Raw genomic sequence first — 137641 nt, 5'->3', positions numbered from 1 at the left:
AACACGGTAAAGGTAGACCGTTAAGACTTCTGAAATCTCGTGCAAGAAACAGGCTGATAGAGGTGAACGTTATCCTTCGAGAAAAAGGAAGAATGACTCTGAGGGCAGGGCCAAGAGGATGGAGCTTCAAGCCTCAAAGGATTATTCTCAGTCCTTGAAACCTCGTGGAACTTGCCCTGCTGGGTTTTGAACTTGCTTTACACTAGTAATCTCTTTTCTTCTTTCATTTTTTCCCTTTCTGAATGGGAAAGTCTATCCTTTGTCTCACCATCGTATTTTGGAAGCAGATCAGTTTCACGGGTCCAGAAATGGAGAGGAATTTTGCCCTAGGATATACAATACCCAGTGTGTGCTTAGTCGTTCAGTCACGTCTGACTCTGCGGCCCCATGGACTGTAGCCCACCAGGCATCTCTGCCCATGGGATTTCCCAGGCAAGAATACTGGAGTGGGTTGCCATTTTCTTCTCCATCCTAGAGCTTTAAAAGTTTCTAAATACATGACACTCCCAATGGACAAAGGTGTATGTGCTTTAAAGAAGATAAAAAGTGTTTTAAGCAAAGCTCTATGATTGCTATCGGAGTAAGAAGTGGTACCCCACTCCAGTATTTTTGCCTGGAGGGTTCCATGTGCAGGGGAGCCTGACAGGCTATAGTCCATGGGGTCAGGGACTCGGACATGACTGAGAGACTGAACACACACACACACACACGATTGCTATGTGATAATGGAGAATAGAGCAGGGGGTTGCCCCAAAGGTCACCTAACTTAGACCAAGCGTCTCAAACCTGGCACTGTTGTATTCTGAGTTGAGTGGTTTTCCTTGGGGGCTGTCCTGGGTGCTGTAGGATGTTTTAACAGCATCCATGGCCAATGCATGCCAGTAGCAACCCCCTAGCTATAACAACCAAAAATGTTCCCAGACTGGATTTGTAGGGCTGAAAAAAAAAAAAAATTACAAAATTGCCCCAGCTGAGAACTACTACCTTTGATGTAAATCTTTCAGGAGTAAACATTCTGCTAGGATGGTGCTGCTTTTCCTACATAGGGAATTAGCAGGACTAAAGCCTAGACACACACACCTTTTAAGTATGTAAAATTAAGACTGGGTTAGAGGTAAAAACCACTGATTGTTGACAGTACAGGGTAAACAACCACCCCTGAAATTTCACCAAAAACATTCTAGGGTCTTATTTTAGTTCCCGAACTGAACTTATTTTAGTTCCAAATTTACTCGATGGAATCAAAGAATCTTAGCATAAATAGAGCACCTAAAGTTCATTTGGTCTAATCACTCACCTGATGCAGAAACCAATATCCTTCTAGATTCTGTTATACACAGCTTCTACTTAGATGCCTCTCGTGATGAGAAACTTGATCTTACAGGGCTGCCCATTCCTTTTTTTTAAATGGCTTTCGAGGCTGGAAATGGCTTTTTCAATTTAGAAATTCAGTGAAAGCACGATATATATTGTGCTCATCGTATTTGATCTTCCTTAAAAGGACCCTTCTCGAAGAAGCCAGTTTTCCATGACATTCTGGAAATGAGCTGCTAAATCTTCATTGAAAACTTATGTCTATCACAGCCCAGCAAATAAAGATGAGGTCATCACACCTGCTAACATTATAAGATTACTTGATTTTTCTATCACTGGTACTTCTTGAACAGCAACATTCAGTTTGAGCCTGTATTCATCTCCATCCTCAAGCTCCAGGGTTAATTAAACTCCCTGATTGGTTTCCACAAGGGAAATGGAACATTCCCCAAGATTCAAATTCCATTCCTAACCATACAGTCAGCAAGTAATTATTCCCTACCACAAAGCACATAAACCAAGAACAAGACTATATTACTTTCAAAAAGAATAAGCAGTATTATAAAAATTGACAATAAATCACACCCAAGAACAGTGATAAACTCCAGAATAGTCACTTCTGTTTTCTGATGAAAAAAGACAAAATACACGAACTAGTTGGCAAATAAAGAATGAGATCCCTTAAGATCTTGAAGAATCTCATCCCTTAAAGAATGAGATTTCCCTTGGACGTGCTGTAAGTGCAAATGTGATGACAACTTTCTTATTCTAGAAACGAGTTAGATATTTCAAGAAAGGAGAACTACAAATTTTAATAGGAAAACACAAATGAAATCCCCAGTGCGAGGAAAGCTTCCATGTCTACAGTGGTCAAAAAGAAAGGTCCTGGACTTCCCTATTGGTACAATGGATTAAAATATGCCTGCCAGTGAAGGGGACACAGGTTCAATCCCTGGATGGTCCAGGAAGATTGCACCTGCCTCCGAGCAACTAAGTCTGTGAGCCACAACCCCTGAGCCGGATCTCCAAAGCCCACGAGCCACAACTACTGAGGTCCCTGCACCCCAGAGCCTGCATGCCGCAACTACTGACGTTTATGAGCCTAGAGCTGATGCTCCGCAACAAGAGAAGCCTCCACAATGAGAAGTCCATGCACCGCACCAGAGAGTAGCCTTCTCACTGCAACTAGAGAAAGCCCACAGTGAAGCAGCAACAGAGACGCAGTGCAGCCAAAAATAAATAAAATAAAATAAAGGTCATTAATCTTCCTTTCTCCGTGGCTACTAAGTGATTCATTAGCGCAAATCAGCATGTGCCCTGGGTGAATGGGGACAGAATAGACTGGCCTATTGTTGCCACCTCCTCACAATAGGGAAGAGCCTGGAGGCAGTGTCATGAGGGAAAGCCACTCATGACATGGTTCAGAGCCACAGGCTCACTTTTAGGTTAACTTTTGGTTCTTTATGAGCCTCTCCCTAGTCCACTCAGGAACATCATTTGAATAAATCCCTGAAGATTGACTCCCACCCCCTCAATCTCAAGGAACTTCTCTATTTTCTGCTATCCCCAGGATGCCCTGGTATTCAGAGACAAATCAGAAATAAACTTGAGGGAGTAAAAATGTCAAAAAAATTTGCCATTTTACTGCACCAGCCTAGCCATATAAAAATCACTTCACCTGCAAACCCCTAGAGCCCAGCACACTCTGCAAATCCTGCCCTGGACCATAGCTATCCTCTCTAAGGCATGGATGACAACAGCGTTTTCAACCCTGTAAAAATGACGAGCAAAGAAGCCATCTCTTCCCCAAAGCCTCAGTTTTAAGTTAGTCTTTTTGGCAAAGCCATTGTAGCCAGGAGTCATATAAGCCAGCCTCTTCTAGTTGTCACATCCGGCAAGGTGACAATTTGACCATATTGAACACCAAGATTGAAGAAGAATGCTGGATTGGTGATGGTAAAGATTTTTCCCTTTAAAGTACACACACCAGGATTTTCCCGGTGGTCCGTCCAGTGGCTAAGATTCTTGCACTCTCAATGCAGGGGGCCCAGTTGGATCCCTTGTCAGGGAACTAGATCCCACATGCTGAAGTTAAGAATTCCAAAGTCGAAACCTAAAGATCCTGCATGCTGCAACCAAGGCCCAGTATAGCCAAGTAAATAAATAACATAAAATAATTTTTTAAATAAAATACACAGACCAAAATAAATTTTTAAATAAAATTTAAAAAAAATACTGATATGACCCAGTATTGGGACTGAGTTTTGGAGAGCTATGAAAGGAAAATTTTATTTTGGGGGATATTGATCAGATCCCTGGAATGTGTGAGAAGGTGATGAGGCCAAGTACTAAAACTGTTGTTTTAGTTCCACATAGAATGAATGTAAAACCAGATTTGAGAGGCTTGGCAATCTATGAACATTCAAAAATCTGCTGACGTTTTTTTTTTCAGATTTGCATATTCAAACAAATCCAGCTTCTTTACAAAGTAAGAATTTGTCTGTTGGGTATAATGACTGGACACTGGAAATGCAAAATGTATAAATCAGAGTAATCTCACTCTCACCCAGCTCCTCTGTCCGTGGAATTCTCCAGGCAAGAATACTGGAGTGGGTGACCGTTCCCTTCTCCAGGGGATCTTCCCAACCCAGGTCTCCTGCATTGCAGGCGAGTTCTTTACCAGCCGAGCTAGGAAAGCTCGCATTAGAAAAGAAAGATTATCCCCAAATTCGACCATGGCAACTCTTTGCAGCTAAAAGATATGAAAAGAAATTAATCTCAAACCCTTCGAGAAATCTTGTTTAGAACAGGAAACTATTTGTTCCGTGTTAAGTAATCTAGCTCTCTACTATTAATACTTGGAAGATCTAAGGAGAGTTCCCAGTTTCACATTTCACCTAATTGTGTAATTATGGCAGATCTGATTATCTAGACCACATTAATGGAGAGGAGAACTAAAGGGAGGGCTTCCCCGGTAGCTCAGCGGTAAAGAATCCTGCTGCAATTCAGGAGGCACAGGTTCTACTCCTGGTTTGGGAAGAACTCTAGGGGCATGGCAAATCACTCCAGTATTCTTGCCCGAAGAATTCCATGGACAGAGGAGTCTGGCAGGGTACAGTCCATAGGGTAATAAAGAGTGGGACGCAACTGAAGCAACCGAGCACAGAAGCACAAACTAAAGGGAAGGGACACGATTTAGTTTAAATTAGGAAAAACTCCGTAGGCTAGGAGTCTGGTGTTTGAGATTTCAGTATCAACTTTACCATTAGTGAGCTTTGTGACTCAGAGAAAATTATTTAGGTTTTCTGAATCTCAGTTTCCTCTTTCCTAATATTAATGTAAAGGGCTTCCAGTAGAATCTTATCATAATCTTAAGTTTAATGAATCTAAAATCTATATTTCTAATTTATTTTTAAATTCCTGTTGGAGTATAGTTGATATATAATGTTGTGCTAGTTTTAGGTGTACAGCAAAGTGAATCAGTTATACATATACCCATATCCACTCTTCTTCAGATTTCATTCCCGTTTAGGCCATTACAGAGTACTCAGTAGAGTTCCCTGTGCTCTGCTGCTGCTGCTGCTGCTGCTGCTGCTGCTGCTGCTAAGTCGCTCTAGTCGTGTCCGACCCTGTGCGACCCCATAGCCTGCAGCCCACCAGGCTCCCCCGTTCCCGGGATTCTCCAGGCAAGAGCACTGGAGTGGGTTGCCATTTCCTTCTCCCATGCATGAAAGCGAAAAGTGAACGTGAAGTCGCTCAGTCGTGTCCGACTCTTAGCGACGCCATGGACTGCAGCCCACCAGGCTCCTCCGTCCATGGGATTCTCCAGGCAAGAGTACTGGAGTGGGGTGCCATTGCCTTCTCCACCCGTGCTCTACAGTAGGTTCTTATTAGTCATCTGTTTTATACATTGCGGTGTATGTGTACGTGTCAATCCTAGTCTCCCAATTATCCATCCCCACACCTTTCTTCTTAAAATCTATGTTTTCTTTCAAAAACCATTCATGACATTTTGTTTAAAGTGACTCCAAACTCACTTGGAATGTCTTTATATATATATATATATGTACTTTTATTTTCTGGCTGTGCTGGGTCTTCGTTGCAGTGCCTGGGCTCTCTAGTTGTGATGCTCAGGCTCAATAGTTGATGTATGGGCTTAGTAGCTCCACGGCATGTGGGATCCTAGCTCTCCGACCAAGGACTGAACTGGCATCCCCTGCATTGGAAGTTCAGTCTTAACCACTGGGCCACCAGGGGAGTCCTTGGAGTATCTTTAAATACCTCTGCTTTTGTTTCCCCACGTGTAGACTCCTAAGTATTTCACAGAGATATTGTGAGAAAGAAAGATGACACAACACTTAGTGGCACAGAACCCTAGGGAGAGAGCAAAGTAAATTAAATCAACAAATTAGCTCTAAATTCCATTTTATTCTGAGATTTCCTACAACCTAACCTCAGTCATTACCCAGTCATGAAAATCATTTATATTCATTGGATGGTCTTTAATTTCCCCTTCTAGGGATTTTCCAAGGAAAGATAAGGGACATCCAGTTAATTTTCATTCACTCATTTATGTTTGGCTGCGCTGGGTCTTCTTGGCTGTGCACACGCTTTCCCTACTTGCGGAGAGTGGGGGCGGCTCTCTCGTTTCGGTGCACTGGCTTCTCACTGCACCGGCTTTTCCTGTTGCGGAGCACAGGCTTCAGTAGTTGGCAGCTCCTGGGCTCTTGAGTGCAGGCTCAGTAGTTGTGGCATGTACTGGCTTAGTTGCTCCATGGCATGTGGAATCTTCTCAGACCAGGGATCGAACCCATGTCCCCTGCATTGGCAGGCAGATTCTTGTCCACTGAGCCACCAGGGAAGCCCTAAACAATGGATTTAAAAAAAAAAAAAAAAAAACTGTCACAAATATTGCCTAAAATAGACTCATACAAAAAAGTTAATCATTGCTTATCTGAAATTGAAATGTCACTGGGCACTCTATCTCTGTAATTTTTCTGGCTAGTCTACATCTATCCTTACTTTGGTTCTGTTCAGTTCAGTTCAGCCGCTCAGTCGTTTCCGACTCTTTGTGACCCCTTGAACTGCAGCACGCCAGGCCTCCCAACCATCACCAACTCCTGGAGTTCACCCAGACTCATGTGCTTCAAGTCCGTGATGCCATCCAGCCATCTCATCTTCTGTCGTCCCCTTCTCCTCCTGCCCCCAATCCCTCCCAGCGTCAGGGTCTTTTCCAATGAGTCAACTCTTCGCATGAGGTGGCCAAAGTATTGGAGTTTCAGGCTCAGCATCAGTCCTTCCAGTGAACACTCAGGACTGGTTTCCTTAAGGATGGACTGGCAAAGGTAGGCAATTCCTAAATGGTGGGGTGTGTGTGATAATTTATTGACTTGTACACTTTTTAGAGTAGATAGCCTATCTCAGTAAAGTTTAAGACAATGTTTCTAAGTGATATTTTGATTGTCATTGAATAATAAACTTGGCCTACACTTCATTGTCCCTCTCTACCTCTCTCCTTTCCACACTTCAAGAATATCTTTGTGGGGGAAAATATCCTTTGTGAGCATCTCAGATGCCATATCTGGAAATATGCATGAGATTGACTAGATTGTTCTACAGAGAAAGATGAGAGTAAGAGTAAGGAGGAGGTTAGGAGTAAAGGAAAGTAGTCTGAGGGAAGTTTAAAAAGAAATAATCATGTCAACCTATCTTTCATATTTATATTTTCTTTATCTGTTCATATGTAGGCCATGGGGCATGATAAACCATGAACTAAAACTTGATAAGTGCATACACACAAAAACTTATACCTGAATTCATCAGTTCAGTTCAGTCGCTCAGTCGTGTCCAACTCTTTGAGACCCCATGGATTGCAGCATGCCAGGCCTCCCCATCCATCATCGACTCCCGGAGTTTACTCAAACTCATGTCCGTTGAGTCAGTGATGCCATCCAACCATCTCATCCTCTGTCGTCCCCTTCTCCTCCTGCTTTCAATCTTGCCCAGCACCAGGGTCTTTTCAAATGAGTCAGCTCTTCACATCAGGTGGCCAAAGTATTGGAGTTTCAGCTTCACCATCAATCCTTCCAATGAATATTCAGGGCTGATTTCCTTTAGGGTGGACTGGTTGGATCTCCTTGCAGTCCAAAGGACTCTCAAGAGTCTTCTCCAATACCACAGTTCAAAAGCGTAAATTCTTCAGTGCTCACAGAATTCATAGCAGCTTTATTCATTTAAAAAAAAAATTTGTTTTTTTAATTTTGGCTGTAGTGGGTCTTCGATGTTGGACACGAACTTTCTCTTGCTGCAGTCTGTGAGCTTAGCTACCCAGCAGCAAATGGGATCTTAGTTCCCAGACCAGGAATCAACCTGGGGCCCCCTGCATTGGGAGCTCGGAGTCTTAACCACTGGACCACTAGGGAAGGCCCTCTCTAGGTTCTTTTGAGGTTACCAAAATGTACTAAAATCAGACAATGTGTACAACTCTGTAACTATGCTAAAATCCACAGAATTGTACAACTTGAAAAGTGTGACTTTAATGATATGTAACTACATCTCAATAAAGTTGCTTTTTTACAAGTCAATGCATTAAGGCCATGTTTGAAAACAATTGAACTATATGAAGATCTTTTACTTTTATCTAGTTTCTTTCACTTTTTCTATTTCATATTCAGTGCTCCCATTTCATTTAGTTTACATGCTCCAATTTCTCCATCTCTTCTTTTTTTTAATGTTCTTTCTCAAGCTTTTATCAAGTGTAGAAAAGCTCTTGTATACATATATATAATATGTATAATATATATATTCTAGAAATCTTATGAATTTTTCTAACTAAAAATTTTATGACATTAAAAAAAGTCAATGCATTAAAAAAAACATTGGTCAAATCTCAGGTGATGGTACAAAACCAGACAAAGAGCCAGTTCTAAAGAGCCAGCAAAGTAACCAGAGTGGCTGTTATTTGTGTGCCTGACATGCAAGGAGCTTCAGTTGTTGTAGCCACGCGTTCTTGGAAACAAACTCACTCAGAAGGACAATGCAGATAGTGGGGTGCAGTTTATTACACCGGCGGGCCCAAGGCAGAGTCTCCTCTTAGCCAAGGACCCCGACTAGCATTTGTGAGAATATTTTATACCCCATGTGTACGTGTCTGAACCCACCACTCCAAATTCCTTGAGACTTACATAAACCACGGAAAATACAATCCCAATAACTCCATCATTCACGTGCTACGTGCTCATGTGCTCAAACAGTCAAACAATTAACCAATAATCAATAAACCTGAGGTTACACTCCGATAGATACAGAAAAATGTATGGCCTGTCTGGAGGAAGGGGTGATTAGTGTGTGTTTTCTCTTAGGCGATGAGTAACCTAGGTACGATCTTCAAGGTTCCCCTGTCTGGAGGGGGTCTTATCCTTCTGTTGTTGTTTTCATAGGCACTAAACACAGAGTTCAGAGTCCATTGGAAAGGTGGCCGAGCATGATCAGCATGAACAGGCCTAAGATGGCATCCAGGCCCTATGAATTCCTTCTTCATTCCCTGCTCTTGATGCTCTTAACTCATGAGCATCATTCATAGGGATATATTGCACCCTGGCTCTCCAACCACTAATTTGGGAGAATGACATCAACCTTCGGGTTACAGAGTTCATAATACATTGTAAAATTCAGGGTCCACAAGCAGAACTATTAAGACAACTACAACAGTGGTAAATATAGTTTTCCACCAATCTCCCTTCACCCAAGATAGGACCGAAGTCCAGGAAGGAATGTTTTCATTTGACATTGCTTTTACCTCGTTTTTCACGTCATCTAAAGCAGTCGTTGCATTGCCAGATAAGTCAGGAATGTGTGCACAACATTTAACCTTAATTATAGCACAGGTCCCTCCTTGAGCAGCTGTGTGTCCAAAGCCACTCTATTATGAATTACCGCTTTTCTCATTTGGATTTGCTCTTCATTTAAGTCTGGGATGGCTTTTGTTCTATCTGGGAGGGCCTGTTGTGTGAAATTAGTCAAGGCCTCTACTTTAATCATGATATCTGTTGTCCCTATAGAGGGTACAAATAAGGCAGCGATATACTCATATCATTGAAACACGGATCTTGTCCACCTGGCATGTAAATAAGGTAGATTTACCAGGGCTACCGGGGTAGATTTACAACAAGTAGGTCAGGCTTTTGTTACACTGGCATTTATATCAAATGTAACCCCATGACCTGACTCTATTGACTGCAGGTCTTACACCAAGAGAGCAAGGAGAGGTTATGATTGACAACAGAGGGGAAAGTCTCTTTTTGTCATCCCAGAGAAGAGTAGAGTGGTTTAAAATCTCCTTGGCAGAGCGGTGACACCCACCAAGGAAGCCCGTCCATCACTGACAGAGGCATAGCCCTACACACCCAGCAGCTGGGAGTGTTGTGGAAGTCTGCGTGGGAATGTGCCCATGAGATGGGTGCCCATGAGATGGAAACATTGTCCTGAGTTGAAAGGGAAGTTAAATTCAAAATCACGTTGATGAGGCCAAGCAGCAGGAGTTGATTGTGTGGCTTCATTCTGAAGGGGCTCGTCCAGGATCTTTTCCTTCTTCTTAAGGATGGTCTTAGTCTCTTGAGGGTCAGCGGGGTCCCTCTGTGCAGTCCATTCAGCGTCTTTTAGGTCTGTGTGGTATGTTCTCTTCACCCTCATATGATGGATCCAAGGGACAATACTTGCAACTTTAACTGCAGTAGGGCTAGTTAGAATAACATAAGGGCCCTTTCACCGAGGGGCTAGCAAATCATGTTTGCAATCTTTGACCCATACTTGGTCACCAAGCGTAAACTCATGAATCTGTTCCCCAAGGGGGAATGGCACCCTTTTCTTGTACAAACTTAGTTACCCAATTTATTACCTTACCCAGTTCCATCTGCTGTGAAATCCTATTCCCCCTTACCTGAGGCAAATTTGTTGACACCTGTTTTATTATGGGAGGGGACCTCCCATTCACAATTTCGAATGGAGAATAGCCTTGGGACCTTGGGGTCAACCTGAGTCTGAGCAGAGCCATCGGAAGCAAGTCCACCCAGGAGCAGTCAGTCTCTATGATCCACTTGGAGAGTCTCTTTAATGTCCAGTTGGTTCATTCCACCATCTGAGAACTCTGGCCTATATGCAGTGTGCAGTTTCCACTTGATGTTTAAAGTTTTGCTTACTTGTTGTACTAAATCAGCTACAAAAGCCGGGTCATTGTCTGAACCAATGTCTGAACCATTGTCTGAACCATTGTCTGAACCAATTCCAAATCTAGAAACTATTTCCCTAAGCAGGCACCGGGCTACTTCTGATGCTCTTTCAGTCCAGGTAGGAAAAGCTTCTACCCATCCCGAGAATGTACATACCATGATCAGCAGGTAACCGTGGTGTTGGTGAGGTTTCATTTCATTGAAGTCCACTCCCAGGTGTTCAAAGGGCAGCGTGCCTTTCGGCTGAATACCCGGAGGTTTTTGTCTGAATACCCGAGAGGCAGCATCAATCTGTGAGCAGGCAGCATGGCCTAGGTGGGTCGCTTGGTGTGCTTGGCTTACCAGATTGTGTGCCAGCTCCTCTGGTACCAATAATTTGCCACTTGGCAATTCCCACCATCCCTTTTCCGTCTTGATGGCCCCTTCCACTTTGGCTAACCTGACAGCCGTTGTCCTTGTTTTATCAGGCTGGTGCCATCAGTATATAGGGCCCAACTAGGGTCTGGACCCTTGTGTCCTTCTTTAAAACAAACCCCAGATACCTTACCTCCTCCTTGCAGATCTGTGCCTCCTTCTTCGACCCCCGGCAACCTGCTTCCATCAGCAGCTGGAGCAGTGCTTTTGTCCCTTTCCAGCATTTTCCCTTGGTCTCAGCAGCCAGCAGCAGGTCATCCCCATATTGTAGGAGCCAACATCCATACTCTTCCGGATGGAATGAGATGGCTTTGGGGTTCTTAAACCCTTGTGGGGGAGTCCAGATGAGCTGTTGCTTGGTGCCCCCGACTGGATCTTCCCATTCAAAGGCAAAGATGGGCTGTGACGCTGGGGCGAGGCGTACGCAGAAGAAGGCATCCTTGAGACCTAGGCGAGTATAAACTTTAGTCCTTGGCGGGAGGAGGCTAAGGAAGGTACAGGGGTATAGGTATAGGGGTGTAAAGTCACCGTAGCCTGGCTGACTAGCCTGAGATCCTGTACAGGCCTATAGTCCTGTCCTCCTTCCTTTTTGACTGGCAGGATCGGCGTATTCCAAGCCGACTGGCACTCTACTAGAATGCCCGCTTGTTTCAGTCTATTGATGTGGGGCAGTATGCCGGCCCAGGCCTCTATCGGTAGCGGGTACTGGCGCTTTCTAACCGGGATGGTACCCGGTTTGAGTTCTATTATCACTGGGGCTTGATGTTTAGCCGGCCTGGGTGTGGAGGGGTTTGTCTTTCTCCCAGATCTCAGGGAATAATTGAGTTAGCTCTCTCTCATGCTCTTCCGGCCCACCTGGTTCTTCCTTCGGAGGCTCATGCAACCTCCACTCATCTTGGGTTGGTATTGAGAGAGAGAGCAAATAAGTCATAGTGTCCATCCGGAAAGTGGGCCTCTCCTCAGGGGAGAAAGTCTCTTGTGCTCCTAGTTTGGAGAGCAAGTCTCTTCCCAACAGGGGTACTGGGCACTCAGGAATGTAGAGGAATTCATGAGTCACTTGGTGCCCCCCCATCTGACATTTTCCGGGCTGGCAAAACGATTTAATCATGTCTTCTCCCGATACCCCTGTTACATCGGTAGTCTTTTTGGACAGTGGTGCCACAGGTTTTGTTACTAGCAACAGTTCTGCTCCTGTATCCACCATGAAATCAATGTTTTGGTCCCCCACTTTTAAGTTTTGGTCCCCATGGGCTCGGGGACCTGATATCTCTGAGCCCCGGCAGCCCTATTTAATTTCCGAGTCAGCAAGCCCCACAACTGCGGGAGCTTCCTCTTCCTTCCTTGCCTTAGGGCATTCATTCTTCCAGTGGCCGAAAGCTTTGCACCGGGCACACTGGTTTGGCTGTAACGGGGCCCGGGGCCTCCGTTGGGACCGGTTGAAGGACTGTCCTGTCCCTGGGGCAGAGGAGGTTTTCCGGAGGGCCCGAGATAGACTTTCCCAAAGCAGTAGCTAGCATTGCGAATCTCTTGTCTGTTCTCTGTCGTTCCCTCCGGCTCTCTGGCAGAGCGCAGTCTCTGTCTAATTCCAACGTCTCCCTCCCCTTCTTGTCAGTACTCACTGGGAGAGACAGGTATAGCTTGGGCGGTTCGGCTGGAGCCTGATCCAGGAAGTCTGGCCAGAGGCCTCTGTCACCGGGATCGGAGCCTGCCGAGGTGGCGGCTCTACGACCTCGGGGAGAGCTGGCGGAGGAGCAGCGGCTGCTGCAGGACTTCACCTGGTCCTGGACTGGGCATCAAGGCGGCCATCGGTCCTGGTGGAGCATGAGGCAGGAGCGTCATTATCCAGTATGGAGGAGGGGTCAGGTCGACCCGTCCAAATCCTGTAGAATTTCCTTTTTTATCATCAGTTAATTTTTGTGCCATTAATGTTTTTCCCTTTCCCTTCTGGATACAGAAGCCTGTCCAAGCAGGAGGGTCTTGAGCTCACCCGAGCCATGAGTCAATATATGGATATTGATCCAAGTGTCCTGGCTCTCCTACTCTATAGACTGCTTCCACTATTTTTAAGTTCATGGTGTTCTCTGGTAGCCATCCTACTCCTGCAAGGGGCCATTCGACCTCACAGAGTATGTGGAGGTGGTTAGGCTTCATCTTCACCCCATAGTCTCCTCCGAATCCCTTCTTAAAATTTGTAATCATGCACTCCAATACAATTGCCTTAGATTCACTTCCTCCCATCTTGCTTACCTTCTCGGACCTTCTTCTACTTTTCCTTTTCGTTCTGTCTACGAAGTTCTTGGTACCCTATGTACTTCTGATATTTCCACTCAATGACACTTGAATTGCCATTCTGCCTCCTTCCTAATTGGAGTGAGAAGAGCCTTACCTGCCAGATCCCAGAGGGAGAAAGGGGATTGGCATGCCTCCACCTGCCGGTCAGCACAGCCGAACCAGAAACCACGTGGTCCAAGACTGTTTCTCCCTTAAAGTCCATTCTGCTTTGGTGGGCTTGATCAGGTGCGGATGAAAACACAGATGGGTTAAATATACCATGTCCCAGGCCATCTCCGGGAAAGCCAATTCATACTCACTTATGTATCCCCTTCCTTCTAGCCTGACAATTCCGAGGGGGTCAAGAATTTCACAGCAGACGGGACACTTCCTGGGGGAGGGCAGAATACAAGCATACAAGGACCAGTTTCCTACCCTAAAAATCCCCTGGTGATCACTTGTAATAATTTTCCCTGAGACGGCGTGGACACACCTCCTAAATGACCTTCACAAATTTCCTTCCTAAACCGTAGCACGCTTGTCGACCTATGTACTAAGCAATCGCTGCTGCCTGCCTATTCCAGGCCCCTCCGGGTCCGTGCCCCTTCTAGTCCCTCCCAGGGGGGTGATCAGGCCCCCTCTTCCACCCTGCTGGGTGGGTTCCTCCCCACCTGAGTGCTCAGTTCCCTTGCTGCCGTTCACTACCTGCCAAAGCGAAGAAACTGGGCTTTGAAAGGCTGAATTCTTCCAGAGGGGCGAGGCGCCTTCCCTGCTCTAGGAGATTCAAGCCACAAAGCCTCGGGGTGGCCTCAAATGAGACCTGTCTCCTCAAAGTGAAGAGTTTCGTGGCCAAGGCACCAAATGTTGTAGCCACGCGTTCCGGGAAACAAACTCACTCAGAAGGACAATGCAGATAGTGGAGTGCAGTTTATTACACCAGCGGACCCAAGGCAGAGTCTCCTCTTAGCCAAGGACTCTGACCAGCATTTGTGAAAATCTTTTATACCCCATGTGTACGTGTCTGAACCCACCACTCCAAATTCCTTGAGGCTTACATAAACCACGGAAAATACAATCCCAATAGCCATCATTCACCTGCTATGTGCTCATGTGCTCAAACAGTCAAACAATTAACCAATAATCAATAAACCCGAGGTTACACTCCGATAGATACAGAAAAATGTATGGCCTGTCTGGAGGAAGGGGTGATTAGTGTGTGTTTTCTCTTAGGCGATGAGTGACCTAGGTACGATCTTCAAGGTTCCCCTGTCTGGAGGGGGTCTTATCCTTCCGTTGTTGTTTTCATAGGCACTAAACACAGAGTTCAGAGTCCATTGGAAAGGTGGCCGAGCACAATCAGCATGAACAGGCCTAAGATGGCGTCCAGGCCCTATGAATTCCTTCTCCACAATTACTATTACTGTTTATTAAAGTTCTTAATCTCCTTTCATTTCCACAATGGCCCTATAGAGTGTTATTAAATAGACTCTGAGAGACTAATCTGCTTGAGGCACACACAGGTACGTACTGTGCAAGGCAGCATCAGACTCCAGGGTGCAGGGTAGCCCCAAGTCACACCTATCCGCTGGAGAAACCCAGAAAGCCAGGGATGCTAGCTCAGCCTAGCAACAGGACCATCAGGGCACAGCCAGCTACCCTGCTGCTCACTCCTTTCTCTCCAGTCGAAGTACTTTCTCCCTAGTGGATCTTGTTTTGTTTTTACTACATTCTCAGCCATCCACCTGCCTAGCAGGAGACTCAGATTCTATTCTTGGGTCAGGAAGATCTCCTGGAGAATGGCAACCCACTCCAGCATTCTCGCCTGGAGGATCCCATGGACAGAGGAGCCTGGTGGGCTAAAGTCCCAAAGGTCGGACATGATTTAGGGACTAAACAACAACAGCCTTCTTTAATCTTTTCTCTTTTTCCAAACTTTAAACTTTTTATTTTGTATTGGGGTATAGCTGAATAAACAATATTGTGGTAGTTTCAAGGGAAGAGCAAAGGAACTCAGACACACATACACATGTATCTGTTCTCCCCCAACTCCCCCCTCCCATCAATAGCTTTCCTTAATCATATTGCACAGATTTGTTTCTTGTTTTAGATGCTGCTTGGAAATTTCCTTCTCCCCTAGACGTCTTTAACAAAAGGTGCTTGGCCTCTCGGAGCCTCACAACAGCTCCACATGGTATTTTGCCTGTAGTCAGAATGTGGTGTGAGAATGTGCTCACATGAGATCCTTCACTCTGTCTCGCAGCCCCCCTGCCCCTGCTGAGCCATGCCATAGAATAAAGAAGCACCAGTAGGTCTAGGACCTGGTGTCCAGTTTGGCCTACAGCCATGGCCCAAGCTCCTCCTGAACTGGACTATGGAGTGAGGTTTAAACTCATCAGGAGCTTCTCCTTGGGGCCATCTAGAAAGCTGGACATCTTTTCTGCTCCTTTTCTTGCCTCAGCAGGAAGAAAGCCGGCTCTACCTCCTCCCTTCTGCCATGGAACTACCTCCCACCACTCCCATCCTCCTCCCCTTGCTGCCTTTCCCTCGGGCTGCCAGGTTGCCATGCCAATAAGGTTCCCATGGTTACTAAGAAGAGCCGCTGCATTCCCATAGGCAGCACCTACCTAACAAAAGAAAAAAGAAGACCAGGATGGCCCCCAGGGCCAAAAAAAAAGGGGGGGCAGTGGGGGGCGAGGAGGGGGACCAAAGGGGATCTCAGTCCAGGGGATGTTGAAGGACAGGTTTGTTTATCTTTGATGTTTCCAGGCTGGACCTTGGACCAAATCCTGCTGCTTCCACGCAAGTTCTCTCTTCCTTAAACCTAGGGAGAGAGCATCCTGCAGTATTCAAGTCTATTGTTTTACCTAGTGTGGGGTCCAAATAGGCAGGAGACTGTGAGGACCATGTTGATATGTAAATTTACCAGCGTTTCTGGGCTGTTTGTCTGGCTCTGGCTAGGAAAATGGCAAAGGCAAAACACTCTGTGGTCTTGTCTGTTGGGTATCTTCTCTGAGAATATGCTTTTCTCCTTATGGTGTTCCTCCCTGGGTTGACTGTCTTAGGCCACACCAGGATTGTTTGTTTGTTTTTTCAAACAAAATTTGTTTTCTCTTAAATATAAAGAAGTGGATTAAAATACAAAATTCAAAAACAAAGAAAAATATCGTTCATGGTTCCAAAATCAAAATATTTACTTCTTCTCTTAAAAATAAATAGCTTTTTGTTGTTGTTGTTGCTGTTTGTTACTGGTTTGTATAGGGGTAATTGTGGAACATCATTTTTGGAATACAATTTAATTTATTTAGGTTTTGCTATGGTGTCTTTTCTCTTTGCTTCTATCAGTTGTCAAATAAAAATGGCAGTTCCTCAGGAAAACATAGACCTTCTGTGCCTAAAATCTGGGTTAACTTGCCTTTAAGAGAAAAGAGACTTTTATCTTTGAAGATGGGAAGCTGACATCAAGATGTGTTTTCATAAATAGACCTTACTAAAATTGTCCTTAAAAAAATAAATAAAAATAAAATTGTCCTTATCTCCCATCAGTTTCTCCTATGTTTCCTAATCACTTGCTCACAATTTATTGTCTGTTGAAGCCCAAATTCTCTTTGTTAAAAGAGTAAATTAGGTCCAAGTGTAAACACTTTGACTTTTACTCTCTGTCATCTCCCATGCATATGAACATTACTAAAAATTAAGTGTCTTTTCTCCTGTTTTATTGGTCTTTTGTCAGTTTAATTCACAGGCCCCAGATGTGTGTGTGTGTTAGTCACTTAGTCGTGTTCAACTCTTTCTGACCCCATGGGCTGTAGACCGCCAGGCTCCTCTGTCCATGGCATTCTCCAGGCAAGAATACTGGAGTGGATTGCCATTTCCTTCTCCAGGGGATCTTCCTGATCCAGGGATCAAACCCCCGGTCTCCTGCATTGCAGGTAGATTCTTTACCATCTGAGCTATAGGGAAGTCAAAGAGTAGAGCAAGTAGAGAAAAGTATTTCCTCCCTGACACTCCCATGTTCATAGCAGAATTATTCACAATAGACAAGAGTAAACAACCCAAGTGTCCAACAATAGATAGAATAGATAAGCAAAATGTAGTATATACAGACACATACAATGGAATACGAGTACCACTGACCCTTAAAAAAATAAGGAAATTCTGACACATGCTCTAACAAAAATGAACCTTGAAGACATTATGCTAAGTGAAATAAATGAGTCACAGAAAGATAAATTCTGAGGGATCTAAATTCAGAGAAACAGAAAGCAGAATGGTGGTTGCTGAGGGGCTGGGGAAAGGGGGAAATGAGGAATTGCTTAATGAGTGAAGAGCTTCAGCTTATGTGATGAAAAATTTCTGAAGATGGGTCATGCTATGTGAACATACTTAATACAAAGCTGTACACTAAAATATGGTTAAGGTGGTACATTTTATGTGCGTTATACCACGGTCTAAAAAACACAAACAAAAATAGACTTACCATATGACCCACCAATTCCATGCCTTGGTACATACCCAGGAGAAAATTTAAAATACATATGTCCACATATGTGCAGGAAATTCATGCATGCATGCATGCTCAGTCACTTAGTTGTGTCCGACTCTTTGCGACTCCATGGACTGTAGCCTGCCAGGCTCCTCTGTCCGTTGGATTTCCCAGACAAGAAATACTGGAATGGGTTGCCATTTCCTTCTCCAGGGGATCTTCCCGACCCAGGGATTGAACCTGTGTCTCCTGTGTCTCCTGCATTGGCAGGTGGATTCTCTACCACTGAGCCACCTGGGAAATGCATAGTAGCATCATTCTTGAAAAAACAAAAAACAAAAGGAAACAAGCCACCAGCCCATTAACTGATGGATAGTCTATTCATACAATGGAATATTATTTCAGCTGTAAAAGCAAGAAAGAACTGCTACATGTTACAACATGAATGAACCTGAAAACACGGTGCTAAGCAGCCAGCCACACAAGATATATACTGTAAGATTCCAAGTATGTGAAATGTCCAGAATAGGCATCTATAGAGACAGAAAGCTTAGTGTTCACCTAGTGTTGCAGGAAGGGAGACCCCTTCCAGGGCCCATAACTGGGCTCTTGTCTAACACTCGGAAATAAATTGTCCGAGGAGACACATGTGCTGACAAAGCATGAGATTTTATTGGGAAAGGGCCCCCCGGGTGGAGAGCAGTAGGGTAAGGGAACCCAGTAGAACTGCTCTGCAGCATAGCTCACAGTCTCGGGTTTTATGGTGATGGGATTAGTTTCCGGGTGGTCTTTGGCCAATCATTCTAATTCAGAGTCTTTCCTGGTGGTGCACGCATCGCTCAGCCAAGATGAATGCTAGCGAGAGGGATTCTGGGAAGTGGACGGACACGAAATGTCTCCTTTCGACCTTTCCCGAACTATCCCGGTTGGTGGTGGCTTATTAGTTCCATATTCCTTATCAGGATCTCCTGTCATAAAACAACTCATGCAAATGGTTACTATGGTGCCTGGCCAGGGTGGGCGGTTTCAGTCAGTGTGCTTCCCCTATCACTATGACTGGGAGAGAGAGGTGGGGATAGAAGTGACAGCTACTGGGAACGGTTCATTTTTGAGGACTATGTGATGGTTGTGTTACTGAGATCTCGGCCTCTCTGTACATGGGTACTGAATTAAATCCTAGAGACAGACTTTTGGGTAAACTAGAAAAGTGAAAGTCATTCATTTGTGCCCGACTCTTTGCAACCCCGTGGACTGTAGCCCGCCAGGCTCCTCTGTCCATGGAATTTCCCAGGCAAGAATATTGAAATGGATAGCCATTCCTTTCTTCAGGGGATCTTCCTAACCCAGGGATTGAACTCAGGTCTCCTGTATTGCAGGCAGATTTTTTACCATCTGAGTCACCAGGCTAGTGAAAAGGATAACTTTATTGCTTTGCCAGGCAAAGGAAGACACACCCGACTTCTGCCTAGAAAAACTATGCATCTCCATCCCAGAGAACTTGACGAAGGTTTTCATAACCATGGGTCAAAGGTGGGCTCTCTGACAGGATTAGGGTGTGTGCAGGATCTCAGGGGGTCCCTTTAATCTCGTGTCAGTTGATTTCTTGGCAGCTCCTCCCTCGATTAGCAACTGTTCAAATTCGACCTTTGGAACCCAGGAGAGGTCATAAACGCTGTAGTCTTGCCCTCCCCCATTACTTCTTTGGAGCAGTTTCTTAGAGCTATCTGAGATGCTGTCTCCCAGGCTGCAGTCTTCATTTTGCTCCCAAATAAAACTTAATTTACAACTTTCACTTTGTGCATCTTTTTTCAGTCAACACCTATAAGAAATGCGGGACAAAGAGGCCTCCATGCCTGGGAACCCCAGAGGGCCCCACTCAGTTACATGTAATAACATACTGTACAACACAGCATGTGTGTGTGCGTTAGTCCCTCAGTCATGTCCGACTCTTTGCGACCCCGTCTCCTTTGTCCATAGAATTCTCCAGGCAAGAAAGAGTAGCTGGAGTGGGTAGCCATTTCCTTCTCCAGGGGCATCTTCCCAATCCAGGGATCAAACCCAGGACCCCTGCATTGCCAGCAGATTCTTTACCATATGAACCACCAGGGAATATGGCATTATACTCTTTAAATGAGTGAAATGTATGGTATGCGAATTATATCTCAGTAAAAATTTTCTTAAAAATTGAAAAATAAAAACAAAACTAGTATTTAGATCTTAGTAAACTGTTGAGTTCCAGTAGCTCTAGTAACTTAATGCAAAAAGACAAACAAAGCAGACCTCTTGGCCTGAATCTCTAGTTAACTATGGAGGGGATTGTTTTAAAGTTCGTCCTAATTCCTGGACTCAGCAAATTCAGTCCAGAACCTTTGTTTTTAACTCTGCCATAAATGCCTTGCTACTTTTAACTCCTGGATGTTGTCATGGTGACGGGAATAAATGTGACTGACTTCCCTAAACATTCACTGAGGGGCAATCCCTAACATCATATTGTGTTGTCCCAGGCAGGACAGTAGGATCTCTGGTCAGGGAAATAAGATCTCACATGCTGCAGGTCAACTAAGCTTATAAGACACAACCAGAGAGAGAAGCCTGCACGAGGCAACTAAAACCCAGTGCAGACAAAAGAAAGAAAAAAGATTTTTTTCCTGATGATTTTGTTTTGTCGTGTTTTTGGTTGTGCTATGCAGCATGTGGGATCCTAGTTCCCTGACCTGGGGTTGAACCTGTTCTCACCCCGCAGTGGAAGTGCGGAGTCCTAACCTCTGGACCACCAAGGACGTCTCACTGATGATTTTTTTTTTTTTTAATTGAAGTACAGTTGATTAACCTGGGCTTCCCAGGTGGAACAGTGGTAAACAATCCAACTGCCAATTCAGGAGATGCGAGAGTGTGTTCGCTCCCTGGGTTAGGAAGACCCCCTGAAGAAGGAAATGGCATCCCACTCCAATATTCTTGCTTAAGAAATCCCTTAGACAGAGGAGCCTGGTGGGCTACAGTCCATAAAGTCACAAACAGTTGAACATGACTGAGCACACACATACAGTTGATTTACAGTGTCGTGAACATAAAGATTGCTTTAAATGGAAGATGTTAGAGAGATAGCAAATACAGAAAGAAGCATTTCAAGAGCATCCCTATCTGATCAATAGACAAGTCCGTGCAAGTGTAAAACTGCTGTTAATCACCTGGGGGAGCTTCACTCCCAGGAAGATTGCCCTTTCACACCAGGAAGAGAAAATGCATAAACAAACTTTATCAAGAACTGTTATGCATTTGTTTTCCTATAAAGCCTTTTGTCTTTCTTAAAACAAAACAAAATAAAACAACAGCAAGCCTTCTGTGCTTCCCATGGAAGCTCTTTTTCTCCTGTCTCATTACCCTATTAAAATGATATATAAACTCTTGTCCCCAGCAGTTTGGGACTTCTCTATAGCTCAGATGGTAAAAAATCTGCTTGCAATGCGGGAGATCCAGGTTTGATCCCCGGGTCAGGAAGATCCACTGGAGAAGTAAATGGCAATCCACTCCAGCCTTCTTGCCTGGAGAATCTCATGGACAGAGGAGTCTGGCGGGCTACAGTCCATGGGCTCACAAAGAATCAGACACACACCCCAGCAGTTCAGAGAGCCTCTCCATCTGAATGGTCCTGAAAGTGAAAGTGAAATAGACAAATGATACTGTGTGCCTATAAATAAGACTTGCTTTCTTTTCTACAGTTACTCAATTGTTAATTCAAACTATTGAACCTAATTTGGCAGGAGGAAAGATTTTCCTCCCAACAGAGGGGATGTGAAAGATTGGAGGAAAATGGGGGTGACTGCTAATGAGTAGGGGGTTTAGATGGAGGGTTAGTGAAAATATCTAAACATTGTTTGTGATGATGGTTGCATAACTCTGTGAAGTTACTAAAATCCATCATATTGTACACTTTAAATGGTTGAATTTTACGGTATGGGAGTTATATCTCAATAAAGTTGTTATTTTAAAAGATTCTTTAAATTCTTCCTCTCAAATCCTCAGCCCACTTTGCCTACCATGCCTAGTCTGTTTATCATGATTCTTACTCATCTTATCCAATCAAGTCCCTAGTATGGGGATAATTGCCTTGAACCAAACTGCAATTTCTCAATAAATTTTAACTTAACCTTGACCTCTAAGACACTGTGGAAGTTCTGTCCTGGTGGTGTTCCCTCTTACTGCCCTAAGAAATAAACTCAGCTCTGTCCTGTTAATAGAAGAGGGCTGGTTTGGTGGGAAGCTTGTGTGTGATAAAATATACACAACACAAAATTTGCCATTTTAACCCTTAAGTGTATTGTTCAATGACATTAAGTGCCTTTGTTACCCAGTCCAAACTCAGTCGGCTTACCGTATGGCTGGCCAGTTAACAGAGAGACCAGGTACTGAGCTGGCTGACCTTGATTCCAGGTTCTTTTTTTTTTTTTGACAAGTTTTTCAGTTTTTAGTCAATCATCTGCAATTCTAAAATGACCAGTTTTGATCTAGCATTTCTAAATTCTCTAAGTTAAATGTGTACGAATACACATCAGTTCAGTTCAGTTAAGTTCAGTCGCTCAGTCGTGTCCAACTCTTCAAGACCCCATGAATCGCAGCAGGGCAGGCCTCCCTGTTCATCACCATCTCCCGGAATTCACTCAGACTCATGTCCATCGAGTCAGTGATGCCATCCAGCCATCTCATCCTCGGTCGTCCCCTTCTCCTGCCCCCAATCCCTGCCAGCATCAGAGTCTTTTCCAATAAATCAACTCTTCGCATAAGCTGGCCAAAGTACTGGAGCTTCAGCTTTAGCATCATTCCTTCCAAAGAAATCCCAGGGCTAATCTCCTTCAGAATGGACTGGTTGGATCTCCTTGCAGTCCAAGGGACTCTCAAGAGTCTTCAGCACCACAGTCCAAAAGCATCAATTCTTCGGCGCTCAGCCTTCTTCACATCCATACATGACCTCAGGAAAAACCATAACCTTGACTAGAAGGACCTTAGTAGGCAAAGTAATGTCTCTGCTTTTGAATATGCTATCTAGGTTGGTCATAACTTTTCTTCCAAGGCGTAAGCGTCTTTTAATTTCATGGCTGCAGTCACCATCTGCAGTGATTTTGGAATCCCCAAAAATAAAGTCTGACACTGTTTCCCCATCTATTTCCCATGAAGTGATGGGACCGGATGCCATGATCTTCGTTTTCTGAATGATGAGCTTTAAGCCAATTTTTTCACTCTTCTCTGTCACTTTCATCAAGAGGCTTTTTAGTTCCTCTTCACTTTCTGCCATAAGGGTGGTGTCATCTGCATATCTGAGGTTATTGATATTTCTCCCAGCAATCTTGATTCCAGCTCGTGTTTCTTCCAGCCCAGCGTTTCTCATGATGTACTCTGCAGAGAAGTTAAATAAGCAGGGTGACAATATACAGCCTTGACGTACTCCTTTTCCTATTTGGAATTGTCACATGAGTGTATGTTCCTCGATTCTTTGTCTCATCACAACAAAGATTTGGAGTGACGGGCTTTAAAGACCCCTTGGCGAGTCACAGCTCTCAGGTCTTGGATAGACCGTGTTGTAGCTCTCAGGTCTCCAATGGACCGTGTTATAGCTCTTAGACAAATCAGTGTTACAGCTCAGTTTTACAGCTCTATTTTATTTAGAAGAGAGCAGGAAAATCCATCTTTGAGGCGTGAGGGCATGTCGATCTAAAGACACAAGGAGAGAGCGCCCCAGCACGTGGGAGAGAGAGTGAGCCAGCTAGCTTTGGCTCTTTTATTTATATGTTTATCTCTCCCTGGGCCTGTCCTATGTAAATTGGGCCAGCCAGGAGTGTTGTTTGTTTCACCTGAGGTCCTCACTCCGGTCCTCGGACCGTCTTTTGTTTCATTTTCATGAGCTTTTCCCTTCCTTGTCTGTAGCCACCACCATTTTGGACTCCTCTTCCCTGTTCTACCTACGTAACATTCCACCCTCAAGAGATGGGAGTCCCAATTCTTTGGGCTAAGGGGCGTCAAGGTCTTTCTGGGTGCTTCCTGCTGAACTGGGGCGGCGAGGGGTATTGTGCCTCCCCCTCTTGCTAGTCTCAAGCCTCAGAGTCCTTATAGCCGTGTCCATTTAAGGGTGAGTGATATTTTCCATGGTCGGCTGTAGTTTCCCATCTTTGTTGAACTGGCACTGTATGTTGTAGCTTGTTGACCTTACCCAGAGGTCTTCTAGGCTGAGACTGGGCCACGTGAGCTTTCTGCCAGTTTGTTTTTCTCTGTTCCGGTTTCCAGCACGATGGGCCTTCCCCTGCACTGGATTTTCTTCACATTCTGCCTCTACGGTGGGAGCTTCGCTGAGTTGGGCTCCTGCCGTGCCTGGCCTCTTCTGCGTGGAGGTTGTTTCAGCCAGGTTACATCCGAGTCACGGCACCATTGATGTCACGCGAGTGTACGTTCCTCGGTTCTTTGTCTCGTCACAACAAAGATTTGGAGCGACGGACATTAAAGCCCTCGGCGCATCACAGCTCTCGGGTCTTGGCCAAACCGTGTTATAGCTCTTAGGCAAATCAGTGTTATAGCTCCATTTTATTTAGAAGATAGCAGGAGAATACATCCTCGAAGTGTGAGGAATGCCAACCGAAAGACTTGAAGAGAAGAGAGTGGAGGAGCACGTGGGAGAGAGAGAGAGGACGAGAGAGAGGGCGAGAGAGAGAGAGAGAGAGAGAGAGAGAGAGAGAGAGGACGAGAGAGAGAGGGAGAGGGAGAGAGAGAGCGAGAGGGAGAGGGGGAGAGAGAGAGAGAGAGCGCACACACGTGCCAGGTTCTTTTATAGGACGGAAAAGGGTAGGAATTGAGGAAGTAAAAGCTATTGTCATGCAGATATCTCGTGGAATGACCAGCCTCAGGGCAGGGATGTGTTAATCAGAGGGAGCAGGGTTCCCTGAGGCTGGTCATTACATATGATTATAATGATAAAAACAATGAGAAGCAAAGGTTAAAGTTAAAGAAACAAATCCACTTAGGAATCAGAACCTGGGCTTCTCCGCAACACATTCGCGTTACTGTCGCAACCACCACCATCTACCTTTACAACATTTTCATCATCTCAAACGGAAACTTCATAACCATCAAACAATAACTCCCCACCCTCTCCTGGCACTAGCCTCCCGGGAACTTCTATTGTAGTTTCTGTCTCTATCCTAGGTACTTCATGGAAGTAGAATGAAACTATATGTGTCTTTCTATGTTTGGATTTTTTCACTTAGCGCAATGTTTTCAAGGTTCCTCCATGTAGCATGTGTTGCAATTTCAACCCATGAGCCATAGGTTCATTCACATTCAAGCCTCCATTCATAATCTTCGGTCTCCTACCCTCTACTCTATTTCATCCCCCTCTTAATTTCTGAAACAAATCTGATCTCATTCCTTCTCTGATTCAAATGTTTTAATGTAAAAGTCAGGCTGGGGCAATCCTTGGCTAAATCCAGGCTGCTGAATCCAGTATTTTGTTTGGTCTTCATTTTCCAACATTTAAAAAATCAGGAGATTTCACACGAAAATCTTGATTCTGGCCTCTTGATGAGTGTGACCATTCTGCGGCACTTCCTGCACTGCCAAATGGCAGCAACTACCGGGACCCAAGTGACAGGCTTCTCCACCAAGAGCATCCTGTTCAGCCTGTCACAGGCCCTGCAGACATCTGACATTCAAAACCATGTCTGAATGTTCCTCTGGGTCTGCAGGAAAAAGTCAAAAAACAAAACTGTCTCCTCAGGCAGCAATGAGAGGTAAACGGTTAGCTGTCATTTAGTATCAAATGTGGTGCCATTTTCAAAACAGAGCTGAGTGGAAAAAAGAAACAGGCTCAGAGCCAAGGCTCATCATTTACAAAAACTAAAATTATATAACCATAATAAAACAATTCACATTTTACGAGAACAAATTCAAACAAAATGATACGTACCTATCAAATATTTTGGAACACCTGTGTAGGAAAGGATAGAGGGGAGAACCTCTTTTATCACATTTATTGGTGATAAAGAGGAACATATAAATGAAAACTAACAAATATTATTATAAGATATCGCTTATATAAGGAACAAAAAAAAAAAGATACAAATGAACTTACATACAAAAACAGAAATCGGTTCAGTTCAGTTGCTCAGTTGTGTCTGACTCTTTACGACCCCATGGAGTGCAGCACGCCAGGCCTCCCTGTCCATCACCAACTCCCGGAGTTTGCTCAAACTCATGTCCATTGTATCAGTGATGTCATCCAACCATCTCATCCTCTGTCGTCCCCTTTGCCTCCTGCCTTCAATCTTGCCCAGAATCAGGGTCTTCTCAAATGTGTCAGTTTTTCACATAAGGTGGCCAAAGTATTGGAGCTTCAGCTTCAGCATCAGTCCTTCCAATGAATATTCAGGACTGATTTTCTTTAGGATGGACTGGTTGGATCTCCTTGCAATCCAAGGGACCCTCAAGAGTCTTCTCCAACACCACAGTTCAAAAGCATCAGTTCTTCAGTGCTCAGCCTTCTTCACTGTCCAACTCTCACATCTATACATGACTACTGGAAAAACCATAGCTTTGACTAGATGGACCTTTGCTCGCAAGGTAATGTCTCTGATTTTTAATATGCTATCTAGGTTGGTCATAACCTTTCTTCCTAGGAGCAAGCATCTTTTAATTTCATGACGACAGTCGCAGTCTGCAGTGATTTTGGAGCCCAAAAAAATAAAGTCTCTCACTGTTTCCATCGTTTCCCCATCTATTTGCCATGAAATGGTGGGACCAGATGCCATGATCTTAGTTTTCTGAATGTTGAATTTTAAGCCAATTTTTCCACTCCCCTCTTTCACTTTCATCAAGAGGCTCTTTAGTTCTTCTTCGCTTTCTGCCATAAGATTGGTGTCATCTGCATATCTGAGGTTATTGATATTTCTCCTGGCAATCTTTGTTCCATTTGTGCTTCTTCCAGCCGAGCATTTCTCATGATTACACTGAAACATACTCACAGAAAACTAGTCAATCTAATCACACTAGGACCACAGCCTTGTGTAACTCAATGAAACCAAGCCATGCCTGCGGGGCAACCCAAGACAGGCGGGTCATGGTGGAGAGGTCTGACAGAGCGTGGTCCACTGGAGAAGGGAATGGCAAGCCACTTCAGTATTCTTGCCTTGAGAACCCCATGAACAGTATGAAAAGGCAAAACGATAGGATACCAAAAGAGGAACTCCCCAGGTCATTAGGTGCCCAGTATGCTACTGGAGATCAGAGGAGAAATAACTCCAGAAAGAACGAAGGGATGCAACCAAAGCAAAAACAATACCCAGCTGTGGATGTGACTGGTGATAGAAGCAAGATCCGATGCTATAAAGAGCAATATTGCATAGGAACCTGGAATGTCAGGTCCATGAATCAAGGCAAATTGGAAGTGGTCAAACAAGAGATGGCAAGGGTGAATGTCGACATTCTAGGAATCAGCGAACTAAAATGGACTGGAATGGGTGAATTTAACTCAGATGACCATTATATCTACTACTGCAGGCAGGAATCCCTCAGAAGAAATGGAGTAGCCATCATGGTCAACAAAAGAGTCTGAAATGCAGTACTTGGATGCAATCTCAAAAACGACAGAATGATCTCTGTTCGTCTCCAAGGCAAACCATTCAGTATCACAGTTATCCAAGTCTATGCCCCAACCAGTAACGCTGGCTGAAGTTGAACGGTTTTATGAAGACCTACAAGACCTTTTAGAACTAACACCCAAAAAAGATGTCCTTTTCATTATAGGGTACAGGAATGCAAAAGTAGGAAGTCAAGAAACACCTGGAGTAACAGGCACATTTGGCCTTGGAATGCGGAATGAAGCAGGGCAAAGACTAATAGAGTTTTGCCAAGAAAATGCACTGGTCATAGCAAACACCCTCTTCCAACAACACAAGAGAAGACTCTACACATGAACATCACCAGATGGTCAACACCAAAATCAGACTGATTATATTCTTTGCAGCCAAAGATGGAGAAGCTCTATACAGTCAACAAAAACAAGACCAGGAGCTGACTGTGGCTCAGATAATGAACTCCTTATTACCAAATTCAGACTCAAATTGAAGAAAGTAGGGAAAACCGCTAGACCATTCAGGTATGAACTAAATCAAATCCCTTATGATTATACAGTGGAAGTGAGAAATAGATTTAAGGGCCTAGATCTGATAGAGAGAGTGCCTGATGAACTATGGAATGAGGTTTGTGACATTGTACAGGAGACAGGGAGCAAGACCATCCCCACAGAAAAGAAAAGCAAAAAAGCAAAATGGCTGTCTGGGGAGGCCTTACAAATAGCTGTGAAAAGAAGAGAGGTGAAAAGCAAAGGAGAAAAGGAAAGATAAAAGCATCTGAATGCAGAGTTTCAAACAATAGGAAGAAGAGATAAGAAAGCCTTCTTCAGCGATCAATGCAAAGAAATAGAGGAAAACAACAGAATGGGAAAGACTAGAGATCTCTTCAAGAAAATTAGAGATACCAAGGGAACATTTCATGCAAAGATGGGCTCAGTAAAGGACAGAAATGGTCTGGACCTAACAGAAGCAGAAGATATTAAGAAGAGGTGGCAAGAATACATGGAAGAACTATACAAAAAAGATCTTCACGACCCAGATAATCACGATGATGTGATCACTGATCTAGACCCAGACATCTTGGAATGTGAAGTCAAGTGGGCCTTAGAAAGCATCACTGCGAACAAAGCTAGTGGAGGTGATGGAATTCCAGTTGAGCTGTTTCAAATCCTGAAAGATGATGCTGTGAAAGTGCTGCACTCAATATGCCAGCACATTTGGAAAACTCAGCAGTGGCCACAGGACTGGTAAAAGTCAGTTTTCATTCCAATCCCAAAGAAAGGCAATGCCAAAGAATGCTCAAGCTACCGCACAATTGCACTCATCTCACATGCTAGTAAAGTAATGCTCAAAATTCTCCAAGCCAGGCCTCAGCAATACGTGAACTGTGAACTCCCTGATGTTCAAGCTGGTTTTAGAAAAGGCAGAGGAACCAGAGATCAAATTGCCAACATCCGCTGGATCATGGAAAAAGCAAGAGAGTTCCAGAAAAACATCTATTTCTGCTTTATTGACTATGCCAAAGCCTTTGACTGTGTGGATCACAAGAAACTGTGGAAAATTCTGAAAGAGATGGGAATACCAGACCACCTGGCCTGCCTCTTGAGAAATCTGTATGCAGGTCAGGAAGCAACAGTTAGAACTGGACATGGAACAACAGACTGGTTCCAAATAGGAAAAGGAGTGCGTCAAGGCTGTATATTGTCACTCTGTTTATTTAACTTATATGCAGAGTACATCATGAGAAATGCTGGACTGGAAGAAGCACAAGCTGGAATCAAGATTGCTGGGAGAAATCTCAATAACCTCAGATATGCAGATGACACCACCCTTATGGCAGAAAGTGAAGAGGAGCTAAAAAGCCTCTTGATGAAAGTGAAAGAGGAGAGCGAAAAAGTTGGCTTAAAGCTCAACATTCAGAAAACGAAGATCATGGCATTCGGTCCCATCACTTCATGGGAAATAGATGGGGAAACAGTGGCAACAGTGTCAGACTTTATTTTTTTGGGCTCCAAAATCACTGCAGATGGTGACTGCAGCCATGAAATTAAAAGACGCTTACTCCTTGGAAGAAAAGTTATGACCAACTTAGATAGCATATTGAAAAGCAGAGACATTACTTTGCTGACTAAGGGCCGTCTAGTCAAGGCTATGGTTTTTCCTGTGGTCATGTATGGATGTGAGAGTTGGACTGTGAAGAAGGCTGAGCGCTGAAGAACTGATGCTTTTGAACTGTGGTGTTGGAAAAGACTCTTGAGAGTCCCTTGGACTGCAAGGAGATCCAACCAGTCCATTCTGAAGGAGATGAGCCCTGGGATTTCTTTGGAAGGACTGATGCTAAGGCTGAAACTCCAGTACTTTGGCCACCTCATGCAAAGAGTTGACTCATTGGAAAAGACTCTGATGCTGGGAGGGATTGGGGGCAGGAGGAGAAGGGGACGACCGAGGATGAGATGGCTGGATGGCATCACTGACTCGATGGACGTGAGTCTGAGTGAACTCCGGGAGATGGTGATGAACAGGGAGGCCTGGCGTGGTGCGATTCATGGGGTCGCAAAGAGTCGGACACGGCTGAGCGACTGAACTGACTGAACTGAACTATGCATATAAGTTAACTAAGCAGGGTGACAATATACAGGCTTGACGTACTCCTTTCCCAATTTGGAACCAGTCTGCTGTTTCATGTCCAGTTCTAACTGTTGCTTCTTGACCGACATACAGATTTCTCAAGAGGCAGGTCAGGTGGTCTGGTATTCCCAATTCTTTCAGAATTTTCCACAGTTTGTCATGACCCATACAGTCAAAGGCTTTGGCATAGTTAATAAAGCAGAAGTGGATGTTTTTCTGGAACTCTCTTGCTTTTTGATGATCCACTGGATGTTGGCAATTTGATCTCTGGTTCCTCTGCCTTTCTGAAATCCAGCTTGAACATCTGGAAGTTCTCAGTTCTAGTACTGCTGAACCCTGCTTGGAGAATTTTGAGCATTACTTTGCTAGCATGTGAGATGAGTACAATTGTGCGGTAGTTTGAACATCCTTTGGCATTGCCTTTCTTTGGGACTGGAATGAAAACTGACCTTTTCCAGTCCTGTGGCCACTGCTGAGTTTTCCAAATTTGCTGCCATGTTGAGTGCAGCACTTTCACAGCATCATCTTTCAGGATTTGAAATAGCTCAACTGGAATTCTATCACGTCCACTAGTTTTGTTCCTAGTGATGCCTCCTAAGGCCCACTTGGGATGTCTGACTCTAGGTGAGTGATCACACCATTGTGATTATCTGGGTCATGAAGATCTTTTGTGTATAGTTCTTCTGTGTGTTCTTTCCACCTCTTCTTAACACCTTCTGCTTTTGTTAAGTCCATACTATTTCTGTCCTTTATTGTGCCCATCTTTGCATGAAATGGAGATACTGTTGGTATCTCTAATTTTCTTGAAGAGACCTCTAGTCTTTCCCATTCTATTGTTTTCCTCTATTTCTTTGCATTGATCACTGGGCAAGGCTTTCTTATCTCTTTTTGCTATTCTTTGGAACTCTGCATTCAAATGGGTATATCTTTCCTTTTCTCCTTTGTCTTTCGCTTTTCTTCTTTTCATAGCTTGTTGTAAGGCCTCCTCAGACAACCATTTTGCCTTTTCGCCTTTCTTTTTCTTGGGGATGGTCTTGATCCCTGACTCCTCAACAATGTCACGAACCTCTATCCATAGTTCTTCAGGCACTCTGTCTATCAGATCTAATCCCTTGAATCTATTTGTCACTTCCACTGTATAACTGTAAGGATTTGATTTAGGTCATACCTGAATGGTCTAGTAGTTTTCCCTACTTTCTTCAATTTAAGTCTGAATTTGACAATAAGGAGTTCATGATCTGAGCCACGGTCTTGTTTTTGCTGACTGTATAGAGCTTTTCCATGTTTGGTTGCAAATAATGTAATCAATCTGATTTCGGTGTTGACCATCTGGTGATGTCCATGTGTAGAGTCTTCTCTTGTGTTGTTGGAAGAGGGTGTTTGCTATGACCAGTGCGTTCTCCTGTCAAAACTCTGTTAGCCTTTGCCCTGCTTCATTCCAAATTCCAAGGCCAAATGTGCTTGTTACTCCAGGTGTTTCTTGACTTCCTACTTTTGCATTCCAGTCCCTTGCAATGAAAAGGACATCTTTTTTGGGTGTTAGTTCTAGGTCTTGTAGGTCTTCATAGAACCATTCAACTCCAGCTTCTTCAGCATTACTGGTTGGGGCATAGACTTGGATTACTGTGATAATGAATATAGACTCACAGAAATAGAAAACAAACTTATGGTTACCAAAAGGAAATCAGGCTGGGGAGGGATAAATTACAAGTTTAGGATTAACATATGCACACTACTGTATACAAAATAGGTAAACAACAAGTTCCTACAGTACAGCACAGGGAACTTATACTCAGTATTTGTAATAGCCTATAAGGGAAAATAATCTGAAAAAGAATATATATTTTTTATATATATAATATATACGTGACTGAATCATTTTGCTATACACATGAAACATTGTAAATCAACTATACTTCAATTAAAAAACAAGTAAAACAAACAAGACCTTGACAAGACCAAAAATGACAGAAAAACTGAGAAGTTCAGTGAACTCATTCAGTTAAAACTGATGTACATCCCGCAAATACTGTGTATGTATATAAATACGTGTTACACATATAGTTGTCGTTTAGTTGCAAGTCTTGTCCAACTTTTTGTGATCCATGGACAGTAGCCTGCCAGGCTCCTCTGTCCATGGTATTCTCCAGGTAAGAATACAGGCATGGGTTGTCATTTCCTTTTCCAGGGGATCTTTCCGACCCCAGGACTGAATCCAAGTCTCCTGTATTGGCAGGTGGATTCTTTACCACTGAGCCATCAAGGAAGCCAAAATATTTGTCTATCTGTCTCTATATATATATGTGTGTGTGTGTGTGTGTGTGTTTGTATCCTTAGCATCTGTGTCAGAACTGGGTCTAAGGCAGTTGTTTAATAAATTACTTGGTATCAGTGACCATCTTGAACCAGAAGTAGTTTCCTCTTCAGTTTCAGGAGACAGCACAGAACAGTGGTTAAGTGTATAAACTTTGGAGTAACATGGATCTGTGTTTGGACGAGTTCTGCCACTTATCTGTCTGTCCTTGGGCAATTACTGAACCTCTCTAAATCTCAGTTTCTTATCTGTTAGTTCAGAGAGAAACAATTGATAACATAACACTTATACAGAGTTGGCAAGGAAAGGTCCCACATGATGCAATGAAGATCCATAGAGCTGCAACTAAAGCCTGATGCAACCAAATAAATAAAGGTTTTTATGTCTTTGTTGACTTATTCTATAATTTATATCATTCATGGATGTTTCTATTGATCATTTATTCTAAAATGCATATTTTCCTGCATCTTTGCATGGCTGGTCATTTTTATTTGAACGTCAAATACTATGCACATTTTTCTGTTGGGAGCTGGATATTTTTGGATTCATATACATATCCTTGAGCTTTTTTCCCTGGGACATAGTTGTTGTTGTTTAGTCACTAAGTCATGTCTGATTCTTTGCAACCCCATGGGCAGCATACCAGGCTCCTTTGTCCATTTGATTCTCCAGGCAAGAATACTGGAGTGGGTTGCCATTTCCTTTTCCCGAGGACCCAGGATCAAACTCTTGTCTCCTGTATTGGCAGGTGAATTCTTTACCACTGTGTTACAAGGGAAACCTAGGACATACTTATCTTACTTGAAATACTTTGGTACTTTCAAGAATAAGGGTAGCTTTTAAACTTTCACCTAAGGGAGGACCAGAGTAGCCTTTAGTAGGGGCTAGTTTTCCCTGCTACTGAGGCAATACCTAATTATCAGATTTTTCCCACTGTGGCTGGTGGAACACAAAGTATTCCTGGCTCTTTGTGCATGTGTGCTAAGTCGCTTGTTGATGTTTGGTCACTAAATTGTGTCTGACTCTTTGCGACCCCGTGGAGTGTAGCCTGGTAGGCTCCTCTGTCCATGGCATTCTCCAGGCAAGAATACTGGAGTGGGTTGCCATTTCCTTCTCCAGGGGATCTTCCCGATTCAGGGATCAAACCCTCGTCTTTTGTGTCTCCTGCATTGGCAAGCAGGTTCTTTGCCACTGGTGACACCTGGCTCTTTGTGAGGTCAGAGATTATGTCCTCTTTCAGGTGACTCTTCCTCGAACTCCAATAGTTGTCTCCTATGGTGGGTGCTCAGCTGAACATGTGAGGAGGTCTCTCTACAGATTTCTGGAGCCTTCACAAAGTGTAATTACACAGGGCAAGGCATTTTCTAGTGCATCTTCACTGCACTCTTCTCCAGTGAACTCCAGTCACCGTTGTTTCCCCAAGCCTCCTAGCTCCATCTGCTAACCTTAGGGAGAGGGCTGGGATCCACCTGGGCTTCCGCTTTCTGTGCTACGGAGAGTGGGAATGTGGAGCAGGAAGAGGTCTCATCTCACTTGCCTTCCCTCTCAGGGAAGGACTTGCCTGTCCTGTTCAGTTGCCTGATGTTCAGTTTCTTAAAACTATTGTTTCCTGTATGTTGTCTGTTTTTCTTACTGCATTTATTTTTTAATATTTTGGCTGCATCTCACTGCACGAAGGATCTTAGCTCCTCAACCAGAGGTCAAACCTGCACCTCTTACAGTGGAAGCATGGAGTTTTAACCAGTGGACAGCCAGGGAAGTCCCTATGTTGTCTGTTTGTTTATTGTTGCACATGGGAAAGTAAATCCAGGTCCTGTTGCTATATTGTGCCCCAAAGAGGAACTCCCCTTCCTCCATAATTTAATTTGAGTCATAATTACTCTGCAGGGCTTCATAGGTGGCACTAGTGATAAAGAACCCACCTGCCAATGCAGGAGACATAAGAGACATGGGTTTGATTGCTGGGTTGGGATGATCCCTTGGAGGAGGGCAGGGCAACCCACTCCAGTATTCTTGCCTGGAGAATCCCATGGACAGAGGAGCCTGGCAGGCTACAGTCCATGGGGTGGCAGAGAGTTGGACACAACTGAAACAACTTAGCATGAATGCATCATTTATGTACAGAAAAAACACAAAGTGTAATTACACAGTGCAATACATTTTCTAGCTTAATCCATCCATGTAATTCTACCCAGATCCACAAACAGGCCATTATCAGCAATCCAAATGTCCTCTTTCTGTCCCTTTCCTCTTCACTTCCCCAAAATAACCATTAATGTGATCTTTTCCCCCTTGTTTTGCTTACTTTTCACCTATGTGAAAGAACGTGAAGTCACTCAGTTGTGTCCGACTCTTTGCTACCTCGTGGAGTATAGCCCACCAAGCTCTTCCGTCCATGGGATTTTCCAGGCAAGAATACTGGAATGGGTTGCCATTTCCTTCTCCAGCGGATCTTCCTAACCCAGGGATCGAACCCAGCTCTCCCGCATTGCAGGCAGATGCTTTAACTTCTGAGCTACCTTATGTGTAGGTCTTTTTCTCCAAATTTAACATGTATGAGATTGATCCACTTTTATTTATATAGTATTCAACTTTAAAAATACACTGAAAAAATTTTTATGCACTTACTGTTGATGGATGTTTTTGGGTTTGTTTGTTTCTAGAACTTGACAGTTAGGAAGAATGCTGCTATGAATCCTTAGGTACGACTTTTGGTGAATTGCGAAGTTTGAGGAAGCACAGCCTGTAAGATCACCCTTACTCCTGACACTAGTTGCAAGTTCATGGGTTCCAGACCTCCCTTAGTTCTGACAACTTGCTAGAAGGATACACAGCATTCACTGAAAACTGTTAAGCTTGTGGTTTCAGTTTACACTGCTTAATATCTGCGTATTTTCTCTGGGTGATCTCTTCTACCTACATGATTTTAAATCTCATCTATATGCCAATTATTCCCAAATCTGTATTGCCACCCAGATCTCTTTCCTGAGTCCAGATCCAATTGCCCACCAAAATATCTCCACTTGTACATATGGCTTGGAACTCAACATGTCTAAAACTGAATTTATCTTCCACTTTAACTTCTATTTATATATTTCCAGTTTCAGGGAATGGCATTTGTATCCATCAAATTAGCCAACTTAGAAATGTAGGTGCCAATCTTGAGCCCTTTTTCTCTCTACCTTCTCAGCCAGCTACCAAGTCCTTAAATTTCTTCTTTCTTGCTATCTCTCTAAACTGTTTCCTGCAGATTCAGGTATTCATCATTCCTCCCTTCAGTAATGGAAACAACCAGCCTTCTACCTTCACATTCACTATTGCCAGTTTCATTCACTTGAAATCTGTGTCTTGTTGCTTCATTAATCTTTCATAAATACAAATAGAATCATTTCCTTAAAGTTCTTCAGTGGCTCCTTGCTGCCACCAAGACAGTGTCCAAATTTCATGTGGTGACCTAAAGCTATGATATAACTGCCTATCTCCACTCCCATTAATTTATTGACTTACTCTTTTAACAAATCTTTGAGTCCCTACTACTCCAATGCTAGACATGTGGATATAAATGGGGGAAACAGATTAAATAAGTGATTACAACTTAGCAGGATGAACACTTTGATAAGAGAAGTTCAGGATGTCCCAGGAGCTCAAAGGATGAACAGGGAGGTAGCTGGAGAAGGTGTCACAGAAGATGTGATGGATGAGGAGGACTCGCAGAAGAAAGAGGCGTATGTGGAGAGGATGGAGGAAGGCAGAAAGAATGCTATGTGAAGACCTAGTAGGCAGAGGAGATTGGTGTGTTTTAGGAATGATGACTGAAATAGAGAATACAGAGAGGCGTGTGGCAAAAGAGGTGTGCAGACACAGACTCCCAGAGCCCTTACAAAATCATGATAAAGAGTTTAGCCTTTATTCTGATGGGAATAGGAACCACTCAAGGGTTTTAGGTAGAAGAAAGAGTAATTGAATTTCCATTTCCTAAAGGTCTAGGGGCTACTGTGTAGGGAATCAATTAGAGGCAGTTGATTGGAAGCCCAGTAGAGGTGGAATCAAGGGGATGGATTTGAGCATATTTTTAGGGAGTAGAATCAAAACTGCTTGGTAATTGGGACTTCCCTGGAGGTCCAGTGGCTAAGACTCCACTCTCAATGTAGGGAGCCTGAGTTCAATCCCTGGTCAGGGGACCAGATCCAGCATGTCACAGCTAAAAATCCTGTGTGCCCCATTAAAGATTTAACACAGCCAAATAAATAAATACATATTAAAACAAACAAACAAACAACTATTTGGTAACTGATTGGATATGGGAGGTAAAGGAGAGGCATCCAAATACGACCTCATCATATTTGCAGCCACATTGTCCTAGTTCCTGGAACAGACCAAGCAAGTTTGGATCTTACGGCTATAGCCTTGGTTTCCTCTGCTAATCCCAGACCTTTACTTAGCTGGCTTCTTCTCTGTATTCAAACCTAAAGACAAGATCAGCTCCTCAAACTTGCCTTCCCTTCAAAGAGCCAGTGGCAGCTGCCCTGCCAGTCATTCTCTAGGACATTTTCATGTTTTACTTTTTAAAATCACTTATCACTATTACATTATTTTATTCTATCTATTTACTTGAATGTAAACTCCATTAAAGCAGACATCTTGTCTGTCTTGCTTACCATTAAATCCTATTACTTGAAAAGAGTCTGGCAAAGCGAGGGCACTCAGTAAATAGGAAGTTTATCTCTTGCCATTTCTCCTCCTCTTCTATTCCGGCCATAAAGGACAAATTACAGGGCTCTAAATACTCTGGGTGGCTTTGCCGGTGTTTTTTCCTCTGAGTGGAATTCCCTTCCTATCCTTTGTTCTCTTTGCTAATTCCTCATTGTCCCTCGAGACTTTGCGTTTATCCCATTGCATTTTCTTATCTGTTTTCCCACTGGAAGGAAGCATGTGTGTGCTAAGTCACTTCAGTTCTGTCTGACTTTTGTGACCCTATATACCCGCCAGGCTCCTCTCTTCATGGGATTCTCCAGGCAAGAATACTGGAGTGGGTTGCCATGCCCTCCTGCAGGGGATCTTCCCGACCCAGGGATCAAACCTGCATCTCATGTCTCCTGCACTGGCAGGCGGGTTCTTTACCACTAGCGCCACCTGGGAAGCCCCACTGGAGGAAAGCAAGTTGAGGGCAAACCCACAGCCAAGATAGGTACTGGGATGGCCAAAAAGTTATGTAGGTTTTTCCACGACATCTTACAGAAAAACCCGAATGAAACTTTTGGCCAACCAATAGATATAGAATAGGCACTAGGTAAATGCTTATATGTCTGTTACTTGAAAAGAGTCTGGCAAATCGAGGGCACTCAGTGAATAGGAAGTTTATCTCTGCTTGTTAGACATGCAGTCTTGGCCTTTACCCCAGATGAACTGAATGAGAATCTGTATTTAGCAAGATCTCCAGGTGATGGGTTTTGAATTTGAGGGGTGCTACTTTCGTGGTGATACACAAAGCCCTAATTTAACTGAGTGGCCTTGTGAGCCATAAGGGAAGGCAGGTGTGGTCAGGAAAAAAGCATGAGGGACTCCTCTGGTGGTCCAGTAGCTAAGACTCTGCGCTCCCAATGCAGGGTGACCAGGTTAGATCTCTGGTCCTGATCCCATATGGAACTGGATCCCATATGCATCCTGCATGCCACAATTAAGACCTGGTGTAGCCAAATAAGTAAAAATAAATAAATATGTTTTTAAAAAGACATTGTTCCGGGAACCCAGCAAACCAGGTTGGATTCTTTTTTTCCTAAATCAGTTATGACACTTAGATGGTTGTGAAATAATAAATGGGAAAGGTCTGGTACATGATAGATACCTAATAAGTTATACTACTAATGTCTCTCTCCCCTAGAATATTCTAAGGCTTGAAACTAGGATTTATGGCTTCTGGAGCTAGTATTGACATCAATTCACTAAATCAAGAAAGTTCGGAGTTAAAAGGGAACTTCACATAGATCCCATTTAGCAGCCCTGTGTTATGGAGACTAAGGCTTGAGGTTAGACTGCAGATCAAGTTTTCTGAGTTCAGTGCTCTGCCACACAGCTTCCTCAGTTAGGAAAATAATACCCAATACTACACAATTATTACACAAACTAAATAATTACACAGAAATACAATTAGGAAAATAATACACCTCCTAGTTGTTTCAAGGATGACACCCAATATTCAATATGTATGTAAGAGCTCTTTAAAAATGCAAGATATAATGGTTACTGTTTTTAAAATCTAGATTGTATTATATATGCTAGAATTTCCATCAGGTAAGTTAGATTCATCTATTAAATTCTTTCTAAACTCACACTTTTTTGGCATTTATTTATTTTAAAAACTTTTAACTTTATATTGAAGCATAGTGGATTAACAATGTTGTGACAGTTTCGTGGTGACCCAAGGACAAAAGAATGCGAAATAGGAAGTCAAGAAATACCTGGAGTAATAGGCAAATTTAGCCTCGGAGTACAGAATGAAGCAGGGCAAAGGCTAACAGAGTTTTGCCAAGAGAGTGCACTGATCATAGCAAACACCCTCTTCCAACAACATGAGACAAGACTCTACACATGGATATCACCAGATCATCAATATCGAAATCAGACTGATTATATTCTTTGCAGCCATAGTTGGTAGAGTTCTATATAGTCCAAAAAAAAAAAAAAAAGACCCCGAGCTTACTGTGGCTCAGATCATGAAATACTTATTGCCAAAATCAGACTTAACTTGAAGAAAGTAGGGAAAACCACTAGACCATTCAGTTCAGTTCAGTTCAGTCACTCAGTCATGTCCGACTCTTTGAGACCCCATGAATCGCAGCACACCAGGCTTCCCTGTCCATCACCAACTCCCGGAGTTCACCCAAACTCATGTGCATCGACTTGGTGATGCCATCCAGCCATCTCATCTTCTGTCATCCTCTTCTCCTGCCCCCAATCCCTCCCAGCATCAGGGTCTTTTTCCAATGCAAAAGTGAAAATGAAAGTGAAGTCGCTCAGTCGTGTCCGACTCTTTGCGGCCTGTGGACTGTAGCCCACCAAGCTCCTCTGTCCATGGGATTCTCCAGGCAAGAATGCTGGAGTGGGTTGCCATTCCTTCTCCAGGGGATCTTCCCGACCCAGGGATCGAACCCAGGTCTCTCACAATGCAGGCAAACGCTTTAACCTCTGCACCACAAGGAAAGCCCTTTCCAATGCAGGTACGACCTAAATAAAATCCTTACAGTTATACAGTGGAAGTGACAAATAGATTCAAGGGATTAGATCTGATAGACAGAGTGCCTGAAGAACTATGGATAGAGGTTCGTGACATTGTAGAGGAGTCAGGGATCAAGACCATCCCCGAGAAAAAGAAAGGCGAAAAGGCAAAATGGTTGTCTGAGGAGGCCTTACAAAAAGCTATGAAAAGAAGAAGAGTGAAAGGCAAAGGAGAAAAGGAAAGATATACCCATTTGAATGCAGAGTTCCAAAGAATAGCAAAAAGAGATAAGAAAGCCTTGCCCAGTGATCAATGCAAAGAAATAGAGGAAAACAATAGAATGGGAAAGACTAGAGGTCTCTTCAAGAAAATTAGAGATACCAGAGGAATATTTCATGCAAAGATGGGCACAATAAAGGACAGAAATAGTATGGACTTAACAAAAGCAGAAGGTGTTAAGAAGAGGTGGAAAGAACACACAGAAGAACTATACACAAAAGATCTTCATGACCCAGATAATCACAATAGTGTGATCACTCACCCAGAGTCAGACATTCTAGAATTCAAAGTGGGCCTTAGGAAGCATTACTAGGAACAAAGCTAGTGGAGGGGATGGAATTCCAGTTGAGCTGTTTCAAATCCTAAGAGATGATGCTGTGAAAGTGCTGCACTCAACATGGCAGCAAATTTGGAAAACTCAGCAGTGGCCACAGGCCTGGAAAAGGTCAGTTTTCATTCCAATCCCAAAGAAAGGCAATGCCAAAGAATGTTCAAACTACCGCACAGTTGCACTCATCTCAAACACTAGCAAAGTAATGCTCAAAATTCTCCAAGCCAGGATTCAGCAATACGTGAACCGAGAACTTCCAGATGTTCAAGCTGGATTTAGGAAAGGCAAAGAGACCAGAGATCAAATTGCCAACATCTGCTGGATCATTGAAAAAGGAAGAGAGTTCCAGAAAAACATCTACTTCTGCTTTATTGACTATGCCAAAGCCTTTGACTCTGTGGATCACAACAAACTGTGGAAGATTCTTCAAGACATGGGAGTACCAAATCACCTGACCTGCCTCCTGAGAAATCTGTATGCAGGGCAGGAAGCAACAATTAGAACGGGACATGGAACAACAGACTGGTTCCAAATTGGGAAAGGTGTACATCAAGGCTGTATATTGTCACCCTGCTTACTTAACTTCTGCAGAGTACATCATGAGAAATGATGGGCTGGATGAAACACAAGCTGGAATCAAGATTGCCGGGAGAAATATCAATAACCTCAGATATACAGATTACACCACCATTATGGCAGAAAGCTAAGAGGAACTAAAGAGCCTCTTGATGAAAGTGAAAGAGGAGAGTGAAAAAATTGGCTTAAAACTCAACATTCAGAAAACTAAGATCATGGCATCTAGTCCCATCACTTCATGGCAAATAGATGGGGAAACAGTGGAAACAGCAACAGATTTTATTTTGGGGGGCTCCAAAATCACTGCAGATGGTGACTGCAGCCATGAAATTAAAAGACGCTTGCTCTTTGGAAGAAAAGTTATGACCAACTTAGACAGCATATTAAAAAGCAGAGACATTACTTAGCGAACAAAGGTCCATCTAGTCAAAGCTGTGGTTTTTCCAATAGTCATGTATGGATGTGAGAGTTGGACTATAAACAAAGCTGAGCACCAAAGAATTGATGTTTTTGAATTGTGGTGTTGGAGAAGAATCTTGAGTCCCTTGGACTGCAAGGATATCCAACCAGTCCATCCTAAAGGAAATCAGCCTTGAATATTCATTGGAAGGACTGATGCTGAAACTGAAACTCCAATACTTCGGCCAGCTGATGCAAAGAACTGACTCACTGGAAAAGACCCTGATGCTGGGCAAGATTGAAGGCGGGAGGAGAAGGGGGCGACAGAGGATGAGATGGTTGGATGACATCACCAACTCAATGGACATGAGTTTTAGTAAATTCCTGGGAGTTGGTGATGGATAGGGAGGCCTGGTGTGTTACATTCCATGGGGTCGCAAAGAGTCGGACATGACTGAGCAACGATCTGAACTGAAGGAGGAAAGAGCAGATAAAACCAAGGAGGGTCTTGGAATGCAGGAATGGAAAAACCAGACCTTTATTATCCTTCCTTCCCATCCCTAATATTGTAACTCTTAATGAATTTCAGGTCCTCTTGACCAGCATAACCTGTCTCCTCTCCTTCCCCATATAGGGAGAAGGTATTTGTCTTTCTCTCCGCCCTCCCTCCCATATAACTGCCTCATCCAAGACCCTTATCCCGCTCCTTACACCCTGGGTATAAAAATGAACCAAGGACCCCTGTTCAACATCAGTTCTCTCTGACTATCAGGAAGCTGGCCCCCTGTGCTGGCAGCGACTCTCCCCTCACCACTCTAATAAACTTCATTCTTCTTTCACTCTGCCTCATGGCTGGAAATTCTTTTCCAACCTGCAACCGGGCTGTGACAAGTTTCAGGTGCATGGCAGAGCAACTCAGCCATACATATACATGCACTGGTTCTCCCCCGAGCTCCCCTTCCATATAGGGTGCCACAGAACATTGAGCAAAGTTTCCTATCCTCTACAGTAAATCCTTATTAGTTATCCATTTTATATAAAGCAGTTAAATTCACACTTTTGAGAAAGGCTGGAGCTTGGAGGAATCACTGCTACTGTAATAATTACAATAATCAGTTTATCATTAAACCACCTAAATCTCTTTATAACAAGATAGCTAAGACTCAGCAGACGACTTGCTTATATTTTTATCAAAATTAAGTTCCAAACGAAATAAAAATCATTTCTATGTAGTTCCTTATAACAAAGAGTTGAAGATATTTACTCTTGTGACAAAAAGGAAGTTTAGGATGTCTCCTCTTTGTGATGACTTTAAGTGTTACTCACTCAGTCATGTCCGACTCTTTTGCAACCCCATGGACCTTAGCCCGCTATGCTTCTCTGTGCATGGAATTCTCCAGGCAAGAATACTGGAGTGGGTTGCCATTCCCTTTTCCAGGGCATCTTCCGAACCCAGGGATTGAACCCGAGTCTCTTATATCTCGTGCATTGGCAGGAGGGTTTATTACCACTAGCGCCACCTATGAAGCCCTGCAGAGTAATTATGACTCCAATTAAGTAGGAAGGGGAATTCCTTTCCTGGCCACAATGCAGTAACAGGACCTGAATTCACTCTCCATATGAAACAATAAGAAAACAGACAACACAGGAACTTCCCTGGTGGTCCAGTGCAAGGGGTGCAGGTTCACTCTCTGGTTGGGTGACTAAGATCCTGCAAGCTGTGAGGTATAGCTAAAAAATAAACAATAAATGCATTAAGTAAAACAGACAACAGCCATGAAACAATTTATCAGGCAACACGGAACAGGCATCCTGAGAGGGAAGGCAAGTGAGATGAGACCTCTTCCTGCTCCACCTTCCCATTCTCTTTAATCGTGAAAAAAATCAAGCAATGGATTTATAAGAAAAGGAAACTTGACTGGATATTCATAGATCTATTCTCAGTGAAAATGAAATTATTACCAAGGCAAAAACAAATAAGAAAATAGTTCCCTTCCCAAGGGGTTTACATATATAAATTCCAGGTTGGCCCTTTATTTCAGAGGCTTGTGCTGTTTTCAACGCTTAGTTTTCTTCTCCCATCTTGTTAGTTTCTACTTTGGGACAGTCTTCCTGGTAGTTTCCACAGGCTCAGGGTAGGGGGTCTTGTCTATTCTGAAATGGGGCTGGAAGTTGGTCAGGGAAGAAGAGGTCAATAACTAACTCAAGGAGAGTCAAGAGGTCTGGGTATTTGTTTCGTCATTGACCTTGAGTAAGTCAGAAGACATCTGGGCTTACACTATGTAAGGTTATACTAAATAGCTTCTAGTTGTAAAATTCTGATTCTATTGGTGGCCCGAGCAGCTCTAAGCATACCTAGAGGTGAAGGAAAAGAGAAATGGAAAGAAGAGAAAAAATGTGGAGTGAGAGATATAGGAGGTTGGGAATAGGGGAGAAAAAGGTTATAGGTCAGGCTTGATGGTTCGACGCCCTGGGGTAGACAGACTGGCGGCCTCAGAGGTGAAAACAGTTTCATTTCTATTTACTTGACCGTTTTTCATTTCAGCCAACACTGTGCTGCCAGAAGACAAAGTCAAATGCAGCTACACTGCATGGCAGCTTGACCTCTTCTTCTTCTTCTTTTTTAAACTATTTATTTATTTGGCTGCTCCAGATTTTAGTTGTGGCCATGTGAGATCTAGTTCCCTGACCAGGGATCGAACCCGTGTCCCCTGCGTTGGGAGCTCGGGAGCCTCAGCCACTGGACCACCAGGGAAGGCCCATTGACCCATTCATAGTCATTTTATTCTTAACAGGTGAATGAGCTTGATTTAAACCCAGGATTCCTTAGTACTCTTTGGTTATAGAAAATCTCCCAACCAAATAGATCAAGATGACTTCTGAATCTTATTGTTCCGTTATTAGGTTTTATAATAGAAAGACAGGCAACCTCGGAGAAATAAAAAAGAGAGAGCAAAGAACTGTTAATAGATACTGGATCGGGAAGGAGGGCAACCGGGCGGCGGTGGAGGAACAGCGTCCCGGAAAGCAGTGCGTACAGAGCAGGCGCCCAGAACCGGCTTGGCGCACCGCCGGCATTTCCAGGCTGCGTCAGCACGTAGCCCCGCCCCTTCTCCGCCGTGGCCCCGCCCCCTCCTCCTGGGCCGCTGAACTCGGCGCCCGCCCGACTTCCCAGCGGCCCCGTGCGGCCCGGGCATGCCCAGTGCGGGCGCAGCCGCCCCGGCCCTGGCAGTGCCCGGGCGGGAGCGTGCGGCCCGGTGCGGAGGGGCTCGGAGGAGACGAGCGGGCCCGCGGTGGGCGAGGGACCCGGCTGGAGCCGGAGCCGGAGCCGCGGCGGCGAAGCTGCCGGGTAGGTGCAGCTCGGCGGAGCCGGGCCCTGGCGCCGCGCAGCCCGCTCGCGGGGTGGACCCCGGCAGCTGGGGCGGCGAGGGCGTGGGAGGGCAGCAGGGCCCGAGCGCGGGGTTGGGAGGTGCGGGCGGAGGCTGCGGGCGGGTATCCCGAAACGGAAAGTGCCTCGGAGGCGAGGCAGGGCTGGGGCGGGGGACGCAGCCGGCAGCCGCGGGCGGACCTCTGCCCAGGTGCGGCTCTGCTCGGTTTAGTTCACCGTGTGACGGGAGGTGAGCTTGCCCCGCGCCTCGTGCACGGCTCTGGTTGCCGAGAGAGACCAGCCTCCACTGGAGTTTGCCCAGGAGCTGCGGGGAGACGGGTCCGAAGGGACCTGTGGGTTCCGACCGTCCGCGGAGCCCGGTGAGAAGAGAGGATGCTTACCTTTAGCGCACCTGGAGTGGGGTGTGACAGCCACCTGCCTTCCGGACTTGGGTTTAGTGACTTAGAAATGAAAGTACAGGATTGTGCCTCAGTAGATACTCGGTCACTTCTTATGACTGCTTAGGAATTTAATGGCCAGCTGTGTTTACAGGCGTAAGAAACATTTTGTCAGTGGGATGCTCTGTTCAGTTCAGTGGCTCAGTCGTGTCCGACTCTTTGCGACCCCATGAGTCGCAGCACGCCAGGCCTCCCTGTCCATCACCAACTCCCGGAGTTCACTCAGACTCAGTTCCATCGAGTCCGTGATGCCATCCAGCCATCTCATCCCCTGTCGTCCCCTTCTCCTCTTGTCCCCAATCCCTCCCAGCATCACAGTCTTTTCCAATGAGTCAACTCTTCGCATGAGGTGGCCAAAGTACTGGAGTTTCAGCTTTAGCATCATTTCTTCCAAAGAAATCCCAGGGCTGATCTCCTTCAGAATGCACTGGTTGGATCTCCTTGCAGTCCAAGGCACTCTCAAGAGTCTTCTCCAACACCACAGTTCAAAAGCATCGATTCTTCCGCTCTCAGCCTTCTTCACAGTCCAACTCTCACATCCATACATGACGACAGGAAAAACCATAGCCTTGACTAGATGGACCTTTGTTGGCAAAGTAATGTCTCTGCTTTTGAATATGCTGTCTAGTTTGGTCATCACTTTTCTTCCAAGGAGTGTCTTTTAATTTCATGGCTGCAGTCACCATCTGCAGTGATTTTGGAGCCCCCAAAAATAAAGTCTGACACTGTATCCCCTGTTTCCCCGTCTATTTCCCATGAAGTGATGGGACCAGATGCCATGATCTCTGTTTTCTGAATGTTGAGCTTTAAGCCAACTTTTTCACTCTCCTCTTTCACTTTCATCAAGAGGCTTTTTAGCTCCTTTTCACTTTCTGCCATAAGGGTGGTGTCATCTGCATATCTGAGGTGATTGATATTTCTTCCGGCAGTCTTGATTCCAGCTTGTGCTTCTTCCAGTCCAGCGTTTCTCATGATGTACTCTGCATATAAGTTAAGTAAGCAGGGTGACAATATACAGCCTTGATGTACTCCTTTTCCTATTTGGAACCAGTCTGTTGTACCATGTCCAGTTCTAACTGTTGCTTCCTGACCTGCATACAGATTTCTCAAGAGGCAGGCCAGGTGGTCTGGTATTCCCATCTCTCTCAGAATTTTCCACAGTTTATTGTGATCCACACAGTCAAAGGCTATGGCATAGTCAATAAAGCAGAAATAGATATTTTTCTGGAACTCTCTTGCTTTTTCCATGATCCAGCGGATGTTGGCAATTTGATCTCTGGTTCCTCTGCCTTTTCTAAAACCAGCTTGAACATCAGGGAGTTCACGGTTCATGTATTGCTGAGGCCTGGCTTGGAGAATTTTGAGCATTACTTTACTAGCATGTGAGATGAGTGCAATTGTATGGTAGTTTGAGCATTCTTTAGCATTGCCTTTCTTTGGGATTGGAATGAAAACTGACCTTTTCCAGTCCTGTGGCCACTGCTGAGTTTTCCAAATTTGCTGGCATAGTGAGTGCAGCACTTTCACAGCATCATCTTTCAGGATTTGAAACAGCTCCACTGGAATTCCATCCCCTCCACTAGCTTTGTTCTTAGTGATGCTTTCTAAGTCTGGTTAAACAAAATTCCTCATCACAAAGCTTGAGTAGACAGTCTCGACTGAGGGTTGGAATACTGGGGTTTTGAAGTTCTCTGTAGCCTTTCGTGTGCTGTAATCTTGGGCAAGCCATTTAACTCCAGAGACTCAGTTCCTCCATCTGTGAAATCCTGTGAACAGGATGTATCTCATTCACTTGCACCTCAGTTCGAGGATTCCCTCCGTATTATTATTCAGCCTCTGGTCTCCAGTTGTGGCAAGTTGCTTTTATGCATGTCTGACCTTTTTTGTCAAACCAGATAATTCACCTATTTCTGTAGCAAGGCTGCTAGGGTCTCTGTGTAACATTGAAGTGACTTGTCCTCAAAAGCCACTGTTAGTCAGTAGGTAACTCGCGACTTGTTATCTGCAGAGTGAAAGTCGCTCAGTCGTGCCTGATTCTTTGCTACCCCATGGACTGTATAGTCCATGGAATTCTCCAGGCCGGAATACTGGAGTGGGTAGCCTTTCCCTTCTCCAGGGGATCTTCCCAAGCCAGGGATGGAACCCAGGTCTCCTGCGTTGCAGGCGGATTCTTTACCAGCAGAGCCACAAGAGAAGCCCAGGAGCCAGGTGTTAATGGCCATGGTTCAGATAACAGAGCTCTTGCCCTTGAATTAGGACCGGCACGCTTCAAGTTATGTCAGCGCCTTGTGAGAAACCCAGACTAAGTAATCCGTTTCCTTAAACTCCCAAACTGGCTTATTCTGTAGTGGGATTATGTTTATATTAGAAGTTAAGGTTTTATTTTCATGTTATTACACTGTATACTTGAAACCTAGGAAGAAATTTAATACCCTTAATTCATTGATGAGGAAGTAGACGATTAAGAGTGAATCCGTGATAGTCTTTAGCAACCAATGTCTTATGTATCATCACAAGCTTTAACTATTCACCTGCCTCTGAGTGTATCTGTGTAGGATTTGACCCAAGGAGCAGATGGTACATACAGTGTTGTGCAAGTTGCCTTCCTACTGCTGTATTCCCTGCTCTTCCTGTTCTAGGTGGCAGTAGTCCAGTTGGGTCAGTAAGGTATAGTTTGATGAAGTGGTCATTAAGCAAAGGGTGCTTATGTTTTGAAATTCGAGGTTTATAGAAGCTGCCTGTGATATTGTCATTATGCGTTCTCTCTTAAACTGAGGATATCTCAGAGTGATTAAGTCACATTTGAGAATTTTAGAATCCCAAGTTCTTAATTAAATTTTTGAAAATGGGTTCTTCGTTCACCTTAAACACGTTACTTGGGAGCATAATATTGTAAGAATATTTATACATGTGAACTTTCAAGTTACTATTTTATGAAGCTAGATTTTTCATTCACCTAATTAAAAAATACAGTGGAAACCCAGAGAAAACCATAATTCAGAAAGTCACACGCAAAAAAACACACTCAACCCTATGTTCATTAGAGCACTGTTTACAATAGCCAAGACATGTAAACAACCTAGATGTCCATCAACAGAGCACATACAACAGTGGAGTACTACTCAGCCATAAAAAGGAGCAAAATTGAGTTGTTTGCAGAGACATAGATGGACTCAAAAAATGCAGTGGGAAAGTTATAGTGTGTTAATGAATATTTGGATATGTGAACTTAACCTTTTTTTGGCCTAGTTTAAAATTCATTATTTTTTGCATGCTTATTAAAATTTTACATATGTATGTATATATTTAAGGTTGGAAAACAGGAAAGGCATATTTGAGGGTCTTGGTGGGAAATTTCACATCATCATCCAAACTTAGCTCTGCCGGAGGGCCCTGTGTATGAAGTGCATATTTAACAATTTTTGTTAGAACTTTCCTCTTGCTCTTGTATTTGCATTCATGTAACATCAAGCACAAATATTGCTTAAGAGGACAGGGAGGTGTAATTGTCACTCATGATCTCGGATCTCAAAAATACTTGGGACGTGCAGAAGGGATGGTAACCTGATACGACTCATTGGAAAAGACCCTGGTGCTGGGAAGGATAGAGGGCAGGAAGAGAAGAGGGTGACAGGGATGATTGGATGGCATCATCGACTCAATGGACATGAGTTTGAGCAAACTCTGGGAGATGGTGAAAGATAGGAAAGTCTGGCGTGTTGCAGTTCATGGGTCACAGAGTTGGTCACAACTTAGCAGCTGAACAACAACGAAGCAGGAATAGTTAGAGACATCACGGCCCAGAGAAGAGACTAGTGGTCCAAGAGCACATTTACCCCGAATAAAAGTGAGAGGTGGGTAAGTGATTTAAACATTGTTGATTTCAAGTGTTTCAGCAGTTATAGCTATAATCTCACTTAGTTCACTTGCTAGTATCTATGTAACTGATAGAATCTACTGCACTCCTATTAGAGAAGTATGTGGAGAACGTCGTCATGTAGAAGTGCATGAAGTAACTTGAAGATAAATATTTTTCCTTGATTATATTCCATCTGTTTGCAGGTCCTTCATGATGAGAAATCTGGGGACACTTCTCTCTCCTTTGTGTAGTTGATAGTTTGGGCGGTAAAGAGATGGCTGACAGTGTCAAAACCTTTCTGCAGGATCTTGCCAGGGTGAGTACGTCCAGTCTTCTTCTGACCCTCCTGCTGCAGGAACTGACTAGAAAATCTGTTAGGTAGTGTTGTTATATTTGTTGGATTCTTCACATACAGGTTTTCACTCTAATCCATACTACTCGAGAGAGGAATTATCTTGCATCTTGCAGAAACTTGGGAGACCTGTCTAGTGAATGTCGCTAGTATGGGGACCCTGTTCAGCTTGGGCCCAGACCATCTTTTTTTTTTTTAACTGTATTTTTTTTTGACCATGCCAAATGAGCTGTGGGACCTTAGTTCCCCTACTGGGAATTGAATTGGGCCCTTGACCTTGAGAGCATGGAGTCCTAACCACTGGACCACCAGGGAATTTCCTAAACTTTATTTTGAAATAATTTTAGCCTTGCAGAGAAGTTGTAGGGTCATACAGAGAACTCCACTGTATCCTTCACCAGGTTCTCCTAATATTGCCATCTCATGTAACTGTAGTATATTGTTGAAAACCAAGCAGTGAACATTGGTGTAATGCTAATACCTAACCTACTTTGTTTGGATCTACAGTATAGAACCTCTCTTATTCTCCCGTTCTACAAGGCGGAGATGATGATGCTTTAAAGAGACATTTAGGATGCCCTTAAAGGGACATTTAGGACCCCCTAATCAACAGACCCATAAAGGTCTGTTTAGGATCCAGTAACCCGAATGATCTATCATATGACATTCCGTTATAGTTATATCTAAGGTCCAATGCCCTAGTTGGAGCCCCTGGTGCTTTATTCTTGAGGGCAGGAGAGAGACCAGTTCTGCCTGGGAGTGGGAGTGTTTATAAGTTTATTTCCTTTGATGAAAGAGGTGGAATTGAAGGAATATCTTAGAAGGGCCAAAGCGAATTCATGCAATGTGACCTTCTTTTAATACCTTACATCCTTGTCTTGCCGTTCTTGTGCGATAAAATGTCAACTCTGGATCAGTTATACAGCATGCACTTTGTGTGTTTGTCTGCCCCAGACAGACTGTAAGTATCAGAGGTGGGGATCCTGTCATCATCCTGGCACATGCTAGGCCTGAAGCCACTTGAAGTTAATGATCTTAAAATTTTAAACTGTTTGTGGAAGACTCAAGTTAAAAAGCAAAATAAGAATAAACATTACTCATAGGTAAAAGACCATGTGAACCTTGCCAAGGTATGCTCCTTTCAGTGTGTAGTTCATAAACTTGTCCATTTCTCTGTATTCTGACAATGTTCTCTAAAATTTGTTTTTGCTCATAATAGGAGAAAATGTCATTCTTAAATCGAGGTTGACCATTGTTTCCAGAATACCTTTTTCTGCTTCTTGATGATGTTGAATGCCCTAGTTCTTCCTTCTCTACTTTGGATATAAAACCGTTCTGGCACTTACTAAACTATACATTTTTGTTGTTGTTGTTTACTTACGTACTTTTCCTGCTGAGTTATGAGTTTCTTAAGCACGTCCATATGACCGATGTCTAGCTCATTAAGGATGCTCAATACGAAAGTGGGTCGATGAATGAGGGTAGTCCTTTGAACTGGGTAATAGGCAGGTCTAATGTTTGTGGTAATGACAGTAACCTTTCTACCATTGGGGCTCTTCCAGTGATTGGCAAGTGGCCCCATCAGTGACTTATAGACTTACTCATTCTCTCCCTCACCATACATGTTTAAAGACACTCTCCTCCAGCCATACTGCCATGCTGTTTCTGTCTTAATCAGCAATAGCTTTTCATACTTTTATGGTAATTATTTCTTTGTGTCTTCCTTCAGCCTTGGTCCAGCCCTGCTCCTTTTTGGAGACCAGTGTTTAATCTATCCTTGTATCACTGGTTGGATACAGGCTATAAATCATACTTGTAGGCATTCGGCTGATATTAGAAGAGTATAAAGGAGGACTATAACTTGGCTTAACAGTATTGGTAACTCTTCAAGGGATTAGAAAACCACTATTTTGCAACCGTGTTATTCAAGATTGGTTTGATCAAGACTTGTTAATTGATGCGCAAATCTAGGGAAGAGGACTTGATGAGCAGGATATTTGCCTGGTCTCAGAAATGTCTGCCCACAGATTCTTTACTAGTTGCAAGGAGAAAAATTTGCAGCCATACAATGGAGTTGGATAACACCTTCTGACTATGTAAAATCAGTGTCACCTGCAAGGGCCAACACAGACATCACATGCTTCTGGATATGACACCTGGAAAGGCACCCCATCACTTAGGTGACTCTTGTTGTTTAGTCACTGTGTCTAATTCTTTTGCGACCTCATGGACTATAGTCCACCAGACTCCTCTCTCTGGGATTTCCCATGCAAGAATACTTGAGTGGGTTGCCGTTTCCTTCTCTGGGGATCTTCCCGACCCCGGGTTCAATCCCATGTCTCTTGTATTAGCATGTGGATTCTTTACCACTGAGCCACCTGGGAAGCCCCACTTAGGTGATAACTCCTGCTAAAAATGTGTAACCTGGGGTCTAATCGTGAGGTCACAAACCTAAATTGAGGGCACCCCATAAAATAACTTATGTGTATACTTCAAAAAGGAAGACAGCTATAGAGCTGTTCCTAATGGAAGGAGACTAAAGAGATAGGAGAGCTAAGTGCAACATGTGATTCTGAACTGATGTCTGGTATGCGATGGGTAAAAGTGCTGTAGAGGGCATTTCTGAGACAAATGGGGAAACTGGAGTGTGGACTCATTGGAAAAGACTGATGCTGGGAAAGATTGAGGGCAGGAGAAGGGGACAACAGAGAATGAGATGGTTGGATGGCATCACCGACTCGATGGACATGGGTTTGGGTGGATTCCGGGAGTTGGTGATAGACAGGGAGGTCTGGCGTGCTGCGGTTCATGGGGTCGCAAAGAGTTGGACACGACTGAGCTACTGAACTGATCTTGTATTAAGGAATATCATTGTTCTTAGGAAATACACAATGAACAGTTATAAGTAAAAGGGACATGATATAGCAACCTACTCAAATGATCTAGAAAAAAATGAGTATATATGTATAAATAGTAATAATAAATAACTGTGGCACAGCAACTGGTGATTTCGAGAAAGGATATTTGGAAGTTCTCCATTCTTGCAACTCTTCTGTAAATTGGGAATGATTTCTAAACAAGAATATCAAGGGTCACTTCAGCCTTGTAGCAAACTAAATAGAATGATTTACACTATTATTTCATTGTATCTAACTTTGGGAAGTCTTCTGATCCATAATTTTCCCTCTTTAAAAATAATAAATACTCATGTCTGCAGGGAATCAAAGACTCCATCTGGGGAATTTGTACCATCTCAAAGCTAGATGCTCGAATTCAACAAAAGAGAGAGGAGCAGCGTCGAAGAAGGGCAAGCAGTGTCCTGGCTCAGAGGAGAGCCCAGAGCATAGAGAGGAAGCAGGAGAGGTAAGGAGTGGAGGCTGAGGTCAGGGAGCATCTGAACTCCCTTCCCAGTCGGGGGTAGGGGGACACTTTAGGAAGTGATTGAATTGAGCATACAATTCAGACACTACATAATGATGTGGAGTTTCAGTACCCCCTTATTTGTCTTTTGTACTTTCTCCCCCATAAAAGTTACAGGTGATTTTTCCCCACTCCCCTCACATTGAATTAAACTGAGGTCTAACAGTAATCCTTGTTCAAAATATTGTGGTGTCTAAAAGAAATCAGAATGATGAATATCATTGTTGTTTTAGTTGCTAAGTTATGTCCTTCTCTTTGCGACCCCATGGGCTATAGCCCCCCTGGCTCCTCTGTCCATGGGATTTCCTGGGCAAGAACACTGGAGTGGGTTGCCATTTCCTTCTCCAAGAATGGTGAATAGAGAACCATAAAAAATTTTTTTGGCTGAGTGGATGCTTCTAGGAGCGCCTATGTGGATTTTGATAAAAGAACCTCAGATATCCCCTTCTAATCTTCTCCAGTCTTGGACTTAGGAAATAAAGGAGTTTGTTTGTTTGTTTTGTTTTTAAGAAAAAATGCTTCTCTTGAAATATTTTTAGCCTTTCTCATTGATATTAGGAGAGAACATTGGAAGAACAATAGGTGCTAAAAAAATAATATGGTGCTAAGAAAATATATAAAAAGGAGAGCTGCTGAATGACAATATGGAAATAGCCTATATACCCTGTTAAGCTAAACACATGTGGTCTTTTCCAGTGAACCACGTATTGTTAGCAGAATTTTTCAGTGCTGTGCTTGGAATGGTGGAGTTTTCTGGGTAAGTTCGTTTTCCTCAAATTCCAAGTGCCTTAGAAGCATCTCTGTTCAGGTTGTTGCAGTGTTCATGATTCTCAGCTGTCTTCTTAAAACTGAGACAGGTAGCTTTCACCTAGTAATGCATTCCTAAGGCCATCACTCAGGATTCTGTGCACTTTCAGTCATTTTATGTCCCCTCAGAATTCTTGTATGTAAATGTCAGGGACAGCCCTGTATATACACGTTTTTGTTAAATGACTTAACAAGTTTTATTGTCATAGGTAACAATTTCTCATGACACTGTCTGGACATTTTGGTTCAGAGTAACTATGGAGGCTCAAAGGGGAGGGACAGATGGACATGAGCAAGGCTTTCCCTTCCGCTGGTCATAGCAGTGTCCTCAAATTGGTTACTATGGAAACTCACACCAGAAAGTTGCCTACAGTTGACTGAGAACCAACACAGCCCCAGGAGAAATTTGAGTACTTTGAAAAACAAATAGTTAAAATATTTTCTTTGACTTGAAATTCAGTATAATTCAACTTGTTAATCTAAACATTTCACAAATGTTTTTAGGTATTCAGTTCATTAGCTTTAATTAATAAAATATGACTGTGTTCTTAGTATTGGCATGATACCGATTGACTTGTTCTCCTATGCCCCCCAAAGTTTCACTGTTTTCATAGGCAGTGACGGGTGTGTATCTCTCAGCTGGAGAACTGGTAAAGAGCAATGACTCCAGTTTTGATGCCAGTGCATGACTCCTAATTTATAAAAGGCACTTCCATCTGGAAAATAAGTACACTGAAACTTGAAATTCTTGTTTTAAAGAAGGGCTTTTAATGCTTACCTTGTTGCTTCTTTCCTTTAGCTCAGTCTCCTCTTGTTTTATCGAGTGTTTATTCCCGTCCTTCAATCAGTGACGGCCCAGATTATTGGTAAGTAACTCTGTTGCTCTGTGCTATCTGCCCAGGATAGAGGGGGGAGGTTTTTCCTGTCTCCGTCAGTTTATTGAACACTTACTTTGAACCCGGAGCTTTAGGTTTTTTTTATATATTTATTTGTTTGACTGCATCAGGTCTTATTTGCCCTGAGGCATGTGGGATCTTAGTTCTGTGACCAGGGATCAAACCCATGTCCCCTGCTTTGCAAGGCAGATTCTTCTAAGTCAGATCTCTCAGCAACCCTTTGAGTAGATAATGCTGTGGATACCAGTTTGTAGATGAGGAAATGCAAATTGGTTACTAAGGTTAAACCATTAGTAAGTGGCGAAGCTGGAAGATGAACTCAGGTGGATTCCTGCATCCAGTGACTACTAGCCACTGACCTGTCAGCCACCACCAAGAGAGCAGCATGTATCCGTGGCCACTCTGAATTGGAGTCATGGCCAGAGTGTGGTGTTTCTATGAGAAAGTAAGACTACCTGGAACAAGTACCGTGACGTGCTGGCAAGAAGCAAAGGGGTGTGTGGAGGGGAAACAGTCACAAATCAGGGGATGTGCCTTTGGTCTTCTGGCTTTCCTTTTCTCCAGGTAAACTAACAAGCCCTCCCCGCTGTCCTAGGTGACCCATCGCTACACGGGGATGTCTGGTCGTGGCTGGAGTTCTTCCTCACGTCAATTTTCAGCGCTCTCTGGGTGCTCCCCCTCTTTGTGCTCAGCAAAGTCGTGAACGCGATTTGGTTTCAGGTAGGTCCAGGGCAGCACGGAGTCTGGGTCTGACGGCATGATTGGTCACCAGGTGGCAGATTTCAGTCTGTCAATTTAGTAGCTAGGTAGGGACCGACTCCACAGCCTGAACTTTTCTTGGTCAGGCAGCCAGTGGGTGAGCTCTGGCTCTTGTAAAATGAAATTATTCTCTCAGCTCACAAGGGCCTCTCGTGGCCAGGTGTCCAGGGGCTTTTGTCCCTTGGCAGCTCTCATGGCAAACTAGTGGCCTTCACTTTGGGGATGGATAATCAGGCCATTTAATTCATGGCAAACAGATGGGGAAACAGTGGACATAGTGGCTGACTTTATTTTTCTGGGCTCCAAAATCACTGCAGATGGTGACTTGCAGCCATGAAATTAAAAGACACTTGCTCCTTGGAAGGAAAGTTATGACCAAACTAGACAGCATATTAAAAAGCAGAGACATTGCCAACAAAGGTCCGTCAAGTCAAGGCTATGGTTTTTCCAGTGGTCATGTATGGATGTGAGAGTTGGACTGTAAAGAAGGCTGAGCGCCGAAGAATTGATGCTTTTGAACTGTGGTATTAGAGAAGATTCTTGAGAGTGCCTTGGACTGCAAGGAGATCCAACCAGTCTATCCTAAAGGAGATCAGTCCTGGGTGTTCATTGGAGGGACTGATGTTGAAGCTGAAACTCCAATACATTGGCCACCTGATGAGAAGAGCTGACTCATTTGAAAAGACCCTGATGCTGGGAAGGATTGAGGGCAGGAGGAGAAGGGGATGACAGAGGATGAGATGGTTGGATGGCATCACCGACTCGATGGACATGAGTTTGGGTGGACTCTGGGAGTTGGTGATGGACAGGGAGGCCTGGCGTGCTGCGGTTCATGGGGTCGCAGAGTCGGACACGACTGAGCGACTGAACTGAACTGAATTCACGTTTTGGTGAGCTCTTTTCTCTCTTGCAGGATATAGCTGACCTGGCATTCGAGGTGTCCGGGAGGAAGCCTCACCCGTTTCCTAGTGTCAGCAAAATAATTGCTGACATGCTCTTCAACCTCTTGCTTCAGGCACTCTTCCTTCTCCAGGTGAGACTGGCCTTCCGGGCTCATGGGCGGATTAAACAAAGATCCACTAGAGGGAGCTTCACAAAAACAGGGTATCCTGTTTATACTGAGCAGATATGTTTATGGGAGGCAATGATTTTTAAATCATTTTTCATAGAAACAACTAGTGACTTTTAATGTCATAAAATGATTAAAACAACAACAACAGCATGAATTTGCCTGCTCTTCCCAGCCACCCTGAGCCTTCTCCACTCACCTACTATTTTAGAAACTTGAGAAGCAGCTCTCCAGCTGTCTGGGTCGAGAGCGAGAGCGATAACCCAGAGTGGCAGGTGAATGCGTTAGGTCTCTGAAGTGTTGGAATTAAGCTTTTCTATATTTGTTCTTCAGGGGATGTTTGTGAGTCTCTTTCCCATCCATCTTGTTGGCCAGCTGGTTAGCCTCCTGCATATGTCTCTCCTCTACTCACTGTACTGCTTCGAATATCGTTGGTTCAATAAAGGTAAGCCTGTCCAAAGAAACTCAAGAGCTTGGAGGCCCAGTTTGGAAATGGTGCTGCCAAGAGGAAACTAATTAAATTCTTCAAAACTGAGGCCCTTGGCAAACCCATCGTTGGAATGAAGCAGCCTTTTTGGCAAGAGGGGACTTACATTTGGCTTAGAGGTTTTTCTAACCCTTTGGTGCTGGGGGGTATAGCACTGTAGGACTACCCTGTGGAGCTCAGTGTCATGTAGCTCGGACAGAGCCATAAGGTGGCATAAATGAGCACCAGTTATTCTGAATCAGAGAAGTTAATTTGATGCTGGTGCGTACAGATCATTTCAGGGATATGTTGAAAGTCCTTGGCATATTTGGTTTTGGATGGTTGAAAGAGATTAATTGATTTCTAGAGGATGGCTGCCTTTTTATTTTTTGACTATATCTTGCTTTGTTTAAAACTAATACTGACATAGGATGCTGCTGGTATTGAATGCAGAATTTACTTGGCCTGCCAGCTTTGAAATTGTGATGTAAAATCTTTGTGAGTTGTAAAATCTTTGCATAGAAGCTTTATGGGATTTGGGCAATTCTAATATACTTTAGTTGTATTCTAAATAGCAGATCTGAACCTAGAACTCAAACCTCAAATAAATTGTTAACAATATTTAGTCATTTGACTAAAAGGAAGTAATGCAGGCTAATTGTGTTGGCTCCTTGTTTTAGGAATTGAAATGCACCAGCGGTTGTCAAACATAGAAAGGAATTGGCCTTACTACTTTGGATTTGGTTTGCCCCTGGCCTTCCTCACAGCAATGCAGTCCTCCTACATTGTCAGGTAATTGGACTGCAAGGACTTGAACTACTTTAAAAAATAATAATAACTCAGTGTAGGGAGCACCTTGTCTGCACTTGGTTCTGTGCTAGGCATTCTGCATTCTCTCTTGGCCGTCTAGAGGTCTGTAGGATTTTTCTCCCTGATAGATAGTCACAGATGTCTGTCAGTTAGCATTATTTTACTTTTTGTGGGGGCCACACCTTGAAGAATGCAGGATCTTAGCCCCCTGCAGTGGAAGCGTGGAATCATAACCGTTGGACTGCCAAGGAATTCCTAGCATTAAAATATTTTCTGCATGATCCTATATCCCATATTCTTTCTTCTGTGTTGCTTTCTGGAACAATGTTAAACATAGCCAGTGTTTAGAAAAATCCTTTTTTTAAAAAAAAATTTTTTTAACGTGTTTGATAGATTAAGGGTCCATCAAGCCATGCTGTTTAGCATGGAGGTAACTAACTTTGGGCTTCTAATATCTTCAAAGTCATGGCTGTTTTGAAGGTGCTAATTCTTTTTTTTTCTCTCTCACAAACAGTGGCTGCCTCTTCTCTATCCTCTTTCCTTTATTCATTATCAGCGCCAATGAAGCAAAGACCCCTGGCAAAGCATAGTAAGTATTAGCCTTATTAGCTAAAATGTAGCAGGTATTTTCTGTCTAAAATACTGGGGTCATAACACTGCAGTTATATGAATGAGACATTTTTACAATTTTTAAAAAACTGTGTAACTGATCCTTTTTTTTTTCTTTTTTTTTTACAAATGAGAAAAATGTTTATTAAGGAAACAATTTAACAATTCTCCCTAGCAGAACTTGACAGACTAGGGCACAACCTGAAGACAATTACAGTTTCAGTCATTAACACACTATAGGGTGCTTATTGGAAAAGGAAATGGCAACCCACTCTAGTTTTCTTGCCTGGAGAATCTCAGGGACAGGGGAGCCTGATGGGCTACCGTCTATGGGGTCGCACAGAGTCGGACACGACCGAAGTGACTTAGCAGCAGGGTGCTTATTCTACAACTGAAAAGTTACTGGTTTGTGACATCATTTTCCTCAGATTGTGGGAAAATATTAATACACAGTTTTATGAGAGTAGCGCTTCTGGGATGTATCCCAAGATTTCCCCCATGCATATGTGCGCATTTCTGTTTCAAAAATTGATGCTATTATACATATTTATACATATTCTTAAAATGTAACAGTTCACTGAATAAGACGCTTGTACCTGTAGTTAAGCTCATTTTGTAAGAATGGCCACCTTTTTAAAAATACTGGGTCATGTGATGTGGCTACATGAGTTTATTGATAATGATGACACAGCAGTATTTTAAAAATGAATCTTTAGCAATACTAGCACTCTGGAAGTTTGATCACTTTAGAAGAAAACCCCAGTCTTTTGATCAGTTTTGGTTAAGTCGCTGAGGACACGTGCATTAGAAAAACTTCAGTCTGCTTTAGGGCCTTAGGTGTTCTTGCTATCCACTAATGTTAAGTGTGTATCTTAGCATAATTGACTTTCTCTTGAAACTCTCCTGAAAGTGAACTAATCTTCAGACCACAGCTGGAAGTGTTTGGTTTGGCTGTGCTGGGTCTTTGTTGCTACAGGGGCTTTTTTTGTGTTTGCAGCGAGCAGGGGCTTCTCTCTAGTTGCAGTGCCCGGGCTTCTCACTGTGGTGGCTTCTCTTGTGTTGCGGATCGTGGGCTGTAGATCACAGGCTCATGCGCTTAGTTGCTCCATGGCATGTGGGATCCTCCTGAATCAGGGATCGAACCTGATTCCACTGCCCTCCTGACAATGACAGTCCCAGCGCTTTCTGTAGTTGCTACCTGTTTAATCTGCATGTCCAATATCTGTAGTCGCTTAATCAAATTTCAGTGGTCTTGTCTTCCCCTGTGTCATTTTAAATTGAAAATAGTCAAATAAGTGGCCAAATGATTAAAACAGTTCTTCTCAACTGGCCGGTCTAACAGGTTGGATCTCTCTTACCTTGCAGCCTTTTCCAGTTGCGCCTCTTCTCCTTGGTGGTTTTCTTAAGCAACAGACTCTTCCACAAGACAGTCTACCTGCAGTCAGCCCTGAGCAGCTCCACTTCTGCAGAAAAATTACCCTCACCGCACCCGTCTCCTGCCAAACTGAAGGCTGCTGTAGGCCGCTGAGTCGGTCACCCGCCATCTGGAGGGGCCGGGTGGGATCGGAAGGATGCTGTGGCAGCTCTTCTCCTGGTTCACCTCCATCCCCTCCCAGGGAAGGCAGGGCCCACCCTGCCAAGGGCCTTGCCCACATTCCCTTCTCTCTGAGGAATCCAGATTTTTGTCTCTGGTGCATGTAAGGCAGAATCTTCCTGCGACCAGTATGGATTTTAAACACTGGTGAGTCTGAAAGGACCACAGGTGTTGCTGCAGCTCTTTTCTAGCATTTGCCAGCCCCGTGCCTGGACTGATTTGAATACTCTTTCTCCCTGTGCCATTTCCCTTCCATTTTCCCTTTCTGCCTCCCACTGCCCTTGGATGAATGGATTTTTGTAATTTTAGCTGTTGTGTTTTGTGGACCTGTTTTTTGTTTTTCTGTGAAGCACATATATTGGATGTGGGAGGGACAGGAGGCTCCGCTGCTCCTGGTCACTCCCTTTATAGCCATCACTGTCTTGTTTCTTGTAACTCAGGTTAGATTTTGGTCTCTTGCTCCACTGCAAAAAAAAAAAACAAAAACACAAGCCTGAAGACATGGGACAGAAGAAAGACCTCACAGCCAGATCTCCACTGGGTTTGAGGAATGACTTTCTTTTTTCCCCTTGCAGGGGAAAAAGCTTTTTTCACTGGTACATTTAAAGCTCCCCAAAGATAGGGAGGTACCAATTTCGGACAAGTGCCACTGCAACACAGAATGCTCAGAGAACCTGAACTTTTAAACTCTGGAGGTCTGATCTTGACTGTTGGCCACTGCTGGGTCTGTCTGGTGTTTCAAAGGAATATTGGGTGCTGCAAATAGGAACTGAAGGGGTAAACTTATTAAACCCATTAAACCTGTGATTGGTTGGTTTTTTTCCTGTCATTTCAAAGAGACGAAATATGGAGGGAGGGGCAGATGTCAGAACACCTGTGCAGTGTTAAGATGTCACAGGTGTGAGTTGGTTTCTCACATATGTGTAATCGTCGAGTTTATAAATCGTCACTTCAGGAAACATATTCATGGAACACAAGACTTTGTCTTGATTAATTCTGAAAATTAGTTCTGAAAAATACTCCCTGAGGAAGTTTGGGTTATGCTGTTATAGTCGTGTTGGCACCTAGTGAAAGAATTTGGAACTGAGTTGTTTTAAAGTCTATATGTACATCTCCTCTGTATTCGTGAAGAAGAGAGGTCCTTCCAGACTTCAACGAATTGGACATTCTCGCGAGGGAAGAGAAAAGACATTTGGTTAACAGAAACCTTTACTAAGTACAAGACAAAAATAAGGATTTAAAAATCGTTGCCAGGAGGTGTGAACCAAGTTTGAATACAGAAGGTTTTAAAATAGTGTGTAGTTTGTTTCATCAGTTTGCAACTGATCGGCGGTTGCCTTAAGATAAATTGCTGTAGGTTTTAAAATGAAATTTTAAAAGGTCACATTTTCGCTGTCTGAAATTTGTGTCTGCTAAGCTGGTCTTAGAAGGATGAGGGAAATTGAGTAGGTAAAGGTAAGTGATATTATCCAGCACTATGCCCTGCTATAGAAAATGATTTAAGTTACTGGAAGTGAGGGAGCTGTAAAGTTTTATTAGTGTGGCTGAGAGACCAGGCGTGTACAAAAGCTAGGTTAGCAAATGTCTATTGTAGATAAACCTAATCTCGCGAGGTGTACACGGAAGCAGTGTAAATTGCTCTTGCCTTCTCACTAGCACACAGGCAGTGAGGGCAGTGATTAGGAAATTGGGATCAAAGGGAGAGCAGGCTCTGTTTTTGCCAAATTCACAATGGCAGCTTAAGGTGGACTAATAATAACTGAAAATAAGGGAGAGCACATCACTACAGACGAAAAATGAGAGCTTGACTTCCAGTCATGCATCTGGGAGGATCTAAGTAATCCCATGCACGAAGCTCTCTTTAGGAACAGGTATGTGCGGTTCCAAGCACGACCCTTTTATCATATCTAGAGTCGAGTTGTCCATTATAGCAACTCTAAAAAGTAAAAGCTTCAGACCTGAGTATGTTCAAGTCTGCTGGAAGTGTTTAAATGGACATATGTATGCCTAACTGTCCCCGGGATCCATCTCCTGCACCCTGTTCACGCCCCAGGGCCGCCCCTCCTGTCTGCACTCTGCGGGGTGTGGAGTGAGCGCCCATGGGTTGGGCAGGCTGGAACAGAGGCCCCGCTCTCTCTTCTGGTGCCCCTGACCCCAGCCCCACTCAGAGGCCAGTCACCCTGCCTCGGCCTCGCCCTCCCAGAGCCCCGAGGGGGCGTATTTTCAGGTCTAACGTCCCCTCTGCCCGGCGGGCCCCTGGGCCTCTCTCCTCCAGGGCTGAGCACCCTCAGACTCCCAGGCAGCCCAGGCCCCAGACCACAGTTGCTGCTGGGAACTTCCCCAAACAGAAAGCCAGTGAGGCTCCAGCCATGGCTAACGTGAGGCGTTGATTAGGGTCTGATTATAGTTGAGGTTGGCTCAGACGGTAAAGCGTCTGTCTTCAATGCGGGAGACCCGTGTTCAAGCCCTGGGTTGGGAAGATCCCCTGGAAAAGGAAATGGCAATCCACTCCAGTACTATTGCCTGGAAAATCCCATGCACAGAGGAGCCTGGTAGGCTACAGTCTATGGGGTCTCAAAGAGTTGGACATGACTGAGTGACTTCACTTCACCTCATGCACTGACTTGTCCGTTGCTCTGAACATAGTAAGGTACCAAGATTAAATTTAAGAGAAGCGACAAACTGGGATAAACTCAGAAGAGGGTGACTAATGGTTAGGGGTTAGTGAACCACGTTAAAAGATAACATTACTCATGTATTGACCATCTGAGCGCCTTCCCTGTCAGCCTTTGCAAGGCACTGAGGACTCAAGGGTAAGCCTGAAAGATGATTGCTGTCCTCTTGGATCTAACAGTACCGTGTAGGAGACTGAGAAATGATCAATTTCTTAAGAATTCTGTGTTCAGATACCTACTATTTCCCATAGCTGGATACAACATTGGAATTCAGAGAAGCTTTGGGTAAGATAAGAGTTTCTTCCATGTGTTCAGCCTCCCATCCTCAGAAACATTCAAGTTTAAATGTTTCGTTGCACCTTCAGACCTATGAGACAAGTAGTGACCATTTGATCATTTAGATAAGTACGTAGTTCTTAACCAGGGGTTAACATCAGCATCATCTGAGGACTTTCCTAAGAGGCACAGGAACACCACTTGGACCTGGAATTATTTTTAAAATGTATTTTTATTTGGCTACACTGGGTTTTTGTTGCGTCATGTGGGATCTTTTGCTGTGGTCTTAGTTGTCCCACAGCATGAGGGATCTTAGATCACAACCAGGGATTGAACTCCCATCCCCTGCATTATGAGGTGGTTTCTTAACTACTGGACCACCAGGGAAGTCCCTGGAGGAAATTTAAGTAATGCTAAAAATAAAAGTTAAATTCTAATAACTACTTTCACGGGAACTTGGTAAACTATTGCATCCATAAGTAAGAACAGATTGTTGTGAAGAGGGGACAGAATGGGAAGGTTCTTGGAAATTAACAAAATGTGGAAGTAAAATGAGATGGCTTATAAAAATGATGCTGAGGCTAAATTAAAGAACCGCAATGTAAACTTGAGGAAATTTCTCAGTACAAAGACCAAAAAGACTAAGACATGGAAAAAGTTAACAATCATGGAGATGTCCAAGAATCAGATCCAACATTTGTTTCAAAAAATGAGAACAGAAGCATGGAGACAATAAAATCAGGAAATTTTTCTGGACTGATGATGACAATTGGAGTTTTCAAATAGTTTCATCTAGAGTTTTCTCTTTTTTAATTATTTTCTTTGGGTGGTGCTGGGTCTACAATTAGAGTTTTCATATAGATAGTTTCATCTACAGGGTTGTTTTTTTTTTTTTTTTTTTGCATTATGTTTTGGTGGTCCTGGGTCTTTGTTGCTGCATGGACTTTGTCTAGTTGTGGTGAGTGGGGGCTACTCTTTGTTGTGGTGCTTGGGCTTCCCATTGCAATGGCTTCTCTTGTTGAGGAGCACATGCTTCAGTACTTGTGGACAAGGGCTCATTAGTTGTGATTTGAGGGCCCTAGAGCACTTGGGCTTTAGTTGCCCAAGGCATGTGGGCAGACCAGGGATTGCACCTGTGTTCCCAACATTGGCAGGTGGATTCCTATCCACTGCATCACCAGGGGAGTCCCAGTAGTTTCCATATAAGATGCTTTCCACTGCCAAATGGAAGGAAAAAACAAAAACCAGATGGGATCTCTAAGGAAAAATATCAGATAAATAGATTACTTCCAAGAGACTGTGATTCATATTGGTATTAGACTTCTCAAGAACAACTTTGAGTAATAGAAGATAAAATTGTAATGCCCTGAAAGTGTGCTTTTATGTGTGCTTGTGTGTGTATAGGATTGGTGAGTCCCTATTGTGTTCTTATAATTCTAAAACTAATAATATTATCAAGGACAAAATAAAGGCATTGTTTGCTTTCCATTCAACTTTTCTGAAAAAGTTACTTGAAGAATCTACCGAAGGGAAAAAGTCCAAGAAATAGATGACTAATTAAAACATAGGCCCAATCAAACAAAGTGAAACAGAGGAATCAGAGTGTGCTGAGAAGAAATCTTGGTAACATAGCTATGATGAAACCTGGAAAGGTGGGTTCTGGGGAGAACATCTTCAAGAAGAAATCAGATATGTCATATTGGTCTGCTCCCGATTAGATGAAGATGTGTTTATTTTTATCAATAACATAAAAGAGGTAAGTAGACACTTAAGGAAAAACCAAAAGCTCCACAGGAATGACAACTCCTACAGTCAGTTCAGTCACTCAGTCGAGTCCGACTTGTGACCCCATGCACGGCAGCATGCCAGGTTTCCCTGTCCATCACCAACTCCCGGAGCTTGCTCAAACTCATGTGCATTGAGTCAGTGATGCCATCCAACCATCTCATCCCATGTCGTCCCCTTCTTCTGCCTTCGGTCTTGGCCAGCATCAGGGTCTTTTCCAAGAAGTCCATTCTTCGCATCAGATGGCCAAAGTATTGGAATTTCAGCTTCAGCATCAGTCCTTCCAATGAATATTCAGGACTGATTTCCTTTAGGATTGACTGGTTCAATCTCCGTGAAGTCCAAGGGACTCTCAAGACTCTTCTCCAACACCACAGTTCAAAAGCATCAATTCTTCAGTACTCAGCTTTTCTTTATGGTCTAACTCTTACATCCATACATGACTACTGGAAAAACCATAGCTTTGACTAGGTGGACCTTTTGTTTGCAAAGCAATGTCTCTGCTTTTTAATATTCTGTCTAGGTTGTTTATAGCTTTTCTTCCAAGGAGCAAGCATCCTTTAATTTCATGGCTGCAGTCACCATCTGCAGTGATTTTGGAGTCCCCCTAAATAAAGTCTCTCACTGTTTCCACTGTTTTCCCATCTATTTGCCATGAAGTGATGAGACCAGATGCCATGATCTTTGTTTTCTGAATGTTGAGTCTTAAGCCAACTTTCTCACTCCCCTCTTTCATTTTCATCAAGAGGCTCTTTAGTTCTTTGCTTTCTGCCATAAGGGTGCTGTCGTCAGCATATCTGAGGTTATTGATGTTTCTCCCAGCAATCTTGATTCCAGCTTGTGCTTCATCCAGCCTAGCATTTCTCATGATGTACGTTGCACAGAAGTTAAATAAACAGGGTGACAAAATAGAGCCTTGATGTACTCCTTTCCCGATTTGGAACCAGTCTGTTGTTCCATGTCCAGTTTTAACTGTTGCTTCTTGACCTGCACACAGATTTCTCAAGAGGCAGGTAAGGTGGTCTGGTATTCCCATCTCTTTCAGAATTTTCCACCGCTTGTGGTGATCCACACAGTCAAAGGCTTTGACATAGTCAATAAAGCAGAAGTAGATGTTTTTCTGGAACTCTCTTGCTTTTTTGATGATCGAGTGGATATTGGTAGTTTGATCTCAGGTTCCTCTGCCTTTTCTAAATCCAGTTTGAATATCTGGAAGTTGATGGTTCATGTACTGGTGAAGTCTGGTGTGGAAAATTTTGAGCGTTACTTTGCTAGCATGTGAGATGAGTGCAATTGTGTGGTAGTGTGAGCATTCTTTGGCACTGCCTTTCTTTGGGATTGGAATGAGGACTGACCTTTTCCAGTCCTGTGGCCACTGCTGAGTTTTCCAAATTTGCTGGCATATTGAGTGCAGCACTTTCACAGCATCATCTTTCAGGATTTGAAACAGCTCAACTGGAATTCCATCACCTCCACTAGCTTAGTTTCTAGTGATGCTTTCTAAGGCCCACTTGACTTAGCATTCTAGTATGTCTGGCTCTAGGTGAGTGATCACACCATCACAGTTATCTAGGTCATGAAGATCTTTTTTGTATAGTTCTTCTGTGTATTCTTGCCACCTCTTAATATCTTCTGCTTCTGTTAGGTCCATACCATTTCTGTCCTTTATTGTGCCCTTCTTTGCATGAAGTGTTCCTTTTGTATCTCTAATTTTCTTCAAGAGATCTATAGTCTTTCCCATTCTATTTTTTCCCTCTATTTCTTTGCACTGATCACCGAGGAAGTCTTTCTTATCTCTCCTTGCTATTCTTTGGAAGTCTGCATTCAGATAGGTATATCTTTCCTTTGCTTTTCACTTCTCTTCTTTTCACAGCTATATGTAAGGTGTCCTCAGACAACCATTTTGTCTTTTTGCATATCTTTTTCTTGGGCATGGTCTTGATCTTTACCTCCCATACAATGTCACGAACCTCCATCCATAGTTCTTCAGGCACTCTGTCTATCAGATCTAATCCCTTGAATCTATTTGTCACTTTCACTGTATTACTGTAAAGATTTGATTTAGGTCATTACTGAATGGTCTAGTGGTTTTCCCTACTTTCTTCCATGTAAGTCAACTCCTACAAAGCAAGCTAAAAAATAGCATTATTTTAAACAATGATGGGATTGTAAAACGTTTTTCTGAAACAACCAACTCAAAACTTTTGGTGCAGTAAGTCAGGAGGGAGAAGGATTGACTGATATGCTGAATGTTCATGTATAATCTCTGGGTCTATAATAACTATAATTCCCCCCCCCCCCCCACTTTGCCATCCTGAGTTTTACTTGTAGTTCAGCCTTTCCCTATCAATTGATATTAAAGAATCATCCTAAAAATAGGCTTAGATTTAAAAAATATATATTTTGCGGGGCCATTTCTTAGCTGCAGCATTCAGGATCTTTACTTATAGCACTGGAACTCTTAGTGACAGCATGTGATCTAGTTTCCTGACCAAGGATCCAACCCCAGCCCCCTACATTGGGAACGTGGAGACTTAGCCACCAGACCACCATTAAAGTCCTTTGAGTTAGATTTTGAACTTCATTCTTTAGTTGTATATTTTGACTTCTGAAAAAATTGACTTAATTTTACCACTTGGAAACTTAAACATATTCCCTTTAAGAAACAGGTTCAGTAATTTTAAAAAATTGAGAATCTTGATATCTTAATGTTCTTGAAATGGTATGTTTTTTCATTTAGAGGAATCTTTCTAATTTTAATCCATTAAAAAAAAAAAAGCCATCTCGTTCGGAAGAAGCATTTACTTGAAGTTCTGCGTTTCCTTCAGGTTCAGCTTCAGTTTCCAGTTTCCTTCTGTTAATAAAATTACATTGAATACATTATGAAGACAAAAAGAAAAAGCAGATCTATTGGGACATGACGTCCTGGGGTGAACCTGGCCATGTGAATTTTGTAAAAAATACTCGTGATGTTGAAGCACTAATTTCTTTTTTTAAAGCAGTAATTTAATATGCTTTCGGTAAGTTTGGTCGGTTGTACTCAGTACTGTAACTGCCAAAGAGAACCGAGTACACTGGCACTAGATTTACACAATTGCCAGATGCTCCCATTTTCTTCGGTGTGGCTCTTGTTAACTGAGGTCTCTAGGGAGGGGAAGTGCGTGTCCGAGAGGTGATAGAACTGGTTGCTGAAACCGCCCCTTTCCCTGCCCTCAGCAACGTTTCTTTGGGTATGAGGAGTAAAAGGGGGCAGTTAGGACAGTTTTCAGTGGCAGGTAACTTACAAAGGGATAAGCAACGCACCGCCAGGCTGCAAGCTGGTTCCAGGAAGAAGCCTGTCTATAACTTGGGAGGACCGCCTCTGCCGTCCTGGTGGACGCAGCCCTCGCGTAAACTCTTCCACCGAAACCCCACGACCCCTTTAGCCTAGGCATGCCCATTCACGAATAAGGGGTTTAAGAGAAATGCCTCGTGGTATTTGCAGGTCTCTCGTCCACCGCAGTTCACCAGAGCAAGGTCAAAATGACTCCCCAGCTAACTGTCAGACAATATCCTGTATAGATGTAACAGTCTGGATTGTGAAGCGCTTGAGTTTTCATTGAGAATTATTTAAAAATTCTTCTCACCTCTCCTTTAACCTTATATTAAGGTAACGTCAATTTCTACCTTTTAAAAAACAAGACTCTCTGAAACGGAAGCGGACGATCTCAGTTCAGCTTTTGAGGATTTGCAGTTTCGGTCTATGCCTTTGCGTCGTTTCCGCTTCTTGTCACGTTACTGGGCTAAACGCGCCGCATCTTCCGCCCGCGACCCCTTCGCGGTCCGCAGACCGACACGTCACTGCTCGTCCCTCAACCAAACTGCTCCCAGGGTGTTCTTTCCGCGCTCGGGCTCTCAAGAGCCGGCCTATCACGGCTGGGCAGTTGGACGAAGTCCCGCCTTCTGGCTACTAAGTGATATCTGTATTGTCCAGTTAAAACGTGGGAGCGCGCCTGCGTTCACGCCTCCGAGGCTGACAGACAGTTCCAGAACCCTATCGCTCTTTTCAAGTGTCGGATTGTACCTGAACTAGCCAATGGGGAGCAGTCCCGGAGGCGGAGCCGGCGCTGCCAGGGTTGGGTGCACCGTTGAACAGATGGCTGAGGGAGGCGAGCGGATTCCTGAGGAACGCCGGTCAGGTGAGAAGGCCTTGGGATGTATCTTGAGGATTAGCGGCAGGTGCAGTCCAAGGCGTTGGTGGGACTGAGCGAAGCGCAGGAGGTGCGGCTTTAATGGCGGCGGCCGTGGGCGCAGGCACAGTCTGGGGCCTTGCAGAGGAGGGGGCGTGGGACGTAGTGTGGGGGGAATGGAAGGATGTGAGGGTCTGGGATGGGTCGTGCACTTAGGCCAGGTGGGCGTGGGAAAGATGGGGCTCTGGCACCGACTAGTCCTGGAGGGGGTGGCGCTTAGGATCCTTACGTGGTGGGGTGTCCCACGCCGGGTGGTGCCGGAGGTGTTTAGTTCTGGGTAGATGGGAGACGAAGGGAGGGACCTGCGGTAGTGGGCAGAAGTGGGGGAGGGAGGGACAGGCGTGAGGAAGTGTGTGGGCAAGTTGGGAACTAGAACCAGTGAGACAAGACGCCGCACTTTGCAGGCACAGTTGAAGTGGAGGACAGATGCTCAGTGTTTTAAGAAAAGTGTCTTTGCCATTAAGCGATGTGCGAACACGACCAGTGAGCACAGTATGGAAACTCCCTTGAGATCCTGGCCTAAATTACCAGCTTCTTTACTCCGTTTTCAAGGAAAGGTTCTAGTGCTCTCATTTCCTCCGCTTAGTCGTCTAGGCATGTGGCTCCTATCAGCTCAATAGTGGTAAGTTTTCCTATTTCAGGCGTTGGAGAAAACAAGTACAGTCCTGAGAGATGTAACTGTGTTATGGACTTCCTAGAGTTAGGTGTTTATTTTTGATTGCAAGGTATGGTTTTCCTTTGGGACTATAATTAAAAATAAATGTACAACTGCTCCTCTGGGACAGTTAATTATGGAAAAAGATGCTTGAGTCCTTACTTTTGGAGCTGGGAATATATGATTCTTCATGCCCTCCACCCTACTTTTTTCCCTCCGTTCCTCTAGTAATAGGCGAAAAAAGATCAGGAGGGATCCAGGTTCCTTTTATTTTTTTTTTCCTGCAGTCTTTAGTGTTGCATATTCTTTATCACTTAGCCCTTGACCAGCTTATGATTTAAGAAGGTAGGGCTGTTTTAAACAGAAATAGCTATGCTCCTACTGAGTGCTGATAAAATGTTGTCCATCAAGTGATCACCGTTCTGAATGGTCTAGAGACTACTTCCCTCCTTCAACATTTTATTTTAATCTAATACCCACCCCCCGCCATACAGCTCAATCTTTTTTTTTTTGGCCTTAGTAGGAAAATTTTATTTTTTTTACCCTCCAGATTATTATCTGGTTCTGGCTCTCGGATCAGTGGCTTAAATCAGCAGTGTCAGTTACAGGATGCTTTGAGACAGCTGATGGGAAGTGGGTGTAGATTTGAGCAGCAGTTAAAGTGTGATATAAGAGATTGAAAGTGCAGTGATCTGTCTGTGTGCCTCTCCCTCCCCTCCTGAGTGCATGCCTACTTGTATTGGTGAAGAGTCCTGCGCTCTAGTTGACCCTGCAACCCCACTGGGATGTGGAACAGAAAGAAGCTCGTAGCCAGAAAGTTTGCAGCTGAAATTTAGGGATGTAAACGGTGCCGATTCAGTCATGACTTCTGTTTCGCAGCCTTCTGCTTTCACTTCTGTGCTCCTTCCCTGCTTTCTTTCATACATTCCTGCCTTTTCTTAAATGCTGTGTTTCTCTGTATAATTATTCTTCTCTCTGTTTTCAGTCCTTCCTGTTTGCTTTGCCTCTCTTCCTCCGACCCTCTTTTTCTCTGTGTGTTTCCTCTTTACTCCTGTCGTAGCACACGATTGCCAGGTGTGCTCCTTGGTAGCTGCAAAGACCGAGAAAGAGAGTCATGGTGATGAGTCTCATCATTCCTTTCCATCCTTGACTTACAGCTCTGACATGCCGGCTTCCTTGTCTGTTGGTCATAATTCAGGCTCAGCTTGGGTCTCAGTTAGCCCTGACCCTCTCTTGTGCGTTCACTACTTCCTTTCTCTGTGGTTTTCTCCCACCATAAAATATGAAAGTGAATTAGCTAAATTGAAGGTGTTTGATATCTCATGGTCTTGGCTTTCCGCTTTTAGCTATTTGACTGTCATCTGTTGCTGCCCATTGATGTGAAGATGACCAAGCTGGGATTTTTGCGGTTGTCCTATGAGAAGCAGGACACACTTCTGAAGCTTCTGATTCTGTCGATGGCTGCTGTGTTATGTGAGTGTGCATGTGGCCCTCTCTTTCTTCAGGATATGGAAAGGAGAAAATTTTGAAGGAAAAAAAAATTAGCAGTGGCTTTCTTAAATGCTTTGCTTTTCTTCCAGCAGATTGTAATGTGTTCTTTTTTACTGTTCTCAACCAGTAGAATTTTGTGAAATCAAAAGAAACACAAGGATTGTAGAAGTTTGGACTAGTGATTATCTGGGAAAGAATGGGAAGTGTGCTATGTTAATTTTGGTTTTTCTTAGAACTGAAAGTGGTACCAGAGACCCTGGGATACTGAGTTTTGTAAAAGATATTTGTCTTCTGTAGTTGCCAGTATTTCTGAAAAGTCTTTCTGAAAGTCTTTCTCAGTATTTCTGAAAGTCTTTCCAGCGCTTATTCTGTTTTCTTAGGTTTTTCTTGCTCTTCATGAGTCATAAGTAGTCTAGATTCCCTTACCTCTTAGTTCACTCCAAAGGTAAGGTTGTGGGGAGGGGAGGTCAACGTTTGTAGAAGATAACCATGTAAATTAGGTGCAACAGTAGTAGGTGAATGTGTTGTTATAGGCCTTGATAATAAGTAGTTAAATGTGTCCTACTTCGGTGGAAATGTGGGGATTATTGTCACGGGAAAATGAACTTCCTTGTTTCTTGTGTGTGGGAGGGATGGATAAATACTTTATCAGTCATTATTTTGTACTTCCTGTGACCTCTGTGCGGGATACTACTACTGTCTGTGTAACATTACTATCTGCTATTGTTTTCATGGTATACCGCCATTAAAATATTAGTTCTCTGTTTTGTGCAGCGTTCTCCACTCGTCTCTTTGCTGTCTTGAGATTTGAAAGTGTCATCCATGAATTTGATCCGTGAGTACCTTTGCTTGGTCTGGTATTTCCTTCAAGAAGCATTCAGGTTAATGGGTTTCAGATTCAAATTCCAGTGAACTCTTGGTAAATGGGGATGTACTTTCTATGCATTTCTGCAATGGTCCCCTTTTTGAAACATTTCCAGTGGAATTTGAGACCAGTTGAGTCTCTCAAACTTATAAAAAATGAGAGAGGCCTTGCTGGTGTGTCTACCTATTGCTTAAGACCTGGATAAGCTAAGAGAAGTCTGACTTCTCAGCTTGGTCAACACTTAATGGTACAGGCTAAGGGAAAGGGGACTGGGCCTGGTGGGTGTTTGAGGCTCAAGAGAAAAATCAGAGGTCGTAAACTTGAGATCCATGACTTTTTTCTGTTTAACAATTTGTGAGGTATAAATTGGGTCTGTCAGTTAAGTTCTAAGACATTGAGGAAAATTTAAAGTTGTGATTTTGATTAGGGATTTTATTAGCTAAAAAGAGGCATAGGTGAAAGACATTTACATAGCTTCATTCTGTTCCAAGAGCTGTTGTACAGATTATCTATAAATCTTCACAGTAACCCTATGAGTTGGAGGTATTAGTGTCCCCTTTTTACAAATGTAACCAGGCTGGCAGAGGCCATTCAAGGTCACATGTATAGTAAATGTTACATTTTGGTAATGTTACATGTATGGTAAATGTTACACATATAATAAATGTTACATGTATAGTAAATGGAGAAGCCAAGATTTGAATTGAGGTTTGTCTCTGTTTCTAGATACTGGAGTAACTTGTATTACTGGAAGTTAAGGCTTCATTTAAAATTTAGAGAGCTAGAATCATAGATTCTTGATGCATCATTGATATCATAAAAATAGAATATTAGGCTTACAGAACATTGATTCAAGTTTAATACCCACATATGTTTGCAAGTTTGTAATATTGTTTTGGGTAGATATTTGAAAGCACTTTGGAGGCATACAGTTATCAATTTTTTTCCCTCAGGAATGAGATAACTTACATTATTTTGGTTCTTGATCACCAGTATGTTAGGGCTTTTTCTCACACCCTCCAGATGCGTGAACATCGAGATGAGATGGTCAGGGAAAGCAAGAATATCTGCTCTGTAGTCATAGAGACAGAAGGGATGTACAGATCATGTGATTTGACACTTCCTTTTGCAGAGCAGGAAACTGATGCCCAGAGTGTGACCCCAGGCCAGACCTTTTCCCACTAACTCGCACTTCCTCTGTCTCTCTCTGCCGCTCCTGCCGTTAGGTGAAGGACGTGATTCTGACACCTGGTGACTGCCTGCTACCCCTATCCTTTCTGTCTCCCTGACAGTTACCAAAATAACATTCATCAGAATAAATAGAAGGATAGATATCTATGCTATCTGCTACTTTTCTCACTTGAGCTGCTAAAATTGGACTGACCAAGGAGGAAATAGGGTTAGAGGGGTGGGCAGGAAAGATGGTTAGTCATGATCATCTTTAGTGATTAAACAGTTCTTTTCATTTTACTTATTTGTTTATATATATTTTATTATTTGTAATAAATCAGTTAATATATATGTAATATATATAAATTATATGATAAGTTTTATATATATATACATAATATATTATTTGTCTTTCTTTTTACTTTTTAAATGAGAAACTTAAGGGGCTTCATAGCTTGAGCCTAAAGAACTGTGTTTTTTTGTGTATAACTCTAAGCATTTTGTATCAAATACTTGTCCTGTAATTTTTATTTTTATGCTACCATGTAGGTGGCATTCAGAACTATTTTAAATAACAACATGAGTAGATCTGATTACAAATTTAAATACTCATTAAGAGGTGTGTGTTATGGAGTAGACTAAAAAATGTTCATCCTGCATCTGTGGTGTTACACCCACATCTTTAGAGATGCTCCTCACTTGAAGTTATCCGTGTGTCTTCATGTGTGTTATGGAAATGTTCTTTTGTGTGTCGCTGTGAGTCGAATCTATTGGTGCCCACATCTCAGCTGTCCTGTCTTCTGAGTGCTTGAATCTTCTGGCTGGGGCTGCTGCCTACTACATGCCAGCCTGGTGAAGTGTCCTTTGTTTAATTAGCCTCCAGTTGCGTTTCCTTATGAGAGAAGCAGCGCTTTAACTGAGACAAACACGGAGCTGCAAATGAGGAGACTTGTGGTAATGTGAAGTGATTTTCCTGCTTCAAATACTTCTGGGTACCAAACTGACTTTGATTGGAGTAATGAGGAGTTCCTCAGTGGTGTAACCCGAGGAGCCAGATTCACTGCACATTGGGGCAAATGCTTGGGTACGGGGAGGAGCAGACACAGTTCTTCACTGTCTTGCTGCAGGTATTTTAATTATCGTACCACCCGGTTCCTGGCTGAGGAGGGATTTTATAAATTCCATAACTGGTTTGATGACCGGGCCTGGTACCCTTTGGGACGAATCATTGGAGGAACAATTTACCCAGGTGAGGGGAACAGGATTTTTCTTTTCCTTACAGCAGTAGCTTATTTGTGTGATATGGAACAGTGTGTTTTATCTCTAATATCTTTGTTTTGTGACCCTTGTAATTCCATTCTGATTACAGATCCCTAAAAGTCGATCCTATGTAGAAGGGAGAATGTGTATGAGAGACTGGGGGTGGGTAGCGTTTCATAAATCCTGGACTTCTGATTGAGTCCACAGGGTGGAAATTTATAGGCCTCGTGCAGCTGCTGTTAGTGTTTCTGGTGGGTTGTTGGGACCTGGGTAACCACAGTATCGATAACTTGGATTTTCCCTTTCTCTTTCCCTTACGTTCTTTGTCTTCGGAGGATAACCTGTTGGCCTCTCTTCTTCCTGTTGCAGGCTTAATGATCACCTCTGCTGCAATCTACCATGTCCTCCATTTTTTCCACATCACCATCGACATTCGGAATGTCTGTGTGTTCCTGGCCCCTCTCTTCTCTTCCTTCACCACCATCGTCACGTACCACCTTACCAAAGAGCTCAAGGTGAAGGATTTGGGGTGACAGGAGTCTTGGGAATGGATGCTGTTGAACCTCTCTAGTAGATGCTAAAGGGTGGGGGACTGAGAGCTTAAGAAGGGCAGGGAGCTAGGGGCTAAAGACAGCTTTTGTTGAGCCGAATTGCTAGTTTCATCCCAGTCCCTCCCTAGAATATGTGGTGTTTTATCATTAACGACTGTTTGTCCATATAAGGGAATGTTTGAAGGTCAAATATAAATTGCTGTATATGGAGAAAGAATTTTTGTGTTAGTTTACTCATCACAGGACTGCCTTTTTTTTTTTTTTTTTTTTTGGCTGCAGTGGGTCTTCATTGCTTTGTGCAGATAGCGAGAGGGGCCTGCTTATTCGTGGTGGCATCTCTTAACGCAGAGCCCGGGCTCTAGGCACATGGGCTTTAGTAGTTGCGGCTCGAGGGCCCTGGAGCACAGGCTCTATGATGGCGGCGCACGGGCTTACTTGCCCTGCAGTGGGTGAACCTTCCTGGACCAGGGATCTGACCTGTGTCTGCTGCATTGGTGGGTGGATTTTTACCAGGCCACCAAGGAAGTCCTGGAAAAAAAATATTTAAAGTGAGATTTAGATTTTGAATTTATTATCCCTCACAATCTAAGGGAGAGAAAAAATATCTACAAGATATGTTCCAAAACAGTTAGTTCTTCCTATTGGAAATGGACACTTAGCTTAACAATTATTTGTTGATTTTTTAAGAAACATTTATTTTAAAATTCTGAAACCACTTGGCTCTTGTAATTAGAGTCTGTGATATGGTCTCTCCTTCCCCAGGTTTCTGCCTTGCTGACCCTGGCTCCTGGGATGTTATTCTTTGTGGCTGTGGTGTCAGGGAGATACCTGAGAGGTGCTAAACCAGTTGGAGGGCTTGGGAAACTTGAGTTTAGTTTGAAAGTTCTTTCATCCTTCTCCTTGCTGCCCTATTCCAGATTTGACTCTTATCAACAGACAGGTCCTTCCTCTTTTGGTGTGTGAGTTAGATTTTGTTTTTCCTCTTTCCCGAGTTCACAGATTGACTCGGAATATTCCAGCTCTATTATCTAAACTGGCATCTTCAGTCCACTGTAGATTATCACCTCTGTTTGTTGACCTTTTAGCTCAAATACTTAGGTCTTCCTTTGTGTATGCTTGCATAGCTTTTAGGGATGTGACTGGTGTTCCTGTGGTGTGCATATATTGTTGGGGGGAACTCAAATCCGGGGGTATTCCAACCCAGCCGCCTGTTCTGGGGCAGCATCTGACTGATCTCATGATTTGTCTGTTCTTAGCACATGTATGCTCAGTTTCAGACTTAGTACCATGGCAGGGAGGGAACTGGCTGTGAAGTGTGTAACGTTCTTGTGCTGCAAGCATTCCTAGCATCACATCTCCCTTGCAAAGTGTCGGAACTATCCTCTGGGCCCCGTAGAAGCGATTGGACTAGTGGATCCTCTCCTCCCCCACAGCTGTATTGGTGTTGACTTCCTGTTACCCCTCTTGTCTTGCAGGATGCAGGAGCTGGGCTTCTTGCTGCTGCCATGATTGCTGTGGTTCCTGGCTATATCTCCCGGTCTGTGGCTGGCTCCTATGATAATGAAGGTACGACTTAAAGTTCACCTTATTATCCAGTAGAATTCTGTGAAGGGTAATAGAATCTGGGTTCAGATCTGCTATTCAGCAATAGCAAAAATGGTATCTGGGTGAGAAGATTAGAAGTGGGCAGGAAGGGACCTCAGACTGTTAAGTTTATATTCTCTCTCTCATTTTCTGTAGAAAGGTCGCTGGTAATTTTCCTTAAATAAGGCCTCTGGCTCATCTCTGTATTCCTAAAAGTACAGTTAGTTTTTAGGGTTGGATGGGTTTTTGTTATTGTTTATTCATTCAGTGGTGTCTGATTCTTTTGCAATCTCATTTACTGTAGCTCACCAAGCTCCAGGGTTGAATGATACCATTGTTTTAACACTGTAATCATTTGCTTTATTTTAGATGAAAGAAATGGATATTCTTAAAACCATAATGACTTTTATTGACTTATTTCCAAATCACTCTGTATTTATTGAATGTTATTGGTAAAACAGAGTTAGGTATTACAGAAATAGTTAATGAATAAGAGTATTGGCTTATAGTTAAGGAATTACAGAGATAGATAATGAATACAATAATTTAGCCCATAATCTATTAATGCAGATCTATAAAAATAAATCTAATGGGCAGATAGTATTGTATGCTATGAGAGAAGTATGAACAGAGTACTTTGGGAACGCAGTGAGAGAAGAGATTCAGATGTGGGGATCAGGGAAGGCTTTTTAGAAGAAGTTGTGTTTGAACTGGGCCCTGAAGTTGGAGCTACATTAGGCAAATATTAAGGAGAGAGGCAGTCAGGGCATAAAGACCAGCTTGTGGTCAGACATAGAAGCAGGGTGGTGCTTGATAGTATGGGATATCGTTAGGACTCAGATAGCAGGTTCAGTGCCTGAAAAGAACAGTAGCAATAATGACTAACACTGAGTGCTTGCTGCAGGCTAGATTCTGTTGCAAGTGCTTTACATGCAGTGGTTAAATTTGTCTTTATGACACGTTTATGAAGTAGACACTCTTATATAGGACTCTTTTTTTCTTTTGCCAGAAACTAAGGCAAAGAGATGTAGAGTAATTACACTGTTAATGGGTGGTAGGTCTGAGATATGCAGGGAGTTTGTTGGAGATCAGTATTTAATATCCCAGTGTGGCCTTCTATTGAATTTTGTGTTCTTTCTGCAGGGATTGCCATCTTTTGCATGCTGCTTACCTATTACATGTGGATCAAAGCAGTCAAGACTGGTTCCATCTACTGGGCAGCAAAGTGTGCCCTTGCTTACTTCTACATGGTAACTCTTCAGTCCCTTCTTCCGGGAGTCTCTCTCTGTCTGCATACCTGTTGGGATCTACTGATGTAAATTGGAAGTAGCTCTTGGGGTTTGAGACCATAGAGCAGAGGACAGAAGCTTTATTGTCTTTTGTGTCCATACCAAGCCTAACCCAAGGCAGGCAGATGATAAGATAGAGGAAATTTTTTTTAATTTTTAGAGGTCTCCAGATACTGTATTTCTTATGGATAATATTGGTTGGCCAGCTCTCTTTTCTGATATGTTTCCCTTAAATTTTTCCTTTCCTAACACATTTTTTTCTGTTCAGTCTTTCATTAACCCTGAGACTTCTTCCCTTAACTGTTTCCGCTTGCCCACATTTTGCATGTATCCCTAAATCCTCCATGTGACCTAATAGTAGGTCGCATCCAGATTAACGCTGAGGGTTAGGGGCCTTTTGTTTTGTGATCACAATGACAAGAGCCATATAGAACAGAGGACTGAGTTACAGTAATGGGTTTAATTGGATTTTCCTGTTTAAAGAAGTCAGTTACTTAAACTGTTTAAACCACTTGGCATTAATAAAGTTTTTGGTTATCATAAATAGGTGTTCTTTAAAAAGGTCACAGGTAACAAGGAGGAGTGCTGAGAGGAAGTGTCCTTTTTCATCCTGTCCTAGGTCTCTTCCTGGGGAGGTTACGTGTTCTTGATCAACTTGATCCCCCTTCATGTACTAGTGCTGATGCTCACAGGACGTTTCTCCCACCGGATCTACGTGGCGTACTGTACTGTCTACTGCCTGGGCACCATTCTTTCCATGCAGATCTCCTTTGTGGGTTTCCAGGTGAGCCCTAGACTGAGTGGAGCTTTTAGTTTCTTCCACTTTTTTCCTAATCATCTCCAACTAAATTGATTTATCTTGGATTCTGTTGAGGATGTTGAAACTTACAGGTCTGACCTTGGACTGCTTGTGTTAACTGAAAAAGCACAATCATTGGTCAATAAAGTCTGCCCCCTGAGAGTGTTAATATTTGTTCATGTAGTTTAATTGCTCTTAAGTTAGCCTAAGTTTGGGGAGAAGCAGGGATATTTTGGTAGAACTGAGTTGATGTGAGTGATCACAGTTATCTTTTTCAGTCCTTCTTAATGTGAATGATCCCATTCAGTAGTAATGACCCCTGAACTTGGTAATGGGGCCAAGTAATTAAGTCCTTTAGGAAGCAGAACATAGACCTTTTAACCACATTACTCCATCAGGTTAAGAGACAGCTATTAAATCAGAGGAATAATGCGATATGTGTGATTTTTCATGTAAAATTCTTACGAAAAGTGGAACCCTTATTCAGCTCAGCAAGTACTTCTTTGCTCATCCCCTACAATGTGCAATTTGCTAATAACTGGGAAATGTAAAAAGTAGAGATGTGATCCTGGTCCTTAAGGAAGTCTTGCTAGGAAAGACACCCATGTAGCTCTCTGTGATGTAGTGGTCCTAGAAATGTAGTCCCGGACCAGCAGGTTCAGCAGCATCAGGGAATACATTAGAAATGCAGATTCAGGATTTGAATCTACTGAGTTTCAGAAGCTCTGGTGGTGGGGCTCAGCTGTCTGTGTCTAAACACCCCCTCTTCACTCTACCGTGATTATGCTGCCCAGTGGAGTTTGAGAACTGTTTGTCTAAGTTACAGGAGAGATCCAAGGTGTACAGATATAGAGGAGAGCTATGGATTTCACCTTGGCAGAGTAGGAGGCAATACTATTTGCTTGGGGCCTTGAATGATGGGAATTTTAATGAATGCAAATTTTGGGAAAATGAGAAAATTACAGTCAAGGCTCAAGAAATAGCCTGAGCAAAGGCCAGACATGTGATATTGATAAGAGTATGGTATACTTTGGACTCCAGGTATTCTGTGGAAATGTGGCAGGTGAATTGGACCCTCCCCTGGATTGGCCCTAATTCCTTGGTAGCCTCAGAACTCACTGGACCCTTTGGTCTGAACTTGGTCTGGATAATTCAGGTCAAGGCTGGACCCGTTGTTTTCGTGACATTCTCACACATCTGCTTTCACCTACAGCCCGTCCTTTCATCAGAGCACATGGCAGCCTTTGGGGTCTTTGGTCTCTGCCAGATTCATGCCTTTGTGGATTATCTACGCAGCAAGTTGAATCCACAGCAATTTGAAGTTCTTTTCCGAAGTGTCATCTCCCTGGTGGGCTTTGTCCTTCTCACCATTGGAGCTCTCCTCATGCTGACAGGTAGGAAAGGCTTTTAGTATTAAGTGTAAATGGGTATGAACATAGCATAAACTCCAGAAAACATGGGTTATTTCTTGACCACAGGAAGATGCATTCTTTTTCTCCCATTTCTCTTGATTTCATGCATATTAAATCCATATTATACATTCAATCCATTTGTCAGCCAGTATTCGGATTCAGCATAGAAAGAAGATCTTATTAGATCAGTATTTAACCTCAGAAGATTCACACTTGGTAACAGAACTGTATTTACCATGCTTATCTTTCTCTTTTTTTCTTTTGTCCTTTTCTTTCCTATTGGTATATTGGTAGGGTAGAAGAAATCCTAACATTGTTTGCCCTACAATATGACTTCATCTAATCCTAAATGACAGAGCTGTGTCGGTTTAGTTTGGTTAGCATGGCACATTTTCCTCACGTAGATGTCTCAGAGTCTAATTTGATTTTGCCCAGGACTCTGTATTGTCTAATTCAGAGCAACATTGGAGGACAGCCTGACTTAGTTTATAGCATTGGCCTTGGTTTGACCAGGTTTAGTCTAACCCTTCCAGGAAGCATTTCCACTTTCCTTCTCTGAGTTTACATACAGCCTGACTTTATTCTGCTGACTGTGCTGACATAAGTACTCTCAAATTTGAAAGAAAGGAATCAATGAAATTCTCAAGGTATTCATGACATTTAGACAAAAACCTAGTCTTGCTTTGTCTCAGAGAATCTTATTAAAATGGAAAGTTCTGATTAGTTAGGATCAGATATTATTTTGTTTCAGAAGTAATTGTGAAATATTTGTTGCCTCTTTGCTGCCAGGAAAAATATCTCCCTGGACGGGGCGTTTCTACTCGCTGTTGGACCCTTCCTACGCTAAGAACAACATCCCCATCATTGCCTCTGTGTCTGAGCATCAGCCTACGACCTGGTCCTCGTACTATTTCGACCTGCAGCTCCTTGTCTTCATGTTTCCAGGTCTGTCTGCCTTGTTCCGAAGTGGTCTTCTTTGTAAGAATTATTTGATTCAAAATAAGTAAAATATCCCCATCCATATATTTGTATTGTTTTTGTTTTTTGCCTGTGTATTTATGTGGTACAGACGATGGCTAAACATGTTTTTCTAATATTTGAAGCAGAATGGAAATCAGTTGAACAATTGCAGATACTGGCAAGTTCAGAGTCTCACAGTTTTCTGTTCAGTTATATTATAAAATTCAACCCTAATTGAGATTTTTTTTTTTTAGTACTTCTAATGTACCCCACCCCTCATCCCTGACTCCTTCCCATTTATCTTCTTGATAGTATTTTGACAGTAGGCATAGCTGATTGTAAAGCCTCTTCATCTAATTTACCTTCTGGCTAGTTCAGAGATAACAATTTACCACTGGTAGGGAACTTTTTTTTTTAATTGAAATAACTTTATATTTTTTCTTACTATGAAAATAAGTTGCCTTTTGTACAAATAGAGACAAATATTAAAGTTTCAGGAGTTCTCACCACACACCTGTTGCTCCTGTTAACACTTAAAATGTATATTCATCCAGTTGTTTACTGATTAAAAGTCAGATGATAGAGTTTTTCTCCTGACTTTTAAAATTTTATAATCATAATTTATGTTATTTAGGAATATGTCAGTGAAATAGTGTTTAAGATACAGCATTTGTTAATTTTTTAAGTACAGAGGTATGTAAAGAAGGTGGCAAATGGTCCATAAACTTCCGCAGCAATATTTTAATTGATGTGTTTTATTCTGTTTTATAAATATTCTATAGTTAAATACCCCTTTATGTTGGACATTTAGGTGGTTTCAGATTTTGTGCTATTTTAGAGTGCCATAGTAACATCTTTGCAGGTGTCTGATTGTTTTTCCAGCTCTTCACTTCTTTTTTCCGTTTATTTTTGTAGTTGGTCTCTATTACTGCTTTAGCAACCTGTCTGATGCCCGGATTTTCATCATCATGTATGGTGTGACCAGCATGTACTTTTCAGCTGTAATGGTGAGGAATGCCCTCAGTCTTGGTGAACCTTTCCATCCTTGACTCTGGGGGTTTTCTTCTTCCCCTGGCACGGGAGGATTCAGTGCTGACAATTGTGCAGAGGCTTCCTTCTGAGCACTTGAGGGGCTGAGTGGTAAAGCTGCTCACTGCTGTTGACCTTTCCCGGGAATGTACAGGGTACTCACATTTTCTGATTGTGAGTCCCACCTTTCTTGGATTCATACCCTTGTGTCAGGGAGAGGCCCTATGCAGGTTCCCTCCCCACTCTTGCTGGAGTCTCAAAAAGGGACATGATGTTTTTTTCTTAAAGGCTTGGGTGCTGAGTGCCAGGTTGTTAAAAGAGAGGAGAGATTTTATATATTGCAGTTAAGACAGTGCTTCTCAGACTTTTTTGGTTCCAAACCACAATTAAGAAATACTTTTTATAGCCTACAATTACTCAGGATGTACATACATTCATACATGTAGAACTGGGAAAGAAAAAAAACTTTAAAAACCCACATAACTTCTATTTTAGATGTGTCAAGTATTTTCTCTCCTATTTTGTTCTGTTCCATTGACAGACCAGGTTTGTTGAAAACCCCTAAACAGAGGTCATCATCTACTAATAGGTTGAAATCTGTAATTTGTAAAACACCGATCAGATTGTGATCTTGCTTCCTGTTTTTTTAGGTGCGTCTGATGCTGGTGTTGGCGCCTGTTATGTGCATTCTTTCTGGCATTGGAGTCTCTCAGGTGCTGTCCACTTACATGAAGAATTTGGACATAAGTCGACAAGACAAGAAGAGCAAGAAACAGCAGGATTCTACGTACCCTATTAAGAATGAAGTGAGAAGCAACACACAGAACAGGCTGGGGGAACTGCGTGTGCTGTGTGCGCGCGTGCGTGCGTGTGTGTGCAGAGGTGCAGGTATCTGTGGGGATTTTTTTGAGTGAGGGGGAGTAAAGTGGAGCACTGTCACCAGAGGTCAGAATTAATTAATATAGCCTCTGACTTATTTTGGTTCATTTTTTCTAAATCATTGACTGTAAGAAGCTGTTCTGTGCTATTGTAAATTTAATTTGGTTTATGACACAGTTCTTCTTCCTTGTCTAGGTGGCAAGTGGCATGATACTGGTCATGGCTTTCTTTCTCATCACCTACACCTTTCATTCGACCTGGGTGACCAGTGAGGCCTACTCTTCTCCCTCCATCGTGCTGTCTGCTCGTGGTGGAGATGGCAGTAGGATCATTTTTGATGATTTTCGAGAAGCATACTATTGGCTTCGTCACAATACTCCAGAGGTGAAAATTTGGGAGGTGTGGGACTGTGGGGTAGGAAGAGGGGAAAGACATTTGCTGTTATAGCGAATCAGATAGGTTTTAGATGGTAGAAAGCTTGGAGAAATTGGCACTATAGAACCTGGTGTTGAGTGGGCCTTAAAGGTCAACCTCCGCTCAAGTTAACATGTCTTCTGTAGCAGCCCTTCCTGGTTCAGATTATCTGCACTCTGCTTGGGCACTTGTATTGACAGCATGGTGATATTCTTGTGAGGTAGGCCATCCCAGTTATGAAAGAGAAAGGTTAACAGTAAGTAATGCATGTTTATTGTAGAAAAATCAGAAAACAGAAGCGAAAAACAAAGACACAAATTTTCTATAAAGGATCACCTAATGATAACCACTTCTAATATTTTGGTTTTTACCTTTGGAGCATTTCCTTTCCAGTAGCTACTGAGATTGGCAATTGTCAGTTAGATTCTTATAAGAATTTCTTTTTCTTTATTCGTTATATCCTGCGATTTATCCCCTCCCACATCCTACCTCCTTTCTTTATAGGAACTGATTTTTGTGATATTGTTTATGATCATTTTTTATGATGATCATTTCTCTGATGACACGAAGCTGTTTATTTGGAAATATTACACAGCTCCCTACACCTCCCATGCCAGTATGTTTATTTTTATAAGATTATCTGGAATGAAAGTATTGGTAATGCTGGATTGTATAATTTGCATTGAGATTTCATTATGGTATACAAAGGTAGGACCAGGTGCCAAGATTTATTTTCTTGTTAGGCATGCGTTATTCTGCAAAGAGTCAGACACAATTGAGTGACTGGACTGAACTGAACTGAACTGATTCTGTAAAGATGTTAATTAGCTGTATGTTAATTCCTGTCAGATGCCCTTTCACTCCTAGTATTTGATTTTTGGAGTTGGTGAGACACTTGTAATTTCTATTTCTCATTCTTCTTTTCAGGATGCGAAGGTCATGTCATGGTGGGATTATGGCTACCAGATTACAGCTATGGCGAATCGGACGATTTTAGTGGATAATAACACATGGAATAATACCCATATATCTCGAGTAGGCCAGGTAAGGTGAAAGGGTCATTTGAGTATTTGATGCACAGGGTCTCATGGAAATACTTCTTCACGAGGGATCATATGGCCTGGAATTTTGCTCTGAGAAATGTGCATGTGTTTTTCCAGGCAATGGCATCCACAGAAGAAAAAGCCTATGAGATCATGAGGGAGCTTGATGTCAGCTACGTACTGGTCATTTTCGGAGGCCTCACTGGGTATTCTTCAGATGGTAATGAACTTGATTATATTTCTAGCTACAAGGCTAAGAAAACTAGATGAATCTCCTACTTTTCTGTCCTTTTACAATCTTATCAACATATTTTCTTAGTTGATACATATTTGCAACTTGAGGTTTGGTTATTTTGATTTTTGTTTCAAACAAGTAGGAAGTAGATGTAAAGAATTCTCATGCAAGTATGAAAAGTGAAAGTGTTAGTCACTTCAGTCATGTCTGACTCCTTGCGACCCTATGGACTGTAGCCTGCCGTGCTCTTCTGTCCATGGGATTCTCCAGGCAAGAATACTGGAGTGGGTAGCCATTTCCTCTTCCAGGGGATCTTCCCAACCCTGGGATTGAACCAGGTCCCCTGCATTGCAGGCATATTCTTTACCATGAGCCTCCAGGGAAGCTCCATGTAAGTATGGCATGCTATAATTGTCTGAAGACCTAGGAATAGTTCCACAAGCAGTGAACAATAAAGAACATAAGGCCTCTGAGAATGAGCTTAAGAATTAGCATTTTTTAGTGGGTTTAAGCCATAGAATCATCTCCCAACTTAAAATGTTTCGCGTATATATATGTGTGTGTGTGTTTGTGTGTGTGTATATATACATATATATATGGCATATGTTAACCATGTTCCTTATAATTATTAACAAATCCTGTGGTTAGAAGAATCATCCAAATATAGTTCTCTGCCTCAAAAAAACCTTGAAAAACTTAAAGCAATACCTGTTTCAACTTTAAAAGGTTAAACACTTCTGAAAGTTTATAATAAAAATGGTAGTCCTCTGGTTCTAAACCACCTTATAATATCAGTTCCCAGGAAAATTATTCCTTTAGTTATTTACTTATATTCATATTTCTAAATAATATGTATATTCTATTCACGGATCGATCATTTTAGATACCCTTTATCAACTTCTTATACTAGATAAGGAGTTTAGTTCTCTGTATTTCCCTCTCCCCCTTTCCATCTTGCATCTTCTCAGTAGAGTTAATGATCAGTTTTTGGTTAAATCCAGATAAAGCCTTTTCACAATCATGACTAAATAAATACTGTGTACTGCTGAGTCAACCTGTACACCGTGGTTAAACATTCTTATCTAGAATAACTTGTTTTCCTGCAGTTAATAATTACCTCTTATTTCTATCTTAATTTTCTTAGACTATATGGTTGCTTCTTAGAGATGTTCAAATTTTAGATTATATCTGGCTTCTGATATGGACAGACTTACCAGATTCACCTGGATAGAATGTGTAAAGTGTCAGTATACTGTAGTAACACTAGTTTCTACGTGTGTCTTGTACAGGCAGAGGAGGAATGACAATAGCTGGGATGCGTTCCCGTGGACTTGCACTTTCACAAACAATTGCTTCAGCACTATTGGGTTATGTGTGACTCTAGGTTTTTTTCTTATTGATAATAATAATATATGCAAATAGTACAAAAAGTTTTTTGTATGTATGTTTGTGTGCTTATGTGTTTGTATGCGTATGTATTTTTATATATGTGAATGTATACCCATAGGTGGTAGAAATAGATGGTTCCCTGAAATGTTTAGCATTCCATGAAACATATATAAATCTGTCTACCTCATTTTCTTATTAGGTCATCTGTTGATAGACTGAGGTTATTTCCATATCTTATTTATTTTGAGTAATGCTGCAGTGAATACTGATTTCTCTTGGGAATAGTGATTTCAATTCTTCTGGGTATATATCCCAAGAAATGGGATTTCTGGATCACATGGTGGTTCTATTTTAAATTTTTTGAGGAACTACCTACTGACTCCTATAGTGTCTGTACCAATTTAGATTACAACCAGCAGTGCACAAAGATTCCCTTTATTTAGCATCTTTACCAACATGACTTTTATCTTTTTGACAAGAGTCATTCTAGCAGGTATGTGGTGATGCCTCATTGTAGTTCTGATTTACCTGAGTGCATGCTCAGTTGCTCAGTGGTGTCCGAGTCTTTGTGACCCGTTGACTGTAGGGCATGCCAGGCTTCCCTTGTCCTTCACTGTCTTCTGGAGTTTGCTCAAACTCATGTCCATTAAGTTGGTGACGCTATCCAACCATCTCATCCTCTTTCGCCCCTTCTCCTCCTGCCCTCAATCTTTCCCAGCATCATGGTCTTTTCCAGTGAGTCAGCTCTTCACAGCAGGTGGCCTAAGTATTGGAGTTTCAGCTTCAGCAGCAGTCCTTCCAATGAGTATTCAGGACTGATTTCCTTTAGGATGGACTGGTTTGATCTCCATGCTGTCCAAAGGAGTCTCAAGTCTTCTCCAGCGTCCCAATTCAAAAGATTCAATTCTTCAGCATTCAGCCTTCTTTATGGTACAACTCTTACATCCTTACATGACTACTGGAAAAACCATAGCTTTGACTATACAAACCTTTGTCAGCAAAGTGATGTTTCTGCTTTTTAATACACTATCTAGGTTTGTCATAGCTTTCCAAGGAGTAAGCATCTTTTAATTTCATGGCTGCAGTTACCATGAGCAGTGATTTTGGAGCTCAGGAGAATAAAATCTGTCACTTCTTCTACTTTTTTCCCATCTATTTGCCATGAAGTGATGGGACCAGATGCCATGATCTTAGTTTTTTGAATGCTGAGTTTTAAACCAGCTTTTTCACTCTCTTCTTTCACCCTCATCACAACGCTCATTAGTAGCTTTCTTACTTTTATAACTTTAGAGTTATATGGTACTGTATGCTATTAGGAAAGTATTAGAAATAGTGAACTTTCATTATGTGATTTAGCTGTAGCTACCTTGCTGATAAAGCAGTTTTTTCATTTTCTAGACATCAACAAATTTCTGTGGATGGTCCGGATTGGAGGGAGCACAGATACAGGGAAACACATCAAGGAGCACGATTATTATACTCCAACTGGGGAGTTCCGTGTGGACCGTGAGGGCTCTCCAGTGCTGCTCAACTGCCTTATGTACAAGATGTGTTACTACCGATTTGGACAGGTTTACACAGAAGCCAGTAAGTGATTCCTGAGAACCTTAACAACAGTAAGAAGAGTAGTAGCTAACACATACAGGATATTTTTTATATTCTAGGCACTGCTCTAAATGCTTTATTTCTACTAATTCATGTAATCCTTACAGCAGTCCAAAAGACTGATGCTAATATTATTCCCATTTTATATGTGATGAAATTGAGGTACAGATAGGTTCCTTAACTGCACAAGGTCCTATAACTAGTGCTGAGTCAGGTTAAACTCAGGCAGTCTGGCTCTAGAAAAGTCTGTGCTTTTATTCATTACTTTTTATTACCTCTCAGTAAAAGGTGTTATACTGGAGAAAGGATTATGAAAGAGAATAGAGTATGATAAAGGACTTTACATTTCTTCAGATAAATTGAAAGGAATGTGCTTAGTTAAGTCTTTCCTTCTGACTCACAATTTCTTGGTTCTGCAATTGGGACTGTTTTGTGGATGCAGGCCTGTGACATCTGGAAAGTTCTTCTCTGTCCCATGGAAGGGTTACTGGTGTGTCACAGAGGTCCTGGGTGGTAGTCCTCAGGAATAGAGGTGCTTGGAGGTCAGGCCTCTGTCTTTTAGAAGAGATAACCTCCGTGGACTCTGCCAAGCACCGTCTCGAGGAAGATGTGAGTTAGGATAGCACTCAATTTGCCCTTCCTGACTGATGTCCTTTTTTGTAGGCCCTACTCTCTACACAAACTGCATGCTAGGGAGTAACATTCCAGTGGGATGATTTACCACATGGACTTACTGTTTCCTTAGGAAATGAGTGCTGTAGAAAGAAATTTATAGTCTTTTTTTCTCCATTTCTAGAGCGTCCTCTAGGCTATGACCGTGTCCGGAATGCTGAGATTGGGAATAAAGACTTCGAGCTTGATGTCCTAGAAGAAGCATACACCACAGAACATTGGCTGGTCAGGATATACAAGGTGAGCAGGTGTTACACTGTGACAGCAGCTCTAGTGCTTAAAAATAGGCCACATATTTCTAAAATAGGGATATTTCTGTGTCTGAAAAATAGCCTGCTTGGAATTTTTCTTTTATTTTACATTGTTATTAGTAGACACCCCAGTCTGCTGTCGTTCTGGCAGTGGTTGCGGTGATATTTTCCCAGCTGGAGTTAGGCTTGATCTGTTTTAGTGATTATCAGGCTTGAGGGAGGTAGTAGGAGAGTGTGTGTGTTGTTTGAACTATGTTTTCTTCTCTCCCACTGAAGAATTTATGGCACAGAGAGTCACATCAGTTCAGTTCAGTCACTCAGTCGTGTCCATGGACCGCAGCACACCAGGCCTCCCTGTCCATTACCAACTCCTAGAGTCTACCCAAACTCATGTCCATTGAGTCAGTGATGCCATCCAACCATCTCATCCTCTGTCCCCTTCTCCTCCCATCCTCAATCTTTCCCAGCATCAGGGTCTTTTCAAATGAGTCAGCTCTTCGCATCAGGTGGCCAAAGTATTAGAGTTACAGCTTCAATATCAGTCCCTCCAATGAACACCCAGGACTGATCTCCTTTAGGATGGATTGGTTGGATCTCCTTGCAGTCCAAGAGACTCTCAAGATTCTGCTCCAACACCACAGTTCAAAAGCATCAATTCTTCAGCGCTCAGAGTCACATAGAAGTGTGTTGTATCTCTTACATAAGAAAAGGTTGAGAACCTTTGCTGTATTTGGAGGATAGATCATTTACACAGCTCCTCACAAGATACCCTGAGAAGCCCAGCAGAGAATAGCCAGTCTCATACCAGAGCCAAACCAGGGAGCAGAATCCAGCGTAACCCCTTCCTGTCTGGGTGAACCCAACTCAGTAGAGCTCTCCCGTGCTGACCTGATTGTATACGTTAAACTGATACCTTTGTGTTGCAGGTGAAGGACCTGGATAATCGAGGCTTGTCAAGAACATAAATGTTACGTCTGGTTCTGATCTGCTTCGCACTGAGTGCGTCCCATTTAGGGCGCTGAAGACGGTTTAAAAAATATGCAGTTTATAAGAACAGAGCACGATGAGATTAGAATTGTCTGGAGGTTTTGCCCTGGGCAGTGTGGGCTGGGCCAAATGGAGTGATCTTTATAATTCTGAGCAGGTTACCAAATGAAATGTCATGGCTTTACTTTGGTCAATTAAAGGGGGGAATTTTTTTTAAATGTGCCTTATTTGTTTTGACTTATAACTGATTTGAGGAAGCCTAAACTTTATTCCAGGCTGGTAGAAAGACAGAGAGCAGACCTCATCTGTGGTCTTAACTCTCTAAATGAGCCATGTATGGGGCATTCTGTCATTCTCTTTCTCTCAAATCAGGAAAACTATCAAGGACTAGCCGATCCTACATATACAAACAATTTTGTCATTTCAAAAACTGCAGCACCTAGCCCAATGCCTTGCACATAGTGAGTGCTCATTAAGCATTTACTGAATGAATAAAAGTTCACGGGTCCAGAGGAGTGCCATTTCTGGGCAGGAAAGGCAGCTGTGTTGCCATCATGTCTCTGTTCAACATCGCTTGTCCTTAGTGGTGCTTTGACTACAAGGGACAGGAGGTGGCTACCCAGACCTGATCACACTAGGTATTTTTGTGTGTTTTTATCTTTGAGCAGGAGTACATCCAGGGAAACTAAATCAATAGTTTTGAAGACTTAAGGCAAACAGTACAGTGTTCTCAATGGAAAGGAAGACTCTCTTCCAATGTATGTATAGAACTTGACGGTCAGTAGGTGTTCTTGAATTAGCTGACTTGTAACCATACATATCTATTTGAAATCTCGCTTTTCAGCACTCTCACTCATCCATGGTATATAGTCCATGTCTCTGCTAGTTTCCTTGAGCTTGTGCACTCAGCCTGTTGGTTTTACCTAAAGGTGAGCTGCTTTTGTCCCTTCGTCTCAGCCTCTTTATTATTACATCTTACTAAGAAGCTCTGTGATCTGGTTTTGAAGGCCTTGCCAAGTTAGCTACAGAAAGCGCAGGAGTCCCATCATATTTAATGTCAGGACAAACAGCCTTATGTTCAGTTATACTAGGGTATTTTAAGACTTACATCAGTGATATATATAAACCCTTAGTTGGAAAAAAAAAAAAGGTAACTCTTTACTGTTACCTGTTTAAGAAATAGGAGCAATGACATGACTCTCAGATAAGTCAAAATGGTGTTCCTAAAGGTATGCTCAGGTCTACCTGTGTACCCTTCCAAGCCAATTTATGAACCAGGTGCTTCAACTGTGGGTGAGATTTAGAACTGATGTTAAGATTTGACTTACTGTATGGAAATACATGACTTGATTTATATACAGAATTCCTCCCTAGTGGAAGAAGTGGTTCTAAGGTGGTTTTTTTTAATTGTTTTCTTTTTTTTTAAACCAATGGGAGTAATACCAGAGATTATTAGTGTTTTCCTCTGTAAGGATGATAACCCTTTATCACTGCACTTGCTGCTCTTATGATTTTGTTACTTTCTAGAGTACATGAAGCTATATATATATATTTTTAATTACTTGTAATTTCCACTGTTACAGTGAACTGAGTGTAAAAAAACACTAATTCTAAAAAGAGACAACACTGTTTTCAATGCCCCTCAGAGGTACTCAAAGGTTCAGGTACTTTCAACTCTGCTGATTCTCACATTACTTACCTCCATATCATTAAATAACTTGCTTTATTTTGCTCTGTGTTGGCTCTTCAATTTTTAGTATCATCTGTTGACTTTCTGGTGTGGAAAATGAGGATTTAGCTGTTTTCACCACCCTGCTATTCCCCTGGACACATCCTTACCACCTCAAGGTTCTATTACAGTTATGGTTTAGGTTAACTCAGTAGTTTTTATGTTAAGGCTTTTTAGAATGAGACCATGTGGTATACTGCAAGAAGTTGTTTTTTTGTGTGTGTAACTTTTGAGGGGGGAGAGGTTTCTCATTTGCGTTTTGTACTTGTCACTGATTTCTCCCCTAGTTCTCCTTCATTTGTGCCAGCTTCCTTATAGTATGTTCAGATTCACTAGGTATTCGTCCTTAGAAATGCCTTCTGTTTTGGTATATTCCAGTTTGGATGTGGTGTCATCTGTCCTTTCACTGTCATATTGTGTGTTAATCTCCTGACTTCTTTCTTGATTTATCACCACTACCTTCCTGAAAAAGTGTATGGGGGGTAATTTCTTGAGATCTTGAGTGTCTGTTGTCACACTTGAATCATAGGTTGGCTTGGTGTAGAGCTCCAGGTTGGGAATAACTTTTCCTTAGAATTATTTTTGAAGGCATTGGCCCATTGTTTTCTGTCTTCCAAATGCTGAGAAGTGCAATGATATTCTGACTCTTAATTTTTTGTATGTGTCCATTCCATCTCATTCCCTCCCCAGAACTCTTAGTATTCTTCCCTTTGTATGTAAAATTTGAAATTTTCCCAGTAATGTATCCTGAAAGCTGGGTACTTTAAACTTGGAAAAATACGAAAAAAATATGGAAGGTCAAGTTCTTCAGTCTGGGCAATTTCCTTGAGTTGTTTCTGGATTCCCCCAACTCCCTTTTACATTCTGAAAAACAAGTTATTTGGATTTTGGACTTCTTGGATTAGTCTTCCAATATTCTTATATTTATTCCTCTGTTTTCTATGTTTATTCTTCCTTCTGGAGATCTTATAAACTTTTTTTTCCTATCTATTTTGTTTCCTTTTTTTCTACTATCATATTTTTTTAATATCCAAGAGCTTTTTGTGTTTGAATATTCCTTTGTTTGGACACCTTTTGTACTGAAGTCCTTTTCACATTCTTGCTTGTCTGCTCTTTTTAAAAAGGACCCTAAAAAGGTGACTGGAAGGTCTGTTGGGGGTGGGGTAGAGAATTATTGAATGTGGGCTTCATGCTTCTGTGATCTGGCTGAGTTTTAAATTATGAAGTCCCTGATATCGGTATCTTTAAATCTTTTCTGTGTAGGTAAGATTTCCTTGAGAAGGCTTTTATGTCCTTGGAAGAATATAAGCCAGGCTGCCAGACTTAAGGGAGTCAAGTGAGGAAAAAAGGCTCAGAGGTTTAACCTTCAGTTCAGTTTAGTTGCTCAGTCGTGTCTGACTCTTCGCGACCCCATCGAGTGCAGCACGCCAGGCCTCCCTGTCCATCATCAACTGTAGTTTACTCAGACTTGTGTCCATTGAGTCGGTGATGCCATCCAACCATCTCATCCTCTGTTGTCCCCTTCTCCTGCCTTCAATCTTTCCCAGCATCAGGGTCTTTTCCAGTGAGTTAGTTCTTTGCATCAGGTGGCCAAAGTATTGGAGTTTCAGCTTCAGCATCAGTTCTTCCAATGAATATTCAGGACTGATTTCCTTTAGGATGAACTGGCTGGATCTCCTTGCTGTTCAAGGGACTCTCAAGAGTCTTTTCCAATACCACGGTTCAAAAACATCAATTCTTTGGTGCTCAGCTTTCTTTATAGTCCAACTCTCACATCCATACATGACTACTGGAAAAACCGTAGCTTTGACTAGACGGACCTTTGTTGGCGAAGTAACGTCTCTGCTTTTTAATGTGCTGTCTAGGTTGGTCATAACTTTTCTTCCAAGGAGCAAGCATCTTTTAATTTCATGGCTGCAGTCACCATCCATGGTGATTTTGGAGCACCCCAAAATAAAGTCTGTCACTGTTTGCATTGTTTTTCCATTTATTTGCCATGAAGTGATGGGACCAGATGCCATGATCTTTGTTTTCTGAATGTTGAGTTTTAAGTCAGCTTTTTCACTTTCCTCTTTCACTTTCATCAAGAGGCTTTTTAGTTCTTCACTTTCTGCCGTAAGGGTGGTGTCTTCTATATATCTGAGGTTATTGATATTTCTCCTGGCAATCTTGATTCCAGCTTATGTTTCATCCAGCCTGGTATTTTGCATGATGTACGCTGCATATAAGTTAAATAAGCAGGGTGACAATATACAGCCTTGATGTACTCCTTTTCCAATTTGGAACCAGTCTGTTGTTCCATGTCCAGTTCTAACTGTTGCTTCCTGATCTGCATACAGATTTCTCAAGAGGCAGGTCAGGTGGTCTGGTATTCCTATCTCTCTTGAAGAATTTTCCAGAGTTGTGATCCACACAGTCAAAGGCTTTGGCGTAGACGATAAAGCAGAAGTAGATGTTTTCTGGAAATCTCTTGCTTTTTTGATGATCCAATGAATGTTGGCAATTTGATCTCTGGTTCCCCTGCCTTTTCTAAATTCAGCTTGAACATTTGGAAGTTCACGGTTCATGTACTGTTGAAGCCTGGCTTGGAGAATTTTGAGCGTTACTTTGCTAGCGTGTGAGATGAGTGCAGTTGTGTGGTAGTTGGAACATTTCTTTGGCATTGCCTTTCTTTGGGATTGGAAAATAACCTGCAGTGTATAAACTTAATCCTTTTGTTTTCAGTTAGGTACCCAAGATTAACTGGGCCTGATCCTTTGCAGTTTAGATAACCATGTATTTTCCCTCTCAAGTCTAGGACCTACTTTAGAGAGAGGCAGTTCCTTCCCTACAGAGGAAAGGGAGGAGACCAAGGATGTGTTTGCTTCATAAATAGTCCTTCACCATCTTTTAGCCCTACCTTTGCCTCATTTAGGACTTCCCTGGTGGCTCAGAGGTTAAAAGCGTTTGCCTCCAATGCGGCAGACCCGGGTTTGATCCCTGGGTCAGGAAGATCCCCTGGAGAAGGAAATGGTAACGCACTCCAGTATTTTTGCCTGGAGAATCCCATGGACGGAGAAGCCCAGTAGGCTCCAGTCCATGGGGTTGCAAAGAGTCGGACACAACTGAGTGACTTCACTTCACTTTTTAACTCATTTACCACCAGGGATTCCCTGGTGGCTCAGAGGATCAAGTGTCTACCTGCAATGCTGGAGACCTGGGTTTGATCTCTGGATTGGGAAGATCCCCTGGAGAAGAAAATGGCATCCACTCCAGTACTCTTGTCTAGAAAATTCCATGGATGGAGGAGCCTGGTGGGCTACAGTCCATGGGGTTACCAAGATTCAGACAAGACTGAACAACTTAACTTCACTTTTGCCTCATTCAGTTACATGTATGTGTGTGCTCAGTTGTGGAGTGGATTGCCACTTCCTACTCCAGGGGATTTTCCCAACTCAGGGACTGAACCTGTGTTTTGTGTTTCCTGTACTGGCAGGTAGATTCTCTACCACTAGCGCCACCTGTAAAACCCCATTCAGTTACATGTTGTCATATAACTAATTGAACTTGAATCTTTGGGCAACTCTAAGATGGAATTCATCTTCTTTCATCTATGTTATTGTTTTTTCATCTATATTTGTAGGTTATTGCCTTTAAAAAGTCTACTTTAAAACAGTAGACTTTATTCCATTCTGAAACCTTACTAAAATAGTAAATTTTAATAGTAAATATTAAGCTAAATTAATGGAATATTTTAATATTTACTGTTTTAGTAAGGTTTCAGAAAGGAACAGAGCTTTTTGTATCTATTCTCCCATATGCTATCTTTAGCTGATACTCTGCCTGAAATGTGTATACCTCATTTTTTTTTTCAGGGTAAGATACCTTTACTGTATCCAGACACTTCACTTCATATTCTTTATTTGCAACAGGCCGTGCTGAAACTAGAGAAAATGGAGTAAACAATCTGGAAAGCTTACATGAAACCTCAAGCATGGTTGAATTTCGAAGTGTTCTGACTTGTTTTTTGTCCCTCACTTTAAATCCAGTGTGTGCATTTTTGTACACTTGTTTTACCAGTATCACAATCAAGAGCTAATTATGTTAAATGTATGTGGCCCAGTTTTAAGAACTGGAGAATTTGAAGATACCCTTACTTGTTCCTTGAGTTCCTAGTCTTTACTGTCGAGAGGGAGTATCTGTTTCAGTTTTTCCACATTGTTTTGTTCTCTAGCCAATCTCTTCCCCAGAATTTACTTTCCCACCTAAACTGGTTATTCTGCTTTTAAACTATGCATTGTAAAAACGCAGCGTTTTTGCTTATACAAAACGCTGTTTTGCCTGTTTCTTACACATTAAAGACAGTGGGTAGAACTAAGCCATGCAGTTGCACTTCCTTCAAAAAGGTTGAGTTGGAGGTATTGTTTTGGTGCCTGTTCGGACAAGACAGGGCAGAATTGGTTTTCTTGACATCTCAAGCCACAAAAGAATAGCTTTCTTCACCCGGATGCCTTCCCAACCACTGCTGTGTGGCCAGTGTTTGATGCATCTCGCTCACATCACAAAGTTCCTTTCATTCTAAACAGGATCAATTCTCAACAGCTGTTCCCAGCTTCTAGGCTCCAGTTTTACCTGGGCCGAGCTTTATAGTCACTGAAGCAGCTCTTATGGCGTGTGATCCTGGTTACCCTGCCAGGCCACGGGGCAAGGTGCTCGGGGCTTCGGTGGCGGGCAGCGAGCTCCGCGGTGCCGCTCTCCCCGGGAGCGCGAGGCCGGACGGCGGAGTCACAGGCCGAGTCCCACTTCGCGTTTGGGCCCGGAGGTCATTCGCAACCGATGCAGTCCGCAGTTGCAAAACCTCCCAAAACCTCTTCCGCCCGGATCTCGTCCCGAGTCCAAAGTAATCCTGGTCTCCGCCGGCATGGAGGACCAACCCTGGCCCCAGGCGCTGCCAATCTGCAGATCCACCGGGCCGGGAACGCGCACCTCTCTGCTTTACGGCAAGGGAGCGCGCGTTTGCGACAATGTGACGCCAGCAACTTTTGGCGGGAAAAGCCCTGCATTTGGATTCCTGTGGTGGCGGGCAAAGGACGGCCTGGTGAGGAAGGGCGGCCGGTAGAGTGGGAAAGGCTCCTGGAGCTGGAGTTCCGGGACTACATGATTTAGGAGGGGCATGGTGACAGAACGTTCTCGGTTCCGATCCCAAAGGATCGGAGAGGCTCCCTCGGAGGGGTGGTTTCGGAGGGTGGAGGAGTATGGTGGCGGGGGTCCCCGTTGTACAGGGACTGGAGAGAAGCCGCCTCTGCTGGCTGGGAGCCCCCAAGGTTTGGGGCCCGGCGGTCCGCGTGCCACCCAGCCCTTCCGCTTCTTGGGGCAGTTTGGCCCCGCCCCGGGCTCCTCCTGGCCTTGGGGACGGGGTGGGGGTGGGAATTGGGAGTGAGTGGGTGGGGAGGAGTGGCTGCGGTCCCCGCGGTTATTTCCTCCTCCACTAGCCCTCACCCCCTTACTCTAACCCGAGACTTCACTTCTCGCCCCCTTCACCAGTCCCCACCGTACAGCACTGGTCACCAGCTCCTCAGCGCTGCTGGTACATTTCCTCTGCCTCCTGGAAAGCGGGGTTTTAGCTTTGGGTTTGCGTGGCAGTGGGGCTTGTGAGTTATCAATCAAATGCCGCAGTTCAGGATACTTGCTCATGCTTTAAAAGACTTGGATAAAATACGGATGATGTGAAACCAGGAGCTGTGATTTATCTTGGGGGAATCACGGCAAGAGGCGGAGCTCAGAGGCTTTAGAAATGACTGAAGCTCGTCCTCACCAACCGTCTTTTCTGGGTTCCTGCCCTTACAGCCGCGGGACTGAGTGGAGTCATGGCAGTGCCCTTTGTGGAAGACTGGGACTTGGTGCAAACCCTGGGAGAAGGTGCCTATGGAGAGTGAGTCTGAGACCGTTTTACCCGCCTTTACACTTGCTTTAGTTTTCTGTCTCCTTTGAGTACATATTCATTGTCCAGGAATTGTTTAACACTGTGTCGCCCCAAAGAACAGATCTTTGCATGCAAATTCCAAAACTTTGTGAGACTGAAGCTACACAATCTTTTGTAAGGGTTAACGGGGTTTTTTTTTTTTTTTTTTTTTTTGGGGGGGGGGCGGGGTGTAAAACAGAGCAAAGCAAAGCATTTTTTACCTAAAATTTAGAGGAGATTTCTGAAATCGGCTTCTCCTCCCATATATTCTTTCCTGGGGTTTAAACATAGTGATTAAATGAGCAAATGAACATTCAGACTCTGGAGCCACATTACTGACCTTTGTTTTGTGAAGCTTAGGCAAGCTTTTTCTTTTTTGGCCGTTCCATGGCCGTTCCATCCTGCTTGCGGGAGGCGGACCAGAGATTGAACCTGTGCCCCAAGCAGTAGAAACATGGGGTGGGGTCTTAACCAGGGGACCACCAAGGAAGTCCCTAGGTGAGCTTCCTAAAATCCTTGTGTGCCTGTTGTTTCAGCTGTAAAATGGCAATAATAGTACATATCCTGTAGGTACTTAGAACATTTACCATAGACATATATGGTATCAAATTAATAAATGTTAGGTAATGTTATTAAAATTAAATGACTAGAGCAAGAATGAAATCTTGACATTTGGGACAACATGGACCTGGAGCGTATTATGCCAAGTTTAAATAGGTCAGACAGAGAAAGACAAATACTATATGGTTTCACTTACTAGGTGAAACAAAACAAATGAACAAAAGTAACAAAAGAGAAACAGAGTTAAAACAAACAGGTGGTTGCCAGAGGGGAGGGTGGTGGGAGGAGAGAACTACTTGTACAAACTTACAGTTGCAAAATAAGTCTCCAGTATGAAATGTACAGTTGGAGAGTATAGTCAGTAATTATGTAATATCTTTGTATGGTAGCATATCCTAACTAGACATACAGTGGTGATCATTTTGAAATGTAAAGAAATATCAAATCACTATTTTGTAACAGGAACTAACCCAGCATTGTAAGTCAATTATACTTCAAAGACAAACAAACAGACTCATAGAAAAAGAGATGAGATTTGTGGTTATCAGAGCAGGGTGTAGGGGGAGGGGGATTTGGGTGAAGATGGTCAAAAGCTACAAACTTCCAGTTATAAGATAAATAAGTTCTAGAGATGTAATGTACAGCATTCTTAATATCATCAACACTGCTGTATGTTATACATGAAATTTAAAATAGTAAATAATAAGAGTTCTCATCACAAGGGAAGTTATTTTTTCTATTTTTAAAATTTTTTAATCTGTAAAAAATGATAGATTGTCACTAAATTTATTGTGATAATCATTTCAGTGCTTTATGGCAATTATATCTCAGTAAAATTGGAAGAGAAATTAAATGAATAGAGCATGTATATGTGTGATGTGGCCTAGAATTGCTGTTATTCCATTTTTAATTTATCAAGTGTTTATATATTACTTTTGGATGTACAACATAATGACTTCTTTGGAGCATTAGCTATTATACTTCGCATTTCAGAAGGGAGTATTATCTGTTGAGGACATGGCAGAAACCATTCCCATGGTTTCTTCCAAGTGGCGAAAGTAATAAAGGTAAAATAGTTTTGGATGAGTTATGTTTAATCTTTTGAAGTTTTAAAAGAAATACAGTTCAAATGTCTGGAATATTATATTTCTTCCTTTTTCTTTTTAGAGTTCAACTTGCTGTGAATAGAAGAACAGAAGAAGCAGTTGCAGTGAAGATTGTGGATATGAAACGTGCCATAGACTGTCCAGAAAATATAAAGAAAGAGATCTGTATCAATAAAATGTTAAATCATGAGAATGTAGTGAAATTTTACGGTCACAGAAGAGAGGGCAATATCCAGTATCTATTTTTGGAGTACTGCAGTGGGGGAGAACTTTTTGATAGAATAGGTATGGAAAAATTTTCAGATAATTCTTCTGCTAAATAAGTTTTTAAATTTGTCTTTTAATCTTGGGGCTTCTGTTCGTTCACTGTCCATTCAGAATTGCTTATGCAGTAGTGAAACGAGTAAATTTTTTTGTTTTTGCAACTTATGTCAACACTGAATGCATATGTAGAATCATCAAAGAAGTTTTCCCCCAAGTTGTATAAGTGATTTTGGTTGGCATTTCTGTTTTGTAGAGTTTAAGAATGATAAGCTGTGGTTTCTTGGTGCGTGAAGTATCATAAGTGCAATGTATTGTATGCCTATGCAGTTTTTTTCTTTGTAGACATTCTAATCTCATGAAATTGTTGCATTCATTTATAGATCTGAAATAAGAGGTTATTATATAAGTGAAATAATTGAGAATTTTATAGGATTTATATATATATTAAGTACTATTTTTGCTGCTGCTGCTAAGTCACTTCAGTCGTGTCCAACCCTGTGTGACCCCATAGACGGCAGCCCACCAGGCTCCCCCTTTCCCTGGGATTCTCCAGGCAAGAACACTGGAGTGGGTTGCCATTTCCTTCTCCAATGCATGAAAGTGAAGTCGCTCAGTCGTGTCCGACTCTTAGCAACCCCATGGACTATAGCCTACCAGGCTCTTCCGTCCATAGGATTTTCCAGGCAAGACTACTGGAGTGGGGTGCCATTGCCTTCTCTATTTTTTTTTTTTTTGCTATTTAAGATTAAAAGTCTTGATATTAAAGAATACTGAGAAGTACATAAAATATTCTGTGGACCTAAATTTATTATTTAGATGTATTAATAGTTAAAAAGTGATTATTAGAATCTCCAAAAAGATATATCTCAGAATTGAGTATAAAAGAAATCAATTCCTAGACATGCATGGCTTTGTGGTGTGAGAAATTATATGAAATTTAAATTTCTTGTTAAATATTTAGGAAATCGGCTTAGATTTGCCTAGGGTTCCACTTTGACAATTACATTTCAGGAGTAGAAAAAATATTGGCATAGCATTTAGAAGAAATTAGGGGTGAATTTGAAGGATATAAATCATAAGTAGTATAAGTCGGGGCTTTCAAGGTATATCTTGCATTCTTGATTTGGGTTATATTTTGTTATTCTCGAATTTTCCTGTGATGTTAATTTATTTTTGCCACTTAACAGTTGGGGAAATGTGAGTTGTTGGCAATATATGTATTAGTGGACTCCAGAATAATTTCATCATAAGCATTAGATTCTCTTTGCAAAAGTACGATCATAGATGTTAAACTTTAGAATTAGGAAACTATGTGGTTGATGCCTGACTATATTTACCTGATAAACTAACTTTCACAATTCTTATAGAGCCAGACATAGGCATGCCTGAACAAGATGCTCAGAGGTTCTTCCATCAACTTATGGCAGGGGTGGTAGGTACAGTGGTCTCTTTCCCTTTTATTTAAAATTAGTCTTAGTGAAATAAGTTACTTAGATCTGGTATGCTTCCCTCTGCTTCTCTTTTAGGTTTATCTGCATGGTATTGGAATAACTCACAGGGATATTAAACCCGAAAATCTCCTATTGGATGAAAGGGGTAAGTTTAGCATTTTGTCACTGCTACCAAAATCATTTTAATACAAAGGCAGGATCAAGGCTTTTGCATTACTGAAATTTCAGGGCAGCTTCTTAATTTGCCACTCAGTTACGGTAAATATTCAGTAAGTATAGTTAAGATGAAAGTTCTGCCTACAGTTTGTGTGTCTTAGAGGTGGGAAGTTAGAGAGGAAATTTGCTCTTCTTATTTGTTTTTGTACAGAGTTCTTCCTCCTTTTATAAACATAGCCACCTTGATGAGAAGCTCTGGAGGTTTGTGGATCTTGAGTTTCTGTGTGTCTTTATATGCTTCCTTCCAGCCAGTTGGGTTTTTACATCTCTGAGAACGTTGTGCCTAGAGTATTACTGATACCTCCTGCCTCTGCATAGCCGGGTGAGGACATGGCTCTGCTCTCAGTGTTTAAGTGCTCCTTTCTAGAAGACCCTTTTGACTCCAGGATCTTCCTCTAACCTGGTCCATGCTGTTTGTATATTGACAGTATTTGTCTTAAGTTAATAGAAGCCATGAGGCCTTTTTCTAGTTTTAGTTATATGATGATGTCTTTTATTTCTTCTTTATTACAATTTGTTTTTGATCACTTTAAGGTAGAGAAGTTCCACAAATCTAAAATAACACCAGCATTTTTCCAGTAAACCTTGATCCTTTAAATATTTGTGTGTGTGCTCAGTGGCTCAGTCAGGTCTGACTCTTTGTGACTCCATGGACTGTAGCCTGCTAGGCTCTTCTGTCCATGGGGTTCTCCAGGCAAGAACACTGGAGTGGGTTGCCATTTCCTCCTCCAGGGATCTTCCCTGCTCAGGGACTGAACCCGAGTCTCGTGCATTGGCAGGTGTATTCTTTTGCCATTGCGCCACCTGGGAAGCCCCTTTAAAATACCTATTTACAAAACATTTACATTCGGTGCCATCGGTTTTTTCCTTTGACTTAGATAACCTCAAAATCTCTGACTTTGGCTTGGCAACCGTGTTTCGGCATAATAATCGGGAGCGTTTGTTGAACAAGATGTGTGGTACTTTACCATATGTTGCTCCAGAACTTCTGAAGAGAAAAGAATTTCATGCAGAGCCAGTCGATATTTGGTCCTGTGGAATAGTACTTACTGCAATGTTGGCTGGAGGTAAGAGCTGTTCAGTCATGATAAAATTCCTGTCCTTTGGAAAGCCATGTTTCCTGTACCAAAATAAATGAAATAAATCATGTGATAGTATTTTAATATTAACCTATTTATAACTAAGTTGGAACTTTTAATCCCAAAGATTTAAAACAATGATTTATGTGTAGCTATTAAATGAAATATCATAGTAGCACTCTCTTAAAATTATGTGAACACTTTTGGAAATAGTAAGACAGAAGTGGATTATCTATCTTAGAAGTGTCTTTAAAATTTCTTAAACCATATTTAATTAATTTGAAGAAAACTTTTAATGGATTTGTGTCACTGATTATTTTCCCTAAAAATCATTACTGTAAAATGATTTGAATATTCAGAAAACCGAGTCTTGTTTCCTTTTTAGAATTGCCATGGGACCAGCCTAGTGATAGTTGTCAGGAATATTGTGATTGGAAAGAAAAGAAAACATACCTCAACCCTTGGAAAAAAATTGATTCTGCTCCTCTAGGTAACTGGGTTATTTTGATATAAAGTACTGATTTCCTGGATAATGAAGACTAGTGCTGTTTGAATGTTTTTCTTACCTATATTTTTCTTTTTAACTTTTAATTCATTATATAAATAATACATGAACTTTGTAGATAAAGTTGAAAAATAATAAATAAAATATTAAAAATCTAACCCTATAATTCTAGTACTCAGAAATAGCTTCCTTTAATATTTTGATATCTGCTTCTGTGTTTTGTAGTAGAAAATATTTAAGTATATATGTTTGTTATACATATTATTTATAAGTATATTTGTTTTCACAAAAAAAAATGACATCACACTATACATGTTATTTTGTAAACTTTGTGTGAGTGTGTGTGTTAATGCTAAGTGAACACTTTTTCATGATATACTTGTAAGTATTCATCACTATTTTTAAAAGCTGTGATGGTATTCTGCTATATGGACTTGCTTTACTACACTTCTCCAGTTCACCTTTTTAGAGATTCAGAATTGTTTCTAATTTTTCACTGTTATGAAAGAGGTATGATGATCATCCATATACCTTAATCTTTGTACATACGTCTCAGTTATTTAAAGTGAAACTCCAGAAGTGGAATTGCAGGGTCAAAGATGTATACATTGTTTAATTGTTACGGTTTACTTTGCCAAATTGTTTTCTAGACAGTTTGTATCATTTCATCACAGTCTACCTAGTTTACATTTAAGCTATTTTTTGGCTACACCTTGAGGCATACAGGTCTTTGTTTTCCCACCAGTGAATGAACCTGTACCCTTGCAGTTTAATCAGTGAGTCTTAACCATTGGACCACCAGGGAAGCCCCTTAAACATTTTTCTTTTTTACTAATCTAATAGGCCTACCTATAAGAAATATATTCTAACTTAAACATTTTTATTTTAAATTTAGTATCAATGAAGTTGTACATCCATTATGGATTTATTAGCTTTTTTGTCTATTTTTGTGGACTTGTCTATTTTGCTCATTTTTGGTAGGAAGTCTTCCTTTTATTCTATATGAAGTTTTTAAGAAAATATTAGTGTTATTATATCATTGCATTTGTTACAACTATTTTTGACAGTTTGTCATGTATTTTTACTTTGTTATGCTATTTTAACATACAGAAGTTTTATATTTTATTTATTTAAATCTAGTATCTTGTCCTTTTTGATTTCTGACTATATTGTCATGTTTGGAAAGGTCTTTTCTACCCTCAACAGTAGAAAAAAATTACCTATGTTTTCATGGCTTTTCTGTTTTGTTTTGTTTTCCATTTAAACCTTTGGTCCATTAGAAGATTCGTTTGGTGTTGGGTGATGTATGAATTCTTTATCAATAAAATTAAGGTCTTAGGATGATTGTTGCTTTTGTCACTGTCTCTTAAAGTTATTGGAAAGTAAATTTTCATTATAAAATTGTGTGAATGAGAACTTAATATGACATGTTAGAACAATGAAGTTTGGTATTGAAAATGGATGAGGTTTTTTTTTTAATCTTTGTGTAAATAGGGGTTTTCTGTTTTTTTTTTTTTTTAATTTTTTATTATCTTTGTGTAAATATCATCAAATGGAGATAAACATTTCCACCTGGCTCTTGTTCTATTTGCAAACAACTGAGAGTCTGATCTGGGAAGAATATTCAAAGATATAGACAGTAGCAAGGAATAATTGCATGAAATTCAAGCAAAATTTAGTGGCTTTGTTTTCTCTTCCTCAGAAGTAATATTTGGACATAAGGAGAGCAATAGAGAATGTGTGTTTTACACCACAAGCTATAGGCTTTTCTAATCTGCATGACTCTTATAAATGTTGTCTTAATATTTTGTTTTCAGCTCTGCTACATAAAATCTTAGTTGAGAACCCATCAGTAAGGATTACCATCCCAGACATCAAGAAAGACAGATGGTACAACAAACCATTCAAGAAAGGTAATATGCTTAAAATACAAATTTTTTTTTAAGTGGTTTTTTTGGTGTGTGTGTGTGTGTATGAAAGAAAAGGTACTTGTAAAGTCAGCATAAGTCAACAGCACAAGATAGCTGTGGTCTCTGTCCTCGTGGAGATGATGGCCTCTAGTACAAAAAACAGAAATATAAAAAATAATTTTTAGTTTATTAATAATTATAAAGTAGAAAATCAGGGTACTGTAGCTTAGAATTTGACCAAGTCTTTTTTTTTTTCCACCTTTTTATTTTGTATTGGAGTATAGCTGATTAATAATGTGGTGATAGTTTCAGGTGAACAGCGAAAGGGTTCAGCCATACATATACATGTATCCATTCTCCCCCAAACTTCCCTCCCACCCAGGCTGCCATGTAACACTGAGCAGAGTTCTCTGAGCTATACAGTAGTTGACCTAATCTTAAGTGACAGAGAACGCTTACCTTGCTGAGGAAATAACATTAAATCTAAGATTTGAAGATTAAAGAGGAGCTAGCCAGAAGAGCAGTAGCAAGACAAGCGGCACATTCCAAACACGGAAGCAGCATCAGGCATGAGCTGGTGGTGAGAAAGTAGTGTATCTGAGGGGCTTGAGAGAAGGCAGGTGTGGCATGGACCATGTCTGGCTGGTTCAGCATTACATTACCAGTGCTTAGTACAGTGTGTAGTCCATTGTAGGCATTTCATAAATGTTCATGGAGTGAATAAGTGAGCAGAGAAGGAGGGGAGGGAGAGATTTGAGATGAGATGGTAGACAGGAACCAAGCCATGGAGGACCTTATAACCCATGCTAAGAATCTTGGGCTTTAACTGAAGGCCATGGGAAAACCTTTTGGGAGATTTTAAGCAAGAAAATGACATGCTTATATATTTGGTTTTAAAAGATCTTTCTAGAATTTCAGATTCTTTACCACTGAGCCACCAGATCCAATTGGGAGGAAGATACTAAAAGTCTAAGAGAGAGGGAAGAAAAAAGCAACAAGGTCCCTAAGGAGAAAGGAGGGTATGGGCTCCTTTTCAAGTGGAGAAATAAACATTTGATGGGAGGATGGAAGGGAAGAGAGGACAGGTAGGAATGCAAGTAAGTTAGATTTGGTAGTGGCAAATCGAGGGAGCTTCCAATAACTGAAATGGGAGATATATGTAAGTAATGTACTGGAGGGTGTCTTGGTAATTTGGCAGGAGTACAGAAGTTTTGCCGGAGAAGGCAGTGGCAACCCACTCCAGTACTCTTGCCTGGAAACTCCCATGGACGGAGGAGCCTGGTAGGCTGCAGTCCATGGGGTCGTGAAGAGTCAGACACGACTGAGCTTTCGCTTTCATGCATTGGAGAAGGAAATGGCAACCCACTCCAGCGTTCTTGCTTGGAGAATCCCAGGGACGGGGCAGCCTGGTGGATTGCCGTCTACGGGGTCACACAGAGTCGGACATGACTGAAGCGACTTAGCAGCAGTAGCAACAGAAGTTTTGAAAGAATCATTATGGGGAAAAGAAGAGGAAACTGATTAGAGAAATGTAGCACAGCCTGTTAGGGGTGAGGATCCAGTGGAGGGGAGTAGCTGTGAATTTACAGTGGCATCCTATTCTCTATAATGATTATTTTCCGTAAAGCTTTTCCAAGGGAGTGATAGCTTATGGTGAACGATCTCGGATTCATGATCTTCAAAGACGATTTAACTTTGGGACCAGGGACCAGCCTTGATCACTCAAGAGCTTTTGTATAGCAGAGTTTTATTAAAGTGAAAAGGGACTGAGAAAGCTTCTGACAGAGAATGGTGCGTGCCCCCCCAACAACATACATCTTAAATTAATAAGATTAGAACAAACAATAGAAAGATCTTACCACTCACCCCCATAATACACATTTTAAGATGACAGGATTAGTCAGAAGGTTCTTATTAAGGAGAAACATGTCATTGAGCAAGATACATTGTTATATTGACTAAGACAAAGCAATGTAGAAAGAAGGTTTGACCTTTTCTTCTTGAGAGCCCCAGACTCCTTTCCCCTCCTTGGAAACCTTGGACTTCTTATCAGCCTACCTAGGAACGACTCTCACGAGCAAAGAAGGTTGAGTAGAGCAGATTCATAACATTCATTGTCATTATCACAAATTATTTTTTATTTTAAAAGGTTTTGATCCTGTTACTGTGTCTCTCAATCATCATAGAACATTTTTCTGTTACCAAAAACGGTACCATTAAAATGACTGCCTTAACATTGACACTGTGCACTTGGGACATACTTATAGGCCAAGGTTTATGAAATGTGTAGTTTGCACAATTTGACAAGTCAGTCCGAGTCAGAAGTTCCTAACCACATTTCTCATAAAATCATGTAGAAAGAGCCACTATCTATTGTATAAGTATTTTGTGTTTAAGAAATGAATTTAAATATGGTTTTTCTTCTTCAAGTTGCCAACTGGGAAAGCATTTGTATTTATGTTATTTTTTTTAGGGGCAAAGAGGCCCCGGGCTACTTCTAGTGGTGTATCAGAGTCTCCTGGTGGATTCTCTAAGCATATTCAATCCAACTTGGACTTCTCTCCAGTAAACTGTGCTTCTAGGTAAGGTCACTTAATAATTAATAAAAGATCAAGTAATGGTTGGATATAATAGTCCCCATGAAAAATAATCCATGTATATAATGTTTTCTGAAGATGAATATAATTTTTTTCAGTGTGAGAATGATAATGCCGTATAAGAAAGGCCTAAAGAACTTTATTTAAAGCTATATTTTTCTCCATATAATAATGCCTCAGTGAAGAAAGTGTGAAGTACTCCAGTTCTCAGCCAGAACCACGGACAGGCCTTTCGTTATGGGACACCAGCCCTTCATACATTGACAAACTGGTACAAGGGATCAGCTTTTCCCAGCCCACTTGTCCTGATCACATGCTTCTGAATAGTCAATTGCTTGGCACTCCAGGATCCTCACAGGTAAGGGAATTTAGTTCCTCAAATAAATAATGGAAACTCTATTTTTTATTGTCTTAAAGTCTTTTTTTGTCAATCTAAGAAATACAGTGTTAACACTTGATACAGATTTTCTTTTTTTGACATGGAGGAGAGAACTAGGGGAGACTTTTTTTCCCCTAATGTTTATTTGACTGCACCGGGTTTTAGCTGTGGCACACAATCTTCAATCTTTATTGCAGGATGTGGGATCTAGTTCCCTGACCTGGGATCAAACCTGGGCCCACTGCATTGAGAGTGCAGAGTCTTAGCCACTGGACCACCAGAGAAATCCTGAGACTCAAGACTTTTTTTCTCTTTTTTTAGCTACATCATGGCATATGGTTCTTAGTTCCTTAACCAGGGATTGAACCCTGGCCCCTGGCACTGGAAGCAGAGTCCTGACCACTAGGCTGCCAGGGAATTCCCTAGGGGAGACAATTATACATAAGAATCTGAAGTCAGAGAAAAGAATTTTCAGGCCAAATAGCTATAGTATGATTACATTGGTGGTAAATCTGATAATTTATTCAGCTTTCCTCTATTTGACTTGTAGAACCCCTGGCAGCGCTTAGTCAAAAGAATGACACGATTTTTTACCAAATTGGATGCAGACAAATCTTATCAATGCCTGAAAGAAACTTGTGAGAAATTGGGCTATCAGTGGAAGAAAAGTTGTATGAATCAGGTAGGTTTCATGATTTTTGTTAGATCTTTTCCTGAAGAAAAATTTAAAATATTTGAGTTAAAAAAAGAGCTATCATTCTATGGTTGATTCATGTTGATATTTGGTAGAAATCAATGCAATACTGTAAAGAAATTATCCGTCAATTAAAAATAAATTTTAAAATGCTATCATTTTATGTGTATATTAAAAATATAATTAGTTTAATTTGAAAAAGAAACCATTGAAATTTAAGTACAATGTTTTTCCTTAAGAACTAGTATTTCTTAAAAGAAGGCTTCTCTAAGGTTATTACAAATACTAAGAGATTCAAGTCTTATTTTCTTTAAAACTATGCGTTATATACTTAAATTGTAACAGCAATGAGCTTCCTTCTGTGAAAGATGGATCCATTAACAATTCCATGCTTCCTCCATCTTCCCTGCTCCCAATTGCCGATTTTTGTTGTTTACATTGTTATAGCATATTTATCATATTGACATTCTGATCTGTCTTTAGGCTTTTCAAAAGTCTTAATATTGTGAAAAACAAAGAGAAAGGAATATTTTGTATTAAAGGAGACTAAAGAGGCTTGATAAATAATGTAATGCATGGTCTTTCACTAGATCAAGGATTTAAAGAAAAAGAAAGCTATAAATGATGTTATTAGAACAATTGGGAAAATTTGAATATGAGTTTTATGTAAGATAATGTTTTTGTATCAGTGTCAGATTTCTTTGGTGTGATCATAATACTGTGGTTTGTAAGAGAATGTCTGCAGGAGATACATGGTAAAGTGTGTGTAATTTATAACTTAGTTTAAAAACTTAAAAAAAAAAGACAATCATGTAAAAAAGAAGTAAACATGCTTATCTAGGTTTATAAGACCAATAAACATTTGTGGTTATTTATTGTAGGATTCTTTCAGTTTTTCTGTAGATTTGTAAACTTTCAAAATTAAAAGTTAGGGGAAAATGTTACTGTGAGGAAACCTGAAGCCAACCTGAAGCCAGCCTGATTATCCTCTCACTTATATAGATACCTTACTTTTTTTTTTTTAGGTAGATTTATTGAGATGAACCTCACATGATATAAAAATTATCACTTTAACCATTTAAAAATGTACAATTCAGTGGTTTTAAGTATGTCACAGGATTATGGAGTTATCACCGTTTAAATCTAGAACTTCCCACTGCCCCCCAAATAAACTCTCTACCAATTAGCAGTCATTCTTCGTTCCTTCTTCCCTGTCAATCACTAATATACTTTCTGTGGATTACCTATTTTTGGGCATTTCATATAAATGGAATCATATAGTATATGACCCTTTGTGTTTGTCTTCTTTTACTTAACATAGTATTTTCAAGGTTAATTCATGTTGTAGCATTTATCAATACTTTATTCCTTTTAATGGGTGATTGATAGACCTTTATATGAATAGACTGTTTTGTGTAACCATTTATCTATTGATGGACATTTGGGATGATGTATCTACTTTTTGGCTGTTACGAATAATGCTTCTGTGAGCATTCAGGTTTCTGCGTGAACACAGGTATTTTAGTTTGCAAGGGCCATCATAACAAAATACCATAGAGTAGGAGGTATTTATTTGTTTATTTACAGAGATTTATTTACCTATAGTTCTAGACACTGAAGTCCAAGACCAGGGTTCTGGCAGGGCTGGTTTCCTCTGGAACCTTGGCTTTTACATGGCCACCTTCTTGCTGTCTCCTCCTATGCTTTGTCCTCTCTGTGCACACATCCCGTGTATCTACCACTTTCTGTATCCTGATTGCCTTTTCTAATGAAGACACCAGTCAGATTGGATTAGAGCCCTCTGAATGGTCTCCTTTGAACTTAGTCACCTCTAAATTAAAAGACACTTGCTCCTTGGAAGAAAAGCAGTGACAAACCTAGACATCATATTAAAAAGCAGAGACATTATTTTGCCAACAAAGGTCTGTATAGTCAAAGCTATGGTTTTTCCAGTAGTCATGTACGAATGTGAGAGCTGGACCATAAAGAAGGCTAAGCACCAGAGAATTTATGCTTTTGAAATGTAGTCGTGCACAAGATTCTTGAGAGTCCCTTGGACTGCAAGGAGGTCAAACCAGTTAATCCTGAAGGAAATCAACCCTGAATATTCATTGGAAGGACTGATGCTGAAGCTGAAGCTCCAATACTTTGGCCACCTGATGCGAAGAACTGACTCATTGGAAAAGACCCTGATGCTGTGAAGCACTGTAGGTTGGAGAAGGGGACAACAGAGGATGAGATGGTTGGATGGCATCACCAACTCAATGGACATGAATTTGAGCAAGCTCTGGGAGATGGTGAAGGACAGGGAAGCCTGGTATGCTATAGTCCCTGGGGTCCCAAAGAATTGGATACGACTGAGCAACTGAACAACAACAATACCTCATTAAAGAGGTCTTATCTCCAAAATAGTCACATTCTGAGGCATTGGGAATTAGGGCTTCAACATCTGAATTTTGAGGAGACACAGTTTCAGTCCAGAAGATGTTTTCAGTTTCTTTGATATATACCTGTGATCAGAATTGCTGGGCATACAATAACTCTTGTGTTTATCTTTTGAGGAACTGCCAAATGATTTTTCAAAGCAGCTGCACCATTTTACATTCCTACCAGCCATGTATGAGGGTTCCAATTTCTCTTCATCCTTGTCAACATTTGTTATTATCTCTTTTTAATGAAAGCCCTCCCTGTGTGAGATGAGAATTATTAAAAATGTTTTTGTACTTTGGGCTGGGCTTAGCTAGACAAATCTGCTGATCTTAATTTGGGCTTATCTATCCAGCTGAAGTTGATGGCTTTTCTGTGCCTGATGGTCCAAGACAGCCTCATCCACTTTTGGGATCTTGGTGTTGGCTGTTGGCTGGGCCTTTCTTTCCATGTCAGTCTTCTAACCTATGCTTCTAAAACACTGAACGTGGAAGTTGAAAGACCTTAGAACCTTTGCCATCTTCTGATCACCATTGTAGCTTTTTACCCAAAAACCTAGCCTCTCTTTCTTCTGTTTTAATAATCTTGTTTTCCCTCTCATTCTAGTTTCCTTCTCTTCAATTGTTTCTTCTTTCAGTTGTATTTTGATAAAACACTAAATTTCTTCTGTTGCTAAGCATTCACATAGACTCAATTCCCAATGATGCGCTGCATTCTGTTTACACGTTGGTCTGGGTGGACACACACATACCCATCAGGAGAGGAAAAGTCCTGGAAGGAATGGGATGTTTGGCGGCACTGCTCCTATTGTAAAAGCTTTTCTCATATTTGCATCCCAGTAGTATCACTGAACTGAGATTATAGCTTTTATTTAGAGTATTTTCTATCCACACATATGCTTTAACCTTATTTTTATTGTCTTAGGTTACTGTATCAACAACTGATAGAAGAAACAATAAGCTGATTTTCAAAGTGAATCTGGTAGAAATGGATGAGAAGATCTTAGTTGACTTCCGGCTTTCTAAGGTATATAGATTAGCACATTTTTTAAGAGAGAAAACTTTGTTTTGTTATTTTTGAAGAAAATTACATGTCCATTTTAGAAATTTTAAAAACACAAAGTGTAAAAAAGAAAGTAAGAATCAAGTTTAATTTTATCATCCATAGAAAACAGATTTATTTTTGATATTGTATTAGAGTAACCTTACTGTTACTTGTAATACGTGCTATATGGAAATACTCATGTGAAGATTATTTTTACTGGCATTATATTTTAGATATATGTTAACTTTTTTTTTTTTAGTTAATATTATGAACATTTGTTCTTGTCTTTATCTAGTCTTCCAAAACAGTTTTTCAAATAACATTCCTTTTATAAGTTTTTGGTTTTTGTGTAATCTGTAAATAACAAAGAAAATAAAAATAGTCATAGATTATTTTTATCTTTAATTACCTTTGGCATTTTGTAGCATTTTAAGCTTTTTCTTATTGAATTTGTATATAGTATTTTTCATAAAAATCGTGATTTGTCAAAATGTTTGCACATGATAGTTAATGAACCTTTATCTGTTATAAGCTAATTTGTGATTCATACTCATATACAGAGTTTTATTCACATTTCTGATTCTTTCTGTAGAAATTAGTGGTTCTGAGGTTATAGTTTTAAAGCCCTTGATACATAAGACCAAAATAGCATTTTCTCTATTTCCTGAAAGATTGTACAGGGCTCTGAATGAGGCTGGAAGAGTTGGTCACTTTCTTTATATTGGCAGCTTGCTGCAATACTAGTGTCCAGATGCTTGATATGGAATTAAATTAAGATCCTAGAGTAGTGAAAGCCTTCTCATAACTAAATCACTAGCTTTGTTGCCACAGTGTTTTGGCAAGACTTAAGTGTAGTTGTGTAACTTATTTTTAGTTTCTAAACTCCCAGTGCCTATGAAAAACAGTGACCTAGGTCCAGAGCTATCAACAATTGAAATAAACAAGATGCCATTGGTTCCTGCTCTCTGGGCCCAAAGTCAAGTCAGAATTATTTATGTAGCCATTTCTTCTACATGGGCTTCCCTTGTAGCTCAGCTGGTAAAGAATCTGCCTGCAATATGGGAGATCTGGGTTCAGTCCCTGGGTTGGGAAGATCCTTTGCAGAAGGGAATGGCTACCCACTCCAGTATTCTTTCCTGGAGAATTCCGTGGACTGTATAGTCCATGGGGTCACAAACAGTCAGATACAACTGAGTGACTCTCACTTTCACTTTTCTTCTATGAAGGTGTTTTGTCTTTGTAAGAGGACTTCAAGATGAGGATAGCTGGACATATCTATGGATGTTTATCTCTACGTACCACTAAAGAAAGTTTGATTTTATGGCATAGTCTTTTTTTTTTTTTAACATGAGTTTTGGATATTATTCCTAATACAGGGTGATGGATTGGAATTCAAGAGACACTTCCTGAAGATTAAGGGGAAGCTGAGTGATGTTGTGAGCAGCCAGAAAGTTTGGCTTCCTGTCACATGATAGATCCACTGGTTCTGGGATTCCTGGTGAATATAGTGCTGCTATGTGGACATTATTCTTCCTAGAGAAGATTATCTATTCTGCAAACTGCAAACAATAATCCCTGAAGAGTTGTCTTCCCTCTAGCCAAACATTTTCCAATTCTTTTGTATATTCTTCATACAAATAATAATCTACATCTTAACTGTAAGTGAAACTTTGGGGAAAGGGTAGATAGAATTCATTTACATATGCCTTCATTTGCATTTAGCATCTGAATTGAGACCCGCCTGGTGGAAACCATGCTCTGGAGTTACATGAGTTTATCAGCTTTTATACCAATATTATTAAAAATGATACTCTTGTCCCATTCTACCAAAACATTTGGTCCCATCCAAAAAGTACATATATCCTGCACATTGACTTAATCACATGGATAAATTAGTTTAAAAAAAAAATTGTTATTTGTGGGACAGTAAATTTATTAGTCAGTCTGTGAAATGAAGCCAGCTTCAAAATGTATACCCCAAGATTTGTACTTAAAAGGGCCTGACCAGGTACATAAAGCTGTTTTTGAACAATAATTAAAATTGCAAGTAGGTATGTTTTTTTCTGGTATAGTTAATACGTATGATTGGTCTTTCAAATAGAAGTTGAGCATAAACTCTAGTGCTTAACTACCTTTACTTGGAATTACTGTTGCACATTTTAATTATTTTTCTATATTATTTTCTACTTTCACAGCCATATTTTAATTCTTTATTACATAAATAAATTCTATTTTGAAAATGAATACTAACTCTGTAAACTCATTGGTGACTAAACTTCTAGATGGTGAGGAATGAAAGAGGCTGGAGATGTAAGAAAGTAATGGAAATTGATCTGATTCCTGTTAATTTTCACCTGTTAATTTTAGTAAGATTTTGTTCTTTCAGTGAAATATATATTAACATTTGAATGTGTTAGATTGGGTCCCAGTATTTCCGTTTCTTGGTGATTTATAAAAATTAGCCAGTTATTCTAGTCTGAAGCCAACGTGAAACTTTATAGAGTTTATCATATATTGTATATCTTGGTAAATGGTATTATTGTGGTATAGCTATTGTTTTTCCAGTAGTCATGTACAGTTGTGAGAGCTGGACCATGAGGAAGACTGAGCACCAAAGAATTGATACCTTAGAACTATGGTGTTAGAGGAGACTCTTCAGAGTCCCTTGGACTGCAAGGAGATCCAACCAGTATATCCTAAAGGAAATCAGTCCTGAATATACATTGGAGGACTGATGCTGAAGCTGAAACTCCAATACTTTGGCCACCTGATGCAAAGAGCTGACTCATTTGAAAAGACCCTGATGCTGGGAAAGATTGAAGCCAAGAGGAGAAGGGGACGACAGAGGATGAGATGACTGGATGGCATCACTGATTCAATGGACATGAGTTTGAGCAAACTCTGGGAGATTGTGAAGGACAGGGAGGCTTGGTGTGCTGCAGTCCATGGGGTCAGAAAGAGTCAGACATGAGTGACTGAGCAACAACAACAACCCACAGGAGGAATAAATTTAAACCTATAGACAACTTCTAAGAATTAAGCCAGTACATTCTCAAATAAGAAATTTTGTTCTTGAGAATTGTCAGGCAGGGAATTCTCTGGTGGTCCGGTTGTTCAGGCTCCAAGCTTCCACTGCAGGGAGCAAGGGTTTGATCCCTGGTTGGGGAGCTAAGTTCCCACATGCCACACAACACGGCCAAAAGAATAAAAGAAGAGAGAGAATTGTCAGCCAGCCATTGGTAACTCTCATAAACAAAGTTGTCCCTGGCGTTGACCTCTCCCTGAACTCCGGACTTTCACAGCCATGGTCTACCTGACATTTCCCCTTGACTAATACTCATCTCCTGACCAAATACAACTTTTGATCCCTGTCCTCCAACCTATTCCTCCCTAGTTCCCCGCACCTCAGTAAATGCCACATTAACCCCCTAGTTTCTTAAGCCAAAACTCTAAAAATCATCCTTGATATGGTTTTCATACTCTGAATTCAGTTCAGCAGCTCCTATTTAATTCAGCAAATATGTACAAAATAGGGCTTCCCAGGTGGCACTGCTGTTAAAGAACCTGCCTCCCAATACAGGAGACATAAGAGACTCAAGTTCAATCCCTAGGTTGGGAACATCCCCTGGAGGAGGAGGAGGGCATGGCAACCCACTCCAGTATACTTGCCTGGAAAATCCCATGGATAGATGAGTCTGGTGGGCTGCAGTCCATAGGGTCACAGAGTCACAAACGACTGAGCCGCTGAACAACAACAACATATGTACTCCCATTCTGTGACTTATTTCACACTTCATGTAAGATTGTAGTTTTAATGTAGTTCAATTAAGACTTGCCTCTGTCTAGCAGTTTTTGTTTGCTACTCAAATACTCATTCCCTACTTAAAAATCATGAAGATTTTCTTTTTTGTTATCTTCCAAAAGCTTTATAGTTTTGGCTTTCACCTTTAGATCTACGGTTTACCTGAAGATGATTTTTGTGTATAATAGGAGGTCAGGTAGCATTTTTCCCCCATATGGCTATCTAATTTAGCACTGGTGAAAAGATTATCCTTTCCCCATGGGTCTTCACTGATGTGCATCCAGTGTTCAGATTTCCAATTCTTACTTTTTACGGTTTTTTTGAATCAGGATTGAAATAAAGTCCATACTAGAAGTTGACTGATGTCTAAGTTGCTTTTGGTTCCAAGTTCCCCCTTTGTTCTCCCTCTGTCTGATTTTTTTCTCCTTGTAATTTATTGGTAGAAGAACCCAGCTGGTTTACTGTCTAATTCTTAGTCTGAATTTGCATCACTGTGGTTCAGTTTCTACATGTTTCAACTGTCCGTTGTGTTTTCTGTAAATAGAGACATTTGGGCTTCTCTGGTGGCTCAGATGGTAAAGAATCTGCCTGCAGTGAACAAGACCCAGATTTGATCCTGGGTCAGGAAGATCCCCTGGAGAAGGGAATCTTCTCCCTTCCCCAAGAATACCCACTGCAGTGTTCTTGCCTGGAGATTTCCGTGGATAGGAGCCTGGCGGGCTACAAGCCATGGGGTCAGTAAGAGTCAGATGTGACTGAGCAACCTACACTTCCACTTTTTACTTTCAGGACTCTAGTCCTGTGTCAACTTTATGTGTTGCATATGCGTGCTAAGTCACTTTAGTCATGTCTGACTCTTTGTGGCCCCGTGGACTGTAACCGGCCTGGTTCCTCTGTCCACGGGGACTCTCCAGGCAAGAATACTGGAGTGGGTTGCCGTGCCCTCCTCCAGGGGGATCTTCCCGACCCAGGGACCGAACATGGCTCTCCTGTCTCCTGCAAGCAGGCTCTTTACCACTAGCGCCACCTGGGAAGCCCCTATGTGTTGCATATAAGTATTTAACATCATGCATTTTTCTCTAAGTTTCACTGTACTTAATGCCACAAGTTTTCATGTGTTGTATTTTTGTTACCTGGCTCAAATTTTTTTTCTAATTATTTTATTATTTTTTTTGATTCATGGATCATTTAGAATTGTCTTTTTGTATTTCCAAACCTTTGGGGGGTCTGTTTATTCATATGACTAATTTCCTTTAGATTCTTTCCTCCCTTTTAAATTAATTTTTAAATTTTGGATTCATTTATCTTTAAGCATGATTGACTTGTATTCTATTATTTTCAGGTGTTCAACATAGTGATTTGATATTTTTCTTAGTTTTTTTTTTTATTTTATGTGGACCATTTTAAAGTCTTTATTGATTTTGTTACAATATTGCTTCTGTTGTTTATGTTCTGTTTTTTTGGCCATGAGGGATGTGTGATCTTAGCTCCCCAACCAGGGATCGAACCTTCACTCTCTGCATTGGAAGGTGAAGTCTTAACCATTGGACTTTCAGAGAAGTCCCTGGTATTTTTGGTACATTACAAAATAATCACCGCAATAAGTCAGTTAACATCTATTACCATACAGAGTTGCTCCAGTATTGTTCACTGTGTTCCCTATGCTGCACATTAGATTCCCCTGACTTCTTTTGTCCCTGGAAGTTTGCACCTATTAATCCTTTCCTGTAGGTTCTTGAACATATCTCAAATAGTTGTTTACTGCTTTTATTCATTAATTTCAATGTCTGGTTCATCTTGGGGCCACTATCTTTTTAAAAAAATTTTCTTAGCTATCAGTTACATTTTCCTGTTTTGTTTTTTTTCTGCTTGATGATTTGTATTATGTGGTGGACATAGTGAATGATGCATTCGGGAGATTCTGAACTCTGTGTTCCTCTGAAGAGTATTGACATTTGTTCTGGTAGATAGGTAGCTTGGGTTGACCTGAACTCCAAAGTTGGTCTTCTTTGAGGTGGACAACAGCTGAAATCTCTGCTCAGTTCTCTCTGCTTCCAGGTGCTATTGTTGAGCCTCCTCAGGTCAGTGTCAACCAAGAATGTGGTCACAGTTTATACTCAAGTTTTGGAGTTTATCCCCTCTGTGGTTCCCTTTCCAGGATTTCCCCCTAATTTTACATCTGCTCTGCCAGCTCTAGCCTATGTTCTCTGACCTCAAGGCAGTAACCTGGATTTTTGGCATCCTGTGACATATGGATTGAGAATACCCTTAGGCATAAAGCCTCAGAACTGTCTGTCTCACCCAGTGCTGTCCTAGTCTTTTAGGGGTGACTTCTCTCTGGTTCCCTTTCGAGGAATTTTTAAGTAGTTGTTTCTAATTTTTGGTCCATAGTTTTTAATTCTTATCTGAAGGAAGGTTAGTTCACCCAAACTAATCCACCATTCAGTTCAGTCACTCAGTCGTGTCCAGCTCTTTGCAACCCCATGAATTGCAGCATGCCAGGCCTCCCTGTCCATCACCAACTCCCGGAGTTCACTCAAACTCATGTCCATTGAGTTGGTGATACCATCCAACCATCTAATCCTCTGTTCCCTTCTCCTCCCGTCTTCAATCTTTCCCAGCATCAGGGTCTTTTCAAATGAATCAGTTCTTCGCATCAGATGGCCAAAGTATTGGAGTTTCAGCTTCAACATCAGTCTTTCCAATAAATATTTAGGACTGATTTCCTCTAGGATGGACTGGTTGGATCTCCTTGCAGTCCAAGGGACTCTTGAGAGTCTTCTCCAACACCACAGTTCAAAAACATCAATTCTTCTGTGCTCAGCTTTCTTTATAGTCCAACTCTCACATCTATATGTGCTACTGCTGCTAAGTCTCTTCAGTCATGTCCAAGTCTGTGACACCCCATAAACGACAGCCCACCAGGCTCCTCTGTGCATGGGATTCTCCAGGCAAGAATACTGGAGTGGGTTGCCATTTCCTTCTCCCCATCCATACATGACCACTGGAAAAACCATAGCCTTGACAAGACAGATCTTTGTCTTCGAAGTAATGTCTATGCTTTTTAGTATGCTATCTAGGTTGGTCATAGCTTTTCTTCCAAGGAGCAAGCATCTTTTAATTTCATGGCTGCAGTCACCATCTGCAGTGATTTTGGAGCCCCCCAAAATAGTCTGTCACTATTTCCATTGTTTCTCCATCTATTTGCCATTAAGTGATGGGACCAGATGCCATGATCTTAGTTTCCCAAATGTTGAGTTTTAAGACAACTTTTTTACTCTCCTCTTTCACTTTCATCAAGAGGCTTTTTAGTTCTTCACTTTCTGCCATAAGGGTGGTGTCATCTGCATATCTGAGGTTATTGATATTTCTCCCGGCAATCTTGATTCCAGCTTGTGCTTCATCCAGCCCAGCATTTCTCATGAATATAAGTTAAATAAGCAGGATGACAATATATGGCCTTGACATACTCCTTTCCCAATTTGGAACCAGTCTGTTGTTCCATGTCCAGTTCTAACTGTTGCCTCCTGACCTGCATATAGATTTCTCAAAAGGCAGGTCAGATGATCTGATATTCCCATCTCTTGAAGAATTTTCCACAGTTTGTCATGATCCACACAGTCAAAGGCTTTGGCTTAGTTAATAAACCAGAAATAAATGTTTTTCTGGAACTCTCTTGCTTTTTCCATGATCCAGCGGATGTTGGCAATTTGATCTCTGGTTCCTCTGCCTTTTCTAAAACCACCTTGAACATCTGGAAGTTCATGGTTCACGTATTGCTGAAGCCTGGCTTGGAGAATTTTGAGCGTTACTCTGCTACTGTGTGAGATGAGTGTAATTGTGCAGTAATTTGAGCATTCTTTGGCATTGCCTTTCTTTGGGACTGGAACAAAGACTGACCTTTTCCAGTCCTGTGGCCACTTCTGAGTTTTCCAAATTTGCTGGCATATTGCGTGCAGCATTTTCACAGCGTCATCTTTCAGGATTTGAAATAGTTCAACTGGAATTCCATCATCCCCACTAGCTTTGTTCATAGTGATGCTTCCTAAGGCCCACTTGACTTCACATTGCAGGATGTCTGGCTCCAGGTGAGTGATGGCACCATTGTGATTATCTGGGTCATGAAGATCTTTTTTGTATAGTTTTGTGTATTCTTTCCACCTCTTCTTAGTATCTTCTTCTTCTGTTAGGTCCATATCATTTCTGTCCTTTATTGAGCCCATCTTTGCATGAAATTGTTTCCTCGGTATCTCTAATTTTCTCGAAGAGATCTCTAGACTTTCCCATTCTATTGTTTTCCTCTATTTCTTTGCACCGATCACTGAGGAAGGCTTTCTTATTTCTCCTTGCTATTCTTTGGAACTCTGCATTCAAATGGAGATATCTTTCCTTTTCTCCTTTGCTGTTTGCTTCTCTTCTTTTCAGCCATTTTGCTTTTTGCATTTTTTTTTCTTGGGAATGGTCTTGTTCCCTGCCTCCTGTATAATGTTGCGAACCTCCATCCATAGTTCATCAGGCACTCTATGAGATCTAGTTCCTTAAATCTATTTCTCACTGCCACTGTATAATCATAAGGGATTTGATTTAGGTCATACCTGGATGGTCCAGTGGTTTTCCCTACTTTCTTTAATTTAAGTCTGAATTTGGCAGTCAGGAGTTCATGACCTGAGCCACGGTCCGCTCCCGGTCTTGTTTTTGCTCACTGTATGGTGCTTCTCCATCTTTTGCAGCACAGGATATAATCAGTCTGATTTCAGTGTTGACCATCTGATGATGTCCATGTGTGGAACCTTCTCTTGTGTTGTTGGAAGAGGATGTTTGCTATGACCAGTGCGTTCTCTTGGCAAAACTCTGTTAGCCTTTGCCCTGCTTCATTTCGCATTCCAAGGCCAAATTTGCCTGTTACTCCAGGTGTTTTCTTGACTTCCTACTTTTGCATTCCAGTCCCTTATAGTGAAAGTGAAAGTTGCTCAGTTGTGTCTGACTCTTTGCAACCCCGTGGACTGTATAGTCCTTGGAATTCTCCAGGCCAGAATACTGGAGTGGGTAGCCTTTCCCTTCTCCAGGGGATCTTCACAACCCAGGGATCGAACCCAGGTCTCCCGCATTGCAGGTGGATTCTTAACCAGCTGAGCCACAAGAGAAGCCCAAGAATACTGGAGTGGGATATCTTTTTTGGGTGTTAGTTCTAGAAGGTCTTGCAGGTCTTCATAGAACTGTTCAACTTCAGCTTCTTCAGCATTACTGATCAGGGCAAGACTTGGATATTGAATACTCTGATATTGAATAATCCAGCATTATTGGAAGCCAAAACTCCCCTACCCTTCAATTGTTACAACATATTTGAATTTATTTCCTCAAAATACATAGCTCATAGATTAGGCTTCCCTGGTGCCTCAGATGGTAAAGAATCTCCCTGGAATGCGGGGGTCTTGGGTTGGGAAGATCCCCTGGAGGAGGGCATGGCAACCCACTCCAGTGTTCTTGCATAGAGAATCCCATGGACAGCAGAGCCTGGCGGACTACAGTCCATGGATTCACAAAGAGTCGGACACAACTGAATGACTAAGCAGAGCACAGTAGATTTAGCTATGTTTAATACATTTAGCTAATATTTATCTCCCTCCATCAAAAAAATAGCATCTATAACGTTAGTAGGATTTTATTTATCTTTGTTTCTGACACCAGGGGTTCCCAACACGCACCACCATTGTTATATTTTTAATATATTTAAAAAGCTGTCAATTCAGATGTGTCGTACATGGTGTTTTTGACCTGGGCTGACGAGACTGTTCTGTGAGGTTTGCTTATCAGCTAATTTGACTTAATGATCAAGTTGTGCAGTACTGTGTCCATTCTGGATTTTTAAAGTTTTTTATTATGTATCATATCAAATTTACCACTGTATGAGTGGAAATTAAGACCTAATGTAGTTTTTATATGTTGTAATATTTCTTCAAGTAAATCTCTCCTACACACACACACATAAAATCCTTGATAAGAACCAGAGCAAAAACATTGATTTTTCAGGGGCTTTTAAACAGAGGTGCGGGGAGCAGTGGCTGATAAGAAATGGGCTTGTATGGGACAGAGGTTTGATCTCGGTGTTGAAAGAACTGTTTTACCTATGATTTATACTGTGCTGTTTGCTCAGATTGAGATCATGCAATCTGGCCCTGGCTCACTGCTCCTCTGTAACCTTGATATGTTTGGAATGACATGGAATCTGAGTACATAAAACATTTCTATGTCAGACTTTCTTACTTGTGAGCTCAGGGTGATGCTGTCTTTCCTGCCTGCCTTTCTGGGCTCTTTTCAGCGGATCAGATGTAAAAACACTTTGAAAAGTATAACTCTAATACAAGATGAAAGGGGCTGCATACAATTTGCACCTGCCCCTCTATGCTGAGACAAACCAGTGACATTGTGTGTGAGAAAAAGATTTAATTAAGATAACTATGACCTGTTCTATTTATGTAGCAGATAAATTAAAAGGACTCATTATTATAATTCTGTTAAACATAGAGTCTCCACTTATAACTCTGAAGGTCCCAAGAAGGAGTGGGTTTTGAACACCGTGGTAAATAGAAGTGAGTGTGGTTTCCATAGGGATGGAAAGGTTGGGGTCAGAGACAAGGACTTGGAATATTATTTTAAGCTCCTAAAAAGTTAACACCTACTTTGCATTCCTCTTCATGGTCCCTGCCCTGGGGGACCCCTTCACTTTGAGGAATGTGGGGTTGTTTAAAAATGCATCCACTTTAGGGCTTCCCTGGTGGTCCACGGGTAAAGAATCCACCTGCCAATGCAAGGGACACGGATCTGATCCCTGCTCTGGGAAGAACCACGTGCCGCAGGGCCACTAAACCCGGTGCGCTGTAACTACTAAGCCTGCGTGCCTAGAGCCTGTGCTCTGCAGCTGCAACTAGAGAAAGCCTACACACAGCAGCGAAGACCCACCACAGCCAAAAATTAAAAAATGAAATAAATCTTTTAAAAAATTGCAACCACTTTAGTGTGTGAAGCAGAAGGAAGCTCAGGGTGACCCTGCCCCTGGTTGATGGAAAAAGATGTCTCCGTAGAGTCAATATTCTTTAATTATGCAAAATTTATTGAGAAAGAAAAGAATGTTGAGAGATGGGGTAAAGGAATAGGAAAGATGGAGGGCAGAGAAGGATGGGTAATGGCATGGAGAGGAAAGATAGGATATTAGAGCTTCTGGTCTGACAGGCAGAGAAAGATGTAATTAGCAGTTGCCTGGGGAAGACACTAAAGATAAGTTGAGTCCATTAGTATGGTGGAGGACTTTTGTGCCTGAGTCAGATAAAGAAGCCAGGGCATAGGCTGCTAGATCTTGTTGCAGAAAGACTGATTTCGACAGCATATAATTTGCATCCTGGTTCCGTGGGAGAAGAGGTTCATGGATGGGCACATGTTCTCACAGCCTTGAACCATGAATTGAAGTTTTCCACCTGAAAGAAGCAGAGACAGACTGTAAAGAGCACAGAGCTTCCTTGTTGAATCTTACCTTTCATCATGGTGCCCAGAGTCCCTGCACAGGCATGACCAAGTCCTCCAACTTGCATATTCTTCCTCCCTTCTCCTTCTACCTGCTGCTTCTGGGCTGTTTCCCCGTCAGTTGCCTACTCTCTCTAGTGAGGGACCAGACAAACCACAAGAGAAGTCAGGCAATGGGGTTCACAGGATAAAGTAACCAAGATCCCTTCCCTTATTTGAGGGATAAGGACTGAATATGGGCTTTCCAGGTTGCGCTATGGTAAAGAACCCGCCTGCCAATGCAGGAGACATGGGAGATGCAAGTTCGATCCTTGGGTCAGGAAGATCCCCTGGAGTAGGATATGGCAACTCACTCCAGTATTCTTGCCTGCAGAATCCCATGGACAGAGGAGCCAGGTGGGCTACATTCCATGGGGTCACAAAGTGCTGGACACCTCTGAGCAACTGAGCGCAAGGACTGAGTCTAAGGGTGGAGGGGTGTGGGAATACACTCAGACAGGCCTGGCAACTTGTGAACACAGACTAGTGGACAACTGTTGACTACTTAATTCATTTATTCAATACTTACTAAATGCCTGCCATGGACTGAGCATTGTGCTAAGTGCTAGGAATATATAGCCATGAGCAAGACAGATGCATTCCTGAGCTTGCAGTCAACGTCCCACTGGCTCAAGGGGCAACTCACACATTAGTAGGAAGAGACAATCTCCCTGTCTTCTTTTAAGGCATCGGAGGCCTTTGGGGAAGGGCCTCTCCCTCAATAGCTGGAGTTTTACTCTTGATTCTTGTAAGAATTGAGGTCCTCTTGAATCTAAGCTTCTAGGGAATCCCAGCTTGATCCCTCCTCCGGCTCCCGCCACCCTAACCACCCCCTCCCCCATCGGTACTCAAGCTGGGTGATGAGTTCTCTGTCAAAGACCAGCCCATGAAGTCCCCACATACCTTCAAAGATCTTCTTTAACATGCACTGCTGGGAGTTCTGAGTGGAGCAGACTCCCTCTCCACGAAGACATTTTCCTTGGTCATTCATATAAGAGCATGTGTGGCAGCTTAACGATGGGCCTGAAAAATTTAAGATCAGCCTGATGAAATAACCCTGTGATCCAGGTGTGTAGCCTTGAGTCACACATTGGAAGGGATGATGGACAACAAGGAGAACCATTTTGTAGGTCTGAAAAAGCATCTTTTCTCTTCCATACCAGAGAAAATGACTTCATCCTTACTGCTTCATCTATGATAGTCATTGGTGATGAATCCCACCTTTCTCCCTCTGGTACTGACTTTAATTCATAGCCCAGTGGCTCCTTGGACATTGATCATTAGATGCCCTTCTGCTGTGTCTAACTCAGTAGGAGCAACGGGACTTTTCACGTGACGTTCATACTCCTCACGGCACTCTCAGTTATCCACAAGGCACAGACACTTGCAGTAAAATCTGACTGATTAATAAGCTGTGTTAAGGACTTCCCTGGTGATCCAGTGGGTAAGACTCCTCCTTCCGATGTGGGGGGAGGGGAGGGTTCAATCCCTGGTTGGGGAGCTAAGAACCCACATGCCTCAAGGCCAGAAGATCAAGACATAAAACAGAAGCAGTACTATAAAATTCAGTAAAGACTTTTTAAATGGTATGCGTCAAAAGTAAATAACAAGGAAAAGAGAAATTGCTTTTTTTCTTAAAAAAAGAGACTATATTGGAATGTTCTAATGTTGCAAACCTCGTAAAGTGTTTGTATCAATTTGCTATTCTCAAATTCACCTCAATCAGGGCATTTTGTCACAAAGGACAGAGCCTCTCTGAAATGACTCGATGTTGCCTATTTCCACTGCCAGTTTCCTAATTAAGGAAGCATAAAGGGGAAAGAGTACGGGCTTTGGAGTCATACTTCAGTGTGAATCCTAGGTTTACTTCTTTATAGCCAGAGGAGGTAAACCTCACTTCTCTCTTCCGAAAATTTGGAATACTGCTGCTTACACAAATGGGGTGTATATAAAGTGTTTATGTCTAGTAATAACTTGAGACATTAAACTTTAAATCTTGTTTTCCTTCCTTGAACGAACCCTTGTAAGGGTCAAAGAACTGCAGTTGTCCTGGGATCTTATTTCTGTATCTTGCAGACCAAAGTGTTGGCATGCTTTACTTTCCATTGATAAAAGAAACGTTCACATATTGAGGTCTAGAGAAGTCATTCTGGCTTATACATGAGTTAACTTGAATTTTTTGCTAACTACAATAGCTTCTTTGTGGCCTATCAAACATACATTGTACATCTCCTTTAATTAGTAAAGAAAAGGTCACATTGACCAGAAGTTAAAAAAAAAAGTTCACATTAAAAATAAAGATTAAATACCCTTTTTTCTGGGACACCGATTCAAGTCCTCCTCTGATGATTAAACTCCCTTTCGAGGTGGGGAGCCCAAACTGTACGTGCTGTATGTGTATGAACTGGTCTGTTGTGTTTTTTTAAAACCGTGAAGAAATATATCCCTGACTTGTTCAATATGCCTTGTCTGGACGAGATATAAAACTGCCAAAAACTGCTTCTCCAGGGCCGTTTCTCAGACTAATCTGCGAAGCCAACTAGTCCTCAGTTTGGCTCAAATGAAACTTTTCTATCATTAATGATTGTTTATTATTTCCACTGACATCACGTTCAGACCAAAAAAAGCCCAGAGCTGCCTGTTCTGGTGCTAGCCATGTTATTGGAGGATTTGCAAAGGTTTTAACATAGTTTGTGAACAGGCCGACTTAGCCTGAAGCTCACCAAGGTTGTCTTCCATGAGCCCCTTCTTCCAGTGGAGCTGTGGGCATCCATTTTCATAATTTCTTATGTGGAATGAAGTTACAGGGACAGCTGGCAGTTTGTGTTTTGTTTTTCTTAAAGAGGGCCCTCTGAACTGTTTAGCCTTCAAAAGCCCCACAATACCTGAATTCTGCCTCTGGGGATTATTGCAAAGAAATGTAAAGAGATCCTTTGAGAGAGTTGTTTGCTCTGTGTCTGGACTGTTCCTTCTTCTGGATGCCTTAAAACTGGCTTTCTTGATGTGCCACCTACTTCCCACCGAAAGTCGAGGAAGGGCACCCACACAAATACGACTCACCTGAAAATGTGCTTGAAGGTGGGAGTTCTGAGGGCTGTTCCCCTGCTGATTCACCCGAGACCTGTTCGGCTGAGATTGGTTCAACTGCAGACTGCTCCCCTGCAGGTTTATCACTTGCAACCTGTTCGTTTGTGGGCTGTTCACCTATGGCCTGTTCACCGACAGACTGTTCGCCTAGAGGCTTCTCACCTATAGGTTGTTCCACAGAAGGTTGTTCACCGGAAGTGTGCTCATTCAGAGTGCGCTCACCTGCAGCAGCCTCCCCTGGAGCATGCTCAACCGCAGTAGCGTGATCAACTGAAGTGGGCCCACTTGCGTGTTCAACTGCTAACGGCTCACCAGAAGCATGTTGGGCTGCGGCAGTCTCACTTGAGCCATGCTCACTTAAAGTGTTGTCGAGTGAAGAAGTCTCATATAAAGCCTCATCCGAAGGGTTTGCAAGTGAAAAGTAGTCACTTGAGAGTTGCTGAACTGATGCTTGATGATCCATAGGGCCAAGAAGCTCATCAGATTGAGCTGATGCTCCTGGGATGGAGAAGTAATAGGAGAGAGATGGTGAGGGTGAGAGAGGATGTCCCGGTAAGGAGTCCTTTCCTATGGAGCAAGGCTCATGTGGGATCGCTAGATTTCTGGGGGTCTGGTCAAGCACCTGAAGATGCTGCAGAGGCTGGAGGCAGTCAACCGGTTGCTCGAGGGACCATGAAGGCCAGGGGTGTTAAGGAACTGCAGAAACTACCTTAGTGATTGAAGGGAAGAATTTTAAGATCCGCAATATTTGTGCGGATCTGTGTACCCTGAGTGGGCACAGGGGCACCAAAAGCGCCTGTGCCTCCCTGACAAAGCCAGCATCAGGAAATCAACGTCCCATCGTTCATGTAACCAGAATTCGACCGCTCGCCTCCCTCCAGTTCCCCTGTGGGTGAAAGGTAGGAATGGAGGTACAACGGAGAGAGACTCTGCAGTGTTTCAGCAACTGAGTAATTCTAGCTGCAACCGAGGGCGGGAGATTTTAAACTCCAAACAAAATGAATTTGAAACTAGAGATGACAAATAAATAATGAGGTCCGAAAATTACCAGAAGGGATTAAGACCTTTATTTGGCAAGTTCACGTTTTTTCCCACACCCAATCCCCTATCCATGTGGTTGGGAACTGAAAACCAAGTTGCTATGAATTATTAAGATAAAAATATTGTGTACTTCTATATCTCTGCATTGAGATTCCTTTTGATGTACCATTTACTCCTACTTCATGGAGTTGTCATGAGTCTTCAATAAGGTAAATTGTGAAGTGCCTAGTCCATTGCTGAAGTGCTCAATTAACTTTAATTTTTCCTCCTCCTGACCTTGCGTTTGGAATTACAAAACTCTTAGCTGGTCATTCTCTTCTGACCTGTCTCTCCTACATTTAATCCAGTTTATCAATGACTGTCAGACAAATACTCCTTAAGTACAGCTTTTATTTTATTAAGTGTAGCATCATGCAGGCAATTTAATTATTACTCTTTTTAAAATTATTATTACTCTTTGAGCAACTGATTTAGGCTGAATAACCTAGAAGAGGGTATGGAATAGACTTTAATAATGAGTATGTTATTAATCCTATCAAAAAGCTGAGAGGAATATAATATAGTCAGTATCATCCTGATTACAATCCTGTAAGAATGTGTGTGTGTGTGTGTGTGTGTGTGTATCTTGAGTGATTTCGAGTCCTTATAACCAATGACTTTCAAAAGACTAGCATTAGAATCTGTTGATAAAGGAAAGGTAAGATAGACTAAGGCTTTTGCATAAGTGCTCAGCTGTGTGCACTCTTTGCAGACTTGTGAGTCTGCCAGGCTCCTCTGTCCATGGGATTTTTCCAGGCAAGAATACTGGAGTGGGTTGCCGTTTCCTCTTCCAGAGGATCTTCCTGACCCAGGGATAGAACCTGCATCTCCTACATTGGCAGGTGGATTCTTTACCACTGTGCCACGTAGGAAATCCGGCTAAGGCTTTTAGGAGTTTTTAATTTTAAGAAGTTGTTACAGAAATACTACCTGCTTGACTGATTCTTCAACAGTGAACAGAAGTTTTAACAAAGAGATTTTTGATACCAAAAAAAGAGGCTTGAAAAGGCACACTGCTTTCTTAGTCATTCTTATCATTTATGACTTACTACCTCACCAAGTGGCTGACACATACTACCATCTGGTAACTTTGTTTCTGAGTCAATTTTTGAAAACCAAAGAGGGCAAAAGACAAAATCTCAGAGAACCAACATTACAGAAAACACTCTCATTTAATGGAGAACTTGAAACTCATGGCCTGTCACTTCTGCAGGAGGAAGAAGAGAATAGAGCTCATCCTGAATGGGGATCCTGAAAGAGGAAAAACGGATGGACTGAACAGACAGACCCGAGCCGGGAAGGGGAGGCTTCTAGGATCTCTGGCCCCGGGATGACTTTCAGGCATACCTCACTCCCTTCTCCTGTGTCTTTCCTTCTGCCTTAACTACACAAGCATCCCACACACTCAGTTCACTGGGGCAAACCTTTCCAGACTTCCAGAACCCTAGACCAGTCTTCTCATTTCACAGAGCAGCAGGTACAATGTTGAGTGGCTGAAAGTATTAGGAATGAGACTGTGCTAAGCTAGTCTCTGATGGTGAAGCCATTCACTAGGGGGAATCAGCCGATTCAGCAACTCTCAGAGTTGAACTTGGTCTGGGTAACTAAGAACTGGTCTTCCTTCTTTAAGGGCCTTAAACAGGCCTCTTCCATGTCCACCTGGAGCCAAGAGAGAGGACTCACCTCTGGAAGATCCAAGGAAACACAGACTCACTAGTAGAAGGAAATTCTTCATCCGGATTTTGGGCAAGAGGGGACCCTGGTGTGGGGCACCCAAGAGCAGTGAAGAAAAACTGTGAGCAGAGGCTTCCAGTGCCGAGCCACAGAGTCTGGGAATTCTAGAACCTCAGAAACAATCCATGATTCCTCACAATGGCTTGTGCTGATCAGGTGCCTGATCCGGCATGTTGACGCTCTGGCAACCCCCAGCAAACCATACTGTCAGGGCTGATATGCCCTGTGCCTGGCACTTTACTGTGGCTCTCTGCCTTTTCTTTAAAAAATCAAGTTGCCAAAATAACATATATACTCTCTGTAATAAATTTTAAAAGCCATCTACTCTCTTTTTAAAGTGTTCATGACAGTGAGATGTGATTAGCTGGTTATTATTATTTTTTTTTTTGCTTCTCTGTATGAGCCCTTTTATTTTGGTCGGGGGCCTCAGAAGGCTGATCTCTACTGATCACCTTGAAGACTGGCTGGGTTTGGCTTCAGATTGTGTTCGGCCATTGGAAGACTGGAGAAGGGAACAGACACACACAGATTGAGACTGAAGTATTCATTCTTCCTATTACCTTCCTACCACAGTTCTGACGCTGGCTGGGTCTTGACAGGACAGTTTCTGTTGAGCGTCTCTCCTCGTGGCTCCAGTTCTCCACCAGGCTATGGTAGCATGGCTTCCTTCCCCTCCCCCTCTGGGGCCTAAGAAGGATGATGATTTCTTACTGTTGCTAAACCTGGATGCCCCAACTTCATTTTTGTTATTGCTTCCTTAACCCGGCTCACTTCTGTCAATCATCTTTTCATAAAGGTCCATATCAATCATGGTTCTGGCAGGAAACAGATGGCAAACTCAGATGGGTGACAGCAGAATGTACCTGATACGGACGTGGAAAAGGGAACTACAACCTCAAGCTGTGACTGCTGAGAAGATGCGTGCAGCGGAGCACCTACCTGGTATTACGCTGGAACTTTTGGAAGACGGGGCCTCCCAGGTGGTGCTACTGGTAAAGAAGCCACCTGCCAATGCAGGAGATGTAAGAGATGTGGGTTCGATCCCTGGGTCGGGAAGATCCCCTGGAGGAGCACATGGCAACCCACTCCAGTGTTCTTGCCTGGAGAATCCCATGGACAGAGGAGCCTGGAGGGCTACAGACATGACTGGTGGCAGAGGTCCCCTAGCCCCCATCTCCTTGCTCTTCCTTGCTCACCTCTCTTGGACCCTTCATTACATATACCACAGAATTCTGAATCTAGAATAGATGTATTTGTCACTCTTATAATTACTGAATGCTCTTCTCCTCCATTAGACTTTAAGCCCCATGAAAGTGGTGTTTCAGTCTGTCTTGATCACTGTTGTGTCCTCGCTACCTGACACACAACAGGTGTTTAATATTGGGTTGGCCCAAAAGTTCACTTGGGTTGTCCATAAGCTGTTATGGAAAAACCAGAATGAACTTTTTGGCCCCCCCAGTACATTTTTTTTCCTGCATGAAGGAATGAATGAGTTACCTTTTTTCTACTTCATGGAGGTAGAGGTATAGGTAGCCCTTAGAGTGGGCTGGATGAAGATTCTGGGTCAGTTGGAGAAAGCAGGACCTCAGGGGTCAGAGGTTGCAGAGGCCTACCCTACTTGGCTTGAGCTGGAGGACAAAACTAGGATTCTCAAGTCTTTTGCTTCATCTGGGCAGTGCTACCGCCGGGGGAAGCCATCAAGACCGTGCAAAATCTGTCCCGACATTTCCTTCCTCTGTCTCGTCCTTCTGTTCCTCCCCTTTCCGTCCTCCACCTTCATCCCAAACTCCATCCCAAGCCACACCCATTGCTATTGTTCGGTTGCTAAGTCATGTCTGACTCTTTGCGACCCCAAGGATTTCAGCATGCCAGGCTTCCCTGTCCTTCACCATCTCCCCGAGTTTGCTCAAACTCATGTCCATTGAATCGGTGATACCATCCAACCATCTCATCCTCTGTCGCCCCTCTTCTCCTCCTCAATCTTTCCCAGCATCAGGGTCTTTTCTAGTGAGTCAGTTGTTTGCATCAGGTAGCCAAAGTGTTGGAGCTTCAGCTTCAGCATCAGTCCCTCCCATGAATATTCAGGGTTAATTTCCTTTAGGGTTGGCTGGTTTGATTTCCTTCTTGTCCAAGGGACTCTCTCAAGAGTTTCTTGTGGCTACATTCATACACGACTTCGAATTATTCTCTGAATATGCAATGCCCTCTGTATTTTTATGGTTCCCCTCCCCCCTTCCTGACATTGTACTTCTCCATCTCCTCTCATCACTGAAATGGATTAAGAATTAATTCTTAATCCATGTCCGTCATCACCTGCCATTCGGAGACTCCCCAGATCCACCAGTCTGCTTCACAGACTCCTCTCTTTCTAGTTCAGACCCATATATCTGAACACCAGCTGGAACACCAGCTGGACACTTCCAGCTCAATATCCCAGAGCTCTTGAAACTCACCATTTGTGGTGCTGAATGTATCCTGTGCACCGCCACTACTGAGCCTGTGCTCTAGAGCTGGAGAGCGGCACTACTGAAGCCCGCCCACTTAGGGCCCCCGCGCTCTGCAACAAGAGAAGCCGCCACAATGAGAAGCCCAGTGTACTGCAAGGAGGAGGAAGCACCCACTGGCAACAACCAGAGGAAAGCCTGCGCACAGCAGCACAGACCCAACACAGCCAAAATTTGAATTGTTAGAAAACCTTGAAAGCTAGTTAAAATGAGAGCAAAAGAAGCCGGGAAAGAACATGGCTTCTTCAGTGGAGCAGGTGGAGGTGAGCAGAGCCTGTGTGCAGGACTGAAGCGCTCCCATCAGACACTGGGTTTACCGCATCCTGAGGAAGCCCAGCCCTTCACCTCATCTCCCACTGGACTATAAACTTCGTTCAGTTTTTATTATTAGGGGAATGAACTGTTGCAAAATGCTAAATGTCCTACCCTGATTGTACATGCTTAGATTTATATGGCTCAAAACATGATGTAGGGCAACCAATACCTGACCCAGCCAAATAAATATAACAACAAAGAAAAACCAAAGAACAACAACAACAAAAATAGGGGAATTCCCTGCAGTCCAGTGGCTAAGACTCTGCGCTTCCAAAGCAAGGGGTGTAGGTTCAATCCTTGGTCAGGGAACTAAGATCCTACATGCTGTGTGGTGTGACCAAAAAAAAAAAAAAAAAAACCCAACAAAACAGCATTTTGTGCACAGGGTTTTTGAGAGTCTGAGGTTTGAGGATGTAAGCAACCACTGTGTTGTTTACAACTGCTCTTCCCTCTCCACGCCTCTCTTTCTTTTCCCTGGAGCCCTAATAACCACAAATCTCCCCCAGTCATCCTCACATCCTTAGGAAGAACAATTTTCTTCTCCATCCCCTATCTTACCCTTGGTTCTGCCTTCACAGATGTACAGATTCCACCATTTCTCTACAAAAACACAGGCCTTAGCTTTCAGAACTGGAAAAGTTTGTAGTTTTTTCTTTGCTATCATCAGTAGGGACCTTAATCCATCCAAGATGATGCCAATTCACTTAGACTCAGTGTTTTCAATGATTATATTTCTCCATTACACGAATAATATGCTCCTCTCATTAATTTAAAATACCCATTTCTGCCAGTAGATGTCTCTAGACTTCTTAGCAGGCCTTCAGAAGACAGTTTTGAACTGTACAGGGCTTTCTGCAAATCTGAGGAAGAAGTCCTGGGCTAAGTCTGATGACTCACACCTATGAAAAAGCTCAGAAGTCTAGTTCTGACAGTTAATTCTTGTATTAATTTTGTCAGACTGCTGGCTGCTGAAATACACTAAACTGACCTGCCGGGAGTCCGATGCATTTCTACTTTTGTTCAGGGCTGTGCTTAGGTGCCCAGTCGTGTCCGATTCTTTGTGACCCCATGGACTGTAGCCTGCCAGGCTCCTCTGTCCAGACAAGAATACTGGAGTGGGTTGCCATGCCCTCCTCCCGGGGATCTTCCCAACCCAGGGATCGAACCCAGGTCTTCCACATTGCAGATGGATTCTTTACCGTCTGAGCCATCAGGGAAGCCCAAGAATACTGGAGTGGGTAGCCTATCCCCTTCTCCAGAGGAACTCCCCAATCCTGGAATCAGACTGGGGTCTCCTGCATTGCAGGCGGATTCTTTACCAGCGGAGCTACTACTCAATCTGCACTTTTGAGCATTAAATGCTGAGTCTGGTGCAGCTACTCACAAAGAATGCTCCCATTTGACACAAGGAGGCGCCACTGACCAGACCTACCTCACTTAACTCAGGCAGCTTGGTCTCAGCAGTGTTTGGGAGATTTCTCTAAAATTATTTCATTTTGCTTCTCCTGATTGCAAAAATAAAGTGAGAAACTGAAAAACAAAAATGGTGGTACCAGAAATAAGAATATTAGGTTCCATGAACTTAGTATTTGATCTACAAATGAAAAACAACTGCACCAGAATTAGGACCCTGAACCTCAATTGGATGCTCTTTGGGCTTAATCCAGTTGACTTCACATGTGAACAGTTGTGAGGATCACTGGACATAAGGAATAGGTTTGAACTCTGAAAGTAAATATAGTTTGTTTCTAAACGATGACATGCAATTAGGAATTTAGTATTTTAGTTAACTAGGAAGGAAGACCTGATTGTAACACAGAGGCTACTTTTTCTTTTCAATAATATTTATTTTTGGCTGTGCTTGGTCTTTACTGCTTCGCGTAGGCTTCCTCTAGTTGCAGCAAGCAGGGGCTAGTCTTCATTGCAGAGCTCAGGCTTCTCGGTGGGATGGCTTCTCAATGTGGCGGCTTCTCTTGTTGCGGAGGACAGGCTCTAGGGGCACGGGCTTCAGTAGTTGCAGCTCGTGAGCTCCACAGCTCGAACTCAGCAGTTGGGGCACACAGGCTTAGTTGCTCGGAGGCATGTGGGATCTTCCCAGACCAGGGATCAAACCCACGTTCCCTGCCTTGGCAAGTGGATTCCTATCCGCAGCACCACCCAGGAAGTCCAACACAGAGGCTACTTTCCACATTTCTACTTTCACATGCACTTTCAGGTTCAGAGTATATCCAGAAGTTGGTGATCCCTGTATGAAAATATCTGTACTTTCCATGTAGAGTATCAGATAAAACATCCCCTCTCCCCCAAAACCCAGGAAAAGGGTGAGATAAAGTTATTATGCTCACTTTACAGATGTAACATAACTGTTCACTCCATCCCATCACCCCATGTTGTAGAGGGCCACATCCCTGAAGCAGCCAGCTGTCATCCTGTCTGTCATCTTCCTCCTCTTAGAGGATCCTCTGCAGATCCTTTCCCTGACTCTCCCAGCTCCTAGCGGTTGCCCTCCAGGCATCAGTTCCAACTTGGACTTGAGGTTGGGCTCCAATCAGGGAACTGGCAGATTCAAGTGGCAACTCAGATGAACTCCAAGGAAAATAGAAAATAGTAGGGGCTGGTGTCTGTTTAACACAGTGTTCAAAATCCTAGCCACAGCAATTAGACAAAAAGAACTGTCACTGTTTGCAGATGACATGATACTTTATAAAGAAAACCCTGACGTCTCCATCAAAAAGGTGTTCGGATTAATAAATGAATTCAGTAAAGTTGCAGAGTATAAAATTAGCATACAGAAATCTGTTGCTTTTCTATACACCAATAATGAACAGAAAGAGAAATGAAAAAAAATTCCGTTTAAAACTGGAAACCGGCAAAAGAACTATACAATCAAAGCTGTAAAAAGGATCTTCATGTAACCTAGTAGGATGGAAAACAAAGGCATTGCATCGGAACCTGCACACTTGAAGGGATGTGTAAGGAAGAGAAGGTCCATACAGATGGACTCCTGCCCTGGGCGGTGAGCAAGTAAAGCTACAATCAGGGCATCCCGTCAGGCTCCCAAGTGGAGGAGACAAGTCCCCTTGCCTCCCAGGAAATCCACTCACACAGACAAAGGGCTGGAGAAGGCGAGACTGTACTTGTGGGGGATGCATGCATGCTGGCTTGCTGTTGCCTTGCTTTACTTCCCAACCTGAAGGTGCGAACACCGTGGCCCACTCACAGCACACCAAAGGCTGACACGAGATCTGGGATAAGATTTGCTCTAGCTCTGCAGAAACAGACCAGGGCGCCTGGGGTGTGATCGGTCGAGAGCCACAGAGCCCACTGAGGGCCCCATACAGTGGGCAGTAGGTCTCTAGCCACAGCAGACGTCAGAGTATGTACTAGGAGACGCCACAAGAGGGCGCAGCCGCTAAGCACTGAATCTCAGGCCCTGGGCGAGGACTTGGTTTCAGTTCAGTTCAACCACTCAGTCGTGTCCGACTCTTGGCGGCCCCATGGACTGCAGCACGCCAGTCTTCCCTGTCCATCACCAACTCCCCGAGCTTGCTCAGATTCGTGCCCATTGAGTCGGTTATGCCATCCAACCATCTCATCCTCTGTTGTCCCCTTCTCCTGCCTTCAATCTTTCCCAGCATTACTGGAAAGTCTTTTCCAGTGAGTCAGTGCTTCCCATCAGGTGGCCAAAGTATTGCAGTTTCAGCTTCAGCATCAGTTCTTTCAGTGAATATTCAGAACTGATTTCCTTTAGGATTGACTGGTTGGATCTCCTTGCAGTCCAAGGGACTCTCAAGAGACTTCAACACCACAGTTCAAAAGCATCAATTCTTTGGCACTCAGCTTTCTTTATAGTCCAACTCCCACATACATACATGACTACTGGAAAAACCATAGCTTTGACTAGACGGACCTTTGTTGGCATAATAATGTCTCTGCTTTTTAATATGCTGTCTAGGTTTTAGCTTTTCTTCCAAGGAGCAAGTGTGCATAAGTGGCTCAGATGGTAAAGAATCCGCTTGTAATGAGGGAGACCTGGGTTCAATCTCTGGATTGGGAAGATCCCCTGGAGGAGGGCATGGCAACCCATTCTAGTATTCTTGCCTGGAGAATCCTCATGGACAGAGGAGCCTGGTGGGCTACAGTCCAAGGGGTTGCAAGAGTTGGACATGATTTAGTGACCAAGCACTCAGCACAGACAGACAAGGAGGGCTGGCCTATGACTCGGGTAGGCCTTAGTGGCCACTGCCTCCACAAGAGGCTGGGTGGTGCCACAGAGGGTGCAGTGGTTAAGCACTAAACATCAGATAGGCCCTGGGAGAGGACTTGGTTTAGCTACAGCCCAGGGTCTGGGGAAGACAGGTCTTGGGAAATGTCGGTCACCTCAATTCCTGCAGCCACAACACCCCGCCTCCAAACCCACACCACCACTCCACACCATAGGCATACCCTAGATCTGAGATCGACACAACAGAAAAGGCTGTGAAGCTGGGCTGGCTCGGATGGAACCATGGGTGCCTAGGCAGGAGCACTTGGACCCTCTGCGCCTGCGCAGGCTTCACTCGCTTCAGCGATCTTCTCCTTTGGGGCAGGGAATACACTCAACAGCAATGGAGCCTGATCAAACCAGACCCTTGGGACCTCTACTTCAGCAACTGGGGAGCAAACCCCACGCTTGCCAGAGCAGGGACAGCTCACTGTGGGCAGGAAGCCCCACCTCATATCCTGCACAGGCTCTAAAACCCCAGCACAACACACACAGCCTACCAAGGGCATATGGCCAGCACACTTGGAGGAAAGACATGGCTGGTGTCCATACTAAAACCAGCCCTTGTAACAAAAATACTGGACACAGACTACCCAGGGATGCTCCCACATAAAAACACTCCTTCAAGACCACAGCAGGTAACAGTTTCTCTGAAATTCATAGAGACAGATGAAGTTCAGTAAAATGAAAATGCAGAGGAATGACTCTCAAGAGAATGAGGAAAATCCCCTAAAAGAACAATTGATGAGACTTTACTTCACAGTCTACAAGACCTCAAGTTCCAAAGTGATAGTTGCTCTGTCATGACCAACTCTTTGGGACCCCATGGACAGGGGTCCCACCAGGCTCCTCTGTCCATGAATTTCTCCAGGCAAGAATACTGGAGTGGGTTGCCATTTCCTCCTCCAGGGAATCTTCCTGACCCGGGGATCAAACCCATGTCTCTTGTGTCTCCTGCATTGACAGGTGGATTCTTCACCACTGAGCCAGCTGGGAAGCCCAGCGTTGTCCTAGACAACTTCTATTTGTGCTTGCCAAAAAACCCTCTGTGAGGCCAGGTTTTGAAAAAGCCTGGAAGCCTCTTAGAAGAAACTCGAGTTCTTTTGGGAAGGAGAAGGAGGAAAGGATAGAGTTGAGTGTGCCCGTTTGTTATCCTGCCCCGTAACTGGGGCATCTTGTGTGGCTAATAGTGGCTTCCCAGGTGGCGCAGTGGTAAAGAATCTGCATGCAAATGCCGGAGATGTGGCTTCCGTGCCTGGCTCAGGAAGATCCCCTGGAGGAGGAAGTGGCAGCCCTCTCCAGTATTCTTGCCTGGGAAATCCCATGGACAGAGGAGTCTGGCGGGCCACAGTCTATGGGGCTGCAAAGAGCTGGACCCAGCTGAGCACACACACAGACTCACACACGACTAATAAGCTGCTGTCAGTCTCCCCTGTCCCACTGTTGCTTGCTGTGTGTTTAGCCATCTTCATAACCCCAAGGTGGAGAGCTTGCGCTCTTCAATCAGCACTTGCCATGGGCACTTGCCATCTACCTCTACAAGGATCAAATTACGTACTGCCGCAGCTGCTGACTTTGAACACCCCACTGAAAGAAGCTCAGGGTGCAACACAGAAATGAGACACTGTTCTCTGGGGAAAACTGGCAGAACAGGTCTTTAGATAGATATCTTCAGGAGCCAATTTTATGAGCCCAGTTCTTGTATCTCCCCATATCTAGAAAAGTACTAAAATCCTTCATGATGATATTTGCTCTTCATGACTAGCAGAAATCTTCTGGAAAAAAAAGTGTGCTTGAATGCATGAACTCCCTCTTCACCAAAGTATACACCAAATCACGTGTATGCTGACCTTCTCCACCCTACCTCTGTGGAGCAGTTTCTCAGAGCTATCTGAAATGCAGTCTCCTGGGCTATAGTCCTCATTTCCCCCCAAATAAAACCAAGCACGAAACCCTCATGTTGTGCTCCCCCCCCCCCCCACCAATGTCAGCACTCTCCATCAAGGAGAGCAGTATGTGACTGTAACACCCACTGAGCTGGAAGCTTCCCTAGAGTTGGATTCTTTGTAGAGAAGCTCCCAGGGAATGAATTCCACAGAGCTGAGCTAAGCTGAAGGTCCCTCTTCCTACCTGAGCCCCCCAGAAACCACATAATCGGAAGACTAGAAAAACCACTTGGTAAAGCAGCTTTCTGCAGTCAGTATGCTCATGGAGGCCAGAAGAGGGTGAAGCCGAATAGGTGTCTGTGCCCCAACACTGAATTAAATCTCAGAGACAGAGTTTGGAGTGAAGTAGAAAAGAATAGCTTTTTTGCCTTGCCAGGCAAAGGGGTCCAGAGCCGACTAAACTGTGTGTTCCAAC

The 137641-nt window shown here is 42.5% G+C and overlaps 4 protein-coding genes and 1 non-coding gene across 8 annotated transcripts; 3 read left to right on the top strand and 2 right to left on the bottom strand.

Moving 5' to 3' along the window:
* The first annotated feature begins 44295 nt into the window (after positions 1 to 44295).
* EI24 (EI24 autophagy associated transmembrane protein) lies at positions 44296 to 60320 on the top strand. Its single transcript, XM_068977963.1, has 11 exons — positions 44296 to 44412; positions 48951 to 49063; positions 52317 to 52462; positions 53216 to 53276; positions 54126 to 54192; positions 54818 to 54942; positions 55895 to 56014; positions 56384 to 56495; positions 57197 to 57308; positions 57841 to 57915; positions 59301 to 60320. The coding sequence occupies exons 2-11, from the start codon at positions 49022 to 49024 to the stop codon at positions 59461 to 59463; spliced, it is 1023 nt and encodes a 340-aa protein (XP_068834064.1). The 5' UTR covers positions 44296 to 44412; positions 48951 to 49021; the 3' UTR covers positions 59464 to 60320.
* An 8059-nt stretch (positions 60321 to 68379) lies between these two features.
* On the top strand, positions 68380 to 90721 carry STT3A (STT3 oligosaccharyltransferase complex catalytic subunit A). Its single transcript, XM_068978962.1, has 18 exons — positions 68380 to 68443; positions 70496 to 70622; positions 71415 to 71475; positions 73803 to 73924; positions 74305 to 74450; positions 75962 to 76052; positions 77214 to 77320; positions 77979 to 78143; positions 79372 to 79552; positions 80360 to 80515; positions 81446 to 81537; positions 82210 to 82365; positions 82634 to 82822; positions 83780 to 83896; positions 84013 to 84115; positions 86918 to 87106; positions 87921 to 88036; positions 88974 to 90721. Exons 2-18 carry the CDS (start codon positions 70535 to 70537, stop codon positions 89010 to 89012), a joined length of 2118 nt encoding a protein of 705 aa, XP_068835063.1. The 5' UTR covers positions 68380 to 68443; positions 70496 to 70534; the 3' UTR covers positions 89013 to 90721.
* Positions 90722 to 95833: 5112 nt separating this feature from the next.
* Positions 95834 to 113109, top strand: CHEK1 (checkpoint kinase 1). Of its 2 annotated transcripts, none has more exons than XM_068976975.1 (13): positions 95834 to 95840; positions 96590 to 96674; positions 98433 to 98656; positions 100003 to 100067; positions 100162 to 100231; positions 101181 to 101369; positions 101767 to 101871; positions 103704 to 103799; positions 106270 to 106378; positions 106574 to 106751; positions 107323 to 107454; positions 110818 to 110919; positions 112314 to 113109. In XM_068976975.1, exons 2-13 carry the CDS (start codon positions 96610 to 96612, stop codon positions 112407 to 112409), a joined length of 1431 nt encoding a protein of 476 aa, XP_068833076.1. In that variant the 5' UTR covers positions 95834 to 95840; positions 96590 to 96609; the 3' UTR covers positions 112410 to 113109. The 2 variants fall into 2 exon arrangements, with proteins under 2 accessions (XP_068833076.1, XP_068833077.1); XM_068976976.1 differs by lacking the exon at positions 95834 to 95840 and adding an exon at positions 96205 to 96329.
* On the bottom strand, positions 106984 to 107056 carry TRNAE-CUC (transfer RNA glutamic acid (anticodon CUC)). Its single transcript has one exon. It is a non-coding gene; the product is annotated as a tRNA-Glu (tRNA).
* Positions 113110 to 122086: 8977 nt separating the features above from the next.
* On the bottom strand, positions 122087 to 128198 carry LOC138084155 (acrosomal protein SP-10-like). Of its 3 annotated transcripts, XM_068978286.1 has the most exons (5): positions 128147 to 128198; positions 125813 to 125881; positions 125357 to 125620; positions 123200 to 123319; positions 122087 to 122211 (listed from the first exon to the last, which is right to left on the bottom strand). In XM_068978286.1, the coding sequence occupies exons 1-5, from the start codon at positions 128196 to 128198 to the stop codon at positions 122087 to 122089; spliced, it is 630 nt and encodes a 209-aa protein (XP_068834387.1). The 3 variants fall into 3 exon arrangements, with proteins under 3 accessions (XP_068834387.1, XP_068834385.1, XP_068834386.1); XM_068978284.1 differs by having other exon boundaries at positions 125357 to 125881; XM_068978285.1 differs by having other exon boundaries at positions 125411 to 125881.
* Positions 128199 to 137641: the final 9443 nt, after the last annotated feature.

Source organism: Capricornis sumatraensis, chromosome 8 (assembly GCF_032405125.1).
Source record: "Capricornis sumatraensis isolate serow.1 chromosome 8, serow.2, whole genome shotgun sequence".
Lineage (NCBI taxonomy): Eukaryota > Metazoa > Chordata > Mammalia > Artiodactyla > Bovidae > Capricornis > Capricornis sumatraensis.
The sequence above is the reverse complement of the archived record's forward strand: the minus strand, read 5'-3'. Positions and strand labels throughout refer to the sequence as shown.

Excerpts from the sequence above, each read along its gene's own strand:
- EI24 (XM_068977963.1), top strand. The coding sequence starts at position 49,022 with ATGGCTGACAGTGTCAAAACCTTTCTGCAGGATCTTGCCAGG. Across the intron at positions 49,064-52,316 it reads TTCTGCAGGATCTTGCCAGG|GGAATCAAAGACTCCATCTG; the intron begins GTGAGTACGTCC and ends TCATGTCTGCAG. Across the intron at positions 52,463-53,215 it reads ATAGAGAGGAAGCAGGAGAG|TGAACCACGTATTGTTAGCA; the intron begins GTAAGGAGTGGA and ends GGTCTTTTCCAG.
- LOC138084155 (XM_068978284.1), bottom strand. The coding sequence starts at position 128,198 with ATGAAGAATTTCCTTCTACTAGTGAGTCTGTGTTTCCTTGGATCTTCC. Across the intron at positions 125,882-128,146 it reads TTTCCTTGGATCTTCCAGAG|GAGCATCAGCTCAATCTGAT; the intron begins GTGAGTCCTCTC and ends TCTCCATCCCAG. Across the intron at positions 123,320-125,356 it reads ACCTTCAAGCACATTTTCAG|GCCCATCGTTAAGCTGCCAC; the intron begins GTGAGTCGTATT and ends TAAATTTTTCAG.
- CHEK1 (XM_068976975.1), top strand. The coding sequence starts at position 96,610 with ATGGCAGTGCCCTTTGTGGAAGACTGGGACTTGGTGCAAACCCTGGGA. Across the intron at positions 98,657-100,002 it reads AGAACTTTTTGATAGAATAG|AGCCAGACATAGGCATGCCT; the intron begins GTATGGAAAAAT and ends CAATTCTTATAG. Across the intron at positions 100,232-101,180 it reads TCTCCTATTGGATGAAAGGG|ATAACCTCAAAATCTCTGAC; the intron begins GTAAGTTTAGCA and ends CCTTTGACTTAG.
- STT3A (XM_068978962.1), top strand. The coding sequence starts at position 70,535 with ATGACCAAGCTGGGATTTTTGCGGTTGTCCTATGAGAAGCAGGACACA. Across the intron at positions 70,623-71,414 it reads GTCGATGGCTGCTGTGTTAT|CGTTCTCCACTCGTCTCTTT; the intron begins GTGAGTGTGCAT and ends TGTTTTGTGCAG. Across the intron at positions 71,476-73,802 it reads GTCATCCATGAATTTGATCC|GTATTTTAATTATCGTACCA; the intron begins GTGAGTACCTTT and ends GTCTTGCTGCAG.